At 38.2% G+C, this 144,179-nt stretch overlaps 2 protein-coding genes across 6 annotated transcripts in view; one reads left to right on the top strand and one right to left on the bottom strand.

Annotated features, from left to right (window-relative positions):
* The window catches only part of MYB (MYB proto-oncogene, transcription factor), a 27,863-nt gene extending 5,523 nt beyond the window's left edge, over nt 1-22,340 (top strand). Inside the window, exons 4-15 of the mRNA XM_039707216.1 lie at nt 460-552; nt 950-1,170; nt 2,698-2,935; nt 3,723-3,803; nt 4,204-4,308; nt 5,644-5,901; nt 8,825-8,967; nt 9,582-9,696; nt 9,782-9,907; nt 10,585-10,695; nt 11,326-11,433; nt 20,908-22,340. Of these exons, the coding sequence (XP_039563150.1) occupies nt 460-552; nt 950-1,170; nt 2,698-2,935; nt 3,723-3,803; nt 4,204-4,308; nt 5,644-5,901; nt 8,825-8,967; nt 9,582-9,696; nt 9,782-9,907; nt 10,585-10,695; nt 11,326-11,433; nt 20,908-21,024 (1,716 nt within the window). The 3' untranslated portion in view covers nt 21,025-22,340. The remainder of the gene's footprint in view (nt 1-459; nt 553-949; nt 1,171-2,697; nt 2,936-3,722; nt 3,804-4,203; nt 4,309-5,643; nt 5,902-8,824; nt 8,968-9,581; nt 9,697-9,781; nt 9,908-10,584; nt 10,696-11,325; nt 11,434-20,907) is intronic.
* Nucleotides 22,341-48,551: 26,211 nt separating this feature from the next.
* Nucleotides 48,552-134,719, bottom strand: AHI1 (Abelson helper integration site 1). Of its 5 annotated transcripts, none has more exons than XM_039707605.1 (25): nt 134,665-134,719; nt 131,115-131,187; nt 130,161-130,282; nt 123,456-124,066; nt 122,736-122,896; nt 122,112-122,325; nt 121,020-121,206; nt 119,452-119,547; nt 117,773-117,958; nt 116,665-116,805; nt 115,586-115,718; nt 114,474-114,597; nt 112,060-112,289; nt 110,937-111,040; nt 110,024-110,142; nt 105,930-106,060; nt 104,497-104,637; nt 102,379-102,581; nt 94,708-94,825; nt 73,129-73,187; nt 67,694-67,759; nt 65,280-65,442; nt 63,753-63,871; nt 53,402-53,481; nt 48,552-49,716 (listed from the first exon to the last, which is right to left on the bottom strand). In XM_039707605.1, exons 2-25 carry the CDS (start codon nt 131,122-131,124, stop codon nt 49,479-49,481), a joined length of 3,756 nt encoding a protein of 1,251 aa, XP_039563539.1. In that variant the 5' UTR covers nt 131,125-131,187; nt 134,665-134,719; the 3' UTR covers nt 48,552-49,478. The 5 variants fall into 5 exon arrangements, with proteins under 5 accessions (XP_039563539.1, XP_039563540.1, XP_039563542.1 ...); XM_039707606.1 differs by lacking the exon at nt 134,665-134,719 and adding an exon at nt 133,223-134,657 and having other exon boundaries at nt 131,115-131,186; XM_039707608.1 differs by lacking the exon at nt 134,665-134,719 and adding an exon at nt 134,409-134,657 and having other exon boundaries at nt 131,115-131,186.
* Nucleotides 134,720-144,179: the final 9,460 nt, after the last annotated feature.

Here is a 144,179-nt window from a genome sequence, read left to right as displayed (position 1 = left end):
GGGTTGGAAAAAATCAAACAGGCAAAAATGGGGGATGGTGGGGATTTGCACACTAGATGGTCAATGTGACAATGAAACAAAATGTCTCAGCACAGCAAAAAAAAAAACAAACAACTTTGGTGAATTGTAACTATGATTTTGAAGAAAATTGCTTTGAGTTTGGCTGTTGCTGAAATACTTCATGTGAAAGCATGCCAGCTATTGTGCGGATGGGGAAGATAAAATTTGTGTAATTTTGGTGATGGAGTCTTCAGTGCAGAAGTGATGGAAGCCTTATCTATTCTGTGAGCAAATTGATAGTTGACCACCTTCTTCTCAGACTTACTATATCACTCTGTGTTGTTTAGTATTCTTGGTAGTGAAATCCATCAAAACAAGTGTATGTAAATAAGAGCATTCTTACTCTACTTTCACCTTTTCTGAAGAATTATCTGCTCTGTGTATTTCACATTTCACTAGAATCGGACAGATGTTCAGTGCCAGCACCGATGGCAGAAGGTACTAAACCCAGAACTTATTAAAGGTCCGTGGACCAAAGAGGAGGATCAAAGGGTAGGTAATCAGTTTTTCTTTCTGTCTGATTAATGCCTTACGAGCAGATTTCTCAAGTGTTGGGGCAAAACTCCTGGAAACTTTGGTGGTCTCAACATTATTATGGCCACAGGCAGATTGTATTTGTGTAGTGCTTTCTGAGTTTGCTATGCAAATAAATTACTGTTGCTTTACAGCACTGTAATGTGGAATTGCAGTCTAGAAATGCCTTAACTATTACCAGATTTTTCCTTTGGGGTAAAAATATGAATGGGAAGTGGGGATCCTTAATTGCTATTAGTTTTACTTTGGCAGTTTTGAGAAATGTTGTCGAAAATATTGCTTCACCACAGAAAAAAATTTCATTGATTCTTCATGCATCATTAAATACAGGCAGTTTTTATGTCATTCTTTGAAGGTAATAGAGCTCGTGCAGAAATACGGTCCAAAGCGCTGGTCTGTCATTGCTAAGCATTTGAAAGGAAGGATTGGAAAACAGTGCAGGGAGAGGTGGCACAACCATTTGAATCCAGAAGTGAAGAAAACCTCCTGGACAGAAGAGGAAGATAGAATTATTTACCAGGCACACAAGAGGCTGGGAAACAGATGGGCAGAGATTGCAAAGTTGCTGCCTGGACGGTAATGACATATGCTTTTAGCTCTCAAAAAAGGAAAAAGCTGCAGGTCTGAGCAGTCTGTTTTGGTCGCCTCAGGCTGCACTGTATGAATCGAAAAAGTTTTGGAATCAAAACCTGGGAAGCCAGTGACAGCAATGTGCATTTTTCTCAGTGGGGAACTTCACTGTTTGGTCAGTACACACAGCATGTGCTATTTTTACAGGCTTTTAATGCTTGGCACAAGTAGAAAAGCCAGTAACTGGAGCAAGACCATAAGATTTTCCTAAATGCTTGTGCAATCTTATTTGTGCCTGTGATGACTGTCAAAATTTAAATAGATTTAACAGGGAATGATCAGGCTCTGCAAAAGGAACATAATTTACATTCAGCTAAGGGTATGCCTTCAACATGAAATCCAGTCTGTTTATTCAAAATTATTTAAGAGAAGACTTCTTCAACTTTTGTAATTGCTCTTGAATCATCCAGATGATATTGACCTGTTAAAAAACCATGTGTAAAACTTTTTCCTCAAACTCTGGTCCTGGAAATAGTTGTCTCACTGAAAGCTTTTGTACAGCTTGTATATAAACTCAAAGATTCAGTGTTTTTGCTTGATTACTTGCTTGATTAAAAGTGACTCAAAATGTGAGCAAGCAAATAATGTAAGCAAGGGAGAGGTTTCCCTTCCTACTTTTCTTCCTGCTAAGAGATAAAACATCTTCAAGTCCTAAATATAAGGCCTAAGATCATGATAGCCCTTAAAGCAATCATTCCCTGGGCTGCTTTCACCTTCTAGAAGATAACAAGAAAGAAATTACCCCTTGGAAATATTTTTTGTGGCTTCCACACATCACAGATACTACTTCGAATGATAACATGCAGTAGTGATGTTTTTCAAATAGCAGAGCTGTTTTAAAGTGTACTCTTAAAAATCTCACAAAGTTGGTAAGTTTGCTTTTCCTGACTCACTTATGTGAGGATTTGAATCTCAGTTTTTCTGCATCTAAGAAAAATCCCAACAGTTTTGTTTACTGAGTTTGTGTGTACAGCTGTGTGTTGTTGCTGTCTAGGTGACCAGCTGGAAAATTGCTTGGAAGTTAGTCTGTTCACAGCTGTTCTCCACAGTCTTTCTTTCCAGCAATGAGACACAATAAGACTCCACTGAAATATTAAGATATAGGAAGATGATGTTGGCATTCCTTTAGAATAGCCTCAAAGGGATGCTAGCCTTCATTGTCTTCTCACTCTATGGGAATGAGGTGAAGATGAAATTAGTAATTTCTTTCAATTTGAGGATGTAAGTCATGAGAGATTGCTTTAAAAACTATGTAAACAACCATAGCCCATTTTTCTTTTTTCCTGACCTTTATACTGAGCATCTTTCCTGAGAAGTTGGGAATAGCATCTGAAGTGGTGGGGGTAGGAGGAAGATCAGAGAAGAGCTCAGGGTTTAAACAGAAGTGCCAACAGCAGTTCCCTGCCCATTGACCTGTCTGAATTGGAGCTGCTCATATTTGAAACTCCTCGAACATCTGTATTTCTGTTGCAGAACTGATAATGCTATCAAGAACCACTGGAACTCCACCATGCGCCGGAAGGTTGAGCAGGAGGGCTACCTGCAGGAGTCCTCCAAAGCCTGCCACTCCTCAGCAGCTGCTGGCTTTCAGAAGAACAACCACCTGATGGCCTTTGCTCACAACCCATCGCCACCCGCGCAGCTGCCGGTGGCCAGCCAGCCCCCACTGGGCAGTGACTACCCCTACTACCACATCCCTGAGCCACAGAACGTGAGTGCCTGCAAGGGGCAGCGTGCAGGGCCTGCTTGCTTTGCCTCGTTGAATAGATGGGGGCACTTTAGCTGTTCCTGGTTTCAGCTTGAAGGATTTCCTTCGTCTTGGTGGGCTTGGATGTGTTTGATGTCCGATGAGGATTTCTTTGGCTTTTACTTATGTCAGTGGTGAATATGAGTACATTTCAAACTGGTGGCATTGAGGTGGTGGAACTGGGTAAAGCAGGTTTATCGCCTTGTGAGCAGTTAACATATTTCTTAGAGTTGTGAATATTAAATTTCTTGAATATTAGTTGAATCTGGTTAATTCTGTGTTCCACGTCAAAATCTCCCACATTCTCTTTAGTAGTATTCTGTTTGTGGGCTGCCTGTCAGAACCAAGTGAACAAGTATTGTTTTTAATCAGATTTCTTTTCTATTAATGATTAATAATGAAACAGGCTCCTGCTTCAGATAGTTGCATTGTAGAGTTTTAAATGATAATAAATTGCATCTTTTGCTTTTTCACTTCAATTTAGAAAATCCTTACAAATGTTTCTATAAATTATTCATCTTTTCTCATTCAGGAAGGGTAAACATTTCATATATGAATTTTCTTTCTTCCTCTCTAATGCTTGCTGTCATATTCCTAAAAACGTGATTACTTTTCTTATAAACATTTTTTTGGTTGTTATTTCATCTCCACAGACTACAAATATTAAGTATCTAACATCAAAGTATGTTTAACACAAATTGATGTTGCAGATAATATGATGGAAATAACCAATTTTTGCTTTTTGACCTAGGTTCCTGGTCAGATCCCGTATCCAGTAGCACTGCATGTAAATATTGTCAATGTACCTCAGCCAGCTGCTGCAGCTATCCAGGTAGATAAATTGAATCTTATTTCAAGAGTCAATTTCTTAAATATTTGATAAACTAAAATGCAGACATCGTACATTAAGGAAACATTTTAATGTATTAAGTGTGGTGAAAAGAGAAAATGGGGAAGGTTGGGGAGTTCTGACATGGCTAATAATTGCTCCTTCTGAAGTGGATTTTAAATGCAGTAGTTGACATCTGGTGTGATGGCCTTCACTTTCTCCATTGCAAATGTCTATACTGAAATTCAGCAGAGACTTTGATGGTGGAAAACACAATTGACATTTGTTTCATCTTGGAATCTAATTTGGCTGTTAAAACCACAGGTCGGCAAACCATGAGCATTTTAGTTGCTACATCCTATCAGACCTTTATCTTTTCTTTTCCCTTAACTCTTAATTTCAGAGACACTATAATGATGAAGACCCTGAGAAAGAAAAACGAATAAAGGAATTAGAGTTGCTACTAATGTCGACTGAGAATGAACTGAAAGGGCAGCAGGCATTACCAGTAAGATTGTCACTGTGTGCTTGGATGGAGGGATAGCAGCCTTACCCCAGTGCTTGTCTTTTTAACTTTTTACTCCCCCTCTGCCTTCAGTACTAATCAAGGCTCTATATTTCCGTTTTAAAAGGATGAAACATAGCACATATGTAATCTGTATCTGCTTTGTAAATTCTTTTATTAAAAAAAAAATCCAAAAATTTTAAAGGTATCTTACTTTGCGAAGTGGGAGCAGGACTGGGCTCCGTAACATAATGTAATATTGGAAACATGATGATTGTACAAAATAAAAAATCCTACAGGCGTTTAATCAATAATGGGATCTGTGTTTCTGAAAGTGTGCAATGGTTCATGTGATGAAAATGTAGTGCCTGTGCATTAGATTTTTCTTCTCTGTTGTATTCTTTCCTTCACCTGTGTTTTGTATACTTTGTAAGCTTCAGACTTGGTGCATGTTTGAGAATTTGTTTTACTCCTCTGAATAATGTTAGATTCTTCATAACTGCATGTGTGGAGCAAGTGCTGGCTATTACTGAATTCTCATACTTTGTTGTATATGCCATTGGTTGTTAATGTGTGAAAACCCTTGTGTAACTACTTAACACCGTCACCAAAGCCAAGAATCCCAAAATCATTTTTGAAGATAGGTGATAGCCAGCAGATTCTTTTTTTTTTTCTTTTTTTTTTGGGTAATATTTAAATGAATAGAAAAGAACTGCATGCATGATACGTTAGTTTGGCCACTTTTTAACTTTAGTTAATGTTTTGCAATTTCTTCTGTTGCATGATCACACTGGAAAGAAACTTCTGTTAATTTGTTCTTCTGCTTTCCTAACCACGTTGATTTGACAGCCTCTTCATTGCATTGGTGTAAGCTGTAGCATTAGACAGGGATAGCAGAAGAAAAGGAGATAAGCAGACAAAAGCAACTCTAACTCTGAAAACTTTTAGCCTTCTACAGTGCTGAGCGCTCAGTAGGGAAATCCTGCCGTTTCTTGCTTCTTACAGAAAAGGACTTGCAGACACTTTTTGAGCACTTGGAGTAACAAAGTATGAATTGATTATGTGCTAGTAATGACATATGCCTAAAATAGTGGAAGTAAATTATGAGGTAACTTTGGGATAACAAATACAATGCCAGTATTACTTAAAACAAGATCTTGCACTGATGAAAGGAAACATCTTGACAATTGTTTCATAGGCATAAGCTTTTAGATGATGATGCAACTACTTTTATCTTTCCTCCAGTGGCATCTGACACCTTGTGCAATTTCATTGCTAAGTTCCTTCTGCCTTTCCCCCCTCCCTTTTCTTCTTTTTTTTGCCTTCTTCTTCCTTTAGACACAGAACCACACATCAAACTACCCCGGCTGGCACAGCACCACAATTGCGGACAGTACCAGGACCAGTGGTGACAGTGCACCTGTTTCCTGTTTGGGGGAGCATCACCACTGTACTCCATCTCCACCGGTGGATCACGGTTGCTTACCTGAGGAAAGTGCATCCCCTGCACGGTGCATGATTGTTCACCAGAGCAACATCCTGGATAATGTTAAGAATCTCTTAGAATTTGCTGAAACACTCCAGTTAATAGACTCCGTAAGTAGACTTGATGCCTTAGGTGGATTGGTGCATGGTCAAGGAGTAAGGGGTGAGGAGCTGGGATTGTCCTAAATGCGGTTGTTGCTTTTTTCCCGAGTAACTTCGAGTTGATTCAGGATCTGAAGCTTATCTTCTGACATGACAAAATGCAGCTGCTTGTAAATGAAGCCCTCAAGCACGGATGCATATGCTTTTTTTGGGTGTCTCCCTTTCGGGCTACATCTTGGAATGGGAGTGTGAGTTTCAGCAAGGTGCACAGTAGGAGCTTGAAACAATCTCTCATTTTTAAGTCTCCTTAAAATACAATCAGAGATACCATGAAAAATTTTAAACAATGTGATGATATTTACTGATACTCGAAGTGACACATGCCATAGGTTTGGGTGTGGCCGCTCATGTATCTGCATAATTTTCTACAATTTTTAGTTGTAGCCTCAATAGCTGCTTTTCAAAGTTTAAGGGACTTGTCCTGGCATATGTGAAGGACTGTAAACACACATTTAAATGTCAAGTATCTGACATTGACATGATCCTGTTGTCATTGCAGTCTCTGGGATGCTGCATGTAAAGTAGCACACTGAGTTACGTTTGTTGGTGGCAACCTCCTTCAGAAGCAGACGTGTCTGCTTCGTTCGGTATCATTTCCCTTTCAGCACATCCAGGGCAGCATTGCATGTTAGGAGGAGGCCAGTCTTGGTCTACAGCACACATTTTTTTTTTGTAACAAAAAGCACCATCATCATACCAAGCAGAAAACACTGGGCAAGCAAATAGTAAGGACATAATTTGACTCATTCATTAGGGATTCGGTTGCCAGCAACACTATTAGGATGTCAGACAGTTTGATAAGATCAAGGTATGTGAAAACACAAATTGTGTTCACAGCGTTGCTGCTCCCATGAACAGGATCAGGCTGAACTGAACTGGGAAAAACTTAATGTTGTTGTTGTTGGTTACAAACATATCCTAGCGCTGTATTTTCATGAGGTGGCACTATACGCTGTCTTATAGCTCCGTGCCTCCCACGTTGTTTCAGGATCCTTCATCATGGGGTGATCTCAGCAGTTTTGAATTCTTTGAAGACACAGACACTCCGGCTAGCAGAGCTCCCTCAGGCAAAGTCGCGCAGCTTCAGCAAAGAGGGGCCAGTGCTTGTAGACCGCAAGGACAGCCCACCACAAATTTGAGCAAAGTCATGTCAAGTCAGGGCTCTCTTGGCTCACCAAAGACCTTATCTGCCTCACAGGGCAGTGCGGCTCCGCGGGTCCTTCCTCGCAAAAGGAGAGGGCACTGCGGCCCCGTAGCCAGTGGCCACGGTAGCACCTTGGTCCTAGCTGACGTCAGCAGCTCAACTCCTCCTAAGTGCTCCCCTGTCAAAAGCCTGCCCTTCTCTCCCTCGCAGGTAGATCAAGACTTCTGCACAGATGTTACTAATTCTCAAAAGTCACCCCAGTCTTAACAATTTAGAAACTAATCCTTTGGAACAAATGACTAATTACCGTTGTGCTTGTTGATTTCGCTCCGTGTTTGAATCTTCTCGCTGCTCCTAGTCTTCACTGCTGAGTTTAGTTAATCAGCAAGCTAACTGTTGATTCTTGACTCTTAAATTCATCTCTGGGGCATGGTTTTTTGTGTTTTGTTTTTTTTTTCCTTTTTGGATCTTTTTTGTAGGGGAGTGTGACCTCTTGCTTTACTCTTGCTGCTAACTCCAGCTACTAGAGTTTAACATTTCTGATCATCTGTGATACTTTCCATCTCTGTCCACTTACAGTATGATTCATTGACCTAGAAAACCCCAAACTGCATTTAAATAGCATTCAGGTTGTGAGACAAACTGACAACAACCAGAAAATTCAAATCACACTTGCCATCCTCTGCCCAGGCCATGGGAGTTGGAGTGGAATAGGAATGAGGAGGAAAATGGCTTGTTAAAATGGCCTGGTGTGCACTTTCAAATTCCTAATGATGGTTGCTTTGTTTCACAGCTGTGGCACTATTTAAAAGTGTTTTGGATTTTTTGTTTGTCTGTGTTGGTTTGCTTTAGTCTTTGATGTCGGAGAAAGACTATTTCATGAAGGATAGTAAAAGATTTCATGTAATGATTTCCCAATGTATTTCCCATTACCTCTTAGCTATTTTAATCATATGTCATTTTTCCAGTGAAAGCCAGATTTTCTTACGTGCCGCATTTTTATAAAGTGACAGAATCTAGAAGGGAATACATTGAATTGTTGTCAGACTAAAGGATACCACTATGCTCACAGATTTGTAGACTAGAAATAGAAACTGTATTTTAGGTTACTAGGTAGAACACATGCAAGAGCAATTTTCTCCAAACAAATAGTGCTGCCTCTTTTTCAGCCAGCTGTTTCCATTCCAAAGTATTCCACGTACCCGTCACAGGTGGCAGCTTTCATTTCATACTCTGAAAGTGAAGTACTTTCTTTTGAGAGAGATGATAGGAAATTTATTTTCCTGTCATCAACACTTGCACTGCCCTAAAAGCCCCTACATTCCCCACATAAATATTTGTGGAATTTAACCCTGTTTCCTGTGGGTTTGTTTCTGAAACATCTCTTGCTCATTTTCACCTAGTTTCTTAGGCACACTGGTCTTAATTAAAATTTATTTGGAGCAAATCCAAATCAGGCTCTGAAAGTGGTGGAAAGTTTTTCTCATTGGAACAGAGTGTCATTTCCTTTAGAATTTCCCTCTCTAGCTGCCTGAGCCAAACCATTGAGTATTTTCTCACAATGTAGTCAGGTACCCCACATACCCCTGCTTGCATCATAGGGCCAGGAGAGTGACTCGTGTCAGTCAGAAGAAAATAATTTCTTTTTATTTTGTTGAATAACGTCAGCTTAAGAGGCAGCCATGTAATCTTGATGTTCCTGTTAATTTTTTCTTCCCACACCTGCAGTTCTTAAACACCTCATCCACTCATGAAAACTTGAACCTGGACAACCCTGCACTTACCTCCACACCGGTGTGTGGCCATAAGATGGCACTTACCACCCCGTTCCATAGGGACCAGGCTTTAAAGGCTCAGAAGGAAAACCATGTGTAAGTCTCTTGTCTTGTCCAACTCACGAGGGTCCACCTCTTCACATTTGCATGCAACCAAAGTGCTGGGGGTCAGCATATGCTTTAGGCTGTAAGGGTGGGTTTAGGTTAGATACAGGGAAAGAAATATTCACTGAGAGGGTGGTGAGGCAATGGATCAGGCTGGCCAGAGAAGTAGTGAATGGCCTATCCATGGATGAAGCCCTGGGCAACTTGATCTCATGGAAGGTGTATCACCTGCCTGTGATAGTGTGTTTGGAACTAGATGATCTTTAAGGACTGTTCCAGCCTAAACCATTCTGTGTTTCTCTGCTTCCTGCAGAGTTGTTTGCTCACTCATTCAGATTTTGCTTAGTTGGGAGTAAAACTTCCAATTTATGACTATTGAGGTAGGTTATAAAACCATGCATATAGGTTCACCAGTTTTTAAAATAAAGTCATTACATCTTATCACAGTCAAATAGATGTTCTGCTGTAAAAGCAAAATGGATTATGGGATGACAGGGAAATATTTTCCAAAGTCTTACAACAATACCATCTGTATGCACACATTTCTATAAAGAGCTAGTATTTCCAAGCATCTTCCTTTAAAGTTCCTCTCCTTCTTTTTAAAGTTTCAGGACTCCAGCAATCAAGAGGTCGATATTAGAAAGCTCTCCAAGAACACCCACTCCATTCAAAAACGCACTTGCAGCTCAGGAAATCAAATACGGTCCTTTGAAGATGCTGGTAAGAAGGAAACAATGATGAAAGTTGCTTTGATATTAGTGCAGAGGGATGTTCTGGACTTGGATATAACGTTTCTTTCTTTCAGCCTCAAACTCCAACTCATCTTGTAGAAGATCTGCAGGATGTTATCAAGCAGGAGTCAGAGGAATCTGCAATAGTGGCTGGGCTACATGAAAGTGGACCCCCTTTGCTGAAGAAAATCAAACAAGAGGTAAATCTCAAACTTACCTGAGGCAATTTAATTCAGAACTCTTTGCTGAGAAACTTATAGCAATGCCTTTTCTGTTAAATAGCTGTGTCTGTTTTCCTTTCATGTGAGCCCCAAGATCTTAGTGTCGGTTCCATATAGTACACTAGGCATGTCTAATTCATCTCCCATTGATTTCCATAGAAGTCTTTCTGCTGTTTTCAGCAGGGGTTTGCTTGGACCGTTCTAATGCAGTTTTCGTTTGAAACTTAAAAAGAAAAGAAAAATTAGACATGAATTTGGATTGAATCTTTCAAATATTGGTGAAAAGTATAGAAGAACCCCATGGGGACCAAGCTCCATGGAGTGACTTAGAAACCTGAACATTTGAGGACATTGCATTATATTACTTTGTCACTAAAGTTCTAAAAATACATTTATTCTCAATCCTTTCTAGGGGATTAAACTCCTGAATACTAACAGAGCACTGAGTGCAAGTATTCAAAGTTTTGTTAGATGGGGATTTTTTTGGAGAACCTTGAACTTTTTTCTTCTGCAAAGGGCAAGGCTGCTGTAAAAGATGTTACTGTAAACATGCATTATGCACCTCAGTGAAGAATATTTGTTCAATTTATTAAGCAACTGACAGAAATCTCCTGGTCAGTTATGTGGTGGTTGAATCATGCCTTTTCTGTTTTCAGGCAGAGTCCCCAACAGATAAAGCTGGAAATTTTTTTTGTTCAAATCATTGGGAAGGAGAAAACCTGAACACTCAGCTCTTTACACCTGGGTCTACTATGGAAGATGTGCCAGTAAGTATAACTTTTCCCACCATCAAAGAAATTCTTTGTTTTCCATCCCTGTTCGATTCTTAAATGTAAGAGAAAGAGAATATTTTTTCTGATTTTCTTCACAAGTAGGCTTTATTCCTTATTTCTGTGTCATTTTCCTGTACTAAGCATAAAAGGCAAAATGCTACTCTTAATTATCACTCTGATACCTGTAGAAGGTTTCAGAAGTTGCAGTCATTTTACAGCCCACAGACTTTGAAGAGCATGTCCTTGTAGGATGCCTGCACCTGTGTGCAGAAATTACTAGATCAAGGAGTTAAAAACTGGTGAAAGAGAGAGAGACTCTCTTGGTTTTTGCAAAGGAGACTTTGCATGAGCACAGTTCCCTTTGCATTGCCGGGGCTTATGGACTGTTCAGTGTTACTGTTACTCTTGAAATTGGGATTTTCACTGGATGGAAGACCTTTGCACAGGGCAATGCTCCTGCAAAGCCAAGTCCCAGGGACACCAGGCTGATGTCTGCTCCTCATCTGTGGCTGTGCCCAGTGTAGCAACTTCTGCACTCAGCCTGAGTTTACTCACAATGCATTCCAATTCAGGTTGTTCTCATGAGTTGCTGAAAACCTTTTTCTTTTTTCTTTTTCTGTTCAGAATCTTCTTACCAGTTCCATTTTAAAGATGCCTGTGTCTGAAGATGATGATAGTTTTCAGAAAACAGTTGCAGTACCTAGAAACAGGCCACTAGCTAGTCCTTTACAGGTAATTATTCTTTGATAAAATTGTCCTCTGTATATAAAAATACATATATGCATCCATATATATTTATATACATATTGCTTTCTCACAGACCAATTTTATGGTTTGAGTATGGAAGAATGAAATGTTCAGATGAATGTGGCTGAGGATCTCACTTTGCCTGTGGAGCATGAGGGCACAGCCCTGTGTGTGGGGTGCTGTAACTCAGCTGGGTGCAGTGTGGAATTGGTAGGACTGAGAATTAACGTGGACCAGGGTGGTTTTTTTTCCATAGGCTTTTTGCAGGTGGCACTGCTGTTTTGGAGACTTGAGTGGTGTAGTGGTGGCCAGAATTTGTGACTGGCCTTGGCGTGAGAGGAGAGACTCTAGCACTGCCTGGCTGGCACTGGTGTGGCCAGTGTTGCCCATTCAGCCCAGCACCAGGATGGCCTTTCCCCCTAAACGTGTAATTGTTGTAATGTAAGTCAGATGTTAGGCAAGGGTTTATGTGTCTGTGCTTTTGCCAAGTGTTAACAAACACAGACATTTGCTGTACTTTAAAGCAGAGCTGTTGCACAGGGGCTGATCCAAAGCCCACCAAAGTCATTAGCAGCCAGCTTGGGAGCTCTTGTGTTCTTTAGGTGAAACCCACAGCAAGTCATTCAGAAAACAAAACATAATTTCTGTATTTCCAAGGTAGATGACTAAGTGATTTTGTAGGCCTACTCCACATGGGAGAAATAAAGGAAAGTGTCTCATTCCCCAGAGTGAGTCACTGTCAGGAAGGAAATTGTAACTCTGTAGTTCCTGACTTTCAGGCAGATAGTCCACATGGCTAATCCTTCTTTGCTCCCTCTTTCCAGAACTTACATTAGGGCTTATTTACAGTAGGAAGGAATGAATAAAGTCTGGTTTTGATTAGGCATTTCTAGCCAGGCATTAAAAAAGGAGATAGTAAAGTTTTACACACGTTCCTGTTTGGCACAATTTGCCATGCTGTAGGCTTGTATTTTGTGCTGCAGAATCATTTGATGAAAAGCAGCATTGGAGAGCAGGGACTAGGACTCCCCTTGGCATGGGGGTGTCTGTAGGGGCCAAAGACTCACACTCGGTATTGTTTATCTGCTCTTCCCTCGTGAACTGTTTCTTGGCTGCACTGTGGTGGAGAGCCAGGAGAAGGGTTTCCAGATCCACTGGCCCTGACCTAGGGCAGTATATAGGGGCTGAATTAAACCTACCTCATGGCAAAGGAGCCTGGGTCTCCAGCTTGGCTGGGGTTGCTGGAGCTCCCTGGTGGGTGTATAGGAGGAGGCTGCTGGTCCCCAAGAGCTCAGCCCTGCTGTGTCCCAACAGCCAAACTCTGGGCTCCTTCATAGATTTAAGACAAGATTTTCAAGCAGCTAAGCAGCACGGCCTGTGTGTTGTCCTGTTAGTGGTAGTTGCCTGCACTCTGGCTGTAATAAAAAAGAAGGATCTGAGAGGTCTGTAAAATAGGATCTTTTGATCTTTGGTGTACCGGTGTTATGTTTCCTGCTATCTAAAAATATTTTCTTTACAAGCTGCTATAAACGAAAGGGCTTGTTTAACCTTCTGTCCTCACTCATGCTGATTTTGTTCAGGAAGTTTACATGAGTCAATTTGTGGATCATTCTGGATTCAATTCTTCAGTCCTTGCTCAGGAAAACCATGTTAAAAGTCAGGTATGCTCTTTGTTTGCATAAAGAGGACCTTTCCTTAAGTAGGAACTGAGTTAAAAAGGACTTCCCAACTCCTCTCAGTGTTTAAAGTGTGTTGAACTGAAAGAAAAAGTAGTTGTAAAAAGCCCCAAAATGAATAGTTAGTAGGCAGCTTCTTGGTGTACTAGTATGAAGGTAAAATTGTTCTCTCTGCTGGTGGAACATTGAGCTTTTCAGCTGAAATGTAATCTTAAATGAAGAATGAGGCTTGGGGTTTCTGTGATGGTGGCACAGACAGCTTTTTCAGAATGAAATACTGACTTGTTATAACAATGCACTATTGTCTGCCAATAGCTGCACTCTCTGGTTTGGGCTGGGTGTCGTGGTTAAAAGGAATGGTGAAGCTGCCTGGCCTCATGTCGGAGGGGAGCAGTGTGGCCCTGTGCAGCTCAGAAAGGATGTGTGCTCTGGCTCTGTTTCATACCAGAAACTGCTGCTGCTCTATCCCTGGTGCTTCCCCTCCTCCCCCCCAGTGTAAATGGACTCGTGTGACTTGGGCATAGCATGTCTAAAGGGTGCAAAGCCACGGAAAATATTAGCCTTTGTGCTTGTTGTTGTTTTTGCTGTTTGCTCTTTGTACATGACCAGATTTTAGCATGTTGTTGTCTTATGCTTTCTACTCTTCCTGATTTAGAGTTTGGTGTCTCACCGTCCTACGTGAACACATGCATGGACACAAAAAAATAACTGGACTAAATCCCCTGATCCCATGAAAGTAGACATTAAGCATGAGGGAACTCATGTGGGTGAAATTTAATTGTGTCTGCATATGTTGACATTGCTGCAGTTAATATTTTGGGCCTGGTCCAATTGTTCTTAGGCAAATTCTCATTGACTTCAGTCCAAGAAAGAATTACAACAATCTCTGTGCCCTGGGATCTGTGCATGGAGAGGAAAGAGAGAAACAAAGACAGCACTAAACTTAGGGGTTTTTTTTCATATGCTTGGTTCCTAAAATTCTATTTTCTTTTAAATTTGAACTTGGAAAACAGGGAGGCAGTATATTTACCAGCCCACAGTTTTCCATTGCTTTCATAATTTGCACTACATTTACACAAAGATATTAGGCTAGGGATAAACTGATCAAAATCCTTGATTACTTATTGTTCTGCTGTTAAATTCCAAAGAAGGCAAGAGTAGCAAATGTCCAAACACATCTCTAATGATATTTTTTACTGCATTTTGGGTACACGACTGATCATATGCCATTTAGTAAATAGCAGCTGATGATCATATCAGATAGCACGACGTGATTCACCATCACTTAGCAGGAACAGCATGTTGCATCATTTGGCATGTGAGGTCAGGTAGCTCCATGTAACACCTCTGGAGTTTGGTGCTGTCAGTGTTGTATAGAGCAAAGGGAGAAGAAGCCTCCACAGAGCCAAGAAGAGTTTGGGCTTTATCCTCATTCAGTCCCCTCTTAGGTCTCCCCAAGCCATTGGATGTAAAGGCAGTTTTGTGTCAGATCTTTCTGGTAAGGTGTGGAGGTTCACCCAGCTCTTCTGTCCTATGTGACAAATCTCATTTGTGTGCATTATCAGGAATGCAGGAATGGCAGGAATGTCTCACCAAACCCACATGTTGCCTTGGGGTGGACTTACTCTCCATTGCATGGATCCTAAATATTTCTGCTTTGTATTCATGGGGTTAGTTAAAACCTCTATTTTTGCACCCTATGTTTTTGTCACTTAGCTGCATGTCAGGGAGATCTTGGTCTCACTAGCAATTTTCCAAAGGTTAAGATTTTGGGATAATGTACTCCAATACCAAGACAAAAAGATGATCTGTACTGAGCATGTGCTTGAATTTTGCCTTGTAAGAGGTTACATAAAACCTCCTGTTTCTGAACCTCCCTATGTAAAAGTTAATTTTTATTTCACATTATGTTCTGTAGCAGTAGCAGTACATAATTGAAACTATCCTAACATAGACATTTTAACAGATAGAAAAGTAGGCTAAATCACAGACCTTCCACCTAACCCTGCAGGCTATCAAAAGACACCATGAAATGGAGCCTTTTAAGAAAATAGCACTGCTTTGATATCTTCTTCCCCCAGTAACAAAGGAAACAACACAAGGTAGAAGCCCTGCAAGCTAAAGAGAATGTTCTTCAACATCTAGCTCCTGTCACTTTCCATTTTTTTAACCACAGACTGACACATTTCTGCTCGAATTTCCTGACTTTCAGTGGTTTATGTAGCCATTTTCTTCAAAGAGTAAGTTTAAAGGACTTTAAAACAGTTACTTGGTTACTTTTTTCAAGTGCTGGAGGTGTCATGAAGCCTAATTTTCTCAGTTTAAAAAAGTGAAATGTTGTTTTATTTGCAGCTGGTTGTAAGACACAATGGCCAGGAAGGCAGCATGGTCTTCTGCAGCAGCAGGCTTTCTCTGTTTTTCCTCCATGGATTTTTGAAGGAAGGTCCTGAAATCTCATATTTTTCTTTGTTTAATCAAGGGAGAGGGGGAAGCATGCTGTGTTTGAGATCTGCACAGCAGGGGAAGGTAGCCCCACAGGTTTCTCTCACTTGTGCTGCCCCTTCTCTCCCCAGTGAGTGATGTGCACAGGAAGGACACGTGCTTGCCACAGCTGAGGGAGCCAGAGAAGGTTCAAAGTTACAGGCCAGTCACTGCATGTTTTCCTCCCAGGTCAGCAGAATTTGGCTTGCAAACAGATTGGAAGTTACAGCTGCCCTGAGCTGGTGATGGTCTCTCAGGAAGAAAAGTGACAGCTTAACTATTAGTCACATTTGCAGCAATGTATTCTGATCTTTGTGGGGAAAAAAAAGGATGATTACTGGAGAGGGGAAGAATATCCTAGTATGAGTTGCAGATGCTTAGCCCACTTCCATACCTTGTCCATTCATCTTACTTGGGAAACTCATTCATCTTGAACAGGAGTTTTACCTGAGCAAGAACTTCAGGGTTAAGCTCTTAAAAATGCCAGCAAATAGCTCTTTCTAGCTCTGGTATAATTCTTATGAAAAAAGCTGAAAAGTTGGACCATCTTATTCTTTCACATTTTGCAAGCTGTATTTCTGAGCAGCTCAGAAAGCCCCAGAGTTCAGGAGAAGTCAGAGGAAAGCCAGCAGCAGGGGTAGAAATAGTGGTCTGTCTTGTCAAATGAGATAAAAAAGTAATTTATGGTCACTTTTAGTTTTTAATTAGTCTTTACTGTCCTGCCAGTCCTGCATCCTTGCAGAATAGAAAGCCATGTTATTTATATGCTGTCTATTGTATTCTGCTTGGAGATTGTTTTGTTCAGTGCATTGTTTTACTCTTTCAGGAGTGCTGCATTTCTGTTGCAAGCCTTCTTTTCAGTGGCACATTCTGCAGGCAATCTATGCCATGTAATCTGAGGAAAAGCTGGCAGGGAAGCACAATAAGAGACCTTCTAGTAGTCTGAGCATTTAAAATATTTTAAATACACTAGCTTTTAAAAAAAAATTGTAAATACCAGCAAAGCTTGGCTAAATTAGTGGTGGTGTTTGTAACACCACTAGGTTTGCTGGAGTTGCTGAAACTACCTGCCAGCAGAGCAGAGATGTAAAATCTGTCTTCTAACACAGTTCTTTGCCCAAGGATTTCTGCTAGACTTTCATCAGTTTGGCAGCTCAGCACTGCAGGACTGCAGCAGTGTTTGGTTTTGGCATTGGCTTCTAACACAAAAGGTGTTGTAACACAGGAGCTTTCTTCAGCTATAGAGACAGAACATGAAAAGGCAGTCTGGGCTACAAGAGCAGAAGGACTAGTTCTGTTAGAAAAGCACCTTTCCATATTGTTTTCTTCCCTTACTCTGGTCTGTTTTCTCTAGATGGTCCAAGTTTTTATTTAAAGTGCTTTAACTGGATATCCCAGTTACAGCTTTGACAGTTTGTTTACAGTTCACATTTGCCTGAGGGCAGCTGAAGGCATATTACAGGATAAATAAGGCAGTTTTGCTGCCAGGAGAAGGATGTACTGGTAGAATTATTGAGAGTAAAAAAAAAAAAAGAGAGAGAGAGAAAAAGAAAAGGGACAGGGAGAATGACATAGCTGGAATTGTACCATGGATCTGTAATTTAATCCTATGGGAACTCACAGTACTATACTTTCTTCTCCCTCTCCACGCTGTGATTTAACTTAAAGAGAGAAACTGCTGTGTTTGGAAGAGAAAAATACAGTGGAAGTACTGGCTGAAAAGGTTTAAACTCTTTTAATTGACAGCAAAATTAAGACTGGTTTCCTACCCTGTGAGGCAATGAAAAAATTGTGTATGTGGAAAGAATTTACTCTGGAAATCACTTTCACTCCCCACTGGCTAGGAATTTAGATGCCAAAATGAACACCTCACTCTTAGATTGAAATTACGCTGGATGAATCCACTGGATTAATGAAAACATGTCCATCAATTTTGGTGAGGTATGGGTCAGGGCTTCTGGCTTCTGGTTACAAAGATCTTGTTTCCATCCATTGATTTGCAGAGTTCGACCTGTAAATGTGGTCAGGAGACTGCAATGAGCATTCTGCAACTGGAGTGTTCTGGCTAGGGTCTCTGTGCTGTTCTCCTGCAAGCCTGTAGCCTTCTGCCTTGGGTCTCTTTCCTTCTGATACATGTGTTGGGCACTGCTGTCTGTGGGACACTGTCCTGTAACAGAGCCTGTAAAGTACTTGCTGCAATGCTGGTGTGGTAGGAGGCATTGTGGGATCCCTTTTTACCCTTTTTACAGAGAGATCCCATAGCTGTGTGTGACCAGGCCCAGCAAGGCCCTCTGCCTGGGCTGTAGGACCCTGCCCTCCCTGCCAAGGAGGGCAGGAAAGCTGCTCCCATCAGGATGACTTTCACACGTGCCTCTGGCACTGCACTGCAGGGCTGGCAAGGCACAGGCATTGTGCTTTGTTTTGTGTTGGCTGCCGAGAGCCAGGGCTTCAGAGAGAAAATGTTTATTAAAAATACCCACTGAAATGTTATCTGAGTTCCCCAAGGGTAGAATGGAAAGCTGTGTTAGTAAATATGCTGCATCAGAAAACATACTCCTTTGGGTCCAATGTTTCTTTCTTCACTGGAGCAGAGCTCTCACCATCATCAATGAGATGCAAAGTTATAAGTTTGTCACAATAGGGAGGGGGGGGAAAGTGTATATAGTGTCATTTACTGGAAAAAATAATACATGGATGAAAACTTTTCTGTCCCTACAGCAAAGCTGAAGTTGTTTCAAGCAGGCTCAAGTGAGGGGTGGAGCTGGTCCTCCTGTGTCAGCTGCCCAGTGCTCCCCGGGGCAGCCAAGCCCAGTGGGAGGGCAGAGGGTTACTGCCTGCCTGAGCAGCTTCTGCCACACTGACATCGGGTTAAAGATGAAAACCAGGCTTTCCATGGAATGAGTGACATGTAGCAGCCTGCTGAGATGTTGGTGATATCAGGATACAGATTTTTTTTTTCCTACTAAGCACATGGCTGTTAATACAAAGAGCTCAGTGTAGATACTAACAATTAAGCCTAATTTATGAAATAGGGACACTCCTTACCTGAAGTTACTTATAGTTTCCAGAAATTGACATACTATGACAAATGGACTTCTTACATATTTGCAATTATTTAAGGGACTGCTGATCTCTTATTTCTAGACTGGTGCATTGAAACTTTGAGGAGTCACAGGGAAATACTGGTTAGACACATATTTCTGTCCTTGGAAATTATGGATATATGGGAACTATCAGCTGCTTTTGACAAATCCAACTTCTAAGTAAAACCAACAGCTTTATACCAGGCATTGATTCGGTTCCTCATGCAAATACCTCTAAAACAGCAGGGGAAAATATGCACAGGTGCCTGAGTCCTACTGAGGATCAATAGGGAGTTGCAGGTTCCCAGCTTGTGTGGGTGCCTTTGAAAAAGTGACGCTGGAAGTTGTTTAACCAAAACATAAAAGGATCTGTGGTGTGTTGCATGCGGGTCTGTGGCACGCAGAAAGTGTGTCACACCTGCTTTCTGGCATGTGCCCTTGCCTGAGCCACAGCACAAGGCACACAGCTCTAGAAAAGAGGTGTATGGCATGTCTGTTCACTTCACAGATGCAGCTTTCCCAAAAAAACTGCAGAAATTTAATGATTTGAGGCCTGACCTGGTTCTCCATCAGAAAGGGAACTTCTATTGAAGTTCAGCAGTTTTGCTTGCAAAATGGCATCCAGGAGAAGAGGCAGCATTTGGAGCTTCCCTACAGAGAAGAGAAAGCCATGTCTAGGGAATCCCAGGAAAAGTTTGCGGAGGACTAACACGCTCACTTAGTTATTCACTGGGTTTGTCCCTTTCAGACAGTAAGCCCTCCAAGGCAGGAACCTCGGTCCCTGTGTTTGTACTGGTGCCCTGATTAGGGCATGTTGCATGAAATTATCTGTATTTCATAGTTGCCCAGCCTTTTACTATCCATATGTCTCAGATAACACTGTTTACAGTCACAAGAGCATCCTGTAAACTTTTAGGCCAGAGAATAATGTAAGGATCCTCTTGCAAAAAGTTAGCAGCTAGAAGTTGAAGTTAGCAGCTAGAAGTTGGCAGAAAGAGCTGTGGGCATGTCAGGACAGTTCTGCTCTTAGCAGATGGTTTGCAGTCCACTAATTATGATTCATCCACTGTCCAAGTGGTTGGGAAGGCTTTGGACATCTCTTTGAGCAATGTAGTTATTGTGCTGCAAATCCTTTTCAAATGGCATGGAGAACTGAGAAAGGTTTCTCCTGACTTGTCTTTACTGGTGGATCTTAAGCATACACCCTCTCAGTATTTAGCAGTGTTGGGATCCCTTGTGGAAAGATAAGTACAATTGTGTGCATTTTTGGAATGCAGACTATTTGTACAGCTAACTGTGTGATAATAGAGGTTTTATTCAGGTCTTGGAGAAAGTTTCAGTGTGGAAAGGCAGACACACTGGCTAAGTGAGAGAGTTCAATAGAAAAAAATAAAAGTGTGTATCCTGGTAAATTCCAGGAGCTTTGAAATTTCATTGCTGTTTATAGCTCAAGGCAATGAGAAATGTCTCACATGTGTAGTGAGTAAATAAATACAGCACACACAGCCCTCTGCAGATAGGTTTATCTCATTTTAGCATTATACTAAATGGTGTCTGCAACCTCCATAAATACCACAAGAAGTGAAATGGCTTACATGATAATTAAAAAGCTGTTTCTGCTGAGAGTTGGGCCTGCCTCCCTCCTCCTTTGCCAGGGGAGCTGAGCTATGGGGCGGGTGCTGATGGCTGCCCACAGGTGAAAGCAGCTTTGAGCGGGGAATCCTCGGCAGCGCTGGGCAGGCTGTCGAGGTTGTCAGGCTCCTTTAGGGAGCTCCAGGACAGAGCATTTTTAGAATGTAGGTTCTTTGTGCATGGCCATAACATTGAATATTTTAACTGTGCTGTAGCCTGTCTGTGCTCTGTTGACCTCAAAGTTGGCCTGCCAAGTACATTCTTCTTTAGACCTTCCTAAAGGATTAAAGGCAAGGCTGTGGCTATGGCCTACTAGAAAAGACCCTCTGAGAGAGAAGCAGGAAAGTTTGGGTCTCCTGTGGTGATCCTCTGCAGATCATCTGGTCTGTCTGCCCCTGTGGTCGCTAACTGAGAAGTCAGGGTAACATTTTTTTGCCTGTTGTGTTGAGATTTCAATTTCTCAGGGGGCAGGACAACATCCCACTGCCTGTTCATGGAACAGTTAATTGTGAGTGAGCCCAGCTTTGGCTGGGACTATGGATAAACCACAAAGCATTCAAACTAAATCTCTCTGTCTTCTGATTTAGCATCTGAACAACACCTGGGAGTCGGCGTCCTGCGGGAAGATCGAGGATCAGATGGCTCTGCCAGATCAGGCACGTAAATACATGGGCACCTTCCCCACGCGGACTCTGGTGATGTGAAAGGGTCGACGCACAGAAAAGCATTATGGTTTTGAGAACACTTCACCTCCACTGGGAAATTCCTGTTCCTCTGCATGAGAACTTTTCATGAATGGGAGAAGAGCCTATCTTTGTTGTGGTACAACAGTTGGGAGCAGCACAAAGTGCATTTAGTCACTCAGCATATATATTCTTGTTGGATTTCACCCAACTTAAGAGTTTGTGTTTTTTTAATGATACTTGCCTAAATTATTAGGTATTGAATTTGAATCAGTAATTAATGATCTTAAGTGCAGTCTTATAATAAAGATAATTTTTCTTGTACTTTTTGAGATCAAACAGACTTAATACACCAGTATTGTTATTTCAGTGATGTGCTAGTCAGGGGTGGGGTTTAGTTTGTTTCTTTTTTTATTTTTTATTTTGTTTTGTAATAATAAAAGAGCAGGTACTCAGATATATTTTAAATCACTGAACAGAATGAATTGGTGTAAAATATCGTAGTGAAAAGCATTACTACAAACGCTTGTCTGTGCAAAAGGGGAAAGCTGATCAAGATCGTGAATGCTCAAACATCCATGCCTCTTGAAATACTCCCTTCTGTTTTGGTTCTAGGCCATTATACGTTGTGTGTTTCTGTTGGGGGGGGGTGGGTAATTAGCTTGCTTTAAAAAATATTACTGTATGAAACATAGATTTATGAGAAAAATTATATTTTTATTCAGTAATTTAATTTTGTAAATGCCAAATGAATACTGTGTTTTGCTGCTACAGACCTTAGCATGTAGACATGCTGCTAGTGTAAAAGGAGCAGTAGAGCTTTTTATGGAAAAAAACAAATGTTGATGTTAGCTAATTGACTATGCACTAGCATTTCAGACCTTTTTGTTTTAATTTTTTTTACATCATTTATATTTTTTCCCCTTTTTTTTATAAGCAATATTTTTGAACACTGTTCTTGGGAGATTTTTATTTGTGTGGATGTGTTGTTTTGTTTCTCATTGGTTTGTAACAGCATGCATTGCACCTTCATATGTTTGGGAGAACACTGTCTTGTTCATGTTGTCTCTTTTGTTCCATGTCTAGCTAGTTGTTCCCTAACTTGGGTTTTGTGTACTGAATCAGGTTCTTAGAAATACATGGTTCTTTGTACTGCCATATCAAATCTTTATTGATATGGCAAAACACTGATTTTATTTTATTTTTTTTTAATTTTTTGTGTTTTTATAACAGCCTCTGACTTTGCTGCCTTAATAGCATTTGGTGCAGCTTTATCTGCACTTAATTTTTTATACAACAATGTACTGCCTTGTAGATAAATAAAGTGTGTTCCTTTTTTACTTAAACCTGCATGGCCTCCTAATCTTGTTTGTCTTCAGTTCTTTGGCGGTGGTGTTAACAGCAACAATCAAGCCAAGAAGGTTTTTCCCAGCACACTTAGATAAGCAAGGAATAGAATTTTGCACACCATAGCCTCAAAATCCTTGGTTCTCATTGATTGTTAAGGAAGTGGAAGGAACACAGCACAAAACAGTGAGTACTGAGCATGTTGTGGTCTCAGGGCACATCTCTATTGACACCAAAGTCCAGGTCAGCTTCAGTCAGTGGGAGACTCGCTGCACCTTTTGTGCAAAACTGCCCTTATCCCACAATGCTGGCTAATTTATTTTTTCATCTAAGGACAATCAGGTCAGAAATCAATTGAATAAGAGAAAAATATTCTGGAGTTCTTGTAACTGTAGAAGAGGCTTTTTTCAAGCTTGTCTTAAGAAAACAGAGGTGAGAGGATACTTTGAAACCCTGGTGCATTGTGCTTCACAGCAAATAATTGGACAGACCAGCAAGAGCCTCACACAGCTGACATCCTGAGGGTCGTTCAGCCCTAGGAAGGCTAGAGATAAAAGCAATTCCTGACAAAACAAACAAACAAATAAAAGGCATTCTGTCATAGGAAAAAAGACATTTTATTGAGTAGCTTGAAAATAAATTGCAGAAATGTAAGTTGATGCAAGTGCTTCAAAGACATACTGATATTCATGAGAGCAGGCTTCAGCTCCACGATGAAAGAGTCGCCATGTGTGCGCTGAGCTCCGAAGGTGCTGGCCCTCAAATCATGCAGTGCACAGAAAAGGAGGAGCAAAGAGGCCTTTTCCACCCTCTGCACAGGTCCCTGCTCATGTGCTCTTGGCTTTCAGCATGAGAAGGGACCAGTGCTTGCAGCAGCCCCCTCCCAGTTGTTCTGTGTGCTTCGCATCCATCCCTCCTGTGCGGTTTGGTCTCTCCCATCCATCCCTCCTGTGTGGTTTGGGCTCTCAACCCACGCTGGGGCCAGGGAGAGCCCCAAGGCCGTTCCTCAGCAGTTACCACAGGCAGGAGCCCGGGGCCAGGCAGGGATTACAGAGAAGGGGAAGTCTGGGGGAACCCCTGCCTGTGCCAGGGCTGCCGGGCTCATGCCTCAAACCGCTTGTGCAAGATGTGAGAGCCTGCAGGACTCGGTGCGACGTGGGAAGAGGGAAAGGCCTGCCTTGAGGCATGCCACACGGCTTGGGCAATGTGTTACAGCTTTTAAAGAGAAAAAAAAGGGAAAAAGGAAAGCCAAGCTTACAACAGGACTTCAAGGCAAAACTCCTGCCTTGTGCGGCAACAGTGGTAACTGCGCTGATCTTGCTTCAGTTTAAACAGGCTTTATCCCAGTGCTGGGAGCCATGGAAGCTCAGCCTGCAGGTGCCCAGAAAAAGCAGTGGGCTTTTTTTCACCTACACCCTCACTCACTTTGAAATCCATTCTAAACATGTATAACCATTACAATAATCGTCTTCTTGATGGGCACACTTAGAGCTCATGTGGAAGAAAATGAGAGCTAATGTGGAGGAAAATGTTTCTTTTCCCCATTTCTTGTTTCACTGAAAATATAAAACACTCAGTAGATTCAGGCCAGTTTGCATTTGTTTCTGCATGCAAGTGTTGCCCTGTATATGTGAAGGAAAAGGCTTTCCTTGGATGACAGACACTGGAAGCTGATTATTTTCCCTCCACCAACAGTGGCTGCATTTCCCTTGCAGCCCAGTGCCACCTCCTAAACACCTTTCTCACACAAACCTGTGTGACCCTGCTCTTCTCACTGCTTGAAGTACACATCTTTCAGAGGGCCAAGAGGAGTCCCACCTCTCTGACAAATTCCATCTTGAGCTGGTCAGGCAAGAGCTGTCCCGAGACAAGTCTGTGTAAATTGTCTTGGTCACGGCCACCTGTCCTAGCAGTGGCCCTCTGCGCAAGTGTGGGGCCATCCTGGACACATTCAAACCTAGAGTAACCTACCAAAATGAAAGGAATGCAGGTTCAGTCAAGTTCTCATTTAATGGAGAGTAGATATTTGGCTCAAATTCCTATTAACCTTTTTATCCTCTGTAATTATAACTTAATAATGTTGTCAGTGGGAATTCTTTTGATTTCTGAAAAGAATTTAAATTATCATTTCAGCATGTGCCACTAATTAAAAATGAAGAGGAAAAGGAGCCAGGGCAAAAACAAAAGAAAAGTACCTGAATGTGAGGTGTTTCCCAGCCAACTCCCTGTCATTCTTCAACCTTCTGTGCAGGGAATCCTGGGGCTTCAGCTCCCACAGGTCTGACCCATGTGACAACTCTAAACCTAAACTGAAAAAGGGCCAGAGTTTGAATTGGTTTGGGAAAAAAAATATTAGCGCTTGAATGAAAGAGCCAGACTTTGTAGTTAGGAGCCAAAATAAATCTGCTGAAGGTAAAGCAGAGAGCAAGCACAGCATTGAATACTCCATAGCATAGAATGATCCTTCAAAAAAGCCAGGTTTTTTTTCTCTGTATTTGTAATCCTGATCCCTACCCAAGCCAGCTAAGTCAATGGCAATCACCCCTCCTTCAAGCCCACACAGGCAGGCACATAGGCAAAGGATGTTTCTGTAACATTGTGATGGGAACACCATAACCTCCTCTTACTCGTGCCACATTTAATTGTATTTCTACCTCATTCCTGATCTGAGCCAGGGTGATGGCAAAGCACAAAACAAAAGGCTTGTTCCTAGAAATCTACTTAAAACGTGTTGGAGTTTTGTTTTTTGTTTTGTTTTGGTAATTTTTTGGTTTGAGTTTTTTGGTTTTTTGTTTTGTTTTTTTTTTTTTTTTAAGTTGATGATTTGTTTTGTGTTTAATGAGCATGTTAAAAACATTTCAGTTCAGAAAAGAATGATTTTGAGGTGCTGGTCTGCATTTTGCCTGTGTCCTTGTTTCCTAGCACGGGTGGAGTCAATGAGAGCAGACATTTCTCAGGAGCAATGGTGGAGTTCTGCCTGGGTGGCCAAGGAAAGACCCTGGTCACATCCTTCAATCTCCAGTCTAATGTCTTAATTCAAAAGGAAGTCATGCTTCCTGACCAAATGCACTTGTTCCCTTTGTTTGCCTCTTTTCTTTGAACTTGACTTTGATGTCTCAGTGGTTTTCACTGAAGACCCTGCTACCAGCATAAACTTGTTTGTGACTTTTTTGCTCTCAGTGACTGCTGGAGGTGAGATAATGAAGATATACCAGAGAGGTCCAAGTTCTGCCTTCAGCTGTGTTTGCAAGTTGGCAGTGGTTAAACAGCTCATTGTTAAGGGCTGCAAAATGTATCCACTCTGCTATTATTTTTCCATAAATTATTGGTGATCGGGATGTTGAGTTTGTTTTTGTTTTTTATAATCCCTCTTGATACATGACATTTCTAGAAGGTATTTTTCCAACCCATTTGAGTATCAGAATGATTGCTGAATTTTTAATTGCTTTGTAAAACAGCCTCCACTTCTCAGACTGCACAAATCCACATTTACAGCCTAGCTCACCTCACAGCCTAGAAAATTTCATTTCATGAAGAAAACAACTTTTACCCCTTGATTCAATCCCTACTCATCACCGCAGCTCCGAGCCGTGCTCTGTGCACACATCTGCCAGAGAAGCAAAGAAGACGAAGAAGAAAGTTTCAGGAAGCTCTCCCCAGACAGGTTTCTACACTAACCATAGAGACCACCTCTGCATCTCCCGGTTCCTGCCAGCCCAGCTGCAAGCCTGCCGTGGCCCTCCCGATACAGTCAGCCCCAGAGAGCCTTGAAAGGGTGCCTGCAGGTGTGCTTTCCTGCCCGCTGCCTCTCTCGTGTTTCACTAACTCTCTCATCAGCGTGCATCGGCGCAGGAGATATCTGAAGGTGCAAGGAGGCTATCACTTGTCAGTGGTGGGTTTTTGATATCTGTGTTCCTACCAGCTCAAGGCAGAGACCTCTGAGGTGCTGGCTCAGCCTTCCTGTACAGATAAAGGTGCTGCTAGCCTGTGCTGCTGGTTGGGAAAGGGAAATCTGCAAGAGGTTACAGCTCCTACCTGCTCAGCTAAGCCTTTCTGCACTGAGGAAATGTGGTTTGCTGTAGTCATAGGCCTGAAATACCTTTCAGTTAAATAATAAATTAAAGAGATTATACTTTGCTTTCTTTAATGCTCTGCTCATACTGGCCATTGCCTCTGCACTGCTCCCTACTTCATCTCTGTTTCACCAAGGCACATTTCCCTGGTGGGGTTCAGGCCCAAACACTGCTCCAAAAGGATTGATGGAAGTCTTTGGTCCACATAACAGCAGAGAACCCAAGTCCATACTTGGCCAGGACTAAAGACATGGATCATTTCCCTGCCCATGGCTGATGGCTCCTGCCACTCCCACTCAGCAGAGGCCCCACACACTCACAAGGGTTCTCTTGGTGTCCCCAGGTCCAGGATCATCTTCACTGAAAAGCGAGCTCTGATTGGATCTCAAGTAACATCTTCCAATCAGGGAGTTACACAAAAGCCTTTCCCTGGAGGTGATTTGCTCCCGGCTGGAAGGCCCACCAGGAATAGGTAAGTCAGGCCATGTTACACCCAGCTTTGTCACCCTCAGCAGCTTCCCACCTGCCCAGGAAGGGGATGGGTTCTTCTGCTGCCCCAAGAAGGTCCCACGGTGGCAGTAACTCTCTCACTCCTGAGCTATCACCGACACAGAAACACCCTTAACTTTCTCTAATTAAAGAGGTTGGAGTAATCCTTTTCTTGCCAACCTCTGATTTGTGGCCACATCCTTTAACAGAAAACCCATAACAAATAGAAATGCAGCTTGTGTGGTGATAAGCTACAGAACTGAAGTGACAGTGCCTCCTCTGTCACTGCTCTGAAACCCAGTGCTCTCTAGTACAACCCTTCCTTGCAGCCAGCTGGAGTAGCTGTTGTTGGAATCTCAGAGCCAGCATGGTCAGGGAGGATTGAACCCAACACACACCTGCACCACGATTTTGCCACAGAAATCACAAAGCAGCAAGCATGATGATTAAATTAAGATGTTGATTATTCCAGCAATCCTCCCTCCTTTTTGTCACTAAGTTTTGCTGTGTTGTCTGTCTGACATCCAAAAAATACTTTTTACCATCCTCTCTGGCAGTTCATCAATGGAGCAACTTGGTTGTTTATGTGACAGACTGAGCACAGTGAATGTCCAAATTTATTTGATACATTTGTTTGCCTTCCTGTTAGTGATACAAGCTCTTCTTCTTTCATCTTTGACATCCATGACTAATTTTATCCAAAGAATTTTCAATAACAGACATCCACTTTTGTCTAGAGCACAGGAACTTTTCCAGAAGGCTCAATGTCCCAAAGGGATCCCTGTACTCTCTTGAAGACCATGCTGAGTGTGCTACAGCTTCAGCCTTGCTCCACCAAAGCAGGTTTCCACACCCTAATCCAATCTTTCCAGTAAAACCAGGCTCTGTGAAAGAAGAGCCCAGCTGCTACACGTGGAGGTTTGGACTGACCAGATTTCTCTGGACTGAACACATAGGCTGGCCAAGGACACTGAAGTTCTGGAGCAATGTTGAAGTGTTGCAGTGATGAGGATGTTACCAGAAGCTGCATGTAGAATAACACAACCAAGAACACAGGGTGTGCTGCCCTTGCAGTTTCCATGCCCTTGAATCTGCTGAGGAAGTTTGTGTTCACAAGACAGCTGCTGCAAGTCAGCAAAGGACTTCCCTGGGAGGTGATGATTTTCCCTTACCTTTACTCGTTAGGTAAGTGCATGCAAATCTCTGTCTCTATTGCATCTATTATGCATGTATTATTGTGTTAGAAATAAAGGAAGGATATTTTACTGAGCAGGCCCAAATCCCAATCAGCAGTCTGAATCTATGTATCATGTGCTTCCTTTATGGAGACTTGTTCACCAGAACAAAAACTCACAAAGGACAGAACTCAGACAAACATCAGACTCCACACTCAGAAAAAGAGAAAACCATCCAAACAAGAGATTGCTGTGAGAACATCTTCTGTGATGAGAACTGAAACTGCAAGTCACTGGTTTTCATTGAAAGCAATGCAACCAAGAGTCTGAAATCAGTCATGTCCCCCAACTGATCAGTAGTCTGAAATCCGCCACCTTCCAGATCACACAGATCCTGAGATTTCTCAGCTTCCTCATTTGTGATCACGGATTTCTGTAAAAGGGTATTTCATGATTAAAATTAAATTAATAATAGTAATCATCTAGACACTATGGAAAAAATCATACACATGTTTGGGGTAATTTTCCCCCCAGTGAATAAGGTACTAATTTTTCAATTTATGCTGCAAGTGATTTAATACAAAACCTTTTATCTTAGAAGTAATGTTGTCAGAGGCTGGTTCAGATACATCATGGTTTAGAGTGGACTGGACTTAATTTCACAACTGTATTTTAACCTAATTCTTCCATGCCTGCTGCAAGAGTTTCCAGCCAAGTCAATGGGAGTAATCATGTGAATAACACACGCAGGTTTTGGCCTGAAAATCTCTACCACCCTCATTTGTGGGTCAAGGTTGGTCTGCTTGGGGAAAAGCACAATGCAGTGCCAACAGTGAATGGCCTTTACATGGTCCATTTCCAAGAGATACAATGATACCACCAAACCACCAGGACTGTATGCACATAATGAAAAGTGACAATGCGCTCATTTGTGAAGGATATAAGACAGCCATGGTAGTTAGGGCAACATTTGCATAATCACATTAACTTTAAGGACCTACTTTAAAATTGACCTAACAATGGCTGTCATTGTTTAAAGCCACAGCTGCCCATGCTGATCGGGCAACATGCTTGGTCAACTTGTGTCGCAGCCATCTTCTTCAGGAGGACTTAAAAAGTTTGACTGAAAAAATCATGAGCTACAGGACATCCTGTGAATGTCTGGCCTCCCACCGTGGTTCGAGTATCAGAGAATCCACAGCTTTCAGGGCCGCACAACTGCTGCATTCTCATTGGGTCTGGTGTAATGTATGACACAGCTTTATTTTTCAGAATTGTTCATCAAAGTTGTGTGGAAAAAGACACACCGATTACTTATTGGCTGCTAAAAATATTGCAAAACATGAATAGTCTGAGCCCTGATTATTTTAGGCTTGAGCAAGTTACTGCTTAAGATTATTAAAAAATCAGAACTTGTTCTCCAGACATGACACTTTAGTCAGATGTTTCTTCTACACACAGGGAAGATTGAACCATTTGCATCTTCATACACCTGGCACAATCATCTCCCACCACAAAATTGCTGATATTCAGCCAAAAATGTACCTGGTGAATGTTCTTCAGTAGAAAAATATTTACATACATTATCACCACATTTCAGGGTAGTTGGTCATGTACATCGTTCTGATGAAAAACCATACTCTTAGCTAAGAATTTTTTTTTCTCTGATTTTAGAAAGGCAGCCGTGTCCACTTTGAAAAACATGTTTATTTTTAACTATTTTCAGGATTCTCAGACAATGGAGGTGGTGCTGGACTAGCTGGAGGGAACTCAGTTTCAGTTGCAGTGTGTCTTCTTTGAATAACACTAACCACAGGTAGGAGAATGACTAGAGCGCACGCTCTAGAATGGAAAACAAATAAAGAGAAACGTCGAAGAAAAAAAAATGTTGTAGCAAAAGCAGTTCAGCCCTTTCTGAGAATGAGGTTGAGGAAAACTCGTTTTTCCTTGCCCTGGTAGGCCTAGTTAGCATAGCATGAGTCTGTGAACTTTAACTGACTTTTTGTTTTGCATTGCATATACTGTGATTAAAAACCCATTTAGGCTCCCCACTGTCATTTGGTCTGAAACCATAATAACCAATTTAAATATTCTTATATTGGTCTCAATTAAGAAACTCTCCTGGCTTTACACTCTGGATCAGGGACTCAAAATTTTAGGCAGGGGTGTAATTTGTGACTCTTATTCCTATGAGTACTCATACAAACTTGACCAAGTCTTGCCCTCTGAGCACTTCATTCAGCAGAGGAGCACCAGGGGCTCACCTCCCTTTGGCAGTTCCCCTCCTGGTCAGGACACGCCACCTCTCTGAGGGCAAGGGGCTGCACGTGGCTACCTAGCACCCTGCTCTGTGCTGTGGGGCAGTGTCACCGCGGCACAGCTGAGCTGCCTCGGTCCCTCCTGCTGCTCCACACCAAGCCTGCTGCACACAGGGACCAGGCTGCCCAGCACCAGCACGGAGGGGCAAGGTGGGTGTAAAGGCAAGCTGGGAGCAATGGGAATTACTGGCTAGGAGCCAGATGTAAATATGTGCATGAGTGTGTGCACACACATAAATATGACTGTGTAATTAAGATTAGTGTTGTAATGAATATACAGAAAAGTGGGGAGTGAGGGGAGGGTGAATTAATTGCATGTCAAACCTCAGTTCTGACTCTCCTAACTTTGAAGTACTGCACTCCCAAGCCTTAATGATCTTTTAATTTATACTTTAAATGATAATTTTTACCTTTTGATTATTCAGAAGATGGGCAACATTTGACACCAATAGTTTACATTTAAGAAAAGTAATTGAAAAGATGCAAATGCCTTCACTGAACAGATATGCAGAATGCCCTTCTGTGTTAAGCACAGGTAAAGTGAACAAGCATATTAATATAGGCAAAGCTTCACTAACCACACTTTTTTATATTTTACATCATGAAGATCAGCATTTATTCCTCATATTCATATCTGATCATATTAAGGGTACTGGAATAGTTCAACAGTCTTACACGAGAATTGCAGCTACAGCATAGATAGGAATGAGATCTCTGAAGCCTCTTCAGAAACACCTATGCTGTTTCAGCACTTCTATACTGTTTCAGCACTTCAGAAACTTGAGTACTTTGGGACTGAAAGACTATACATCTTCATATCACTTAGACACACATAGCTTTGCCACACGAAGGAAAGCCTCAGAGGTGAGTACTGTTGAAGAATGGTTGTGCACTACTGTCTTCTGACAGTCAAAACAAACCTTTGGCAGGGAAAGTGATATGACACCTTCATTTGATCTTATTTTAGGATTCAAAAAGCTATGGCAGTCCCTTTATGTTAAGTTGATGTCAATATTCATTATGTAATTTCCAGTTTTGAAAATCAGCATTGTGGCATTTGTAGATTCCTATGGATTTGGTTATTACTTGAACACAGTTTTGTTGCAGTATGCTAACTAGGTATTTAATTACACAAAAAGTCTTGTGTAAGTTTCTGCAGGGGTTCAAGACTGAATTATCAGGTTTCATTTCTCAGTGTGGCAAGGATGACATTAGTAGCTCTGGGATTTCTGCCTGGAAAAAAATCTCAGTATTTCATAGGAGAGACTAAAATGTGTAAAACACAATGGACTGAACAAGAGAATCCATTAATGGGCTCAGCAGGTGGAGTATCAAAACCCTCCTCATCATCAGACATGTCCAGTACCACATGCCTGCCAAGATATCTGCATTCACACTACAGAACATGTGCCTTTAGATGTCATTCCCAGCCCCTCCTCACACACAAGCCCAGTCAACATGGGCTAAACCCAAACCTTTGCCAGGGAAAAGGCTAACAGCAAACCAACATAGCATCCAACTCAGGCCTTCTCCACTAACTGGGACCATCCAAAGTTTGTGCATCCAAAAAGGAAGAAAAAAGTTCTCTTCAGGAAATCACACTTACCTTTCAGGCTCATTTACTTTTGAGGTAAAAACATGCTCATTTGTTCAAGCAATGAACATTCACTTTACTGTTACCACTATTTGCTGACAGATTAGAGTGTTTCAGGTTTCAAACTGGTAATCTGTGCTGACAGATTAGAGTGTTTCAGGTTTCAGCTCCACTGTTTTACATAGACTACAGCACTTATACTGAGCACATCTGCATTGTTAAACGATTTGAAATAACTTGAAAATTATGTCAAATATGAGCCCACAACAGCTTAAATTGCCTATTTACAAACAGCACTGCTGGTAAAAAATGCAGACTCTAAACATAACCTTAAAGTCATCCTCTGTAAGACAAAATTAACTATTACTAATGCATCTGGATGTAAAATGAGGAATATGAATAGGATTGTAACTGCTTTATGTAACTGTCCTTATGAAAGAGAAACAGTGAATCATTTATCTTAATGATGCCAATATTCTGCCACACGTAAGATAAAACTTCACAGTGTGGATAGAAAGTTCAGAAACTCATTCAAGCACCAAGCAAATTCTCATCAGCTATCAGGAAAAGTAACTCATTTACTACAGAGTCAGACAAGGTTTACGAGGAGAGCAATATTTTTATTAGACTGCCTGATAGAGCTTCTTAGATCAATGGCTGAGCTAATGCAAAGATATTCCAGCCTTTGATTTTCTCTGCAGCAGAAAGCATAACCTCACTTGCACCCTTGGGCAAGCACAGGTACAGGAGCACTCACTAATTGCATGGCACACGTGGGACAAAGAGTTGTCCCATGACTGCGTGTGGAAGCGGCAGTGCAAGACCAGCACTGGCGAGAGCTCCCACACAGAGTCAAGGGTGGCACTGACACCGCCCGTCAGAGGCCAAGCAGCACAGAGGCACAGGAGCACACTGTGCGTGTGCTGAACCAGGTAAGACCCCCATCCAGCTGCTATCCTCTTGTGCCTCACACACACCACACGTGGTGGTACCTGCTGCTCTAGGGACAGGCGAGAGCTGCCTGCAAACCAGGTTAGTATTTTCTGCACTGGTGGAGAAGAGGCCAAGATGTTCTTTTTGGGGTACTGCATGCCCTGACATGTGAGATTTAGTTAATCTTTCTAAATACCAAGTGTTATTGTGTAGCCAGCTACCCATGTTATACACATAAATAGACACTGTATAAAGACAGATTAGCATTAGAAGGTCATAGACAGCTCAAAGTAAAATTACACAAACCCGAACCAGCTACCTCCTCCAAAGTCCCCATACACCTCATTGCAATATGCATGTGGGTTAATTTCAGCTGCTGTAACTCACTGATCTCCATTTAGCAACTTCTGGTTTTTTTCCTTTTTTTTTTTTTTTTTTAATTTCAGCTGCTGTAACTCACTGACCTCCATTTAGCAACTTCTGTTTTTTTTCCTTTTTTTTTTTTTATGGCACTTTGAAGGCGTGGGCTTGTAGAAAAGTGATGTAAAACAACAACCCAGGAAAACAACCTGAATTAAGGGTCTGTTCATTTCATTGAAAAAAGAGGGGGGAAATTATATGTCTTTTCCTTCTGATAGTATTGTCAAAACCCACAAAAACAGTGCATAACTCTTTAACTTTTCCAATGGATATTTTGGGGGTTTCCCCAAAGCGCAAAGCCCTTTCGTGGAGACTGTTATCCTGCAAGTCTTATGTTCCGCTCACATTTGAATATCTCACATCTTACTGCTGCTCTTTACCTGTTGCTCGTTTCTATCACAGCACCAGTCAGAAACGTCAAGGAGAGCCTGACTGTGTGACACAGCATAGCACAACCCCAGAAAGCTCCTATTGTGTCAAGAAAAATTTGCTGCTAGGAGAATTATTTAATAGTAAAACATTGCTGTAAGAATAGATCTCACACCTTCAAAGAGCCCATGTGTTTTCTGTTGCTCTGCAGTGAAGGCACTGAAGGTGCCTTCACACATAACTCATTTTCATCATACAAGGGCATATTATGACATAAATCTACACAGTTTCTGTGAGAACTTCTTTCATAGGCACACATGAAGACATACAGACAGAGCTCCCAAGCAATCTTTTGCCTTTCTTTCGTTTATTGGAGGAGCTGCAATAGCTCCTCTATCGAGGAACTGCAGTAGTGACATTGCAGGGTGTGGACTATACAGTGGTGGCTCGTTCCCCTAGTTATGGTCAGCCCATTTGGGATTCCTTCCATGATTTCACTGTCTCTTCCAAATTAAAACAAAAAAATGAATAAATAAATAAAAAATGGATGAGAAAGAAAGGAGGGAGGCAAAAAGTGGAATAATTGAAATTCTCAGTCTGTTTCTTTCACATGGAGACCACGTGCAGCCTGCTTCCTGCTTTGCCATGTTCTGTGGCAATCACTTTGATCCCTGGGGAGGTGAGACGGAAGTTGGTCTTCACCATTTAATTTTTTTATAGATAGCAAAGTCCATCCTTCCACCTGCATCCAAAGCACTGAGGCAGCTGGCAGAACAAAGCAGGAGAGAAAAATACTTGACCAGAATCTATCTGAAATTGCCAGCATACAGGTGCAGTCTTGTTTTTCATCTCAGTTGCAGCAGTCCCCAGTGACTGTCAATGTTTTACTGAAGCTAATTAACCCTTTTTTGCCTAGAAAGGATCAGAGAAAGAAAACAACCAATCAAAAAAACCCCAAAAGCTATCTGAACTAGAACAAAATTACATGAGTAGAGAAATGCAAGAATCATATCTAGTTCAGACCAATGCTACAAATGAAAAGGCTGCTATGCAAGTAAAAACACCCCAGCAAATCTGTGGAGAAAATTTTCATCTTTGGATTGCTGAGACAGCTCCAAGGTTAGCATGTTACTTCTAACACCTGAACAAGGTGGTAAAGATAAACAGAGAAATCACTCAAGAAGCACCGTCAAGAGTAAAGGAGCAATTGTTAGGCAAGGAATAGTAAAACTGAACAATAAACTTGGATAAGCACTGTAGACGGGAAGTCAGGAAATCTAAACAACTGAAATAAGAGATAAGACTTTGAGGATAGATAAGAATTCCCAAAGCTGCAGTTTGGCTGAGCCGTCCACATTAAACATTCCTTCAGATCCTCAAGGAGAAGTGGCAAAGGAGCCTTATGGGCAAATTCAAGTGCAAAAGGCAGGACTGCTCCCTGCAATGTGGTGCCTCGTGCTGCTTCTCTGGCTGGTTGTTCAAGTCCTAAACTACAGGCTTCCTCTACTACCCTGAGGTGATGATCCCATAATCTCAATGTTAAGATTTTTCCATTTACATGTAGCCCAAGTTTTGCTTCTCATTTTCATCTCATTCCTGCTATTTATATCTCCTTCCATTAAAAAGAAAATGTCCATCCTTACCATTTGATTATTATACATATTGGCCTTCTTTTCATTCTCTAGCTAAGCAGCTGTCATTAACAAGGGTGTATTTACTTCTCTGACAGCCTCTGTGGAATCCACCTGGCAGTGAGGGGTCCCTTCAGCCCTCCAGGACCAGGCTCACTGCAGTGGCTGCAGAGAGGGAAAGGCCCTTGTTTCTTACTTCCATCACATGATACCTTCAAATGCCCCTCTCAAAATGCACTGTTTTTTTCTTTTTTCCCCTTCTCCAATCACATGCTGAGTGCATGTCTAACCTCACTAGCAGTGCAGTTTCTTGCCTTGCAGAAAGTTTATTTGGTCCAGGTTATTTTTTCCCCCACCATCAGTTTTTCCATAGCAACTTGAATTAGGACTAACTGTCCCTCTGATTTGTCACAAATTCTGACAGCTGCCTACCCACCACCGAAAGCTGAGTGATGGCAGGACAGAGACGTCAAACACTCAGGCAACATCTGGGCTTGTTTTTACCTTCAGTCTTTGGAGCCTCAGCTTTCAGAGTGGAGAGTTGGTAAGGATGCTCTGCAGCTGCTCTTCAGCTGTGACAAAACCCAGACTTAACTCTGCCAAAGCCTCTGTAGCTGTAAATAAGACAGTTTTGGTAAACAGAGAATAATGCATAGTTCTGGGAGGAAAGAGGGGAAAATGGGGGACAAATGCTCAGTTGTGCAGGTACAGCAGGAGTTCAGCGCCGGAGTCAGAGCTACTGAGCTCTTCCTGATTCATCTCAAACAGGCCAGTTTGAAACACCTCAGCAGCCCAGAGTGGAGATTTGAGCTGCAGCCACATTCCTGGCCCTCAGTGGTACCCCCGACTCTGACCCTGAGGAGCAGCGCCTGGCACAGCGCTGCCTGCAGACCCAAGAGCTCCAAGGCTGCCCGGGGCTGGAGCTGCTGAAAGCCGGGCTGTGATGCAATCCTGCCGCAATCATCGGCTGCGCTGCAGTAACACTTGCCTGGCTGTGCCACTTGTGCCTTCTATATCCCTCCTTTTGAGGAATGAATGCCATGTGCAGACTCAGTGAAAGGAAAAACATTTTCCTTGCCAGCAGACTGCATAGGCAAGTCTTGCATATTCTGTTGGCTGTAAAAATAGAAAACCCTGCTTGGTGATGGAGATGCCCAGTTTCTTCTGACCTCTCAGTTCCACACACAATGTTTTCTCAAAGTCTTACGTCTTGCAGTTCAAGCCTATTCCTTCTTTTTCAGTCAGCAAGATCTTGGAGAATACCTTGATGTTTTCCTCTTTGCAGCAGTGTTAAAAGTATCAATAGATAATTACCCTCTAATGAAATGGAATGGGATTTAGAAACACCAGCCATTAGGAGCCTTCAGCTAAAAGGGAGATGAAGTATGACAAAACCTTAAGTGTAGTATTTCAGGATTTAACTGGATTCACACTGTTAAATGGAAATTCCACAGCAAATGGAATTCTAGGCTTGCAAAACAACTTCCTCCCATTTATAAATGGTATCACTTTGCATATATTTGAATGGTCAAACACATATTTAGTCCCTGGAATTATTTGTTCTTTCATTAATGGAGACTAGATGAAAGCTGCAGATAACAGCTAATAGTGATTGAACATAAAGTAAAACCCCTTTTATTGTACAGGATCTGCAGCCCAAGCACCATGGCAATAATCTAATGATGCCAAAACTTGGATGCCCTTCAAATGCTCCAGAACAATAGGTGCTGCCAGCATGACCTACACGAGGCACCAGCGGCTGAGGAGCCAGACTCTGAAGTTGCACTTTAACTCTGCGGCCGTGGCAGCGCCCCAGGGGCACCCTGGAAGGGCTGTGCCTGCACAGAGCTGGGCAAGGGGCCAGTGCTGCTCAGACCCAGCCTCTTGGGGCTCCTTCTGCTTTAGAGCCTCTGAAGTCCAGCTGCCAGAACTCAGGAGGAGGGAAATCGGAATCCTCGTGAGGGTATTCCAGAGCAGGGAAGCCCAGCAGCTCCCAGGGACTCCAGCAAGGCTGGCCCAGCAGTGAAGCTCAAACACATCTCTGTTTGCAGAACTTCCACAATTTAAAGTTGACAGGGCTCAGTCTGGGTAAGGAGTGTGAGATGAAAGTTGCCTTCTCAGGGACAAACATGCAGCACACTGTGGACAATTAAATGCACTGATTGTGTGCACTCAGCTGTGCTTCAGCAACTCCTTTAGAAACATTGTCCAGCTTCCGTCATTTGATACCAAACCCCAAACTATTTGAATGGCTGGTGGGATTATTCAATGTATGTGCCATAAAGTCCACATGTACTCTATATAGCATGAAACTAAAACACTGATGGAGAAAATACATTTATACTAGCAAGCAAAAAGTGATTTCTCAGGCTAATACTTGGAGTAGATTTGGTGCTTTCAGAGAATTTGTGGGAGTGGGAAAGGATAGGGAAAATAACAAAACCAAAACATGGTAATGTGGTGTAGTTAATTTCTTGACTATTATTTCCCTTCTGTCCACCAAATGGTTGCATTCACAGACTACCTAATTTCCAGAACAGAAATCTTGTTAATTCTGCATTATGGAGAAAGAGACCCCACAAAGAAAAAAATGTGAGAACATTACAGACCATTCACCAACTGAGATCACAAAAGACGAGAAATGGACAGGGAAAAGGCCAAGTTCTTCAACAGTGAGACATTTCCAGCTGTACCACAGTATTTATTTCAGTTTAAATTTATGCCTCAGCCAATAAATGAAATGAAGGTGCAGAGATCAGGAGCCACCAGAAATACCTCTACCTGCTGTCATCATATAAATCTGCATATTTTTCAAAAGCCTAAGTGGTCACACCTTTTATTAGACCCGTTTCAAAGTGAAGATACTTCCACTCCTTAATGAGAGAGTGCTTACATTTGAGATAAATACTGGATTTGCAGCATGACCCTTCTATCTATGGATAGGACATTATTATCTCATGTTCTGTAAAATAAGCAGGGTCTCCTCAATACTTTTTAATATATTTCTGTTTTGTTATCAAATGAAGACAGCATTATATGTGCTGGGCTGGCATTCCTGGTTGTAGAGGACAGAAACTTGGGTCCTTTCCTTGCCAGCTTATCCAGTATTTATCTTTTCTCTCTGTTTTGATGGTAATTATCACTTTTGAATGCAAGAAACCTGAGGGGAGAAGTAACCTCTCTTTCCTTGCCATGGAACGTACTTCAAGGCTTTCAGTTTTTCTGGCCAGACTCCCATCCCAGATTTTTGGAGCTGCAGTGGAGCTTGCTCTACTATTATAGCTGCCAGCAGAGTGTATTGTAATATCCTGTAGTGTCCAACTACAGCTGAGTAATCCACCTTTACAAACAAAGGCCTTTCCCAGAGTTTTTTTGCTCTCATGCCTGATACTGCCAGCCCCAAAAATAAAATAACCAAAATTGCCCTTCCAAGCCGTAAGACTGAAAAAGCATGATTTTACAGAAGTACTTAAAAAATCCCCAAACCCTCAAAACTTAGTCCCATCATAAATACAGACTGCCTTTCAACTACTGAGTCATAGGTATGTGACAGCTAAACTTTTAAGACTCTGCTTGAGGACTGGACATTGTCAAGACAGTCTTACACAGATTAACTCTCAGGCTGTCCATGGGAGAAATATAAGTATCTTCAGCTAAAGACAAGGAAATTGAGGTGGAGATTCAATTTACCCAAGATCATGCCATAAATCACTGGAAATGCACAATTAAAACTGAATACCCATGGGCTCATGAGTTCTGGAGAAAGATTCAGGGCAAGGATTTTTGTTCCAGCTAGAGATTTATGACAGAGGAGATAATGAATAAAACATTTTCACCACAATTTTCTTCTCAAAGAATGGTTGTTAAGCACCAACACTGATCTAAGTGAGTCTTACAGATGATATTTTAGAGGAAGAAAAAGACAACTAATAATAGTACACATGACAGAGAGAAAGGAAATATATGATCATATAATTTAAATGGACCCAGAAATACTTTTTATTTTGCTCCATCACACTGCTGTAAAATAAAACTAAACTTTTCCATGAGAGAGAAAAAATAATAGATGATCTTTCTCATGAAGTCACATGGGCATAGATTGTACCAAACAGAGCTACCTCATTTCTTGCTTTCTGCAAAAATCTTAAGCATCCCTATTGTGTCTCCCAATCCTTACCTCTTCTACACTAAAAATTCCAATCCCTTGCACATTTTTTGTAGGTTTCTAAATCTCTTGTCATGCCCACTACTGTTCCCTGAATCATATTCAGTTTGTCTGCCAGATCCAGTATGCAGTGCCCAAAACTAAAGCAAAGTTCCTGCTGAAGGTTCACCAGCATAACTTGGGAAGAAGTAATAATCTGTTCTTACACACTTCACCTCTGCTAATATCACGTAGGTGACCTTTTTTTCCAAACAGACATAGTGTGTTGATGATTCACTTAGCTTTCCTTTGAACCTGTCACCTTTCACATTTTTCTGCAATGAAACTGGAAAGCTACTTTGTATTTTTGTCTTTGGTTCCTTCTTCCTCTAGCACAAATCTTACCGGCTCCAATTTTCCTCATTTGCACCATTACTTCCATTTTCTAATAATTTTTAATTCTCATCATGTCCTACAAACAGCCTGCAAACTCCTGGTGTCACGCACACAGTTTATAAATACAACTACATCATCCAGCTCATTAATGGAAATAGTGAATAGAAGTGACAGAGAACTGACCTCAGGGACCTCACTTGCAATATCTCCCTGGTATGATAACTAAACTTGGATAACTCTTTTTTGAATGCAGCTTTTCCTTTTTAATTAGTTACGCATCAACTCCTTGTGATAGTTGACCATATATTCCCCCCCCCATATATTTTTTTGGTAAATAAAAAACATCATATAAGATTATCAAGATTATCAAAAATCTTACTGAAATCAAAAGTCATGCCACTTATTACACTCTTATTCACTTCGACCACTTTTACTGCCCAATGAGTGAGTTGAATTGAATATCTATCATCAGTCTTTTTCATAGAAAGATTTTTCCCCAAAATGGTCCTTAAATAAGCACAGAATTTTTTTGTGAAAAACTGTCAACATTTTCAATATTTCCTATGACAATGTAGTCTTATTCTTTTCAAAATTTGTAAAATCAATGCTGGTAATTTTTAGTAAATACTGATAAAATATAGCTAATGAATTAGGTCTTTGAGTATTTAGACACAAGTTTCTGATTAAAGTAACTAATCTGATTTCAGTTGAAACTCACAAAACCAGCTGTAAATTAACCTCAACAAAGTGGAAACAAATAATCATTTCAACATCTTTTGACAGAGTGTTTTCTTGGTTTTCAGACAGCACTAAGAACCCATACCACAGCTTTTCATTTAACTTTCCAAAGCATTTCCAAATGTTCTTCCTAGAGCAGACACTTTAGCACCTTAGGACATAAGAAACAAAACTACTTCTACTCACACCTTTCTAGTCAAAAAAGTTGCAATGATAGCGGCAGATCAGCAGCCAACCTGCCTGCACAAAAAGCCAACCTTCAAAAGGGCCGACGTAAAACAAGGCAGCTATATCAATATTTGCACAGATTTTTCCAGGAGTGGGCAAGTTCTTTGAGCCACAGGAGGCACGAGGGCCTGAAGCAGTGAGTCACCGCGGGGATGGACGGCGGGGTGTCCGTCAGGGAGATCAGCGGCGCTGGATGCCCGGGCAGCTGGCACACTGCCACCCATCCCATTTCTCCATTTCAGCTGGAGTTTTACACAGGAGGCAGGAGGCCAGCAGGGAACTGAGGGCGGCTGGGAGGGAGAATGGGAGCAGCACCACAAATTGCATGTCCTTCCAGGAGTCCTTAATCCCATCTGACATGTGCCACTGCTTACAAATCTGCGGAGAGCCAGGCCTGTTTTCCACACTGCTGCACTGTGCAGAGGGACTGCCAGTGCCCTGATCAAGCACTTCCCTGCTGGCATTGCACAGGTTCAAATGGCAGCAAATTCTCTTTTCCTCTCTCTGGCTGAGTTCTTATTCAATTTATAGGATTCAATTTGACCCTGTGAGATGTATTCAGGACAAGAAACTCCAACTCACACCAGAACTCTGCAAGTTAGGTTAACCAGCATTCAGCTACTGTTGTAGGCACAAATACATCTTCAATTTGGAACCTGTGCTGGTCCATTGGTGGGTCCTAAGAAAGCAAGTATCTAAATTTAGCTAATTCTAGCTCTAGGAAAATATGACAACGCTCTGGAAAAACATACCAATTGTTCAAATGAACTAGGAATAGATTTCTTCAATTATAGCAATTTCCAATATGTTTTACCACACATTCAAAACAAACAAAAAAAAGGAACAAAACCACTAAAAAAAAAAAAAAATAAGAAAAAAAAGATAACCCAAAACATTCACAGATGTTACAGCACTGATCTTAGTGTGGGAAACTGGTGGAGTTCAAACGACTCAATGAAGCAACCTCAGCCTACAAAAAGACCAAACCTTGACAGTGTTTGACCAATGTCAGCCCCAATGTGCTGAACTAGTCATTCTTTCCTCTCCTTGCAAAATGTGTCCTGAGAACAAGCAACCTGAGCTAAATATTAGCTTTATCACCTTTGGTGGCAGGCTTGTATGTACATTTAGGCTGGAAGATATTTGAGTCTTACAGCTTTCTTCTCCTAGTTATCATGGCTCAGGAGAAATTTTTGTTGATAGTGATGTTGGTAATGGCTGTCAGCATTACTTGTTCTGTATCACCTTCCATTTCACTGGCAAGAAAAAAAACAATCAATTCTAAGCATTGTTAAAAATATTAACTCTCCTGATGAAGGAAACTGAATCCAGTTTGATGACTGCTAGATGACAGCACAAAGCATCAGGAAATTGTATCCTACACCATGTCTACATAGGCCTCTTCCTCCAACACAGAACCTGAACAATGAGCAGAACCTCAGAATTATCAGACAATTTTTTTCCTTGTGAATTGAGGCTACCCAGGATCTAACTGGAGCCAGCCAAGTCTCTAATTCTTGTCCCACAAACTGATATCAAAAACACTGCCTCAAGTAGGTCTCAGCAAGAACCAGGTGCCCAGGTTCCCAAACATGACTTGAAAACCCATACTACTTGACAAAGTGTACAAAGGGCAAAATGCCAGAGACTCAAAGAGCTGAGCTGCCATGGAGGGCTTTTTCTGCTTTCAGAGAAAATCTAACCCTGACTGAAAGAACAGCAAGGAAAGACAACTGTAGCAACAACTTCAACCGAGTGTGAGGCAAAAGTGCTGCCTAGAGCCTCCACCCTCCTTCCCAGCACCGGCTCGGTGACTGGCACTCATCCCTAGGGAGCAGGAAGCCCCAGCCCTGCTCAGGACCAGCCCCTGGGTGCTCCTGCTCTGAGGAGTGAGGGTGCCCTTGCTGACCCTAAGGGCAGCCCACCTCCTTCTCATCCAAGCCTTTGGATATAGGCAGCCTTTGGGGTCTAAACTGGGATTCCTGATTCCGGGATGTTTCCCATGGAGAACATGGCCTGCAAGGTCCAATGAAGCTGTATCCTTGGGAAGCAAGCCAGTGCAGGGCCAGTGTTGCTCCACACCTTCTGTGTGCCTGCACACACCCACAGTGCATCACCAAGGAAAGCCACCCTGGGATGCTCATGCTCTCTAGCTCTGTCTCAGTCAACAGAAGAGCCACTTTCTGTCACCCTCCATTGCAACCTGGACCTGCTCAGCTCTGCTCATGCTGTTGCTTAAGGAGGAGGGATGTCAGGAGAGCTTGGCCACACTGCAGAGCACATTTACTGCCCCTTCTGCCCTTTCCCTGATGTCACTTTTTTATTATGACATTATACTAAACAACAATGGGGATTAACCAAACCCGTATAAGCTTATTATAGGCTTATGCAGCCTGCTAAAGCTTGGCTTTGGATGGCATTTATTTTAATGAACCTTGGGCTGATGTCACTATTACACCCATGATTGGATATCCCCATCAAGCTCTGAAATGAATGCAGAACATAACATGAAGTTGCTTTATGCAGTGTCTGTACAAAGGTGTCAAAATCCTGATGACATACACTAAAAAAAAGCAGGCTGATGATGCAATGGCAAAATAAAAATGTTGAGGTGAAACTAAAGGAATAATTATGGTCCATAAAAACCAGCACTGCCAAGTGAGTAACACTTGGTGATGATAACAACTTGCATGTACTCTGCACAGCTCACCTACAGCAATGGACACGCAAAGGCTTAATTTGTGCACTTTAAAACATGCAGCGCAAGCAAAGGAGCAAACCAGCCTATTCTACTTAACAAAAATTTGGAAGGGGAGAAAGAGCATTTTCTTCAAATTATACAGCTGAGCAGTGCTGAATTAGCTATGTTTAGCTGTGGATTAATAGCAGGATGTTCAACGTTGAAGATAACGTCCAGGAAAAGATGAAATTTAGTATTTATTTTACCTGAGAACTGAGGCAATTAACTTAGGATAAGCAGCTGAATGCAAGGACAACCTGTTCTAGTCTCCTCTGTAAGAACTAAAAACATTAAAAAACTGATTTGTAAGAAATCTGTACTAATTTTCTTTGCAACTCACAGACAATTTCATTGGAACTCTTTTACTATTATCTGATGAAATCAAGTGTCTTAAACATGAGCAGTAAAACAAATATGGACTGACCAAGAAGAAAGTTAAACCAGCACTGAGTGTCTCAGCTCCTCTTATTAACTTCATCACCAGAAGACATGGCTAGGCCTGTGCTGACTCAGAAAATGTGTGAAAAGAGGTCCCTCAGTCGAACATGTCCACGGAACTTCATTAACTCTCCTTCTGATCCCAGAACAGTAGGATCTAAGCCAATATATTCTGCAACAATTCCCTTCTCAGCTAGTGCAGGCAGAGGTACTGAGTCTGCCATGTGCACTCCAGGATGCTGGTGAATGTGAGTCTGGTGAAAAATTTCTACATAACAGAAAAAGAATGGTAACACTGGGCTACCTTTTATTCTTTTTCCTTTAATACCTGCATTTTATGTGACTACAGAGTTTTCAAACAGCTATATCATAACAGTCTGTCGCAAGCGTATTGGGTGTTTCAGTTTGCCAGACCTGTCATAATAAATTAATTACAGGATGTTGCAGAAGTGGCTGAGTTCCAGCAGCATCTTGCACAGTTTAATATAGACCTATTTCCCCATTTCGATGTATTTGTGGTTAGATAAATCCTCAGAAAATTTACAGCTGCTACACACTAGTTTATTATACTCCCTGCTTTTGCAGGCGATATAAATGCAACAAAAATTTGAAGTCTGCTCAGAGCATAGATTTTACTGATATTACTTTACTGGTGTGGAAACATTTTTTCCGCTAAAAGTGGCATCTGCAGCTTCTGCTGATTGTTTGCATTTGAGCATTACACAGGACTTGTAAACTTGCTTCTCACAGTCAAACACAGTGAAAATTCATTTGGCTTGACAAAGTCCTCACAAGCAATCAGGTGGACGAAGTTTTGTATGAAATGCAGAGCTGACACCTTCATCTATGACTGCAAGAGAGAAAATGTTTTCCCAGCCTTTAAAGTTAGTATACACTAATTTTAAAGTTAGTATACACTAAATACACTAATTAGTATACACTAATTACACTAGTATACACTAATTTGAGCCATGATGTTGTGGCTCAAAGCCTGTTCCTTGCAGATTTTGCTGGAGTTTTGAGTATAGGGGTCCATCTACTCTGAGCAGCTTGCAGGACTGGGACTCTATACAAACATCCCAGGGCTGGTAAACAAACCCTTCTGAAAGGGAGGGCAGCAGGCAACCTGCACACAACAGATGAACAAAAGACAAAACTCTTGTCAAAACCACTACGAGCAGAACACATCTACATGCAAGAAAGGGATCCTATGACATTAAATGTTTGAAAGAGCAGCTTGATTCTTGAAGTTCCAATCTCTGCTGCAGCTGTTTTGCACCAGATGAAGAGGCTGGAGAGGACTAAATCAAGGCAGAGGTGCCTATCATAACGGACAACTAAAAAGGAGCCTCCTGAAAACCCGTACCAGAAATCAGGGAATGAAAGCCTCATCTCTCCTAACAGCTCTGCATGTCAGACTACGTGGAACTCTGCAGGGTGTAGCTCAGAGTTAGAAGACCACAGAGCTGAGTTACTGGAGAGACACAGAATGTTGTTCATGGGTCCTGAGAGTTCATCCCAAAAGTTTCTGTAAATGGCACAGAACAAATGTTTTAAAAAGTGAAGTGGTTAAATATCTGAATTTCTAAAGTCTAAAAAACATGACTGAAGCAACCAAAGCTCTGCTATAACACACCTACATGCTATCTTCTGTTCCTTCTTCTTAAGTTCCAATTTCTAATTGCCACATTTTTGCAAGTCTCCCCCAAGCAGCAGCTTTCTTCTCAAATTGCTTATTTCCCTCTCTCAGACCTCCTCTTGTTTCTCTTCCCTACATGCAGCAGTTTTGTTCCTAAAGCAGGTATGCTAAACTCCAAGCAATAAACCCCCTTGACTGAACTAACACAGTACATTTTTACAAATGCAGGTGTACTTAAAGTAAGTGAATTTGTTTGCAAATATTCTGTATGGACTCTGGACAGAACGCTAAGGGAAAAAACCTGGAGTACCAATCTTTTCATGAACCTTCCCGGCTTCCCTCCACTAGTCAGAAAATTTTTCTATCCCCTCCCAATTTCCACATCCATAAAATAGGTTGCACTGCATACATACTAATTTCATACGTGCTGGAAAAGGATCATTAAAAACCCCTGTCACTCTTTGTGTTTACCAAACAAGTGTTTTTGCTCTTGTCTGTTCCCGCCTTCAACGAAGTATTTCCTATTCACCTGAGTAATTAGAGCAGAAGGATGTAGTGAATGAAGTGCCTCATTATCAAGTTTGCATCCACGGTCCCTGCAGAATGACTACCATGCCGGCTATTTTTCATAGCTGTCTGCTTTTGCTTGTAATGGGCCATTGTTAACCCTAAATGATCCTGACATTCAATTCTCCGTCAGACAATTGCGTCCAGCCGGCAGATTTAGTTCACTAGTCAACAGAGACTTTCGGTTGTCATGTTCCTCTGTGTTCTCATTAGCCCTTGTTTGACTGTGATCCATCCCCTACTGCCTTCTGAATTAAGTGATGCTACAAATACACTTATTATGTTTTATGATGTCTGTTCCTCAAATTATTTTAAGGAAAAAAATGAAATGCAATTTGATGGCTATTGGGAAACACAGGAAAAACACGGCCACGCATTTTCTTCTGCGTTGCTGATTTACACACAGCTCTTGATATCTCTGCCCTACCATAAAAACATAATAGCAGCTCTACGGTGTAACCACACACACAAAACCTACAAACACCAGAACAATGAAAGACCCACAATGATGCTATTGGCAGGCTGCTATAAATATCTAATATTCACACTTTTTAAAGCAACATTTTATCTCGTTTCTTCCAGCAATGAACTCGTGTCACCCTCTAAGGAAGTCTCATAGAGACTTAGAACTCTTGCATTTTAATTCACACATCATAGCTCAGGGAGCAATTTTGCAGGACACTGTAATGCTTCATCTAATAAAAAAGGAACATTTTCAATAGGCAATCTGAATCCTACTGAAATTATTTTCTTCCACTGAAATTTATGTCCCCTAAGTACTTAAGCAATATTCACCAAATGTACATGATATTCACTATAAAGTGATTTTATAAAATGTGTAGATTGCATTAACACAGAAACACGAAGTATTATATAAAGTTTTTAAATTAAAAACTTCCTTTTAAACCATTAAAGCATTTAAAAGTTTTATCCTTTTTTTAAAATTTAAAATCCCAACAGCACTGTCTGAAGAATAAAAACTCTAATAATACCAAAAAGCAGTTCTTCTAAAAATGAATGCATTAACCGTATTTTTGAACAAAAGGTAAAAACTGTCTTTGCCATTGTGCCACGCTTATAATTTTTTAAAGAGATTTTAGGGTGAAGGCTCTAATTTTAATACTGGAGGATCATAAACCTTTTTAAATTTCAAATATTTTTGTTCCTTTTCTGTGAAATGAATGCAGAAAACTAGCACCACAGTGACACTGTGTATAAAGGAAAAGAAGCCTCTAAGCAACCATGTGGTAGGGAAGAAAAAAAATTACAGAAGCAAAACAAAAGCTACAGCAATTACAAGAAAACATTATGAAAAGTTTATTTTCAACTCCTGCATTTTCATGTTTGGCTCTTATCTGATTCCTTCTGCTTAATTGTTATTTGGAACTGTGCCTTGGAAGACACTACTGCTGCCTCTCCTCTCAATTTGGAAAGTGTGGCAAAGCAGCTCTATTCAGCTTCAGAGCAGTGAACATAATTGGAGCCCTAGTTCGCAAGCATGAAAGGAGGTGCTGTGCCTTTGATTAGAACTACCATCTCTCCGTGGTGTTTATCTGAAGTGTTATTTCTGTCTTCAGCGTCGACAATGGCAAATTAACATTTTACAATGCTTTCCAATGAGCTCCCAGATCTTGGCTATTGCTCAGCTCTCCCTGATGTGGAGCCTGATGTCACGCTCTGCCCTTGTTTTAAATGTGACCCAGGACATTTTAAGAAATGTAAGATGTCGAGATATTTCCCCATTATAAAATCTCTAAATGCCACATGTCACACAGGATGATGAGCTGGAACACACTGCAGGGACATAAGAGGTGGGGAGCCTGGACAGAATCAGGCAGCCCCAGGACTGAAGTAATTTTACACCACCTCTGACTGGGGAAATAGACATTACTGAGTTTCCAGTACACATACACAAGCCCCATTTAGGGCAAGGCTCCATGCAAACACTCCAGGCAGAGCAAAGTTAGGACTTCTGGCAAATAACAACTACCAGTGGGGTGAAAAGAGGATCTGCTGCTGTGCTTTACTCAAAAGAAAAAAGTTTACAGATTTTTCTGGCTTCCAAACATGTGCAAGGAAGGTATTACAATATACAGCAACTAGTCCTCTGCATCTGGGTGCATTTCACACATCAGTGCCCAGCATTGTTATTTTCACTTCTTTTTTTAATGGAATCAAGTGCCCTGTCTACTAAATAAGGGCTTTCTAATTTTATGTTATTTATTGCTTCAGAGGGGGAGGAGAAAGAATTTCCTAGCAGAGTAAAAATAAACTGGACATAATCAGCCAGAAAAAATACCAACACTAACTGATAGAAAGTGTTTTGTTTAATATAAAATATAAATTATTTAACACTGTAGATAATTAGTGAAGTCATTAGTAAATTTCACAAAATAATACTCCAGTAAAAAAATAAGAGTAATGATGCTTACAAGTGAATAAGGACTACAAGTAAAACAAACAGCATAGTTGGATATGACATATTTCATTCAGACAAAAGAAAGTATATTTGGCAAGACAGCTGCCAAAACAGCCAGGAACTCTGACAAAACTGCAATGAATCTTTACTATGTGCAGCACACCTCATTTGAAAAATACAACTGGAATTTGCAACCCTAATTTATTTTGATAAGAACAAGTAGTCCTACTGAAGACAGTGTAGTTGCATAGGTAGTTACCCCACAACTCCCTTCAGAGCTGCAAAATGCAGTCCAAACACATATTTGACGTCAGGAAAATATTTTTTGAAAGCTTCTGTTTTCAGGTACATCTTAATGTCAGCACTCCTTTGGTATTTTACCATTCTGAACACTCTTCTATTTAACTTACAGCACACTTTAAAATGCTACTTTAATAACTTACATAATGGTTGGGCATGTTTTGCTCTAGAGCACACTTTTTCACTTGATTCTTTGCTCACAATGGATTGATCTACAGCCTACACAAATGCCTAAGTACAGTTTAATCAGATATCAAATTAGGAAACATTGTATTTGACAGTTTCAGTTCTTTTCCAGTGCAGTGAGGAGCTGAACCTTCAAGTTCTGTTGATTTCAGGAAGCCAGGGCAAAAGTCATCCAAAACAGGTTTGCACTATTGATAAGTCACAACTGGTACCATTTTGCATATTTAAGTATTTAAGTATTTTAATTTGTTTGTTTGTTGTTAATCCTAGGAGATCATAATTGCAGCCTTCAACGCGTGTAATGAACGTCGCCCCAGTATTCAGAAACGAATTACGCCTCTGCGTCATGGCGCTCGAGCTCAAAGGCAATATTTGTCCTTCCACTTGCGCTTAAGTTTGAGCCTCTCACTGCCTTTTTCTTCTTCTTCTTCAATTCCACCCCACGGGATGTAGGTTCGTTTTCAACACCATTAGTTGTAACTGATGACAGAGGAGTATCGACGCTCATTAAGTTGTGCTGATTTTCTCCCTCGTTCCTTTGTACCCTTTTCTTCTTTTTCTTTGTACCTCTAGAGGAAGGTGGATATAAAAAGAGTAAAAGAAACACAAAGTTAGCCCAAATTTAGAGCTTTTTCCACCTACAGCTGATGTGTTAGAGCAATTGTCTGCCTGTCCTCTTGAGCACAATGCTGAAACAACTACAAAAACTACTGTTCCACAGCAGAACAAAGACAGAAAAACCATGAAGACAAAATATGAGACCACTCCACTTGTCTACTTTTTATCATAGCATTGCTTTGAAAATAACTGCTCATGATCTTAAAAATCAGCTCATCTTGATCAACAGACAACAGACGTAATTAAAAAATACAAATTAACAGTCTCCTCCTCTCATAAAAGCAATTGCACTTGTCTTTTTTCACTTTCCTAAGCTCAGACACCAAAATACTTACAATTAAGGAGAGACTCCTGGTTTATTTATGCAACAAGAATAAGACACACAGCCAAAGTGCCTAAGATTAGTTTTTCTATTTTAATATACTTGAACAAGGACAGAGTCAGAAATCACTTTAATGTCTATTTCTGCTTATCAGCCTTCATACAGTGCCAAAAGGATCGGTCAAGCTCCTGTATTCCAGTTGACGCCTCTAACTGGTCTTGCACATGATGGCAGGGATTATGCAGGTGTTACACCACTTCTACCATGAATTCCCACTCTTGGAAGAAGTTGTAACTTTATTTAACTATAAATACTTAACAATACTTTGACTCTAATCTTTCAAAGGAAGGTACTTGTCTTTGTTCAAAATTTGTATTGTGCCTAGCACAAAAAGGTCTTGGTTTATGACCTGAACTGTTTAATGCTGCTGAAACACATAAGCAAAGAGATGAATCAAGACTGAAGAATGTAATGTGTCTTTTCCACAAAAATGGCATTACAAGTGCTGCACTGTTGATGATACTGTCCTAATGTAATCAGGCTTTATAGATGAAAATATTTACACATCAGCCTTGCTAATGAACTGGTGAATATCTGCCTGTAGTTGGAACTTTTTTTAAAGCTAAATTGTATACCTATGAATATATGGATTGCTGCAGCTCTAGTACTGAAACATCCTAAGGAAAAGGTCTGAGAGTCTAAGAACCTCTGTGTTAGGATTCCTAGAACAATTTGAGGAGTACTGCTGCATATGGAAACTAGGGTACAAGATCATAATTATTCAGTGTTGTAAGTACCAATGCACCAAACCCTATGTTCAGCTGGGTCTTGTGTAAATTTATGCAGAGCACTACCTAGTGCAGCTCAAGGAAATCATACAATGGGAACACACCTAAGGACATACTGGCTGTGCTGACAAGTAGCAGCTAATCATTACTATGCAAAGGGTAAGGTTACTATGCTATTTCCAATATAAAGCTACTTGAATTTTGAGAAGCAGTCTCATCTTTTTATTATTTGAATATCAGATGTGATGATGTACCAAAATTTCAATTAAAATCACTTAGCATAATTTCTCTATTTCTTCTAGAGTCTGCAGAAGACACATCAACTGCTTGGCTAAGATAAAATTCCATTGCCATCTTGTATAGAATTTGTTTTCCTATTGCAAAAGCATATTTTTCACCCAGAAATTCTCAAAAAAATAGATATTTCATAAGGACTTGAGTTTCATGTTCTTTCACAGCAGGTATTGTGGCTGTAGTGAACAATACTGTTCTAATAAGCTAACCAGTAATCATTCATTTGACTTAGCAAGTTGTGCAGGTATTAAAGTTTCACCTCTCTATACTGAAAGTGTGTACTTGACAACCACTTGATTCTTAGGATTTATGCAGTAAATAAATTTCATATCATATATGTCAATGTGACATGAATATTAAGTGCATTTTCACAGAAAACAGGAAAATAACAGCATGTTTTAGGTGGAACAACTATTTAAGTACAGATTGGACTGGATCTCAAGTCATGTTGATTTTGCTGTCAGATGCTGAAATATAAATATTTTCCAGTTAGGATGGCAACACTTGCATGTATGTAAATTTTTAAGGATATTTCAAGACACATTGACTGAAGTGAGCAAGAAAACTAGAGTCCTGACAGGTCATGTTTTTGGTAACAATAAAGTGAGAGTTTTAATGAAAAATAGGCAGTCCTGTTTCTGATCTGTTTTATTATCTGATGTGTGCTGTATAAACACCTATAAATATTGACAGTTTTTCACACTAGTGGCATCATCAGCGTCAGAGGATTTTTTTCTAGCTTCAAAATAAGGCAACACCTTGTAGTCTTTTCTGAAGAAAACCTGGTCCACGTGGTCACTGTTGTGAAGTGCTTTGTCATGGAGCATTTATGATTTCAGACATGGAATCTCCATGATGCTCCTGCTCCCTACAGTTCAGGATGAAGGAGCACAATCCAGTGATTCAAGCATGCAGGTGTCTTCTCTCACTTTTTTGAAATGTAACAGAAATAATTTTTGGGCTCTATTCCTTCAGTGTGACATCTTCTCAGGATAGCCCTAGTTTCCATTAAAATGAAAATTTGTGTCTGGGATGACTCAAAATTCTGGAATTTTCTAAATCATTTGCGATTCCACATTTTCTATCCGTGGCCCCACATTTTTCTGTGGATGCCCTGGAAAGGTCACTCAATTGTTTCCTGAAGTCCTACCAACGGAGTTGTTATCCCAAATTTTTGATACTGACTTCTAACAGACTGTCAACCACCACAGTAACTGTGTTCAAAATAATTGTTTCCTGAAGTCCTACCAACAGAGTTGAGTTATCCCAAATTTTTGATACTGACTTCTAACAGACAGTCAACCACCACAGTAACTGTGCTTTCAAGGCATTTCCTTCCTTAATGTATATACTACTAGAATAGCTGTGTCCAAAATTCAACACTGAATTCTGTCAATGTGTGGTTGTACAGACCACTCCTCATCATGCTTGAGGGTTAAACTTTCCACTCACAATATATTTTCAAATCTAGATACAGCTGGAGATACAAAATTCAGATTTTGTATCTACTTATAATCTACACAATCTAAATAATCTACATTATGCTGTAAATGCAGATCCATACCTGAAAAGGCAGGTTCAAATGAGGTATGTATCTGCATTTACAGCATAATGTAGATTATTTAGATGAGGAGGGAATCAGTCTGGAAAATGATCAGTGAAATAACTTTGCTTAGGTGATAGATACCATGGCAAACAGGGGAAGTATTTTCAGATATAAATTTTTGAATCAAAAATGTTTGCAAAAGCTACAGATATTGTGGAAGCTCCTGTTCAAAATGCTGAGATCTTATCTGCTTACAGCTTTCACACAACAGAGAGATACAATTTTTAAGAAAGCAAGTGTCATCATCAAAGGTGCTGCTGGGATCTTTTTAGAATGTAAAAACCTTTTGGAATTTACATTAATTAACTTTTAGAAGGTGCAAAAATAGCTTTCAGTCTGCAGCAATAAGTCCTAATACAAAGCTAAGGGATGCCAGTGAGCAACCACATATCCCTGAGTTTTGACTGTCATGTACATTATAGTCCTTGCTCCCCTGGGGATGAGCATATGTATATGAACTGTTATTTCCTTCACATTTTGGGTGTGAAGCACTCTCCCACTGATCACCCTAAAGCTAATTTCTTGTTTTGCTTGAAAAAAAAATATCAACCCTTCCAACATTTCTCACAGTTTTCAAACAGTTGTAGGAATAATACTGCAAATTGTTTTAAGCATTTATTGCTTACTCTGTTGCAGGTGAGTCTCTATCTGTGTCATGTTTGGAGATAAATTTCATGTCCCCTGACTTACTGGTGGCTGGTGACATCTGTAAAAGAGACAATAAAAGCAGGAAGGTAAAAAGACAACAGACAACGGGGCCAACACATGTGCATAGAAAACCCACCAGCTTCCTGAATAAGGAGAGAATATACCTCGTTTGAAAAAGAATGTCTATCAGCCATAAAATGTTAACTCCTATGTGGTTACAAACAAGGAAACAGTGCCCTGCTATAAAAAAAAGGCTGCTTGCAAATAAAAGACAGTTTTCAGGTATGTGTAGAAACAAGAGGTTATGACTCTGCTTGAAGCCAGCTTAAAACACACAGTTTTAAAATAATTATTTGTGCTTCTACAAGTAAAAAAGCAGAATGCTATAACACCTTCTTATTCACAAGAAAAACCTGTCTTTTTTAATCCTGCAAGTTTCATTCAAAAGCAGTGCAAATCACTCCAGGTTACTCTGTAGTTCAGGGCTAAAAAGATTCCCCAAATCTGGAAAAGTAGATTCTCTCACTTTCAAAGTAATTAGAGGATCTCTGTACAACTTGCTCCCTCTACAAATAAACCTAATTCTAACAGGTCTCAAACTTAATGAAAGAATTCCCATAAGGAAATGTGAATGCCCTTCCTGAATCTTCAGGGATAGGTTATTTTATTAGTTTAATATTATTTTTCTGCTGACTTAGAATAAACAGGATCAAGCTCCCATTGACTTACTGAATTCATACATTTACACTGCACACAGCCATGTTCAAACATTAGTCATTAGAATTAGTCTGCTGTAAAAACACAGATTGCTGGATTAGCTTGGACAAAAGTCAGCCTATTAGAATACAATAATGTAGCATTGGCAGGGCTAGGAAGAAAAATCATCTACTTCACACACAAAATCCTTGTTAATACAGTAATAAACTTGAGACTAAGTCAATGGTAAAAGTAAACACAAAAGAAGGAAACACAATACCACTGATATGAAAAATACAAGGGAGTGTTGTAAAGGGAATGACTCCAAGTAATTAATACTTCCTTCAGCATTTATAACCTTGTGGTTCCTTGCCATACATACAATCATTAATTCATTCTGTTCGCAATGAAAACAAAATATTTTTCAGAAAATCCTGTGTGAATGATGTTGAACCATTTTACCCACGTTTTTGAGCAAATATTACAGAATCTTCTCACTATACTAATACTATAATCAAATATGAACCATTCCAAAGAACTGTAGAATTCCCTGAAGTGCTGCTACAGAAGACTGACCTCTTATAAAAAATACACTAAGATTTTTAATACTTTCAGACACCTAAACACAGAAAATTACCCTTGTTTTACAGTTAGAAGCTAGAAGTATCCACTAAATTAAGCTGCTTAACTGAAAACTCTTATGATCTGTGTTAAGAAGAATTCATCACATAGCCTTTCATATATTAAAGCACAGCTTTTCAGTATGAGTACCACGGAAAGAAGAGCACACAATTGGAGACATTTGAATAGCTCTTCGTCTCACATAGCAATTCATGAGAATTCCTAGGTCTGTGGAGACAGATTCCCAACACTCCACAGTACTGTGCATGACAGCTTTTTTACTTCATTCCTATAAACTTTCAAGCATGTAACAAAGGAGAACTAGATACTAAATCTTTGTGAATCAGATCTCGCTGCCACTACCTCCTTTTGCCTGTCCCGAACACTTTTGTGTCCCTCTCAGCCTACTCCTTGACCTTCTTTTCCTATCCTACTGATGTAAGAAGTAGCAGCACTGAAGAAACAAGGGGATCAGCAGCAGATGCAAGGAGGCAGTGCAGGAGCTGGTGAAACAAGGGGATGAAGCATCAGGAGGAAGAAGTGGAGGCTGGGAAAACATGCAGGAGATCCTTGGCAAAGGAGGTGTGGTAACACACACTGGGAACTCACTAAGGACATGTCAATGTCAGGAGAAAGCCAGGGAACGCTGAAATACGGAGGAGTTGAGGAGGCTGTTGATCTCATCTTTGTCCATTTCTAAACCTCTCAACCACATGTTATGCATGGACAGATCTCCTAGGAAGCTCCAAACAGCTCTGCACTATCCTCACTGCCTCTGTACTAAGATGCTGGTGCTGGAACAGGCATGGTGTGAGCCATGACACTCCTCCAGATTGCATTATTAACACAGCATTATTATCCATGTTCCATGACACTCCTCCAGATTGCATTATTAACACAGCATTATTAGGGCACTGTTTGCTTTCAAGAAAAACACCCTAATATTTCAGACACTTCTAAATATTGTTCTGCTCACAGGAACAAATACTGAACACAGTACAAAAAATGAGCTCATCTGCACAGGGCCAGTAATGGTGTTCAATTTTGTTGCCATGTTCTAATTCTCCCCTTTTTGAGAGATATAGCCCACCAGAAGAAGAGAACATTAATTCATGTCAACTGTAGAAGCTTGACTTGTCTGAAGTTTTTTTTTTTGCTTTATGATCATAGAAGTGAAAATTGTAGTAAAGTACATATTTTCCTTTTCCAAAGGGCTTGCTTGCTTCACAACTCTTTCATTTTATACTTAACATTCTCTCTTGCTGCCACATAAGAAGCAACCAAAGCAATATAAATAAAGGCAAAATACACAAAAGCATATCAAGTTCCTGATCCCTGCTATAGAATCCACAGCAGTAAATCAAGCACTAAACCCTTCCTCTGCAACTTGTGGGAGTAATCAGGTATTTCAGAACACACTTTCTAAAAGAACCTGAAGCACATGGAATCTAAAGGAAATACTAAGGACATAGCCCCATCCCAATTCTATATTTTTTGGTGGTGCTTTCCTCTAGGCTGTGCAGAGTTGTCCCTAAGACTGGTCTGCAGATTCTGTGGCAGGTAGATGAATAGATATTTCATAAGGACTTGAGTTTGAGAATAGAGTGGTGCAGGGAATCTATTCAGATGATTCAAGCCATGACAGTAAATGAGTTTGCTCTACAGCCTACAGAGGAACTCTCCCATAGAAGCTGTTTCTACAGAACTTCACCTAATTAAAACTCATTGGATCACAGATGGCAAGAATGAACATGTCTCTGTGCCTTTTCATGCTCGCCTTTAGGACACTACACTCAGCACTAACCCTGTATCTTGTTTTCCATTAGGCAGTCCATGGATAAAAGATTCACAGCCACGTATTTAACTACCCAAAACTATGCCAATGCCTGCTGTCAAAACTGTTCTAACAAGTCAAGTTCAGGAGAAATGTGACACCACACCTCACTCATCATTTTCTTCCCTGCTATTCTGCACCCGTCCACACATTTTCCCATTAAATGAACAACTGGCAGAGACCTTTGCTAGCAGAATTACATGTATTACTTTTGCCATGACCTTCCTATTTAAAACACAGTTAACTTACAATTGCTTTTCCCCCTCTTTAGTGTTTTTAAAGAACAAGCCTATGTATATCAGACTGATCATATTCTGGCCCTTATATCTAACAGTATTAGCTTAGATGAGAGAATCTAGAAGAACCATGGCTCTGTATACAAGACAGACACTGGCATGAATTTCCCTCTTCTGCATAAAAGGAAAAATCTGTTGGGTGAAATTGTAGTCATGGCTTAACACCAGCAAATACTGCATCTCAGAAATCAAATCCACTACATGAGTTTTTGAGGGATAACAAAAGGAGGAGGAGGAAGAGTGGAGACAAGATACTTCAGATTGAAGCAGTATGGCTTAGAACACCTGTTTTCAGTCCTAACCATTTGGCCTCTGGGAATTTATATGGGATCACAGCTTTGCATTAACATTTGCATAAAAAAAGTTCAATTCTCTTCAGAAAGAGGCTAAGAGGACCCAAGGAGAAAAATGGAGAAGGAAGAAGTCAGCTTGCTCCTGAGACAATATGTGTCACTTAACAGGACTTTTGGTTCTGCTTGACTAACTCAGTGGCTCAGCCTGATTCTTCCTGTCTTTAAACAGACTGGTTACCTACAGTAAACATCTATGCATGGTTTCCCCTTCTCTTTTTTTCCCCAACAGGTATTAATTTGCTTATAAACCAGTTACCTTCTCCTTCAACGACTCCAGTAATACTATAGACACGGGTGTAAATATTTCTTGAGACAGAACACATAGTTACCAGCTTAGAAAGCAAGTAGCAGCACACATGCTTAAGAGAGAGTAATTCAACCTGCATGTGCAGCTGACATGCTGGACGGAAGGGATGCCATCCGGAGGGACCCCGAGAAGATTGAGAGCTGGGTCTTTGCAAACCTCATGAAGTTCTACAAAGCAAAGTACAAAGCCCTATACGTGGGTTGTGGCAATCCCAGACACACCTACAGGCTGGGTAGGGAAGTGACTGAGTGCAGCCTTGTGGAGAAGGATTTGGGGGTGATGGCTGATGCAAACTCAACATGAGCCAGCCATGTGTGCTCAGAGCCCCAAAGGCCAAATAAATCCTGGGCTGTATCGAAAGGAGTGTGGCCAGCAGGTCATAGGAGGTGTTTTGGCCCCTCTACCCTGCTCCTGTGAGACCCCACCTGAAGTGCTGAAGTGCTGCGCCCAGTTCTGGACATGGAACTGTTGGAGCAAGTCCAGAGGAGGGTCAAAGTTGATTAGAGGACTGGAGCACCATCCCTATGAAAAGACAGGCTGAGGAAATTTGGGCTGTTCAGCCTGGAGAAGAGAAGGTGGTGTGGAGACCTCATAACCTTTCAGTATCTGAAGAGAGTCTACAAGCTGAAGAGGGATTTCTTCTTCTGTGTCCTGATTTCAGCCAGGGCAGGGTTATATTTTGTGCAGTAGCTGGGAAGGGTGCAGCCAGGACCCAGATGAGATAGGACCTCACATCACTGCCAGGGGTGGGGGAAAAAGGACTCTCTTGGAGAAGGGCGCTCCTTCCAGTCCCACACTTGGTGGGGAGAAGCCATCTGGCACTAATTTATTGTAGCAGGATCCACAGAGAGCGTCTTTGGATGAGAAACACTCTCTCTTTTGTACACTTTTGTTATTAACATTGCTGATGTTACTGTTCATTTTCTTATCTCATTGCTGTTTACAGTAAATTGTTCTTATCGCAACCCACGATCTTCACCTTTTGTGCCTCCAATTCTCAACTTCATCCTGGCACAGTGGAAAGAGGGGAGGAAGCAGGAGCAAGAGAATGCTGTGTGGATTGGGAGAAGCTCAGTGCACTGAACTGGGGAGTACCATTCCCACAACAGCCTGTAACTACAGGACAAGGAATAATGGGTATACATCCAGAGAGGGGAAATTTTGGTTACATATTAGGAGGAAATTCTTTACTGTGAGGGTGGAGAAACACTGAAACAGGTTGCCCTGCGAGTGTTCAAAGCCAGGTCAGATAAAGCCTTGAGCAACTTGGGAGAGTGGGAGGTGTCCCTGCCCATGACAGAGGGGGTTGGGACTAGATGATCCTCAAGGTCCTTTCCAGCCCCTTCAAATTCTATGATCCTATCTCAAACAGTATAAACTGCATTTTAAAGGAAAAAAACAGAGTACCAAGAAATAGGAAACTGAAGAACTCAAAAGCTAAAATATGTTAATATTGGGTAAAAACTAAGAAAAATGACCCATTCCTCATAGACGGTGCCATAGTAGCATTTCCTTCAGATGAACGATTTCTTAAAGAATAATCAAAGTAATTACTACTTCAAAAGTAGGATTTATAAAGAAATATCTATTTTATAATGCTATTAAACAATATATGTGGAAGACTAGACAGTGGCTTTGCAGACTGATTCTAGAAAAGCAGAGTTTCTTTCAGCCCAGATGTCAATACCTTCAGAAAGAGAGATCTGTAATCATATTAGCTAGGAATGAAGCCCAGAATTATGAACTTCACTTCAATACATTCTAATTCAATTGAAAATCACTTTTTTTTCTGCTGTTTCCCTGAACCTTGAAAATGAACAGACTTCATGATGTGTCAAAAGTCTTCAGATCTATTCACTGCAAGAATTTCATTGTATTAATTCCTTAGTATTTCCCTCATTAGCATAATCACATCTTTCTATTTCCCCCTCCTCTTCCTAAAAGATAATCAGACTCTGAAGTGTTCCTCAGTAACCTGAAGAAAGGTAACATTAATGGAGAAAACAGAAACAGTACAAACTATAAAATAAAAGTGTTTGATGAAACAAATAGAAAAATTTCTAGCTATTATTTTTGAAATATGGAACAAGCTTTCCATGCTTTTTAAATTTTTAGATTCCATAGGTAAATTTTAAGCCCACAAAGTCACCCACATGTAGACAGCCCAAGCCCAGGGGAAAAGCATCAATTGTTTGGCAGGTTAATTTCAGACACACTGGGTTCAGAATTCACAAAGTCTGACAAGAACCTCCTCTAGCGGAACAAGAGTGAGACCATGAATTATTTATGTGAACAGTGATAATCTGTAAGTTTGTTTAAATACACATGGAATGAAGTTTTGATGACCTTTGGGTAGATTATTCAAATTGTGCAATAGTAATGTGGTTCTTGCCAGTAAGCCTTTTCTTTTTTTTTTCTGTTTACATCTTGACATCATTTTCCAAAGATAAATATATCAGAAAGAATACTTTCTTATACTTTTAATGGAAATTTTAAATTTACTGTTTTGTCTATTATTACTTCCTACTATTCTCATGTAACATGGCATTGCATGTTTAATATTCAGAATCCAGTTACATGTATTTCATGTAGTGAGTGGCAGGCCATTCAATTATAAAATATGTTTACATGATCTTATAGCCAGCAGAAAATTTCTGGGGAACAAAAAAAGAAAAAAGACACTATCAACTTTGAAATGTTTCTGATTGCCCAAAATTTTGCAAAACCCACACTGTGGTTTCTAATAGAACCCTATCTGAATTCCCGTCCTTTCCACCTTCATCTTAAGGAACATGAAAACAACACATTAACTGGAGCAGCCAGATTATAAGTCCATCCCTATTTCTTGGAGTTCTCCATCAGTGCAGCGAGAACTTCACTCCATGAAATTTCAATTGGCAGTTTACATGCATGTTGTAATTAAAGATGATTATGACCTAATTTTGTGGCTCAGGAGTTAAGTAACTCCTAAGGCAGGAAAACAAGGTTTGCATAAAATTATTGTTATGAATGCAAAACTGATGGTAGAAAGTATTTTGAAAGAAAGTTCTTTGAACTAAATATTTTCTAGAAATTATTTGCAAAGCTTAATATTGGATCTTAAGTATTACACCCTCTTCTAAAGTTAATAATTCCACTTTATTCACTCATAAGGCTCTGACGATTAGCTAGATATGCATGTGTAATATCTGCAGTTGGAAAACTGTTCTTAATTAGAATATCTGGTATACTCAGTAATTAAAACCATATTCATAGTCAACATTTAAAGTGCCTTATTTAGTCTTGAACAGTACCAAAATCTACATGTAATTGCTAGGATGATTTTCACAGTCACTGTTTTGCAGTCTTAACAGCGCTAAACATTTGAGTAGTCCTCAAAAAAACCCAGAAAGAACAATAGATATAGCAGACCTAAGTATAACTAAGTATTTGGGAAAACATTCTTGTGTCCAAAAACCAGACAACTAAAATATTAATTTATATTTTCCTGCTTGTGTCAACAACTTAAGCAACAACCTAATTACTCAATAAATATTTTTGGATTAAAAAAATAAAAGCTTTTCTACCAAAGCAAAAAAACCCAAGCCCAAACCCAACAAAACCCCAACAAAACACAGGGTTTTACTAAGTTTTTCTCATCTCCCATATAAAGGAAATTGGCATTTCCCTTCATCAGGTCTTATACTGAAAAAAAGTGAAAGGAATGGGAAGAAAAGTTGCTGTGTCACTGCTGCAAGACAGGAACTGCCATAACCGATGAGCCCCCTCAGTGGTCATCTCAGCAGTTTTGGCTCAGAAGTCTCTGGTATTGCCTAAAGCCAAAGCCCTGCACAATTTTCATTCATTCTGGCAAACAGCTGAATGACAAGTTGTTTCTTCTTTGCAGAACTCTGCAGCTTTTGTAAACCTATTACACTTCAAGGCATCATAAGTCTTACAGAGATTTGATTCGTCAGTTGGTTCAGCTCACTATCTTCTTGATGGCTTATACAGTGCTGATGTGACTCAAAATTTAAAAAAAACCACCACATTGTGCTTCCAGTTATTCCAATGCTTTTGAAATTTCAGCCATTACCTCAGCCTAAAACATGTTATTAAAGCAATTAATCCCTAAACACACACATTTAAGAGCATCTTGTAGTAGCTGAGTTCACCAGGGTAACTAAGCATGGCATAAACAAAAATTTCCTTCTACCAATAGTAGATGTGTTCCATTCCAGCTTAATGCTTCCTGACCTTGTTTAACAGCAGAAGGAAAGAAAAGTAAAAGAAAGAGGAGTGCATTGACTTCACATTAGGTTCTATTTTGTGCTCATTCTTTGCTAGTTTAATCTCATAGGTATATCCCCTTATATAATTTTTTCCAGGACCTATTTCACAATTTCCGTCCATAATCTGTATGATTTTGTACTACCCTTGGCTGCTGTGCAAGATGAAAAGCAATGTATTTGCCTGGTTTTGGACTGATACTGAACTTTTGATTCATTATGTCTTTCTTGTAGACTATATAGACTACTACAAAATTCCAACTAATTATTAAATATGTAGTTAATTTAATTCAAGGCACAAGCAGAATTCAATTTAAGAGCATTTTAATTACATAATATTAAAACTCAGTGTTACTAAAACAAGTACTACCAGTAATAAAAAAACTGGTGTTAGAAAAGTATGTCAGCCATAGACACTTGAGAAATTCTGAGCAATCAAAACTAATAAAATGTTGCTTCTCACAAAGGTGAATAACAAATATGGGTTGCAAATGTTAATAAGTTATGTAGTTGGTGTACATAAAAGTAGTTGGTGTACATACAAGTATTGTGATGCAGTAAATTGACAAAATTCCTACCAGATTAAAATAGAAAAAAAATATGTGGATAACAAAGACCAAGCCTAATAGAAATAGGAATAACAGTGCTTCTCTCTCTTCTAATCCAGGTATGAGTGAAACTGGGTGATTCCAAAAACATCCTCCGGGATACCCTCCTTGCCTCTAGCCATGCAGACAATAAATTAAATAAATCATCAGTAATATAATTTTTCTTGTATTTATTCCAATCTGCCTTTACAGAAGTATCTGGAAGTAGAGCACCCCTGTATTTCCTGGACAATGATTTCCCTAGGAATTTCTCAGCTACAAAGAGGTAAAGAATACTTCAGATTAATTACTACTACTCAGTGTAGTGATAAATTCCATTTTTCAAGTATGTTAGAAACAAACACATAGCAGTCAGCTTCAACAAGACTGCCAAGTGAGTAATCTGTGCTCAATAATTTATTAAATGCTACCTCTCTCTATTCACTTACAAAAAACAGAAGCTGCACAAAAAGGTCAACAGAAATAGTCTTGAGTGTTTTAACCTTGAACACTGCAATGTCTTTTCCAGCCTAAATAATTCTATGATTGTATACACTATGGAGCAAAGATTAGATGAATCATTTGAGAAGAAGTCCCCAGAAGCTGTAACTAAGCAACACAGAATATGCTTAGAGTCTTGCAAATCAGACACAAAATATTAGATTCAATTTTAGTAAAGCACATGGAAAAGTCAAATAATTTGAAAGAAATCTGAACAACACTTTTAAAGTAGTTGTGTTAGTACCATTTCAGTACATGAAAATGAACAGTTGTGGAAAGCACACTTATTAAGGATACAAATATTTTGAAATAAAAATTTCTTGAATTCTAACAGTTGTTGAACTAATTTTTACTTATTTTATTTCCTAGAAGATATCCCATGTTTTAAGACAACTGTCAGTTTATTTCACAGAAAGGAAACATAGGCATGCAAAATTTCTAATCCCCTCAAGAAATGAGAGTTAATTGGCCTGCTTTGCATACAGTGGAATATCTAAAATTCAGGAGAAAAAACACCCAGTCCATAAAAATCAAATGTCTACTTTTTTTCCTGGACTAAAACCAGGTCCTCTTTCTTTTTCTTCTGCATATTCTGACTAACAAAAATCACAGAAAGAGGAATGCTTACACACGCATAACTTCTGTAAACTTGGAGTCAATGGGAGATTTGCCACCCATCAGAACGGTGGAAGTAAGCAGGATATTTAATTGCCACATAATGAAACAGCTGATTCAACATAAGATCAATATTAAACTTCTGCTTGCCTGGAATGAGATCTACATGTAAAATTTTTTTACATAAAGGCTCAAAAATTAATACATTCCATGTGGCATGCAAAAGGCAACCTGTAAGTATCTCTACTTACAGAATCCTTCCTTCTCAAATTATCTAGTGTCAGAAAACCTTCCTCTGCTTCTCTTGGTCCTTCTGGTAGGAGAGGAGCAGAATCTGGTATTAATCCTGAAGGTTGTTCTTCATATTCTTCTGAAAAGAGGAACCATAATTTGCCATTATTAGAGCTATGAAAGAATTTGTGAACCACCATGACGTTACAATCTAGCCAAAACCAGGATGTGAACGAAAACAGGTGAAAAACGTTTGAAGGCAAATGTTATATGAGAATTTATGAAAATTTCTCCCACAAACATTTATTTATACTAGCAAGTTTAGACTTAAATGTGATTTATATATCGGTTACTGTATGAAAGCATTCAAACATTTACCTAAGAACAAAGTCTACAGTGTTAGGAAGCAGTGGATACTTAACAAACGTATCTTACGTACTTCTTTTGATTCAATAACATGATTATCAACTGCAATAGCAATTATTTACCAGAAGTTTTTTTTCACAATTGGACAACTGCCTCAAAAACTTTGTTTAGGTTTTGTCTTTTTTTGTTTTCAGAACATTTTTTAAGGTCCTCACTGAAGACTCTTCCTTCAGACTTCTCTCTGGGTTATCTTACAAGGAGGAAATGCAGGGCAAAATGCACAGGATGACAAGGAGAGGACAGAAGGGAAGGGCATAGTAAATCTAACTTTAATTGACCTCATCAAGTGAGCACAGTGCTATGTGCAAGTGTGTTTTAGGAAAGAGGCTTAAATACTAGATTTCACTTTAAAGACATAGGGAGGAACTAAAAAATGAGGGAAACCATCTTGAGAAATGTTGGGTTAAAAGATTTCTAAATACCAGTATAACTGATACTTTGATAGTTTAGGAAGGCAAATTAATTTCTTGTAGTGTGAAACCACATGCTGTGTCCACAAGTTGAATGTTTACACCAGCACACTGAGCATCCTTACAGCAGTGGATTAAGTAGAATGCTTCCTATATTATTTGTTCAAATTCACCTATGTTTGTCTATATCAGTTTAATCAAAACAGTTTTAATGAAAAGGACCTGGTAGCAACTTCAATGCTCAGATGTGAGATTTAACCATTATTGTTCTTTTAAAACTTCACACTGAAATCCAGATATTTGGGAACTGAACATTCTACATTAGAGCAGGGGGAAAATTAAGTTTGTACAAAAGCTAGATTTAATGGAAATTGCCTAAGAAAAAACCCCAAGACATTTGCGAAATGCTCTGATGTGTCCTAAAACATTGCTAAGCTGGGGCCTGAATTAGGTGGTTCTGTGTTAGAGGAGACAAGGGCTCAATCCAGCTGACAGATAATTAAGTCAGTAATAAACTGACTTATTCCATAAGCTGAAAGTGCTATGGTTAGCTAACTTAATACAATTTTTGCACCACAATAAGCCATCATTATGCCGCATGTGTACTACATAAATTCCTATCTTCAGAACAATAAGCAGAACAACATGGTAAAATCTTGGAGCATCAGTTAAACCCACACCGGTATACCAGGAAGACAGCAGTAAACTTACTTTCACCAGCCACATAATTAGCTGGAAAATAGCCTTGCTGTCCATTTGCTAGGCTGCCAAACCACCAGTTATCATTATCTTTGTATAACACTTGGATAATGTCACTGCGATGGATGGTTAGCTCATCTGATCGATGCGCTGTGTAGTCATAAAGAGCCACTACCTAAAAGAGAGATAAGAACACCACAGCTTTATCACAACCATGCCACAGAGAAAAAAGCGCAACATTCACTTCCTCTTGCAGAAAAGCAGCTGAAACCAAAGCTGCACTTTGGTAAAAGCTGAGGCTGCCTCAAGTTTTGCTAATGGGATCAGGGGTGGTGGGAAAGCAGCAGGAGAGGCAAGATAAAGGACTGTGGGATTGCAGAAATGGTTAAGAACATTCAATTCACTAAGATTAGCTTCAAAACAGCAGCTGTTAGTTTTATAAGCAATTTGCTTGTGAAGCAAAAGGGAAAAAAAAACTTCATACAGTCACTTTCTCAGAATTGTTACACCACCTTCAGATCCCATTCTCTCTGTGCTCATGAAGCATATGTGTTTGAATAAATACTTCAACAGTATGACAGCTTTATCCAAGGAAAAATTTAATACAAAAAGACACTGAAAAGTTTTGCTTTGATCACTCCGCTTTTTTCTTTTTTCTTTTCTATTTTTCATTTGTTTTGTTTAGCAATAAGCATTTGGATATACAATTTCATAAATATCTGCAAAAAATACATTTCTATTCCATGTCACAGATTAAATCCATTTGACAGTGAAATTCAGCACAGATATGCTTTTATGAAAAAAAGTACTAACAGTCATCAGAACTATGGATACTACATAAAATAAACTACTAGAAGCCTGCTTTTTACCCTGAATATGAAAATATCAAGTACAATTTCTTATTTATCTCCTATGCCCTATGAACAAAAATCTGTCCTAGTGAACTCTGAGCAGAGAAGCATGAAAGGAAAACAAATGAACTGAAAGAATAACGGAATTGTTCACTTCCCTCATCATAAGTGAAGAGCAAAATTATGACCTATTTTACACACAGAATGCTGCTTCCCTACCTACAATCTTCACCTCATATTCCTCTACTAAATTGTAAGTAGAGGTCAGAAACAGGGATCATTAGGAGCAATAGGAGGGTAACGGGATTGAAGGAGACAGCAAAGTTATGGTGATATGGATAGGAAAACCCCTTATTTTTTATTACTCATGCATGCATTTAAATGTTAAGACTGCTGAATTCCACAGTGCTTTTTGTATTTGTATTTCTGCTTCAAGCAAGATCACCTGCGAGTTGCGTGTGTAGAAATATAGCCAATGTCACTTGTATTTCCATAATTCCATGTCACCAATTAAACAGATTAAATCAGTTATGAATGGAAAAAGATGGAAGTGATTCTACCATTGTAAATTTTATGTGGCAATTTGTGAGCTGGTCAGCACCAAAGAATTAGTATCAGCATAGTTTTCAGTAGACTGGAAATTTACCTAAATATGCACTCAGTAGTCCTTAATTTACATAAAGAAATGAAACCGTGAAATGTGTTTTATCATAACTCTCCTCCCTGCATTAGGAAAGCTAACAGTAATTACAGGTGATGTTGGCAGTACAGAAATATGAATTGTAGAACAGAACCAAACTAAACCACACTAATGAGCACCATGACCATGTCCAGTAAGAGGTGCTCTGACAGTGCCCACTTCAGTTAAGTGACAATCTCATGCAAACCATGAGGTCACTTAAGGTAAAAAAAAACAACACCCAAAAAGGAATATAGGAATGTAACACCAATTGCTTGGCAGCATGAAATACAATGAAAGGCAGAGCATGAACTACTGGGTTTTTTTTGCAGGGTCTTTTGCAAGATGCTTCTGGTGCAAATATTGTATAAAAAAACAAAACCAAAACCAAAAATTCAGTCACATGGAAATTGCCACAAACAGTTCAAACCAACCAAGCAAGTGCCACTGTCTGTCTCTCAGAAATAAGAAATTAATATACCAACGTGTCTTGTAATACAACTGGTTTAGTAAACCTGGCAATTTAAATAAAATATGGAAATTGTCGTTATATAAGAAATGCACTTCAGAACCAAAGAAGAATGTAAACCACTCACAATTACACCTAAAGCAGTGGACTTTCTTCTGGTGTAAAATTTAAAGATTTGTCAAGTTCTATTTGGGTCAACGTCCAAGCAAAAAATAAAAAAAATCTATATTCAAGAAAATTTTACAATATTGTTTTTCAAGATTGATATAAACCCAGAAGTAATATGAACATATTTGTATGAATTACAAAATCTATAGTAGAAAAAGATGTCCTTAGGATCATGCTAAAAACAAAAAAGGCATGCTTTCAAAAGCAGATACAATATAACAGGTACAGAAGATATTGCAAAAAATTACATAATACTTACTGTCTCTTGCCCCGGTGGACAACTGTTTCCTCCTCCCACTCCTAGTGCAGTCAGGCTGTCATCATTCTAGAAGAATAAGTTGTTATACATTTTAATATGAAGCATTTTGCTAAACTATGATTATATTTTCATTTCTCCTGTATGACAGTAAAAATTATCCGCAACAAAATGCTTTTTTTGAAAAAAGAAAAAGCAGAAGTGATGTTAAGCAATACTGAGTAATATTGGCTATTGGCTGGTAGATGTTTAGAAAAAGATGTTAAATTTTTCAAGTACATACACTGCACTAAAGACAGCACTGGACTGAAGACTGTGCAATCCAAGCTTGTTTGCATTGCAAACACTACAGCAGATATTTAAGAAGTTGTTGCAGTGTACTTTACCTCTGAACCAATATGCAAAAATGTCACTTCCATGTAATGGAGAATTTTAGGTTGGTCTTAATAACCAGTACTTTAATTCTAATTGTTCTATCCTCACCACTTGCTCTTCAGACTTTCAATGAATTCAAAAGAATAGCATGCATACATTGCAAAAATCAGGATAAGCCCGTACCTAAAAAAAAGTTATTTTTGTAAAATAGTCAAATGCTTAAGCTAGAAAAAGATTTAGAACAGAAAAAATATGAAAATTAGCAGAGGAACAACAGTCTAGGGGAAAAAAAGGAAGAGCTGAAAGTCCTTTGCTGGTGTTATTTAATTTTTTTTCAATGGTCTATCTTCACAAAGGGGAAAACAATTTCCCCTCTATTTTGTGTGCAAAGGATATACACTGCCATACATCAATTAAAATATTTCAGAAGTGTTAAATGTGTGCTTTGTGAAGTAAACATTTCCACCTCTAACAGATATACTGCATTCTAACCATTTAATTCTGAAAATTTTAATCCAACATACTTAATCTCTTTCATATTTTGCAGCCACTCCTTTATATATCTTTTGCATGAACTTCTTTTTCTTCTGCTTTTAAAAAATATATCTAAAATGTATTGTTCTTTTTATTTTCAGTGTTTGCATTTTTAAATTTTTTTTTATTATGATGGTCCAAGGAACACCATTACAAATTACAGAGAAAATCCTTGCAATTCCTCAGTAGAATAAATGCCATTCTTGAGAACAGGCATTCTTGCCCTCAGTGTGGTTTGCATAATTTAGCTGGGCTTATCCCATATGGGAAAGAAATCACTGACTATTCTGAACTCCATCCAGTCTCCAGACTGTTTTGGTACTGCCACAGTAGTTACAGAAACACACTGCAGTTACAGATGAACTCAGTACAAAAGCAAACAGTTGTACTCAGTTCTTATAATCTACCAGAACATCTAAGCCTACCACCTAAAGAGTTCTGAATAATTATGTACATGCACAGAAGGAAAAAAAAAAAAAAAGTAGTGTAACTGCTTGATTTCATAAACAAATTTTCAACAAAGACTGGTTGAGCTGCAGTTCAGAGTACACTTCTTGTTCAGTGATCTATTGGTAGTCAGCACTGCTGTACAGGTTTCAGCTAATTCTTATTTTTCCATTCTCAAGGTTAAGAGAACTGTGCAGGCAATGTGCTTAGCCTGTGGGATGGGAGTGCCTCCTGTTGCTCAAAAATGATTCATCAGAATTATTAGCAGTATTATTTTGGTATCTAGTTCAGGTACTCATGTTGCCCCATTATTGTGTCTCAATCTGACTCTCTCTCATTTTTAATAAAGTATTTATGTGGCTCTCAAACACTGGAGAACAGCTTGAAGAGAGCAAGCTGTGTGGAAATAACAAGCTAACATCTCTGAGTCACCCCGAGACTATGCTGAACGTTCTCAGACACTGCCCTAAACTTTCCAGGCAACAACAATCCAAAGAGGTGCCTCTTGAAGAGGTGCTGTGAGTACGTCACGGGCTGCACACACCTCCACCTCCAGCTGTCACGGGCAATTGCCATGGCTGCCTACCACACACACAGCAAGGCTGCCTCTGCTGTGCCCTGCCATCCCTCGAGTGGTGCCAAGCCTTTCCTCAAATAATGCCAAGTACCAGTTACACCACAAGAAACATCCAACAAAAACTAGTGGCCTTTCAGCTTAGAAATATCATTTTTCAAATGCGGTGTCACAAGCATTTTTTAAATCTGTGTCACACATTTTCAGGATTTTGAAAAAAGCAACATATTGAATGGTATGAATACATCATTCTTAATACAATATTAATGTCTCCTTTTCTCATGGAGGATGGAAACTAGCTAATCCTTTTCTTGCACTGGAACAGATGTGGGGCTATAGTTTTGTCCTGAGGAGTTGGTCTTTTTGGGAGGCAGACCATCTGTGAGAAACAGAAACAAAATGCTTGCTGAAAAAGTGTGCTATGTCACACTGATCATGGTTGAACAAAGCTGTTAGGAGCTTTCAGCATTAAGGAACATCCTCAGAGGAAGACAAACACATTCATCAGTTGACACAGAGTTCTAAAACACGGAGTATCACACTGGTTATCCGTGACTAAACTGCTTAGATACCCTTGACATTTCTAACTCAAAACCAAACAAAAATGTTTCAAGATGCTGATACAAAAGAGATCATTGCATGTGAGGGTAACCTGATACATTGTCACATCAAGTTTTATAGATTCCTGATAGTGGCCCTAATTAAAATGTTTATGGCTTCTCTAGTGGATCTGTTTCAGTGATTGCTCACATGGAGGTTTTGTTTTTTTGATGCAGATGTATACAGGACTTGGGCATTAGATAGTGCTCATTCCCTTACGAGAAGGAGCACTGAGAAAGAACAAGTGATACCTTATTGCTGCTTTTTCTGTAAAAATGTCAGGATTTAATTTCTACTACTGAACCAATATACTTCAATTACCATAATATCAAAATTTAAAGAAAAAAATATTCTTATAAACTGAAATACAGTTTCATATGCATCTTCCTTATACGTAAACATATTCTTCATTGTAACAGAATAAACATAGACTAAATCCCACTTCTAATTAGCCATTAACTCTTAATAACAATACATGGAAAATAAGCTTTTCTAAGATTAATTTTAGGCAGACCCTACACATACCAGGGTGAACCCAGTATGCACACTTGGCCAAAGTCATGCTGCCTCCTTTTCTGATCAGTGACAGACTCAGGGACATGAAGAAGGACAAACATCTATTTCCTGGATGTTTCTCAGTGGCACTGCTTCCCTCCACTCCACCCCCCCATACCTGCTGACACAGTGTAAGAGAAACTGGGAATATTACTCATGCAAACACTCCAGAAAAGACACAAAGAATGTGTGTTACAGCTTCTCTTGTGTGTCCAGTCAACCTGAGCCTCAGTGCGTAACAGCCAACGTTCTGAGGCTGTTACCTTTAGCAGATTTCTTTTGTTGCTGCTTTTGGTTTTTGGTGGTTTCTTGATTAGTTTGGGGTTTTTTTTAAAGGAGAAAGAATAAGAAATTAACTTCTAGAGTCTGATTGAAAACTCTTGGTTGACTTAAAAGTTAATATGCAAAACATTAAAAAATTCTACAGAATAAATCTGAGATTTTACTGTTGCTCCATTGTTTTTTTCCTTAATAACCTAAAGGTTAGGGATTTACTTGTCTCATCACCTAAGATCACTATGCAATTCTCTTTACTAAGTGACATTTTAAATTAAATACTATGTAAGATGAGACTTAGAAGAAAACAACTGGATACTGTTAGCACTTTTGTATTTTGTTCTTATTCTCTGGTCCTAGCTCAGGACAGCTAACTACAAATTTAGTCTATGGGAAACAGAAATACAAATAGTAGTATTGATAGCTAAATTTAAATTATGCTAAAAGTATCAATTGGCAAGGATGATAAACTCTTCTTCAGTCATAATTAAAATGTCTGTAGATACTGTAAAGTTACTTCCTTAGGCTTCAGATGACTACAATCCTGATTTGATTACAGCCCTTCAATATTTAATAAGCACGGGAATCTATAATTCGCCTAGAGGAAGAAAGGACCAAAACTGCACTTTATTGAAACCTGCAATGTGCAAACAGAAATCAGAAATGCAAACACAGTTGCTGCAGTAAAACCTACAAGGATTACAAAAAAAGGAGAGAAAATAAAAAACAGAAAAAGACCAATTCAAAAACATGTTAAATACTCCAACTCCTGAAATGATTCAAACCCTCTTCAACTATTTTGCCTTTTCTAAAAATGCTAGGTTTTTACATTATTTAATAACCTGCATTTATATATATTAATGTGTTTATAATAGGAAAAGTAAAAAATATACTCAAAACCTTAATTTAGCCCTCTCAAAAAAACCCCAAAAAACAAAACTATTTTAAATTATCTGCTGCCTAGCATTTCACAAAACAGTTGGTCCTGCAAATGTTTATCAAGCTTGCTGTGGTGGAGAATACTACAGTACTACTTGAACAACATATATTTTTCCTTAAAAAATTACATATTGATGGCTAAAAATTTGAAAACATGAAAACAGGAATCATTTAGCAACTAACACAACACCAATGTAAAACCACGCTTTCAACATTTCTTGGTGAATCCTGTGTATCTTACAAGCTTGCCACAACAGTCTTAACAGATTCTGTTAAAAAAGGTAGGTCCAATAATCCCGAAACAATTCAACCAAAACCCCAAATTTAAATTGTAAAACAGATATAAATGACCCAAATTAATTTATGTCCATTTATTACATTTTTCTCAAAATTAAAATTAGTGCAATTACAACAGAATATTAAACCATGCCATTCTGTCCATGGGAGCAGGAGGATTAACATCTCCAGTAGAACAGGCCCAGTTTCATGGAGACACAAATGCACTCAGTATTCAGAAGCACCACTGCTTCTTTCTTCACTAGTTTCTCCACACATTTTGTGCTTAATACAGGTTTATCAAATGTATAGCTGCAATTAATGGCATTTATAGATTCTGTTGGATTTTTATTATTGTGATCAGGAAACCAGAAATAAATGAAATAACGAATATAATTAGGAGACGCTTACAATCAATATTTAAGAGATAAGCAATTAAGTAAACAGAGGATAGCTGTGATTTAACTTGTTACAAAAAGATGAAGTATGAGTAAACAATGAGAACATGGTGCTGCAGTGAGAATTTCATTCCAAGTTATTGTCTTTTTCTCTTAGCTACTCATCAACACCTGTTTTTTTAGTAAAAAACAGAAACCACATGAGTGTGATCTTATTTATTTATTTCTAAACAACAAAAATTAAGTCATGAAAAAAAATAAAGCTTTTGATTTGCAGATATCTGATCTCACTACCAGCTGGTCACAGCATAAGCTAATTTGACCATGTAGACAATTGGTTTGAAGGCACCTCTTTTATGAATAAAGACAGGATAAAAAAACACCTCTCTACAATGAGAACTTGTGAATAGTGACATTTTATAGTTAAACATCAATTTAAAAAAAATGCAAAGAGAATTCCTTACCTTCTGTAGTCTACCCAATAGTGTTCGACTAAGAGGATTTCCTACTGGGCTGAAGCACCCTGTGAAAAGAAAAGGCTGTGAATTTTCTGCTTGTTATCCTTTTCCATCGAATAAACCATTTTATTTTAAAATCATTATGTTAGCAGGATATGTTTGACAAAATTCTAATGAAAAGCAGCAGCATCTTTCAGTCACAACTATGCATCCTTCAGTCAGGAACAGTTGGAGGGTTTATTTAACTAACAGACCTGACACAAGGTTAACTAATCCAATATTTCCATTCAAATGATTTGGAGAAGTAGCTCAAGCTATGTCCACATGCCACCTCGTGCTCAAAGCTGACACTATTATCTAGGCTGTATTGCTTTTCTCTTCATTGAAATTCCAAGTAATGCATACAAAGTTTTCCAACAGAAATGATCACAAAAACTCACAAAGGAATTACTTCCTTATTTTATCTGAAAGAATAACTATTCCTATTCAGTGGTTCCCTTTGATCATCTGAGTTCCTATCACAACACATCTTGCTGTTTATTTTATTCACTCTCTACACAGCACACTTGAACAAGTACTTGTAAATTCTTTTCTTTTCAGACTATTACGTTAACTACTAAGCTCAGGAAAATCCTTTCATCATCTATGGATTTATCTTTTTGTTATTGGTCTCCTCAGCTGTATACTTAAGAAAACATCTTAAAAAGAAAAGATACAAAAAAGTCGGAAAATCGTTGAACATGACAGTGAAAAATGCTACAGCTTCACTGGAGAACAGTTTCTCAAGTACAGAAACGCCAGGCAACACAGAGTTAAGCTCACTGGATTTTCTCTGTGAGATACAAGCTTTGAAACAAATTTTATTTTCAAAGAAAAATAAGTTCTGAAAACTCATTTTCATTTGCCACACCAAAAACCTGCTTTTGAGGAGTCTAGCATCTGAATAAAGAGGACTTTTCAGATTCAGATTCCCATGTACTGGCAGAGCTCCACAAGGAAACTTGCACAACTCCACCTACAGTATATTTTCTAAAGCCTAGTGGTTTTGTCTTTCGCGGGAGATTTACTCACAAATGTTTAATCATTAAGATATTTAGATATTTCTAACTAGAATAAAAGCTGCAAGCTCAAATAACTGCAGTTAAACCATGCTCCTGTGCATCTGTATGTGACTAATCTACTTGTGAGAAATCCTAAATACATGCAATAATGGATTATTCAGCTTCATGTATGAATTAAAAACATTTTTCTAAATTAATAATTTAGAAAAATCTTGTATAAATTCTAAAATACTTTATTTTGAAAGGCTTTCTTTGCTTTTATTAATTTTTTCCACCTCTTTTAAGAAGAAAGAGATGAGAATGTAAACCATTTGCTGAATTCAACCCATATTTAAAGACAGTAGTCCTGAAGGCAACCTTTTTTCAAATAAGCTATTTGCTAAAACATTTTTTCAGCACTAACCAAAAGTCAGTGGGGATATTACTCTTATTAATATTGTTATCTACACTCACAAAGTCAGAAAACCAGATGCTACAGAGATTATATTATGGATATACTATCACATACACATGTTGTATCAAGTCTTTGAAGAAAAAACAAACTGAAAACCAATAAAATGTCTGCATAATAAAATTATTTTTTAGACAGACAATTTGAGCATGGGAGTTTTGTGCCAACTCACCCAAGCCCATATTAAGATAAAAGGTATACAAAATATTTGATAAAAACAGTTGTTTGTCTGGAAAAATATTCAAGTTTTAATTAAAAACAACACTAATCTGCATTTTTATCTGTAACATCATTGACCTTCATATTTTTCTAAGGAAAACACGCATTACTTCCAAGTGCTCCTGGACTGTATGTTTATGTATGTCAGTACTCCTGTTCAGCCTCTGTATTCAGCTGTTTATCAGGTGAAAACTGTGTGGTTAGACTGATATTCCCAATTCAGCCCCAATAAAGGGCAGTGCAGACCTGCTATGCTGTAAGTGTAGGACAGACAGATGTGTTACTCAAAGATATAAGGAGTGCTGTATGGAATTCTAGAAGCTGGCACTGGTTCAGACTCAGTGTTTTCCATGACTAGAGACAAAACAAACAGAAAATTCTTATTACTTTGCTTGAGGTATAAACAGACCACAGGACACCTGGGCACAAATATTCTATGATCATGCCTACTACTTACCCAAAAGTAGACTTTAGGGCTATCTGTTACTTGTTTTTAATTATCAAGCGTCCATTTTTGTAGTCCTTCCCTACATTCAAAATGGCCATTAAACACTGCAAAGCAAACAAAACAAACCCAAACCAACTAAAAAACCTGTTCAAATCTTCCTCATTCACAAAACAAGCTCCATTCAGCAAGCAAGGGAATATCCATCCCTTCTTCCCCAAATGAAGCAGTAGAATTTTAAAGCAATGTTCCACAGCTATGGGCTTAATATGGTTCCATGCTTGACGAAGCATGAAAATGACATCAAGCAGGTGTGACTAACAGCCTCAGCAGTGCTTGCTTTGGTTCCCTCTCATCCAGGCTGTACACGCTTTTTAACTACTATATTGAAACTGAGGTCCACATTCCAGGAGAACATTTCCACCTGATCTAAAAATTAAGTTTACAAGACACCGTGACCTGCTGGGACTCTTGCTTAGTCTGAGCTCATAGAAAGGTCATTAAATCCTATGTAAGGTCAAGCTTGAAACAGCCCCAACACCCAGGGTAATCTAGACTGTCCTAAGGTTACCTCAGAATCACTAATGGAGAAGCATTTTTATTGATGCAGATGCTTTACTTATGCTCTCCAACAATCTTCTTTCTTACCTGCTGTCTTCACCTTCAAAATCATACACATCTTGAGAAGCTAATCTTCCCAATGAAAGTATCAATATTTGAATAACTGCATTTTCTATTACTCTGTATTGATTCTCAGTGGTTTCCTTTATATGGAATTTTACATGAGAAGACCAAACTACTTCTAGGAGAACTTACTGCTAATGTCTAACTGCGAATCAGGCATCTCAAACCAATAGATGCTAACCCTTTTCCCCAAATGATCGGAATTTTCACATTGACACAATTTAACAGCAGGACAGCTCTTCTTCAGTAACCCTATTGCTACAACTATGCTGTGAGCCTGTCAAAGAACTGGTTTGAAAAACAGTGTCTCTGTCTGCCTTGAGAGGAGTCTGAAACCCTGGTAGTTTCCTGTACAATTTGAACAGAGAACTGAAAGTGTACCCTCAGTTCCCCTCGGTCACTTCTGGCAATTTATTCTTTGCCAGTATAACTGCAGCCTAACAGGAAAGAAGACAAAATCCAGGCAGTTGTCCTGTCCAAAACGTGTTTGTAATACCAAGTCCCCAGTTTTATTGCATGCTTTGACTGAAAAGCTGCCCTCTGCTCTAGATCACCTCACATCAATTCTAAGTAGTTGGACTGAAATGCACAAAGTTGATGAGTTCACTACCAAACAGATTTGACTTACATAGTAGCAACAGTGCCCCAGAACAGAACTTGCAATAATTAAGAACACTTCCTTTAAAATAACAGCATCCTAAGTGATTTTGTTTCAAACTAATAGCATGAGAAGCACAAGAGGGAAAGAAATATTTCTAAGTAGTCACATAATTCCACAATTATCCTACTGGACTGTCTATAATCACCCAATGTGAATTGTTTTTGTGAAAAAATGCTGCTATAAAAAAAGCCAGGAGAACATTTGTTACAGAACTCCTGCTTTAATGAATTTTTCAAAAGAAAGCTTTTTCTCACTTTCTGAAAGGTTCTCAATAAATTAATTTGTAATTACTAAAGGTATTTGAGCATAATAAATCTCTAAGGCTTCCAGTCAAATAGAATCTATAGCTAATAAAATAATCTGAAAGTTCATCCTGGAAAATTCCCAGGAAATCACAGAGCAAAAAACAAATACATATCTAAGAAAACTGAAATATGTTAATATTCGGACATTTCTGTGACAAACACCTCTAAAGCATACAGGGAGAGAAAAAATATCTTACCTACTCTGTTCACACACTATTCTTTTTTTAACTGAGTTTTACTTTAGGTTTATACTAATTGCTAATATCTCAAAACCCACAAAAAGTCCTGGAAGACATGAAAATAAACAATGCCTCTAGGAAATGGTACTTCTTATTGCTGACATACTTATGAATTATATCATGGTCTCTTGCAACACACTGTAGTTAAAATACACTCAAATAACAAACACTGGAAAAAAAGTCAAGTCGGTTATAAGATGAATATGTGTAGATCAGCTCATTCCTCTTCCTACTCATCTTCTGTGGCTTTATAACTGTTTCCAGTAATGAGAATCAGATTTTCAACACCGTCACCTAGTGTAGTATGACCAAAAGTATGACCTTTGTGACCAAAGGATCTTTTAGTGTGCAGTATCATCTCTACTTTAGGTTTCAAAGAAAGTTTTGAGTTTTTTAAAGTAAAAGCTTTCAGCTATTTCTGAAATTTCATTTTTCAAACTATGTATAATGGACGGAAATGAAGATAATTTTCTAATGATCTAAATATATATTACTCTTCCCTCAAAGACTTTATCCTCAAACCAATTATGCCCTAACAGATCAAACAGAATTCATTATATAAAAAGATTGTTTATATATTGGGTAAGAACCTGTTTTCCTTTATTTAAACACATGATCACAAATACATTTAAATCCCACCACAGACATTTTCAGATGCAGTTCACACAAAATGAAAGGAGTGGATGCACCTACTTAACACAAGCATACCTTTTCATTCTACCAGCAAAGCAGATGTTTCACTAATATCCATTGCTTTAGGTGAAAACCCTAAACTTCCAACTCTGTTTTACATAACTTAATCTAGCACCTATGATTTTGAAGATATTCCAGACTGAATAGCAGAATTGATAGGACCAAAGTGTATTGAAAACTGTTTTTGTGAAGTTTAATCTGTATCAAAGTGACAGGACAAGAAGAAATGGTCTCACTCTGCATTAGGAGAGGCTCAGGTTAGACATCAGGAAGAATTTCTTAATGGAAGGGGTTGTTAAGCATTGGAATGGTCGGTCCAGGGAGGTGATGGAGTCACCACCCCTGGAAGTGTTCAAGAAATTACTGGATGTGACACTTAGTGCCATGGTCTAGTTGACAAAGTGACTTGGTAAAGCTTCAACTCAGCGATCTTGTAGGTGTATTCCAACCTAAACAATGCAGTGATTCTGTGATCTTGCAAACCACTTAAAATGCATGTGCTTAAAACAGGCAGCTCTCATGTGCTGTAAATGCAAAGGTGCTGTGATGGCAATATTACTGAATGCAAAGGTCTTCTATGAACACCCATAAGATTCCTGCAGTGTGTTCTGCACTGACAGAAGTCTACTCAGTGTCAGCCCATACTATTAATAGCACTCTCCTTGTCTCTTCCCCACCTTTTTCTCCCATGAAAGCATCCAGAAAATGTACCTCCTCAATGTCATTCTCATTTTCTAAGTGGGGTTCCAATTTATTTAACTAAATCTATTCACTTAAAACCAAAATGCAAAATCTATAGGACAAATACAATCCCTCTCTGTTTACTATCTCATTTTTTGTAAGTTATATAGAGATAAACATATGTTTATTTATTTTGCCCATTGGATATGAGAGGTGTTTACATGCTATATACACTTCAGTAAAGTGAGAGACAAAAAAGCTCTGGCAGCTCCACTGCTGCCAGACGTCACTCCTCCAGTGTGGAGATAGATCTAGATGGCAGGCATTTAAAAAAACCTCAAATCCACCCACCTTACTCTCTCCATATTCAGTTGAAACAGCTGTGCTGAAAAGCATTACTTATTTTTGTTTCTTTTCCCCATCCCTATTAATACAGTGAAAAATTGTAAACGAACCGAACAATCTTGGGAAATTATGTCAATAGATCAGGCTTTGTTTGCCATTCAAAATACCAAACTGTATAGAAAGTCTGTACAGAAGGATATGCTTTCAATGAAAAAGTAAGTAATGTTTACCTTTTCAAACAATTGTTTACTAAACACGGGTATGAAAAAGAGTTATCTAGGAAAAAACCTCTAAGGAGTTACATAATTCAGCACCATAAAGCTCCTTACATCGTGCTGCAACTTCTTTAACAGCATGTGATTTCCCAGTGGATGCCTCAGCTGCAGCTACTAGGAGAACCCTGGGTTCCCAAACCATGAGCAAGTCACAGTTTTCCTGAAGTGAGAGACACAACTGCTCTAGTGTGCTTTAACACAGTAACTTCCTTTTTCAAGGATTGATGCAGTTATCTCTAGCTAATGCATCTGCTTTGATTTCACAGCTCAAGTGACCAGGTAGTTTGTCCTTGCAGCAGAGTTAAGTAAACACTGGAGCAGTGGAAGAGAGCAAGGCTTAAATTCACACCTGTAGATCCAGAGAGAGATACCTTTGCTGTAACATCAACCAATTCCAATCCTCATATAAGAGACTTCAGAATCAGACAGCACTAACATGAAAACACTGTGCTTCTGGCAGTGCCAGATCCCACAACATAATTATATCTCCCATCAGCCAAAAGAATGCATAGAGATATTCATTCAAGGTTAGCCATCATTTTCATTTCTGGTTCAAGGTATACAAGGGCACATGCATGTGTTTGCTCTGAGAAAAATCCTCCACGAGGAGGACTATAGAGATAATCTGTCTGTCACTGGCTAGGGTTTCATTTGAAAACATTTATTCTGTACTTAGGCACAATGAAGAGGCAGAATTTGGCCCCTATTTACCAAAAGTATAATGAAGTAAAAACTATTGCATCACAAAAACAATTAAAAAATCCAACTTTTTAATTAGAGATTACAATCAAATACATTTAGCAGCCTACACACCCACCTAATTATTTCTGAGTAATCTTATCAAACCATCATCTTACATTTTTCTTGCAAATGTTAAGTTTCTACAGTACCACATATATAAACAATGCAAGTAGTAGCACGTGTCCCAAGCATTCTTTTGAAGTAAAGAACATTTACTGAATTCATGCTAATCAGGAACGTGCTAATTTACGACAACTTCTAACATTACATCACAATGGCAGTAGATATCACCGAAAATGAGCACAGGTTATAGTATTCAGTTGTTTCTTTCTACAGCTTGGAGAACAGAAGGTGATCCTACAGCAAACATCAATAAGCCTGCACAGATACTATCAGCTTTCTGAAATCAGATTGGCAGCATTATTTACAAGTTTTAGATAGCAGATAAAAAAGATGTAAGGAAAATGCAGACTATGACGCATTCTTTGTATTAATAAGAGTTATTTTTCTTCTAGTACTGCAGATATCCTGAGAAAGTCATTATTAGTTTTGTTAAACTCACATGGACTATTTAAAAGCAAACAAACTAAATCAAAATAGAAAAGAAACTTATTTTGTATTCTATTACATGTAGTTGGTGGTGCTCCCTATCAAAGAAATACTTCACAAAATATAAAAACTGCAGTCCCTTGGAGCTGTAGATGCCCAACACTGAAGTAGCAACCTTCACTTTTGGCTTTAATGATATTTTTGCCTCTACTTTAAATTACCCTCCCTGAATCAGAGGAAATGGACCTCTTAAGCAGGCTTTATTATTATCTGCTTTCTAAAAATATGTAGATCAGTTAAATTTCATTTATTAATACAGGTAATTCCTATGTAATACAGTTAAAATAGAATTTAACTCTATCTGCTACTCTCAAAGCCAAGTATCTTATGACCTCGTAACTCTACTTGTGTCTTCAAAAAAAACCATACTTAATTACAGGTAAAAGACAAAGAATGAAAATTATGCAAGGAAGCAAAACAAAGTAATTTTTTCACATGGCTCTTCCCACAACAGGAATTCAGCAATGGCTAGTTACTCAGAGTCACTTAAATCAAATTAGCTTGCCATTCTTCAAGTGGAAAGCTGTAAGAAAATATGCTTAGGATACCACAATTATCTTTCAAAATCAACCATTAACACACTTTTGCAATGCAAAGTCTTGTCAGCTAAGTAAAAACAACCAGCTACTGCATAAACTACTGAATTTCTATATTACCCAGTAAGCCCCACAATATCAAATCACACCTCGACTGGAAAAAAAAAATCTAAAAAAAAATTTAAATCTTGTCAATGTTTATGTAGCATTTTCCTAACATTTACATTCAAGGTAAAATAGCATCACCAACATCATATGTAATATGCTGGAAAAAATAAGTCAGCTTGGTATTTCAGGTCTTTATCATGACCAGAATAGCCACCACTTTCTCTATGACATTAGCACTTTCAGCCAGTACTGAGTATGAATTCTGACAAAGTATTACCAGAAAATTCCATTAAATAGCCAAACAATTCATACATTATCAAAACTGAAGAATGCAGGACCATTGGCAAACACTATATCAGGAAACCACTATGTAAAATTTTTAATTTGGCCTCAAATCACAAGAATAAGGGAAAAAGTTCATAGCAAATGTACTTCTATATTCAGAAATAGATCATGTCTTTAAAATACATCCCCAAGTTTACTTTCCATTTTGTAGTTCAGAAATTAGACTGGTCAGATATTTAATGGAAATATGTGTGTGGTAAAACCACGCTACCCCATGAGAGTTTTCCCACATGCACACTTCTTCAGTTTTCAGAAAATTTATGAATAAACTACTTTTAGAAGGTTTTTCTACATATCAGTGAATAGAACATGTATGAATAAGTAAGCCCTTTCTAATTAGTATCCAATTGTATAGGAAAACAAAATAATGGCCTGCAACCACTTTGGTAACAGAAATCTGAATATACTTCCTTGTAAAGAACATATGAAAACTTGAGACTAATATTGTTATCATCTGTTACAGAGGAAAATATACAGAAATGTTATGTCCAACATTAAAGCAATGCATTGGAGATCCAGCTGGACACGGATTTCAATTACACTGATTTCTCAGTTTCCTTTACCTACAAGGTCTGCAAAGCTTTTTAGAATGCAACAGCAACCTGTTACTACTTTTACAGCAGTGGAGTTTTAGAATGTTTGGGTCTTAGATGGGGGATATGCAAAAAGAAATAAGCATAGCAAATGTTTGCATTGAACATAATTAGGCAGCAATACTCCCTTCAATTTACAACAGCAGTACCTGATCTGAGGAGAGGTAAAAGAAGGCAAATCAAGACTGGCAGATTCATAAAGAGTGGCTGTGCCCAGCTTTAGGCTAAGATCACATTTCTAAAACTCTGGATTATCCTGGAGGGAACAGAATTCTCTAAAAGGTTCAATCAGGAACACAAAATGGTACAGCAGTAAGACTTTTCACTGTCTGTGGCAAGCTAAAAAGTAGAACAGTCCCATCCAGTGAATTAGTATCTTATTTGTATAGGAATTTTGCAACCAAGACTATTTGCACAGCAAATCTGAAGATGTAAACACAAATAATAATGAAAATCAAATTCTGAATGAAGAATTACTGTTTGACTAAATATTTTTTACAGTATCATGAAATACCATATAAGTGCTTAATATAATACCATACTAGCTTTTTCACATCATCACTTAGGTAGTGCCAAACTGTTAAAAACTACAGTACTTTAACATGTAAGCCTAATTATATGACCCATCCCCTCTGGTTTGACTATCAGTTGCTGCTAAAATCCCTACTGACTACGCTCATACAGCATCTCCAATAAGCCAAAACCCAGACAAAGGCAGCAAGTGCTAAGTTTCCATAATGACCAGTAAGAGGGAGGTGATTAAGGTCTGAATATTCAAGGACAGGAAATTCTTCTCCATAGCCTTTTCTAAAAGGAACCACTCATTACTATGCATTAAGAATGATACCTGAGTTTCTTTAAAACTGACTTCATTGCCAACTGCTACAAACATTTGCTTCTTCAAAAGGACCAAACAACTGAAAACCACAGAAAATTGTCTAGTAACACTCTTAAGTTTGGAAATCTCAAAGTATATGTTTAATAGCCTTATTCAGTAAACCTTCCTAGATGGTTTTTGCACACATTTACGTGCCAATTATTACCTCAAGAACTGGTGATACAGACAACCCTGGACACACCTTGTTCTCTTTGAGTGATTACTGGAACTTATTCTGAAAATTGTTTTGGTAAGAAAAGCTGATTTGCAGGAAGAATCTTAATTGAAACCACAGTTCCAACTGCTGAAGATCCTTCACATGTGTGAGCAGCAAACAAAGATGGAAGTTTCCTTTATGTTCTGTACCAGAAGACAAACAAATTTCCAATAAAGTACTGTTATCAAGATACACATGATGTAGTATGGTATAGACATGCATTAGGTGGGCACTACACCCCATATCTTGCAAGTAACAGTAGAACAACTGTATTTCTTCTTCTCTTGTTGCTGTTTTTTATGCAGAAGCAGCCAAATCAGAAGCAAATACAGTTTGGCAGAACATACATTATATTAAACTGCTGGACACAAAAGGTGAAAAGTTGCCACCAATTCATCAATATATGTATTCAGAACTTGTGTTTTAAATTTTTTCAAAAATGAAAAAATACAAGAACATGCTTGGAGGCCGTATACAAAAGAAATACCTGCTTGGTTTTAGCCAGGGCCCAGCTCACAACAGAAGTTCTTCAATCAGCACCATGCATAACCCTGTTACAACATTCTCCTGAACAAGCAGAAGAGGTGACACACCTCATGAATACCTTCTCTGTATAGAGACAGTCACCAAATAAAAACCCACTGTAAGGATAGGGTAATCATTTTTAACTACAGAGGTGAACTCTGCTTAAATGTGATTATCCATTAATGAAAACTCAAAGATGCAAGGAGTAGGAAAATGAAAGCTATTCAAGGTCTTCACCTGAAAATACAACACCTCACAAAGTGAATCTTACTATGCTCTGTAGGTGCATAGTGACAACCACAAGTTTGGAGAATGAATTCTCATGACATGTCGAATTGCTACTAGGCAATTTGTCACACCAAAAGATGCTCAACACATATTTTGAAAGAAGTTCCAATTTCATGTATGTTATTATTTGGCATATTAGCTGCAGCACTCTACTTCCTTTGACCAGTCAGGCTCTGAAAGGATTCCAGAAAGACCTGTATCAACATATGCCACTGCAACACCCTTCAGCTAATCTGTAAAAAACCCCAATCAATGAGGCACCAGAAGCTAGAATAGATAGACAGCTGGAGTAGAGATTGACAGGACAGGAAAAGGGGATGTGCTATCTAGAATCATATGGGGATGCAGTATGCTGGAGTCAATCTTTAGATGAGATAGTGAGTGTCAAATACTATCTGTTACATGGTCGAGTAAGAGCCTTCTGCAAAGGGACTGTCCAGCAAGCCAGAACAGAGCCCTGGGTCAAGTGAGCAGGGGAGACACTAAAAGAGTTTTTTTTTTAATTTGCCTGTTTCTCACTTGAATCTTTTTTCTTTGCCTGAGGAAGCAAAAACTGAAAAAACTGAACCTTAATTATGAGAGGAAAACATGAGAAAAGAACCTCTGCAATCCTGCACTGCAGACCATAAGGTTGCAAAAAACACCCAAATACAAGTTTTCAGAAGCAGAGTTTTAAGAGAATTCTAGTGCTTCATTTGAGGCCAACAAGGAATGAGTCACTGTTCCTTGCAACCTCCAGTGAGCAAGCAAGCTAACAATGAGCATGCAGGCTCCAGTGAAGCTCTCGTTTCATCTGCATCAAGGCAAGCACATGGAGGCCAGCTCTGTATGCAACAGCAAACTACTGTGTGACAGCAGCAATGTCTGACTTACACACCTATGGAAGCCCTCACCTCTCTGCACCTGCCTTCTACTTTCTTAATGCTTTCCCAAGCCACCATCCTCTGTCATTGGTTTCTACAGGACCAACATGATGGGTATCAAACTACAATGATCAAACTGCATCGGTACCACAACTACTGCAGAGCATACTACAGATCCAGATCACATACACCCAAAGTTAACTTAAAAGGTGTTATATTCACAGAATTAATCATGTCAGGGAAGTTCGCTCTCACTGAAATTGGTGCTTCACCAACAAGAGTAACAAAGTGCATGTGAATCCATGGAAATTTAATTGCTTCACACATAAAAACTATCAACAAAATAAGCAAAGGCTTTTTAAAGCAGTTGAAAAAGTATGCATGTGTACCAAAATGGAATGGATAATGTATGTTTAAAACATAGATTTTTTTTTTAATGTACTTAGGATTTGCTAACTTGTCAGAACCGGCGATGAAGTCAAAGTACTTTGGTCTCCTCTTGGGAGATAGAGCTGTCTCCCTCCTGTGCACCATGTCTGCCACTGGGGCTCTTCCACAGTCCTCCCAGCTCCTCTGGACAGGAACAGAAGGACTGATCCCTGCTTGTGTTGCTCCAATTTCCCCATTTTATTCACTCATGTTTACTGCTATACAGACAGCATCCTTGCTGATGTGAACTTTCTGCTGGACAAGAGAACTGACACTTGACTGCACAGCCCTTGGCAGAAGGACTGTTTCCCCCTCTGTGACCAGCTGAAATTTCATTCAAGCATGTTGTTGTCTCATGGCTCAACAGCCCAAAATTACAGACAAGCTCAAAGTGAAAACCGTGAACAGGACCTCTCTACTTAGGAATTAATTAGATTCAGTTGTTTTAGGATCCACATAACTGAGAAAGTAAGGGCACACTTAGGCCAAATCTCTTTTGGCAGAGACTTAGCACAGTACGACGTCACACCCTGATTTTGCAATCTATATCCATTGCTGCCAAACAGAGAGTAATGCTTCATTTAATCCACACCCTTGTATAATTTGGCTGAGAGTACTTCCTTTAGCCTGAAGGCTCAGCAGTAATTACCCTAACATACATCAATTTCAAGTAAATATAAATGGTGTTCTTTATATAAAGTTTCTGGAATCTTCAAAGATTGCTGTTATTGTGCTTTGTATTTAGTATAATTTTTAGAGAAATATTTTAATTAACTTACCTAGAAGAAATATGAGAAAGAACATATAAAAAAGGAACATATGTGTCTTTGATCTCAGTATAAACAATTTTAGCAAGTTTAACTAGAAAATATAAACTCTTCTGACATTTATAACATCTTATCAATCAGAAGAAACTGGATAAGCAACCTTTTACAATAGAAGAACTAGATTGTCATTAATGTTAATGGTTATGTCTCTGTGTCTTTACTATTCTATTGGAACATTTTTGTGGTTAGATGAATCTATTTATACAACTTATGTTTTCAAATTAAAAAATAATTTTTACTATTAATTTTTTAAATGTAAACACCCAGCTCTTCTACTGTAAGACAAGGTCCTGTATTTGTGCCTTGAGCCAGAACTCTGACACTGTCCAGTGATGTGGGCAGCACAGCAGGGTCACAGAGCTCTGAGGAAGTTCCTTCCCCTGCAGAATAGCCTGAGCTGCCTCTAAGCCATGATGAAGGCACAGGTGTATCCTGACACTCTTAATTTTTATTTACTGCCAAAGTCAGCTGTAAGCTGGAACATCATGAGCCTTTTAAATCCATTTGCACTGAAGAAACTGAGTCACACCTACTTCAAAATGTAAATGGTATAGCCAAATAAGTTATAAAAGAAGGAGGTATACAAAAATAACAAACATCTTGTGATAGATGTTCCTATTGCTTTATAGGAACACTAACTTTGAAAAAATTTCAGTTTTTCCATAGCGTTATAAGCAAATAATAACAAAAAAAGGTTTATTTTCTTTCTGTCTTCTCTTACACATTTCCCTTAAGTCAAAGTGAGAGATATGAACATCTTAAAATGAATGATCATTTTCCCCAGGGGAGTTCCCATTCAAATTAACAGACATATATAAAAAAGCACTTTAGACTTAATGTTCTTCTGCTTATGGTAAAAATACTTTAAGCAAATATCAGTATAATTACATCAGTTGACACTTGCTGAAAGCTGCTCTGTGGTGTTGAGCTGGTGATTTCTCTCTACTGAGTTCTCCTACCATCTTTTAAAAAATAAAGAGAAAATCTGCTAACTGGATCTAAAACTTAATTCATTATAATAAATTCTCAGTGACTATGCAGTAATCTTTAGTTAAAACAAAGGCTTATAATGACTGTAAAGGTATATTTATCTTTGGTTAACAGAAGGAAAAAAATCACACAACAGAATAATATGCTCAAAAACCAAGAGACTAAAATAAGTCATGTTTACTCACTTAGAAAGTGCTAGTGTTCTGCATTATTGCTATAATTATTGCTATTTATTATTACCAAGTTAATGTTGGGGATGTTTAAATAATTCAGTTTCCGAAAGAAAGAAAACACACCAACTTGATCCAGCCACAGAGTTCAAATCAATTACATCCCCCAAATTACAGAAAATGTGAGAATTCTTCAAAGTAACAGTAAGATATTTCTTGCAATAACAGGAAGCAACGTGCATTTCTACATTTAGGAATGTAAAAGAAAATACTAAGCAAAATTCTTAATTTTTTGGCATCAGTGTCTCACTAGAATAATTAAATGAAAAGGATCACATTTAAAAAAATCCATCCCCATAAAAAATATAAGAACAGTTCTCTTGAGAATTTTTTAAGTCTCAATTTCTGAAAAGTGTGTCAGGCAGAATTAGTTCTTCAGATATGTGACAGAGCAGGAAGACAGCAAACTGTGTAAGACCATAAAAAAAACCTGCGAAGTGAGAGTACTAGACACTTATTTCTTTCATCTTGATGCACATTCCCCTTTTTCAAACACATGACATAATCTACTAGCAGCAGATTGCAGCTTGCAGGAAGCTAACCACTCCACAAGCATTTATTCTCATGTATCACTTCCTATGTTGGCAGCACCTCTATAGCACATACTGAAAGTGCTCTGCACTTCTGTCCAGTTCCAGACTCCATGGGTAGCAGACTGCTAATCAAATCATATTTTGCCCACTGGACTGCCTGATCACACCAAGGCTATAAGGAATATCCCTTACTGAAGGGGGAACTTGCATTTCTTCCTCTGTAGAAGAAGGAAGGATAAGAATAGTAACACGAATAAACAGAAAAGATAAACAGTTCAGGCAAATAATGAAAAGACTACTAAACTATTTTGCACAGGCCTCATAACATCACTTCATTATTTTCTCAATCAATAACAAAAAAAAAAGGCCAGCAGACTCATCAACACTAAGGAAATTTAGAAACTTTGTGAAATTATTATACATTACCTATTTCCCTTTTGTAATTTTTTTCCTAAATAAAATAAAATTAGTTTTGTATCATTACCTACAGCAGATTGTACTACACTCAAACCACTTCTAACTAATAGTGTGGGTTCTGAACCTATCTTTTAGGTGTGTATTTGGTTCTCTTCACCATAACATGTTTCTGCCCCAATTTTAAGAAGATGTGGGAATAAAAAGAAAAATGTCAATGGAACTTAGACATTATGCCAAATTGCTACACCATTTCCATAGCTCTGATCTGTGCAGCCCTGCAGGCTTAATTGCTTTCACCACCACAGCAAATCTAAATGAAGCTGCTGGGTGAGCTAATGAGGCAGCATACATTACAATTCAATAGGGAAACGATATACCCAATATTCTTTCAAAACAAAATTGAGTTCTTTTCTTATGTTGATATTCTTGGCAAGAAGTCTTTTACACACACTTTAGAGATTCTCTTAAGAAGTGGATAGGAAGACATTTTACTCCTATGTTAAAATACGATTTTTTACAATACAGTATTAACACTAATATGCTAGGATTAAAAAAAAAATATATATGTATTCAGTGTGCCATTCAATTTACCTGCATGGATGGGATCCCAGTAACAGATTTCTCCAATGGGCACTCCCACTGGCACTCCCTCTAAATAAAAAATATTCCCCCACCCAAGGTCAAAATTACGTATTTTCAGCACAGTAGTGCAGGGAAGATGGCAATGCTGCCACCTGTACCACATGGCTTCTTTTAGTCATCTCATGTCTTTCAATCACCTCTTTCAAGAGATACTACATATACTGCATTTCATCTTATACTTGGACTATATAGTACACATACATGCACTCTTCAGTTAATATAAACTCTGTTGCTTTTTAGTATCTCTTTGGAATATTTTGTTGATGATTATTCTGAAATTAGAAAAAAATAAGTAATTAGAATAATGAAATTTAATTAAATTGTTCATTTGATACATGTACAATTACAGTTTGTGTAAGTCTTCTTTCCCCTAAGAGTTTCTCAGGAAGAGACAAAAAGAGTAAGGCCACACTGAACAAGCTTTCTGCAGACATTCTTCCTTGAGTGGCACAACATTGTGTGAAAGGCATATACACACCAAAAAACCCAAACAAGTCCATTCAATTCCTTCAAGGCTATTGCAGTACCAAAGGATAGATATTACAGAACTGGGGAGAAAGTATGAAATATACTGGGAGGGGGAAAAAAATAAATGATTGATTTAACGTAAATATCAGACTGCAACTTTTGACATGTATTTCTGCAGCACCTCTGCACAACGTGAATTTTGCTAGTTAGTATAGCAAAATTGTATCTCCTTTTTCTGATTCTAAAAAAAACCCCAAGAATAAAAATGGTATTTTAAGAACATTTAACTGATGCATTAATATTTCTGATATCTCTGATGTAGAAATCTATTTCACCATTTGCTTGAGACTGAAAGAAGCAGTTTTAAATAGTCTATCAAATGTAACCGAGGACTTAAATATGAAATCAGTTTTGTTAATTTTTTTAGAGAGCAATAAAGACTGCTTTGAAGCTTTCCCTTTATATAAGTGGAAAACACCTTTGACTGTCAGTTGTGTTAATGGAGAGAAAATTTCTAATTGTTCTCAACCCTGCCAAAATGTTTTTTGTTTTTGAGATTTTCTTTAAAGATACAAGAACCATCACGTTTCTAGCACATACGTAATTAATTTTTAAGAGCAAGTTTAATTAACTGGTTTTATTGAAGTCCAAATTTCACTGAACAGATCTGTGTAGTATTTATAGTCAAATTTCAATCTCCCAGATAATTAACAATTAGGGTCACTGTTAATTACAATGACTTGAAACCTAAAACTTATTTTAGAAAGCATGTCCTGAACATAATGGTAGTTACTGCACAATCACTGTTGAATAAAGCCCAAAGATGCCAGATATTTCTTTCATGGCATGCCACAGACCTCCAAAACAGTGTCTCATAGGAAGGTGATTTCACTGTCCAAAGATGCTCACAGTCTTAAGGAGGAAAGGCAAACAAAACCAGAGGGGATTTTAAAGTCTGTCAGCCAGAATGAGCAATTGAAAATTTGGAGTTTTTGCTACTTCCCTATTTGTTAAAAAAATAACAACTAGGAAATGGGTCATCCTGGAAGAAGTTATGAAAGAGGAGCATATGAGAAGAAAGAGACAGGAATGTTTAAGACAAAATTCTGGATAATGCTACAGTGCAGTGCTGCAGAACAGCATTGCAGGCCAGGTATGATAAAACCAGCACTAAGCATGAGTGTAGCCAGAGCTATACAGCACAGGCAAGGTAAAACCTCAATTCTGACTATCAAAGACAGACCTTAATCAAATTGTGTTACCCAGGAAGGAGAAAAAAAAAAAAGAAAAAAGAAAAAAAAAGGAAAGCAAAGGAAGAAGAAAAGAAGTTCAGCAACCTTAAATATTACATACCTTTAGGGACAGACTTCTTATAGTACTAAACACCCATAAGACTTTGTGAATCTAAACTACAAATGTAAAACTCAAAGGAGATTACTTTCTCCAAAGACAAACATCTAGCAAACTTTTCAAACTACTGACATTGTTATGAGCACAGCTACAGCTATACTGAGGCAGACACAAAAATTATCCTGATGTGGTAAAATGAGTCACAATCCTGATGAAATATTTCAGCAAACAGGCTACTATGACAGACAGTAAGAAAACCTAAGTTCCATGCCTTTCCCTCAAATTTGAAACAATCTTTGTGAGAGGAAGGCACACAACAGAGATTTTTCTTTAATTAATTCTGTTAAATTTGATGAAATGTCTCTAATGAAGTGCTTTATACATAACACATAAAAATAAGTGGATCCATGTATTGTACCTGCTTTGTGGTTCTTATTTGCTAATTACTATTTGACAAAATGCATTATGTTTTTCTAGTAATTCTAACTATGCTCTTGACCAAACTATCTCTTGCACAGACCTGCACAGAATCAACAGGAAAGCAGTAGGTGTTGTTAACCTTGAATTTGGCAAGACTTTCAACACTGTCCCCCACGACATTCCCACAGGCAAACAGCTCAAGTGCGCACTGTGTAAAATAGACAGTGCAGCAAACTGCAAGTTGGCTGAGCTGGAGAGTATAGAGGTTTGGAACCACCCACATGAAATCTAGCTGGAGACTTTAGACCAGTGGTACACGCCACAGGTTGATACTGGTGTCCACACTTGAACTTTTCCATTAATGACCTGGATGATAGGACTGAGTGCACCCTCAATGAATTTGCAGATGATAAAAATCTGGGAGGAGGAGCTGATACAGCAGAGGAACATGCTGCCATTCAGAGGTGCCCTGACAAGGCACACAAACAGGCCAACAAGAACCTGTTGAAATTCAGCCAGGGGAAAGGCCAAGTCCTGAACTAGGGGAGAAATAATCCCATGTACCAAAGCAGACTGAAATACACAAAATATAATTTAAAGATAATTAAAAATCCTTTCCTGTGAGAACAATCAAATATTGTAACAGATTGTCCAGAGATGTTCTGGAGTCTCCACCCTCAGAGATTCAAAACCCAAATGGATACAGTCCTGAGTTCTAGGCGAATCTGCTTTAAGGGTTGGGTTCCATGGTCAATAATATCATGATCTTGTCTTTACTCCTCTCACATAAAGAATATTCTGTCATTGAGAAAGATACTGAAGCTCTCTATCAGATGATTAAACAATTAATTACTTAATTTAGAGCAAAATGGTTGGAAACAAAGGCAGTCCTGCCTCGGCATCCATGAGCTAACTGATCTTGAGGGAAGTGGGGAAATAGCAGAATAAGACTGGGGCTTCGTTAAAGCCTATAAATCTGTGAAATTATGCACTTGAAGAAAAGCCAAAACACATGATATGTCAGGGTATACAGAACCTATTTATCAAAATGAACACACATATTTAAAATCATAGCAGTGAAACTTACTTTCATTTGAAGTATAATATTAGAAAGCCACAAACAGCTAATTCTGCAAATGTACCTGGATAGGACAAGATTTAAACATCAGGAAAGATCTGCTGTGTTACTGCTACTGCCCATACAGCACATAGATGGAAACACTGTTTTTCCACTGTTTCCTACCTCAGGCAAGACTGAGACAATTAAACCCTATTTTAAAAAGAAAGGGCTGCATATATTCAGGGTGCTACACTGCTCATACTACAACGTATCAGCTACCACCTTACCAAACTATTAGAGCATGCACATACACCTGTTACATGGTTAAATATACTGCTAACAGAGATTTACACATGTAAATGGAGATTCTGCATTTTGCTTTAAGAAGCAGTAAATGCACAGTAAAAGGTGACAGAATGAAGTATCAACATAACCTTCAGGAATATGTAACCATCTGCTGGATCTCTAGTACAGGCCATTGTTAACAATGCAACGTCCCCATTAACATAAGTACAAAATGAAAATATATTTTGTAGTTTACACATGTAAATGGGGATTCTGCATTTTGCTTTAAGAAGCACTAAATGCACAGTAAAAGGTGACAGAACTGAAGTATCAACATAACCTTCAGGAATATGTAACCATCTGCTGGATCTCTAGTACAGGCCATTGTTAACAATGCAACGTCCCCATTAACATAAGTACAAAATGAAAATATATTTTGTATATAAAGCCAACACAGAAAATAAAGGTTCTGTCCTCACAGCACAATCAATAAATCAATAGAAACATTTAAGTACAGATTTTCTATTATTCAAAAGTAAAGTTTATCTGGCAGTTAGGCACTACAAACACCAGCACTTAGTATATAACCAATGGGGAATGATGAAATAAATAAGTAAATCTTTTTCATGTTTCACTGAAAACAAGTCTACCACAATAGAACAACTTGGAGGCCCACAAAATGACAGAGAAGTAATCCACAATTTTAAAACATTTTCTTACAGAAAAATCTATTTCAATTGTGGCCCATTAGTATTTTTATGGTTCCCTTCCCTTAAAAAAATTCCTGTTCTCATGCCTTCTTCTTTACTATATTTCTTGTTTTACGACGCTTTCCTTGTATAAATACTTTCCTGTATACCTGTGGATCATTTTGGAAGTATTGGTCAGCTTTGGAAACAAAAACACAGAGTGTTCATACACAGCTGTAACATACACCTATGTTCACTCATGCTATTTGGAAGTCTCCATCAACACTTTTATCTGTGCTTCTGCATAAAGTAAAATTAAAGAAAATAAAATTCCTTGGTTTGAGCAATACTAGGAATAGCCATGTAGAACAACTTAAAATCATATGTTAATGTTCTTTAAAGGGTTAGTCCACTTACTTTAAGTATTCACAATATGTAAGCATATGCATTCTACTGCCTCTGTAAGATTTACACACTGTGGAAATAACGTGCATCCGCTGAGCAACAGATGAATACTATTATGGCTCCAAGCTCTTTTGTTTAGGTAGAAAATAAAAAGACTGAAGTTAATTGGTGTATGGCCATTTGCATTGTGAATTAGTGACTAAGAGTGATTCTGAGACCAGTGGTCTGTCTTTTAGACCATGCTAAGGACCATTTCCCCAGCTGCTCAGAAAAAGTAATCATAACTTCATTTGCGAAAAAAATTGCCTGCCTTTAGGAGATAATTCTGTATAATTATAGAGATTATTCCTATCTTTACTATCTACATTTTAAATCTCTATTACGTGTTTTTATTTCATTATATATTCCACCCTCCCTCTGGAATTCTTTTTACTCTTCTCAAGGATACAAAACAAAAACACTTTGAAATTGAGGTGCCAATTTTCTGTCTTATTTTACAGGTGCCCAGAAAAAAATGGCATGAAACTATAAATTTTATTATTAAATACTGTGATTATCAATGAAACAGATATTATTAGCAAAGTAAGCATCACAAATGTACGTAATTGCATTACTTTTTTCTCAGAATCTTTCAATACAAAGTATCTTTAGGGAAAAAAAATCTAAAAATAGATTAAAAAAAACTGCAAATAGACTATCAAGCACTATCAAGCACTAAGGTTCTGTAGCAGTGTATATGCTTTCAAATTCTATTATTTTTGAATGCCCATGTTTAAGATGCTTCAGTAAGCATAAAAATATTACCAAAATATTACATTAAGAAAAGCTGGCAATCTCATCCTCTTCTATGAACTTACAGCACTAATAAATAGGTGTACAGCTTAAAGAAAGAAAAATTTTACGAAGAAACAGCATTGGACTGTATCCCACTGGACTTCAAAAACAATATCACATATAACAAAACTGGGTTAGTCCTTGAAAGAGCTGCACAGCAAAATTTTAAAAGGCAGAAAATAAAAAAATCCTCATCGAAGTTATCACCCCTTCCCTACAAAGAGTGAAGAAACAAAGAAACTTACCACTTTCAGCAGTGAAAGAATACAGAGGATTCAGTGGAATACCCAGAGCACCCGGCAGTCTTAGCCTGGAGTGTGGTGACAGAGATGATGGTGCAGGAAGCAAGAGATTTGAGTTTGCCTGTAATAGGAAGACAAACCAGAAAGTGAAGTGTAATTTCCTGGGTCACTTACTGACATAATAGCTAGAAGAGAAATATTTGTTTACTGTAAATAACTATTAAATTCCAGGGAAAAAATTAAAACTCAAGTTGATGACGACTAACAACTTCAATATTTTTTTTTTCTTAGTATTTGGAGATACAGACTAGGAAAAATTACTGGCACAGCAATAAATGGAATTGTGTGCTTATATATGGACACTAACTGTCAAGCAGTGCAAACAATGAAACAAAACTGTCTGAACCAGCATTTTGTTGCATCTTTGTGTATAAGAATAGGAAGACATGCATATGCTCATAAACTTATAAATATATTGAAATAATTTCTCTTTTTTTTTTGAGTACTCAAACTACACTACATCCATGAAGAGATACTTAGCACTACAGGAAAATAAAAAATTTAAACCAATCCTAGCACAGAACTGATTTCTGTAAAAAAATAAACACTAAAATCCCAGGCACTTCCTACTTGTAAATTACACATAATATAGCTCCAGTTCTAATCTCCATAGCAACAAAGATAATGTAGTTAAAATCTGTTTTCCTATAGACTTTCTTGATATATATATAGTGTTATTAAAAAGCAAAAGCCCTTCCCAAATTTTATTCTTGCCATATTATCCAATACAGTCAATGAAAAAAAATTTAATGATCTTAAGTTTCTGGTTGATCCAATTGAGAATTTTATTGGTTGTTAAGTATTTTTTCACTGCCTTAATACACCAAAGCCAAAGCAGAAGAAAAACAGGACTTAAATAAAATATTTGCAACTTTCCTCAAGCAAGATATTAGTATGCTAAAATTCTTGAGAGTTATTCACATAAGATAACATAATTCTTGACCCTTTCAAAAGTCAAGCCTATTTCATCATATAGAATAAAAGCATATGGTCACTCAATCCAACTAAAATCTCCCAATCAGCAGAGCACTACCTTTGGCCCCAGTAAACTCTAGATGAGAACTTTAAACTTCAGTGATGGGCCAGTGATATTTTGCAAATTTTCAAACTACTGGCTGGTAAATTCTGTTTAAAGAAAGTTCAACCAAAGTGAATCGGTGATTGTCTCCTATCTCAAAAGTGAAATATTTTATAGAACTCTAATTTCTGCAATTCAATAAAGATTATTCAATTCAATATTTGGGTATTGGCAGGTGTACTGAAATGCAGGTAATAAAGCATAAAAATGTGTGTTGAATTACTTGACTGGGCCAGAGGGTATCTGCCACCAACTGCTCTGCACCACTACACCTGAGCTTCATCTTAATGTGTCTGGTTTTTGTGCAGGAATATGGATTTAATTCTAATGTGGAAAGTTTATAGCAAATATTATCTTTGACTAACAAGGAATCTTGCAGCAAAAGTGCACAATTGTAATGACTATACTCCAAAGCTGACAGAAAGAAAAGTAAGACAGAAAATCAGATTAATCATTGAACATAATTTTTAAAAAGCATGAAACCTACTAGATTTTACTACAGTGTACAAATTTAATGAATGCTAGTAAACAGTAGCTGGGAAATGTAATCAGAATGGAGGCCTTCTGAACAACTGCAACAATAAATCAATCTGCTTTTCTTACATTTACATATGCAAGCAAGTAAGCTTCAATAATATAAAGTTTTCTCTGATACAAAAGAATGGTGGAAAGCCATCAGCTTACATATTTACTCAAACACAGAAAAAATAATCTGTTCTGCAAATGTTTTGATCTCAGCTTCCCAGTGTTTCATTTCTTCTTTAATCTACTGTAAACTCTAGGGAGAGCCTTTTTCCCTAGATAAATGAGATCTCCCCTTTGCATGAATTTCTTGCTAAGTGCACACTACACCACAAGACAAACAGAAGCTTTCCAGTCAAATACTTTAATGGAAGTCTCTTTCAAATTTGCTATCAAAAATTAGATTTCAGATAACACCAGGAAATGAAGACAGGTTGAATATACTGGCCTTTGGAAATCAAGCTAAACAGGACAGAACAAACTATTGAAAACTAACACTTAATAGATGCTTCCCTACCTCATCCTGGAAAGAATTATGAAGGTAAGCTTGTCTTGATTCTGGTCCTGGAACAAATTATATAAGGGATTTGGAACTCTGTGTAAGTTATTCCTGTACAACACTTAATTCACTTCTCTTTATTTTCCTGCTGTATTATGCAAACACTCTCACAATACATGCCAAATAACACACTTTGAAATCAAATGCAACAAGACACACAGAAGAGAGGACTGAATGTGCAGTCTCGAGGATTTAAGAAAATCACCTGTTCTAAAATGCAGTCTAATTTCCATTAGAATACTTCCTTCCTGTTCAAGATCTTAAAAACAAGATGAAAACCTTTTTAATAAAATATATTAAAAATTAAGTTTTAAGTAGGCTTACAGGAAGTGATTCATTCCTCCCCTTGATGGTAGTGAAGATGAATTCAGGTGAGCTATAAAAGACTGCCCATCCAAAGCAGAGACAAAACCAGAGTTTTAATGACCTTTCTGCCACTAGCTCTTATGTATTATTTAAATCTCTGAGAGGCCCAAGGAGGGAAAAAAAGGCACAACGTTGTAACAGAAATGGGAAGCACTCAGCTAATGAGTGAGGAATTATGATTCCAGTACAACTGCTTCCAGGTGAAGTAAACTATTCTATGAAAAATAATTAATGCTCCTACAACAGGCAGACATAAGACTATTCACAAAACAAAATTACTTTTTTTTTTTAATGCCTGCTGTGGGAAATCGTTACTAAATACCATTACAACAATAAGCAAAGTTGGCTAAGAGAGCCAACCATGAATTTACTTATTTTTCACAAGAGACTCTGCTTTCTTCATGCACAAACCACAGCTTTATCAAGGACAGAGTTTACTACTACTGTGAATTGAGTAAAACTAAGAGTTAAAACATTCTTATCATTTCCATCACAATAAAGATACCTACATATTTTTTGCCAGTCTTAAAAAAATATGATTTGCATTTTCTTTTCTGTGTTAGGGCAGCTCTGTGCAAATTATGCAAATACACACTTTCAGTGAAACTGGTTTTCACATTAAAAGCGAATTGCATGAGACAAAAAATAGAATGGTCTAAGACTTGACAAGGAGGCAAAAGCATATCTTGAGAGATAAAGCAGCCAACATGTAATTGATTCCAAGACTAGTACTAGAGTATTTACAGATGCTGTTTGTAAGGGCTACAAAGGGGTCAGACATTGAAAAACCAAATTTCAGATCTAGAATACTACATCTTCAAAGAAAGCTCTTCTCTCCCTCCCTACACAACATATATCATGCCCTTGTTAGGGATAGTTTTAAACTGGTTTTTTACTGCTAGATGGAAGGGAAATTAAAAAAAAAAAACAAAAACATAAATAGTAATTGAATGAAAAACTCTTGAGAGCACTTCCAAGAGCCAGAGATGAATTAAATGTTTTCCTATCAGAAACCTCCATTAACAGAACCACACATTAGTATTAGTTTCTTGAGGTAGAGATAAATAATAACTGCTTCCAAGATTCACTACTCTGTAATTTCTCTATGTGGTACAGAAGCTAACTCTGCATTCTGGTTTCATACAAAAATTAATTTTTACCTTTTGTATCAAAAGGTCTTAGCTTTTGTGAATTGCTAAAGCTTTAGCACAATAGTCAACTCCTGGGTCTAATTTCTGGGTTAAGAATGGCACTGCTGCAGAAGAGAAGAAGCTTAATCTATCTATAATTTGTTAAGGTTCATGTTCAGGCAAAAAGAAGAAAAATAAACAAAAAAAATTATTGGTTCTAACAGGAACTGGAAAGGGGGCATGGGTCATAAGACAAAGAACCCAAGCTTATACAGGATCAAAGTATTTTCTACCTAGCCTAACCTAAACTTTAATATATTGACATCACATTTTCCAATCCTGTATCTAAGTCACAGAACTCTAAACTCTACACTTTAAAGTTAGTTTTAAGTCCAGTAGCCATGCTGTTAAGTTGACACATGTTAAAACCAGAGCCTCCCACCTTGGCAGATTTGCTGCTTGTGTGTTTCAGCACCTTTGTCTCATAAAACATGACTCCAGGTGTGACCGTAGGCCAGGTCTACAAGGTATGCTGCCACCATGCCTGTCCCAACATGGCATTTCCTATGTGTCTGTGACAAGGGCATGCAAACATGACCCAAAGACCAGGATTACTCTTCACTGGGGCTGCCTCACCTTGAGTGCCTTGTGCAGTTTCGGGTGCCACAACATAAGAAAGACATTAAATTATTAGAGAGTGTCCAAAGAACAGAAACAGAGATGGTGAAGGGCTGGGAGGAGAAGCTGCGTCAGGAGTGGCTGAGGGCACTTGGTCTATTCAGCCTGAGAAGGGGAGACTGAGGGGAGACCTCAGTGCAGTTACAGCTTCCTCATGAGCGGAAGAGAAGGGGCAGACACTGCACTCTGTGGTGACCAGTGACAGGGCCCAAGGGAATGGCCTGAAGTTGTGTCAGGGGAAGTTTAGGTTGAATTATCAGGAAAATTTTTTCACTCAGAGAGTGGTTGGGCACTGGAAAAGGCTCCCCAAGGAAGTGGTCACAGCACCAGCCTGACAGAGTTCAAGAAGTGTTTGAACACCTCGGGCACATGGTGTGACTCGGGGCTGGTGCTGTGCAGTGCCAGGAGCGGGACTTGATCTCTGGGGGCTCCTTCCAATTCAACATATTCCATGGGTCTGTGAAATACATATAAGGTAACACCTGTGTTCTCATCTGGATTTTTAATGCTCCAACTCGACCACAGGGCAGCAAGCCACCCTACATGTGGTTTCCTAAAGTCGACTTTCTCCATTTCGCTTGTCTGTTCCCAGAAATATTAACACATTCTCACACATGTGGCTGAGTGGCAACTTTTAAGAGTTCTACTTTGACAAACACTTTAGCAAACCATTCATCTGAGTGTGCATTCTAATAAGCCTTCCACTTACATACACGTGTCATTTTTCATATGAGAAAGGGAATTGCATACACATTAAAAACTAATTCCCAATTACAAATTAGTAGCAATTTTAATGTTGTATATTTTACTCTTGGGCTGTCCAAAATGTGATAAATCAGGCAAGCAGTACTGCAGCCACACGCAAAAAATTATCCCATGCCTGCTTGAAATGTATTTACCACTGTCCCCTGAGTCTCATGTTGGATCACTGAAAAGAGTAGCATCAAGACTCCTTTCAAAGAAATCTCCTCCCCCATATTCCAGTGGTTCATAAAGTCCTGCAAGGAAGCGCTCTCAGTGTTTATAATCACTACTGCTATGTGACAGATATCATCAAACTGGATGTGCATTCTTTCAATCACCATCCTATTCTGTTTGGAAACTCACACAGGGAGAAGACTCAGATGAACTTTTTGACATCTCCCACATCAGTAGAGGGCTTGGAGGATGCTGTCAAAAACACTGATCATTCTTCTGTTCACAGTGGACTTACTCATCCCAAACTAGTCAATGTAAATCTAGGGTTACAAAACTCCAGTAGCTGAAAGTTATTCTTTCAAACACAGTTGTAGGCTTATCTATTTGATCTAGTCACACAGTAACATGGAACTTGTAGATGCTTCTGCTAAAGCATCTACAGATTTGTCTTCCACAGTCCAGAAGCACTGGTTCATCAGGGAGTATATAGATGCAATGATAAAGGTCCTCATAAATTCTCGACCCCATCTCTTTCTTCATATGGCCAGACATCCAGAACAGTAAAAATTTATCCTGGAGTATCTTCCTGGAATACTTGTCCCAGACATAAGGCTACATGCTCCATTCTATCCATGTTGTGCCTTTCTCTGATAAACAACTTGACAACACCAGCACTCACTTTGTAGGTGAGCAAAACAGAATGAGCAGAAAGTAGAAACAAGGTTTGTTTCCTTGTGTCAGGCCACATGTAATTGGAAGGTAGAAGCAGCATACTACTGTTATCCATGAGAGCTACCATGTGGTGTTTCATGAAGGGGTTCATTGGGAGTTCACAGTTCAGAAATCTGTGGTTTGTGTGAAGGTCAGTGGCACAGCTTTCCTCCAGACAGTTTCAAAGTTCAGGCCTAATGGGGATGCCAAAGCCAAGGAACCAGACTAAATCTAATCCAAAGTAAAACCCCTAAAGCATGATGACGATGACAGTAGTTACAGCAACCCCAGCAACAACCACTTTCATCTACTCATCTGTTTCTTTTGTGATTCACTACTTATTAATGCAGACAAAACCTAAAATTACATTAAAAAAAACTACATGCACTCAAAAGTACTTCAAAATGAAAAACAGCAAATGCAAACTAAAATGTGGTTAATGTCATTGTGAAAAGTAATTATAACTTCACAGTGCTATTCAGGAACATTCTGCATCCTTGTTGCATGCAAAATTGTCTCAAGTTGGGGAATTTAACTTAATTAAATTTATTGCCAATTACAAAAGCTTTAATTACCGATTTGAGTATTGAGAAACAAGACAAATAGTTAAATACCCAACCAAAGAAAACACTTTTCATCCCTCTTTGTCTCCACTTCAGGCACCTCTTTTTTCTCCTTTCTAATCCCCAGTCTCCTTGATTTTGCCATTACATAACACTCAGTCCCTTTGGAAAGGCAATGGAAGGGTGGGGCAGAAGAGTAAGACGAGTGCATAGTACTTGCTCTTTTTGACTCTTTTTTTCTTGCTCTTTTCAACTGCTTTAGTATGGATCCTCCACCAGACAACATCCTTTGGGACTGTACCTTTCCAGCATGGATTAGTCCATTGTTTGCAACACGTTCAGAGATGTACCATCATCTGTGTTTTCTTTTGCATGTCCTCATGTATCTCCCGTCTTTCCCTTCAAGCCCACTCTGTTCTTTCCCTCTGTTATTTCTGTGTTGTTTTGTGTCTCTTGCATCATCTTCCTGCCTCCTTCTGTGTCTTCTTTTACATCTCCTCATTTTACATGACTCCTCACATCCCTCCTCCTGTATTTTTACTTGTGCCCCCTGACACGTTTTCCTTTGCATTTCTCCTCTGTGGTGTTTCCTGTCTCTAGCAGATTCTGACATTTCTTAAGTTTGTTTTCTCAGAGATGCCATATTCTGTTTGGTTCCAGTTTCAGTTGTGCAGTGGGTCCACACTGCTCTTCAATGAGCTCACTTTAAACAGCTGTGCCCAGCACAGGACATACTCTCCTCCCTGCCCTGCAGCTCCCCAAAACCCCTAGCATGTATGCCACATACAGTTTTTAAGTTTTTATCTCCACCATAATGATCTATGGATCCCTGATTTCACATAAATGGACAAAGAGCAATGGGTACTAGCACAAAAAAAAAAAATCCCGTGTCATCAGTACTTGAAAAATGGAATTAAGTTTTTTATGATTGTTCTTTTCTTAAGAGCTATTTACACCTGCATTAGTGTGAGAGATGTATTCACTTCTAAAGACCAGATGCCATGACAACACATATGTGTTTTTTTAGGTATACCAGTTCCAGAATATGGAAAGACTACACACTTCTGACATTAATTAAATTTGACTTACCATAACAGAATCAAGTTTTTGTTTCACCTTCTGCATTCTCATTGAGGCTCTTGCAGCACTGACAAACTGATCTGCTGGAGACATCACTGAGTTTTTTTGCACAGGAATTTCAGAAAAACTGCTAATGAAGTGTGGCCCTCTTGGTGCAGCTGTGGTAAGTGATGAACTGAGATCTCTTACGAGTTCAGCTTCCTGTTGAGCAACTGTAGAAATAACCAATATTAATGTCTCAGGTGAAGCCTTACATTGCCATGGGAAAAAAATTTGAAAGATCACAGCCATTTTGCCAGCCATGTCTTCAGTCAAATACCATCAAAAACTGTACCAACAGTGCTATAGAGAAAACCTGAAAGTGATATGAAATTTTCCCCTTACTACCCCATTTTCCCCCTAACTCTTCTGATCACAATATCTCACTTCAGTTATCTGTGTTTAGTAATCTCTCATACAGAACTGGTATTTTTGTATTGCTTATAAACAATATTGTTCTTCATACAGAAATATGGCATTGGGTGAGGGGAAAGAGTGGGAAGAGAAAGGAATTTTTCAAAGGCAATAAAGATGTAAAGCCTGCACTGAGTTCAAGTTGGTGACATTTCACATTTTTTCCAGCCTAGTTCAAGTGAGTTTATGATGCCTGAGTAATATTTCATAAGTTGACAGACAGGCACAGGACACACTGACTGACAAGCTGACTTCTGCAATTTTTTTTACTATGGTCTCAAGCCAGTAAATGTTGAAAGAATTCTTTATGGACGTTCTGCCCATGATATTAATGAAACTGTTGGTATATCTAAAACACATGCTGTCAGAGTCTTAAAAATTAGTATTTTAGTCAGTGACTAAAATTAGTATTACTGTACTATTAACTCTTTCAACACTGTGGCAGTATGACTATTTTCTGAAAGCAAAAAGAGTGCTTTTAACTAAAAAGGAACACAAAGATAGTTACCAACAATACAAAAAAAGACCACAACCTATGCAAAGCCTTACTGTCAGCAGTTAAGCAGTCAGAAGACACAAATAACTAAGACTGTGCTGTATGGTCTCTAAATGTGTATGCACATATATATATATATATTTCAAAATACTACATTAAGTTTTTTAAGACTCACGGTCTGTTCATCAAAAAAATCTGAAGAAACCCTTCACCCCAAAAAATTTCATTGTTTTTTAAAATACCAATATCCTACTTAATTGAGTATAGCACTGAATATTAATGACAAAGTCATTCCACTTAACGTTCCCATAAAAGTCAACCAATTCAACAAATAACCTACACTGAGATTTTATATGAGTAATCCTACTACTACATGTTACTTAAAAAGCCACTGTATAAAGACAGGATTAGCTTTACAGATCTATATCCCCTGCAAATATAATTCATACCAAAAAATTACTGCATATTAATTACTGGGGGAAAATGCATATTTTAATACATTAAATATTAAAATTTATAATTAACACATTAACTCTCTAGATGCAAATATTCTTAATTGAACACAACTATCAAAAAAGCCTGCGAAGGACAATCTGAACTATACTTTGTATACCAAAAATTCAAAGTTAGCATTTATTACTATCTTCTCTTTAATACAACATGGGGAATGAGCATATCTCTGAAATAATGACATCACAGCTATAACAGCTATTTCTCATAAGTCTATACACTCTCATTCATTTCTATACAGCTCCTCAACATTATTTTGTAACATAACTGGCACAAACTACTCATATTCTAATTAAGCTAGTAATCAGTCTTCCAAATAATTGTATTTTCTGGATCCATAATCTATCCTGATATTGCAAAAAGGGCTTTTGTATAATGCTGCCTATATATGATAAAGTGCTGCAAAAATCACACAGTATGAAACACAAAAAAAATTGAGTGACCTCTGGTGATTTTGGCTAGGCCAAAACCCTTGCTTAAAGCAGCATCACATAGAACAGGTAGTGCAGGATCATGTTCAATTCAGTTTTGGTATCTCCCAGAAAAAAAGATATGCATTATCATCAAATGACTGTTTTCTTTTCCTCTCAAAAGAAGTACAAATACTAACAAATTTCTTCTAAAAATAAAATACTTACAAGTGAGTATCAAGAAAATTTGTACTGTACCTTTATAATCATAAATGTATACAAGTATTGGATGATTTTGACCAAAGGCACAAAAAGACACCATGTGTTCATGTGGATGAAAGGCAACATCACGAAGTGGAGATGTGAAGGAGAGATCAGAATATATGGCCACCTGATCTCCTGCAGAAGTGAAGTAAGTGTATTAATGCCATGGAAAAATATTTGAAATATTCAATACAGCACAATAACAGTTGGTTAAATCTTGTATTACTGCAATGTTTGCCACTGTAAATAAACATTCTTCAGTCAATTTCCTGATTGAAAAGTTGTATTTTGGCATAAGACAAAGGAAATATTGCATGCTTTTAAGTTGTTCAGTAAGTCAGAAAAGTCAGTGCTGTTGCAATAGCTGCAGGAAATGCCAGAGGAGAATGCACCAGGTTAGATGAGTTCTCTCATTCTGATAAGCACGTTCTGGAAAGGTGGCGTTCCACAGTATTTGTTTGTGCTTGCATTGTACAAAGATAGCCATCTTACTTGTGGATTTCAGCTATATAACACTGATAACAGGAGTGAAAGTTGAGGAGAGAATTATTAAAAAATATAAATAAAATTAGGTCTTCAGCTGATGGCACTATAAATGCAAATATAGTGTGTAAACAGAAGTCAAAATCCAATAAAAACATACTAATAACAAAGTTCCTCTTTCCTTTGAGTTTTATAATTTTTAAAAAGTTTTAAGGCAAATTATGTAGATGCAGAGATGCAAGCTAACATAGTCGGAAACATGGAAAGAAATTCACAACAGAACTATTAGTTATCTGCCAATTTCAAAATATTTACCTTTTTTATTTTAAAATACTATATAAATTACAATTACAGATAGAATATAATGTCATCAAATCCAAAATGGTATTCTGATACTTTCTGCTCTTATTTTCATCTCTTTTACCTCCTGTACAAGAAACTCTACCCTACATTTTTGTCACATTTTTTCTGAAAGATTTTGGTAGCTATTTTGAAACTCCTTGGCCTGTGAACTAATTCACAGTGAAATCTTATATACCACACACAAAAAATATTCAGTCTCTGACCACCCACCACAGAGATGAAGCGGTTCTGCACAAGGGCCTGTAAACAACACAACAGAAAAACTTACCTGACTTAAAACATTTTTTGTGCATTCCATCTTAAGATCCTCACCACATGTAAAGAGCTGCAGCATACAAAAAGCTGAGCCTCAGGTGCTCCAGTCATGCTGGATATTACAAATGTTACCTCTATTAATTTCCTCTAGAGAATTAAATCTCAGAGATTAATAACAGCTATTTAGAAGGTGGAGCTAAAGCTTCAGGATTTAAGAATGTCTTACCAAGTTTTATTCCATATCAAAAGTGTTTCAATAAACCTCAAAAAATCCTTTCCCCCTCAGCTTTGACAATTTGGCTTAAGCCCATAAAATAATTAGTTACCTGTTTCTGGATTCCAAACATAAGCCTTTCCATCTTCACTTCCTGAAAACAGGAACGTACCACACGGTGTTAAGGTGCTGTGAATCTTTTCTCTGTAATTTGTGGCACCTACATATTTCTTTGCCGCCAAGCTAAAGAAAGTTTGCAAATATAGAAGATATATTCAGGATAGACAATTTAATTTTTTAAGTGTCACTTTCCCCTCTATTTCTCAGAAAAATCAGTACACCTTGCATCCCAAATAGATATGCAAGCACACACTTTTTGCAGAGTGAAGTACTTATTTCCCCTTTATTTTCCTTAACCTTCATAATGCACCTGACAGTATAGATAAAAATGTACATCCTTGTCTTTCAGAAGAAAACGGAAACCCTCAGATCTAGACAACAGATAGAGATGCAGTAATTTGCACTATCTTGATCCTGGGCTTTGCAAAAATACAGGGAAATTAGCACTATTATACCAAGCTCTGTTAGAAAAGCTTTCATTATGGTTCTTGAGCTTGAATGATTAAACCTATCCAGTAGCTCTCTTCAGCTCTTCAGACTAATGTCTCCTTGGTCAGAAAACCAGCAGTACGATCAACAAATTTCAGACATAAATGCTGATTTGCTATTAATGTGTTCAATATTATTTTTGAACTTAAGTATCCTAATCTTTTTTCAGTGAAACACTATTGGTCAGCACAGTAATAATGATCTACTACCAAAGTCTGTCAGCATCAAGTAGGAGAGAATCCACAAAAGGATGGAAAGAGGATATATCATCTTGTAAGAGGCATAGCCTGGAAAAAGATACCAAAGTTCAACATGGACACTAACCCAGCAGCAGTACTACAATGCAGAATTCATGGCAAGAAGAACACCAATAGACCACCATGCCCTCAAGGACAGAAGACAGCATTATTTCATATTTGTTACTGCAAAAACAATGGAGGTATGCTGGGAGAAGTGCAGTGCATTTAATATTACAGGAAAATTATTTTAAACAATATTCCAAATAAATATACCCTAGATGATCCCACAGCAAGTCCATATTAGCCCAAATACGAGTTTTAGCAGTATGAATAAGAAAGATAGTATCTCTGAGATGTCATTAGAAGAGCCCTGCAAGATGTAAAACAAACCTTCATATGAAACTCTAAGGAGAGGGCTGAACTAAAACCAAATCCCTGATCACATACCTAAGTGACAGGACAGCAGCATTATCCAAAAGATCAAAAAAGCAAGTTGAAAGAGGTAAGTTAAGAGTGACCAGCTGTCAATCAAAGTGAATTGTGTTCATCTGTGACCTCCACCCCCTCTTTTCTCATGCAGGGAATGAACAGTTAATGCTGACGTGTAAAATTATCACTGCTGGGTATCTGACCCTGTGGTTTATTGATAGACTTAGAAGTCAATGTAACTGTGGGCTGTGGTCAAAGTAGCAGTCCTGATGGTGTCCTCTCCACCCTTATTTTCCCAGGCTCTCCCTCATTTCTTCTCTAGTGTTTGGGCAGCTATCAGATAAATTTGATCAGAGATTTGATTAAAATGAAAATTAATCATTTGTACTTGTAGGCTAATTTTTAGTTGGATCAGCTCACTGATCTGACTTACCCCGCATCACAAGATCTCTAGAAATGATAAAAAAGAAATGCTAGGAATACACAGCTAAAGGTGTGGGAGATTGCAGGAGATGGTACCTCCTATGGATAGATTTGCTTAAAATAATTTTGAAATTGCACCCCACATTAAACCCTTTCTTACAGATTAATATGCCTGCCCATCTTTCCCTCTCAAACTAAAACTCTCTGCACATTTTAGTAAGAGAAGCAACAGCAGAACACTGCCTAAAAAACTACAGGTTCTCTCTCTTAATTCAGCAATTTCATGCTTTGATTGAGTGGATAGTTCAGCTTCTAGCATGGTCATTATAATTTATCATATACAGAAAAAGAGAAACGTCCACCATAATACAGTAAAGTCCTCAGCTAGTTCAAACATTCAATCCACTACAATAACAGAATTGCTTAGTTTCAAAATGACCTTCAAGATCATTAAGTCCAACTGTTAACACAGCACTGTCCCATCCACTACTAAACAATATACCTAAGGGCCACATCTACACAATTTTTAAATACTTCCAGGGATTTTCTGTGTGGTGAGGGATGGAAAGAAACCTGCAAAATTAAGGATGAAACATTTTAGAAAAGTTGTTCATATCTTTAATGTGACTTTCCAGAACATAAAGTTCAGGTGCATCTTATATAAGTAAGCAATTGGTGAGAGATTCTGCTCACTCCCACCCAATGAAAGTACAAGAGGGAATGCACATAAATTGAAATATAGCTAATTCTGTTTAAAAAGAAGAGAAAAGTCTTTTATTTTGAGGGTAAATGAACACTAGAACATGTTGCTCACAAAAGTTGTAAAATCTTCATCCATCGAGATATTAAAAATCCAACTGTATAAAGCTCTGAGTAGCATCTTTAGAAGACTAACATTGTATTCTTCATGCCACTTTAGGCTCCCAAGTAATCTAGGAAATTTTAGATATTCTGTTCTAAAAGACTTACTCAATATCACCCAAAGACTTACTCAATATCACCCAAAATGTAACACAGCAGTGTTTTGAAATAATTTCCTAACCCTAACATTTCTATCCTTGATTATTAAGACATCTTTTTTCTCCCCAGCTACACAACTAATACCTTTGCAGAATTTATTACCCCATGTAAATTTTAAAACATAAAGGAAATAAACATTTGTCACCAAAAATACCAACATTCTGAGATCCATAATTCTCAGGGTACTGTCTTTGGCATGGATTAATAAACGCCTTCCATTCGGATGCACTTCCAAATGATTTACTGGTGTTCCTTTAATATCATTTTCTTTTATTTCCTACAGAAGGATGGAAAATAAAGAAAATTATATAACTTTGTGGTTTAAAACTTGTATTTTGATACATTATTGCCCATTTTTCTCTTGCATCACTATTTTTCTACTCAATTCATTTTATTTGGTTAAGGAAAAAGTTTGTTCCAGTATTAAGGCATTACGTCCTAGACATCAACATTTTACAACCACGAGGCAGATTTTGTTGTGACTGAATTTCTAAAAAAATTAAGCTGATGACGGAAATGCTGACTTAACATTAGGGCTCTAAGGTATAAATAAATGTGTTTTTTAAAGCCTCTGGTCCATTTTATTTTTGTCTCTAGAGAACAAAGCATTTACCTGTTAAAACAGTGCTATCAAACTCCAAGTATCTTCATGTTTTATATATCAAGAGAAAAATACAGAATCACAGACTCCTAGAAAATCCTTAGTTGCAACGGCCCCCACTATGAACATCAAAGATGAACTCCTGGCCCTATACAGGACAGCCCCAAGGATCACACCGTGTGCCTTGAGAGTCCAAATACTTCTTGAATTTTCTCAGGCTTGGTGGTGTGATCACTTGCCTGGGGAGTCTGTTGCAGTGCCCAACCCAATTAAGTTACAAAACAATTTTAAAAAATTAAGTCAGTGAATCACTGCACACTGTATCAGTTCTTCTATACCATTTTTAAATAAAATACACCTCTGCAGTTAAACAAAAGGTAATGTATTAAAAAAAATTAATTCAAATCAGATTACTAGATTTGGAATAGGTCACATAAAAATTACAATGCTCATTAAGAAACCTGTTTACCTTATTGACCTTCCAGTGTTGAAAAAGGTGTGGAGAACTTCCTTTGACAGGTGTATCCCAAACTATTATCAGTCCTGAACTATCTCCTGAGAACATGTGGTGTCCTGAGAAATAATGTCTTATAAGCAAAATACCACAAAATAATAATACAGAAAATAAACAATATTTTGTTCTCTTATTTTTGTGAACAGACAAATACCAATTCTTCCATCTCTTTTGCTACTGTGCACATGCATTTTGCTCATATCACATAACATAAGCTGATACCACAAATCCTAACCCTAACATTTCTATCCTTGATTATTAAGACATCTTTTTTCTCCCCAGCTACACAACTAATACCTTTGCAGAATTTATTACCCCATGTAAATTTTAAAACATAAAGGAAATAAACATTTGTCACCAAAAATACCAACATTCTGAGATCCATAATTCTCAGGGTACTGTCTTTGGCATGGATTAATAAATGCCTTCCATTCGGATGCACTTCCAAATGATTTACTGGTGTTCCTTTAATATCATTTTCTTTTATTTCCTACAGAAGGATGGAAAATAAAGAAAATTATATAACTTTGTGGTTTAAAACTCGTATTTTGACACATTATTGCCCATTTTTTCTCTTGCATCACTGTTTTTCTACTCCATTAATTTTATTTGGTTAAGGAAAAAGTTCGTTCCAGTATTAAGGCATTACGCCCTACACATCAACATTTTAAAACCACAAGGCAGATTTTGTTGTGACTGAATTTCTAAAAAAATTAAGCTGATGATGGAAATGCTGACTTAACATTAGGGCTCTAAGGTATGAACAAATGTGTTTTTTAAAGCCTCTGGTCCATTTTATTTTTGTCTCTAGAGAACAAAGCATTTACCTGTTAAAACAGTGCTATCAAACTCCAAGTATCTTCATGTTTTATATATCAAGAGAAAAATACAGAATCACAGACTCCTAGAAAATCCTTAGTTGCAACGGCCCCCACTACGAACATCAAAGATGAACTCCTGGCCCTATACAGGACAGCCCCAAGGATCACACCGTGTGCCTTGAGAGTCCAAATACTTCTTGAATTTTCTCAGGCTTGGTGGTGTGATCACTTGCCTGGGGAGTCTGTTGCAGTGCCCAACCCAATTAAGTTACAAAACAATTTTAAAAAATTAAGTCAGTGAATCACTGCACACTGTATCAGTTCTTCTATACCATTTTTAAATAAAATACACCTCTGCAGTTAAACAAAAGGTAATGTATTAAAAAAAATTAATTCAAATCAGATTACTAGATTTGGAATAGGTCACATAAAAATTACAATGCTCATTAAGAAACCTGTTTACCTTATTGACCTTCCAGTGTTGAAAAAGGTGTGGAGAACTTCCTTTGACAGGTGTATCCCAAACTATTATCAGTCCTGAACTATCTCCTGAGAACATGTGGTGTCCTGAGAAATAATGTCTTATAAGCAAAATACCACAAAATAATAATACAGAAAATAAACAATATTTTGTTCTCTTATTTTTGTGAACAGACAAATACCAATTCTTCCATCTCTTTTGCTACTGTGTACATGCATTTTGCTCATATCACATAACATAAGCTGATACCACAAATCTGGATGCAGCATATACATTCAATACAGAGGTGAAGAACATATTTTTAATTTTTTTCCATTTTTATTCATATTCTAAAAGATTAATTCTAACAGTGAGTATTTACAGCTCAATGAGCTTCACATGATAGCTCAATGCTTACTTACACATTGAGCACTAAGAGAACCTTGAACTAGAACATATAGTGTTTTCCAGCACTTGTACTTTAAGCACAAATATTTATTCTTTATAAAAATACAGCTTTCCTCTTTGTAGTACCTACTCCAGTGACTAAATGAACCACCTAACTATTAATGATGTCACTAATACTAGAGAAAGTTAAGCTTTAACTTTCACCCATCTTCAACTCTTCCTCCACTAGTACATCTCAGTACAACATTCACTTTCAGCTGTTCAACCTGCCAGTTAACATGACTCACAATAGTCAAACCACCGTTCTTTTCTCTCCATGTCTCCTATTCTCTGTCAATATTGAAAATTTAATCACTTCCCACTTCTTCAGCCTAGAGCTAAAATTCTCACAATCTAATTACTACCACCTTGTTTTCTTTATCGATGGATTTGGGTTGAAAGGGACCTCAAAAATTATCTAGTTCTGATGCCCCTAAAATAGGGAGGGACACCTTCCACTGGAACAAAGCCCAGACCAGCTGGCCTTGAACACCTTCAGGGACAGTGCATCCACAATTTCACTGGGCAACCCATTGTCTCATGTCTCAGTACGCTCCCAGTAAATAATTTCTTCCTAAGAAGAATACACTGCCTCCGTGAAGTAAGGAAAACTAGTAAAACTCAAGATGGTATTCAATTGGAAAGACAACTATTTGTAAAAGCAATATTAACTACATACCTTCTGCATCAAAACAAAGTGTGTTGATGAAACTTTTATGGCCATCAAGCTCCTGTAGCAGTTGCCCATGGATTTCTTTCACATTTGCATTCCAGATTCTAATCACTGAGTCGTAACATCCTGTCACAACCAACGAGTCAGCAACTGGGTGGTACTTGGCAGTGTAGACAAATGAAGGATGAGGGAAAACTCTCACTGCAGATGCTGCCTTCATTTCTATTTTCCACATTCTAAAAGGAAACAAAGTAAGAATTTCTGCTGTATAAAGCAGTCACACACAGAGGTATAACTGATGCCCATATTTTGGGCTCCTTACTCTAGAGGCAAATGCTTGCAAGCACTTAACAATACCTGTTTATTCTGCCAATTTGTTCCACCTCTTTTTAATCCTTTATTATGGTACTTTCTAATAAGAATGAAGAAAAATTTACTACTTTACACAGTATTTGGTCTTCAAAGCAAATTAATGACTGCTTACTCACTTAATGGATATATTTCTCATTTTAAAATACTCACTCATAAAGAATTCCATTAAATGAATTGGTTTCTTTCTTTCAGTAGTTATAAATAAATTAAGCTCTTCTGGGTTATCATTCATTTAAAACAATATCAGAACAAGAAAAGCCATAAAGGAACATTTAAGGCCAATAAATATAAATAAAATCCCAGAAAATTTTAGAATAATGATTACCAGCCACACAGTCATCATGATCTCAAGGATGTTTACAACACCTAAATTAACTTCTAACTGTTCATCTATTTCCTATCCTTTGCTAACCATAGCTCTAAGATCAGATTTTTGTTAGCATTTTCTATTTCATGGTACGCATTTTATTAGTGAGCCATCCACAAAGAATAAAACAGTATTTGGATCACTAAACACAGGTGAGCAGCACATTATATACAGTATTCAGTTACAAAATTATTGAATTGTTTTAGTGGCACCCACTTCTGGTGAGGCAACCACACCGGGTGGCTATTGAAGAATTCTAAGTTTACTCAGAGGTGACTTAATCACAAAATTGTAAAATTGTTAGAGTACAACAATTAAGCTGCAATTTAATGCAGAAAGGTCAAAAGGAGTTTACCTATCTTTCAGAATGGTTTTAATCTAACAAAATAAAAATTAATTTATTGCTCACTAATAATGTGGGACTAACCCTTGGGAAGGCTTGAGGAAGACATAGAACACTATATAAAGAAGAATCCACAGAAGTTCATGAATTTACCTTTATGTTACCTTAGAACTCAGTATGAGATAATCCAAATAATAAACTGATAATGACTTTAAAGTAATGGGGTGCTGAGACTTTTTAAGGAGCTGAAGGCAACTCACAAAAAATACAGGAACTAATAACTCATAACTGTGACTGCACACAGTACACAGAAAAGGAGGATGACCACTGCAGTTTCAACTTGCTGCCACAAATTCAAGAATTGTGGAACAGCTTGGCCTTCTTACAGGCAACATAACTGACTGAAATTGATATCTATCTCAATATAAAAAAATTTTACTTAATCCACTCCCAAATTTTAAAAAAAAAAGTGCTGAACTCTCAACACACTCTTTTTTCTGCCTAAATACAAGCAGCAAAAAAATACTAGAACAGTTCCACATATACAACATATCATTTAACAATTCTTCTGTCATTTCAATTATGCAACTGCCTGTAACATTACTGAGCTGCATATCAGAAATAATAGATAGGGATCTGAAGGCCTAAAAAAACAAAAAAAAACTCTATGAAAATCAATGAAGTTGTTCACAATAAAACTGTACAGTGTCCCAGCAATATTTCCATGTGTATGTACAGCTTTGAGGGTTTTGTTTTTCAAATCTGAGCAGATCAATATTTTCACATTAACACTGTAGGGAAGTACACTTTAATTATAGCGGATTCAATTTAAGAAATAACAGTATCAAAATTCATTTACAGAAATTCAAGCTGAATTACTTTACTAAGTAAAAAAACCAAAAGAACACCACCAACATTTATACAAGCAGAGTAGTAAATTTACACACATAACTTGAATCTTAAACTTTTAATTTCCTGCCTAGTGTTCAAATTTGCAAACTTAATACTACATTCATAGTATGGCAATTTCTCCAGGAACAGACTATTACAACTGTCTCAGTGTCTTCTCAAAATAAAAGCTCTTTCAGTTTTTTACGGCACTGTAGATTTAGACTAGTACTAGAGTTTTTGGAAAAGCTTTCATTTCAAATACAAATGCATTACAAACAGTAAATAGTGTAAGTGATTAACCCAATCACAATTTTTATATTATTTAAGTCACACGGTAACCAAATCTTTAATTAAAACATTATAGCACAGTTTGTAGTAAAACACTGTATTAGACCACTTTCTTTTCAACTTCTGATGGTATCTGCCAGAACACCCCATCATACTGACCTGACAGTGCCATCAGAGGAAGCAGTAAGAAGGTATTGATTGTCTTTTGACCAACAAAGATCATACACTATGTTAAGGTGACCATAAAATTCTCTCAAGAACTGTCCAGAAGGAATTTCATACACTAGGGAAGTAGAAATAGAAGTTTTGTAAGTATTTGCAGTCAAACAGATGTACCTACTAAAGCCAAAGTTTAGTGCAATCTCAGGCTCATCTTCTGCTAGCATAAATCAATTCACTTTCTTTATCTTCTCATTTTGAGGCAACAGGATGAAACAATTGCTAGGTATGAATAGACAGCAAGCATATACTTCCACCTAGTGGTTCATGGATGTCACAAATGTCTTACCCCCTAAGAAACACCTTATTTGCCTTAAATTATTAGAACCAGATTAGGATTATGCTGTTTTTTGGGGTTTTTTTTGTAATTCTGAGAACTAATTGACCAATCTTAAAATATTTTAACACTGAGATAATTTTATGGGGCTGCGTAAAAAAGGAATCTAGATTTACAGTTCCTTGCATTTAAACACTTTGTGTACATTTAAGAAACTGCTCTTCCTAAATCTCAAAACTTTTATGCAAGGTTTAAGAACTATGCAGTTCAAGCTACCGTGATGAAGCAGTCAAAAATTTGAGTTACAAGAAATGTTTGTACTTCAACTGAACCGGATCATGGGAGACAGCAGCTTCCAGTAGTCTGGCGATGGTAACATTCCAGTATCCAACTTTACAGACAGGTTAGGAGAAAAATTTACATGAGAAGTGTGTAAAGTGGAGGCTTAAAATGTTATTTCCCTCAAAACATTATAATCAGAAACTATGCTCTTTCTGCAAACTAATTTAGTATTTCCATTAGGCCTCTGGGCAGAAATAGTGTAATTTCATACCATTAAACTGTGTATGTGTAACCACATAGGAAAAGCCAGTTCCAGCCCTATCAACACAGAAAGAGCATTTTCCTCAATGCTCTTTAACACACAGAACAATCGTCTAATCACAACTACAAACCAGAAACTTAAAAAAGCACAATTTAAAAATTAACTTCCCTTAATCTTTAATTTCCAAATACATGGATTATAAGCAAAAAGCCAAAATGTATTTAAACTTACAAGCAATGGGATAGCCACTCCTTCCTGCACATGCTGCTGCCAGCGTTCTCCCGTCATGAGAGAAGCGGATACAAAAGCAGCCCATATCTCCACCTCGCAGGGAAAACAGGTGCTTGTTGGGTATGCGGCAAGCCTGGCTTTTCAGGGAACAATTGGCAGGAATATTAACTATCCAGTGCAGGGAACACACTCAGCTCCTGACATGCAGGAGCTCTAAAAGGCTAGTAACATCTTAATGGCATTCCAAAGTAAAACTCAATGTATTATAAACAGAGACAGTTTTGCAGCACAACCGAGGCCCCATGAATGTGTATCTCTTTCTGCCCCATTATTGCAAACAACTAGCATGTTTAAAAAAACCTGAAAAAAACCCAAATTGAAATAAATTGTTTCATCTTAAGAAATGCTTAATAACGTCTACCATCAGTGATGTAAGCTGTGGAGTTAGACTGTAAGTCAAGGTTGTTTAAGGAGCCTAAGCACACCTTTTAGTCACCTAATGACTGCACTGTGAACTCATAACCTTTGGTCTTCCACCAAATAATTTTAAAATTCCTCATCTGTATTTAAATATCTGACTTTTAAAGGCAGAATCAGAGATGAAGCACCTCAAAAAACTGAACTGGTATTTTAGACCCCTTTCCTTGCTCCCAACATAATACCTCTTTTTGACCCAACGGCTTTTTCCCCAAAACTAAATTCAGATTTTAAGGTGAAGGGCAACATCCACAGTAGCTACGTGGTTCTTCAATGCAAGCTCTTTCTTTTTTCATAGTTTAAAGATGTCTTCAACAAACAAAAAGAAAAGTCAAGAAAATGTATTTCTAACCAAGCTGAAGTCTGAGAACTGGCTTCCTGTCTTACTTCTTACTCTTTCAAATTCTTAGCAAATTCTGCAGATTCTGACTATTCTGGTAAAAAAATGCATATTTGCTAAGGTTAAGCCTCCTCTACTATCTATGAGAGATCTTTGTTTTGTTTAATATCTTTGTTAATTATTTTAATTAATTGCTTGCTTCATAATACTTATAAAAATATTGAAGTTATTTTCATTTAAAATTCAAAGAAAAATGCTTCACCTGTCCAGGCAATCTTGACCATTTAAATGGCTCCTTTTTCTCCTCTAAAGAAGGTTCACATCCTTCTCTCTGGAGCTCAGACAGCGCTGTATTACTTTGTTCCTGTTGAACAGCTGCCATAGAGTGAAAAGAAGGACCAACCTTAAGGCAAACAAAAGTAAGTATCAGAGAAAGATATTTTTTAAGTGAACAGTGTAATTTCTAAAAAGGTTAAGAAAGATACTTTTAATTTAAATGTCTTGCATTTTTATATCTGAAACACAGAGACTGGAAAAGGTTAATACATGAGAACTGCATTGCAAAATGTCATTTAAAGTAACCAGGAGTCAGAAAGTAATCAAAGCTTCCAAAGTTGTGTCAATCCAATGGTATCACAATTTTTTCAAATAATTGATTATCTCCTATTTTTAGTAACTATCAAGGTCAGTGAAAATTAGAATTACTCCACTATTGTATTGTATTGTGCTACTGAGAGGGTGCACATCTCACCAGGCTTGCACAGCCCACCCTTCATAGTACAAAAGTGAGCAGAAGAAGTTATTATCACAGTTCTAAATACAAATGGGAAATTATATAATAGAACAATATTGTACTTGCACCAGAGAAAAGAAAACACCACAATTATCTTGAACACCGATCTCAGCACATACCAGTGTAAGCCTATTTTTAAAGCAACTTTCATATGTGAAAAAAATATAGCTCACTACAGCTAGAGGGTGCAGGGAAGCAAAGATAAGTAACTTGCGTCTTTTCTCAAAGAATTTTTACACCTGCATGAGGTCAGTGACTTAAAAATGGCATTTCTGCTAAGAAGAAGAAATGCTCATCTTCAAGAAAGTACTCTGAAAGTTTTCAGAATGCCAGTGGCAAACATTCAAAGTTATAGGTAGGAAAGTATGCCTATTTTTCAAAAATACCTATGAAGGGCTGAGTTTGAAACAACTATCTTGAGATGTAACATTCTTATTATATATTTTATATCCTGCATGTAAGCACAGCTTTTATACACCTGCATACAAACAGACTCACATGCTCTACCTAGGTACTAGTTCCTACAGAAAAGTCTGCATATTTGCAAATATATTTAAATATTATATACTTAACTTACATGATCTGGCAGTTTTAGGCCTTTTACAGTTACGTATAAAGTTGATGGGTAACGATTTCTAGGACATTTTGCCCACCAGTCATAAACCTCAACAACATTTGAATGTGACTTGGTCCTTGAAGGTGGGTAATATAATTGCAGACGAAGTTTTCCACCCACATTTAGAACTCCATTTGCACCTACAAGCTGGAAGGGTGATTGAAAAGAGGAAAGAGGAAGAAAGATGAACACAAAAGTAATTGATAATGTCTAATATCTAACCTAACAGCATAAACTCTTGAAATCATTTCCCACTGCAGAAATATACTAACTCTAAAAGTGACAGCGAACTAAGCATGTATTTAATCCCCCCAGGATCAAATAATGAAGATTAAATCTTAGATGGCAGCCTAGTTTCAAAAGATGCTTCACAGCAGTAGTAGCAGTAGTATCTTGAAAGTAAGAAGACCTCTGCAGTACTTATTTTCTTTTTTTTTTAAGTACTTGTTAAAATCAACCAAATCTCAAAGAACTGCCAATCCATAAACAGCTTCTTCCAAATCTGTCCTCTTTGAATGCTGCAATGAAGGGCATTGGGTAGGTTTTTGTTCAGAGCAAAAGATACAGCAGTGTAGTACCCTCTCCAACTTCAGAGGACACAGAGTCATCTCTACTGAACCAAAGAATAAGAGAAGCACCTACTGCCATTAACACTGGTCTGTCTTGAATTGAGACATTTCTACTCTGACTGATACAGATAAAAGGATAATGCAGGCAGATGCAGTAAGAATGAAGAACAGCCAACAATTTTATTCATAATTATGAGCTAAAAATTTATTCTTCCCTCTGTTCAGGAGTAGGCTGTACTGAATGCCTGGATGCACAATTCCTACCAGCTCTGCTAACAGGCCTGGGATAGCAGACCCCTGATTCCAGTAGATTTCTCCTGGGCAGAGCTCAGAGGAATCTCTGTGTTGAATTGCTATGGAGGCCCCCATCCCTTCACCTGTACTTGCAGTCCATTATCTTCTCCTGTATTTCTCACAATTCCTCTATGTTGTGGACTGCTCAATGATTGCAAATGACTATCACACACAAGGGTAGGTGTAAATAAACAATCCTCAGGGAAAGTGAAGTATGTCAGCTCTCAAAGAACGAATTGACACATTCAAGTTTCTCTTAAAAGGCTAGGAAGTTACACATGTGCTGGCTAAATTACCCATATCTCACATTTGGCACATTTGTATCTCAACAAATGAATTTCAAACTCTGCAACTGAAAATGAAAAGCATTCTATAATTAAGTTAAGGAGTCTTATCAAAGACTGGACAACTGAAAATGCCACCAGAATACAGAACAGCTGAGGTACAGAAATTAGTGGATTTGTCATTTTCTTCACATTCACATAAAGAAAACCCTAAAAGAAAACAACTTTCTGCACTTTATGAACAAACAAAAAAGATGTTACACGTTCTACACTTCCTTGAAAAAGACATATTCTTTAATGTCAAGCCTGTTACTGTGTTGATTTTATGGGGTGGAAGAAGAGGAAAAGGGGAGAACAGCCGAGCAAACAAGGATTTTTTTTCTTCTATCTCTGTTGCTGACATTATTTTAAAATGCTTTCCTCCTTAGTACAGTTAGAGATTTTCAGATAAAAATATTTATGTCTATTTTTTAAATTTAAGTATTTACAGTACCTTTAGGAATGCCCAACAAATTTTTCGGTAACGACCTTCCTGAATTCTTACATCAGAGCTGGCTCTCACTTCATGCATACCTGGAGAATCAAGGACCTAGAAGTATCAGCAGGAATATAAATGTATTTCTAATGAATGTATACTTCATGGTAAATAATAAAAAACTGCTGAAAATATGCTCAGTCAATTCATTAAATTAAACAGATTTAAATTTTAAGAAAGTACAAAACCATTGTTTCTTCCACACAAAATAGAAATAATAGGTCCTTATGCATTTTCCTGATGACTATTTATAACTTTCATTAAAAAAGAAGTCTAGTCTTAAAAAAACTTATTCTTGCTCCCCTTGGGTCTCAATAAAAGAGAAAAAAACAATTATGTGTAATTTTCTTAATTCAGAAATAATTTAGATCACAAATCTGATGGCTAAAACCAGCTGCATATTAATCTAGATGGGAAATGGCAGTCAAAAAGTTAAGTTTTTCTTTCTTAGCTTTATCAGTTTTGTCATTGAATCAGTCATAGAACAATTTGGGTTGGAAGGAGCCTTCAAAGATCACAGAGTTCTGAGCCATGGGCTTGGACACCTTTCACTAGATGAGGCTGCTCAAAGCCACATTCAAACTGGCCTTGAACACTTACAGGAATGCCTATGATTATTAATTTTTCAGTCAAGGACCTGGATTTTCCCATATTTCACTACTCCTGGAAGTTTATGTGGTATACAGAAAACCCTTAGAATAATAATTTTTTCAAACTTGTATTTCATAAACCACACTTAAGTCAAACAGCCTTTTTTCAGTGGAATCATACTTTTGGTTCCAACATTATTTCCATGAAGAATCTTCACATACAAACATAATTAGTTTTGTGTTAAGCAATTAAGGATTCTTAATTCTATAAATATGTTCATTTACAAGCATCACAAAGCATTAAGAAACATATGGCAATAAATTATATTCAATCTACTTGAAATAGGAAAAAAACCAAGGAACGAAAAGTATTTATTGTATTAGGTTTCCATTTTTATGTTAACTCTACAGAATATCTCTGTACAAATATTGAAATGCCTAAGCAAAAAATTACATTGAATACATAACCTTAAATTTTTCCTTTAAACATAACTGTATTGGAGGACAAATTAACAATTACTTTATGAAGACTGGGACAGGAGAGGTAGATGTGTAAAATGTTAATGAAATAATGCTCATTGGTACAATGTGGTGCTGCTACACACAGACAAATTCTACCTTTGAGTTTCTTGTACCTAAACCACTTTTCAGGTTTCAAGAATGTGAAAAGAGTGATATCCACCATATCTTACCAGCCTTCCCCAGAATGAGAGCTGATTTTGTAAGAAAGCTTTGAATTCCTTGTTACTATTAAAACAGGTTCCTTTCCTATAAAAAACCACTTTTGGTATCTCCACTTGTCTTTGTACCTTAAAGCTATGCTATTAACCCAATTTAACTGAAATAAAACACCCGATTCAGTCAAATAGATACTGTTGAAGAAACAAATTAAAAAACAGAATGTGCATAAATCAGATGCAAAATATTTCATCTTACCTCAAAAAACAGGATAACCTGAGGGTTTTCCTCAGTGTTTTGAATAAAATAAGTAAAACACTCATTAAATATTACTTGCTCTTCCCACTCTGGAATTGTTGATTTAAACTTTAGAAAGTCACATGGTTGTGTCATTATAGGAAGAATGTGCTCTACTTCTTGTTCATAAGATGAATCTTCCTTCTTGCTGTTTGAAGATTTCCAAAGAATTACAATTGTTAGAGCATTTAAAAAACAACCTCAAACAAAACAATATTTTCATTTACTGAAAGCTAAGAAACATACAAGACACTATTTGTCTGATTCTAGAAAAAATTTTCTAAACCCGCAAAAAATTGAAGACAATTTGCAATGCATATAGAAAAACTAGAGTTGAAAATCCTAAAAATTAAGTTACTGTTAGCAAATTAATGCATGATGATCATGGTAGAGTCTACTGCTTAAGCCCCATTAAAACGTGGTTTCAGGAAAATTATGGATAATGACAATGGAAACAAGCAACTGAAGTAATTAAGAATATAAAGAACCAGACTTCATTTAAAGATTATAAAAGTTCTTAATATAAAAGGCAGATGCTATTTATGCTACAAGAATTTTGCTTACATCTTCTTGGCTTTTACATACTTCTGACACCTGAGAAATTTTGCCTCTGAGATGAATACAGAATGAACTATGTTGGAAATATTACAGATTCACAGAAGATGCTGAGTTGGAAGGGACCCACAAGGACCATCAAGTCCACCTCCTCGCCCTGCACAGCACCATCCCCAAGAGTCACAGCATATGCCTGAGAGCATTGTCTAAACACATCTTGAACTCTGTCAGGCTTGGTGCTGTGACCACTGCCCTGGGGAGCCTCAAGAACAACACAGCAGAGCAGAGCATTTAGAAGTGTCAAAAGGAAAAGAAAAATATCATCCTCATTTATGGTATGTATAGATACATACATATTATCATAGATGTAGAAACTAATGAACAACTACACAAGCTTAAAATACTCCCTTGTTTTCATTTTCATATTTAATTTTGTAGGGAAGAGTATACCTATTTATTGTAATCAGTGATAAGAAAAAACAGTTTATTAAATGTCACCTATAATCCTTCTTCACATATAAGCCACTTCTCTGATCAACAATATGGATTTTGACCACAGGATGAGATACCAAGTGATCAATTTTAAGTTGATCCGATCGATGGATATAAACTCCCAAAACAAGATCATCTCCAAAACCAAATGTAGACTGAGTTGAAATTTCTGAATTCTTCATTTCCTCATCATTTTCTGCAGCAACTTCCGTGGTTTCTTCTAGGAATTGGAGCAAAGTAAACAAACTGTCACTAGTGGAACATAGTAACTTCTGTGTCAACTAAAAACTACTTACTGTAAATGGAATTTAAGATTGTAGATTGATTTATCAAACAAAATATCCTCACAAATGAGCCTCAGAATTGGAAGAACAGAGGTACAATTGAGTAACTTAAGAAATACAAGTAACTCAAACAGCTCGATCACTTCTGTGCTACTACTACAGACAAGTATTTCTGTAGCAGCACAAAAAAATGCACAGCTAAGTAGGTACAGTCGTAACTTAAGAAATATAAGTAACTCAAACAGCTCAATCACTTCTGTGCTACTACTACAGACAATATTTCTGTAGCAGCACAAAAAAATGCACAGCTAAGTAGGTACAGTATTATAACATTTTGCTGGCACACCTTTTCTGCTTTTCTTCTTAACCTTCTTGGCTTTAGGTTTCTGCCTTTCCACGCTTCCCTCCAGTTTCTGTCCTTCTGACATAAGTAATATTTCAGGTGTCTGACTTTCATTGGCACCTGCTTCTGGATGATGATGCTGCAGCTCAGAAAGGGACATTGCACTGCAAGGTAACGGATCACTGTCAGCAGCTGAAGTCCACTGCATATATTGATACAGTCACTCATTACTATTATTAATCCACTTGAAATTCTGCAACTCATCATCTGTGTATCTTGAAAACGTAACAGCCCCCAGCCCCATAAGTGTCTTGCCTTTTTCAGTGCTCTCCCCTCTTCCTTTCCCCCTAATTTCCAGACAAGTGCAGAACCGTTTATGTGAAAAGTTAAACAAGTACCTTTTTCCCGGATCACAGCCATCACTTATCACTAAAAAAAATCATGCATAAAACTATCTTATGTTAATTAAGAGTGAGTCGCACAGTAAACAAATATCAAATAGCAATGAAGAATATTTTTTTTAAAAGTTGAAAGGAATCCATGAGCTAAATATGAATCATGACAGCCTTTTGAGAAAGGATTTAGTACTATTTTTTCATAACAGAATCACCCAGTTAATCACTTAGAAAATATGAACAATTTATCAGAAAGCTGCTGCTTATCTTAAAATGAAACCTTTTGTGTAAGATTCACAGACATACTATGTACAGTTTGTCATGTTACCTTGTTTCAGCTTCACTTAAAACTGCTCGCTCTTTCTTCTTTTTCTTCTTTTTGCCCACTTCATTATTCAATGCAACTTCATGCCTTTGAACAGTGGAGGTAGATTCAGACATCTGTTCTTTAAGTTTCTTTCTCATTTTTGTTTTAATTGCATTTGCCTCTTCCTCAGCCACATGCAGCTGATAGGCTTGAATTAGCTGCTCTTCCTCTTCTAATTCAGTTACATTTCTTACTTCAGTCAAGGAATTTTTGATCATTCTATCACCATCTTGATCAGGTACATCTGTTTGTGATTTACTTTTTGTTTTCTTCTTTGGAAAATCATTAGTCTTTTCTTCAAAACTCCCCAATTTAGCTTCATATAAATCTTCCTCCTCATTAAATTGTTCTTGTAACAGTGATTTCTTTTTCTTTCTGTTCGACTTTGGCTGCTTGTTCTCTTCTCCACTAACAATATCATTGTTTATTTTCTTTGCAATTGACGCTTTCTCTCTTAATTTATTTTTTGTAAATCTTGGGCTCTTTTCTTCAGGATTATATGTGTTGTTTATAATTGCTTCATCATTCACACTTTCCTTAGACAGATCAATATTATTTCTAAAGGTATCAAGCTATAAATGGAAAGAACATAAAACACATTTTTACTAAAAATCACGTTCCAAGGATAAACACTGCACTTCATGTTATTCCTTCAGCAACATTACTCAAAGTAAAATTAAATCAAAGATCTAGTTAGTTATTTTGTTGTTTCAATTTGACAAGCAACAGATTGAAAGTCAACAGAAAACTCACACTGAAAAAAACCATTTGGTATTTGGGCACCTCATTCTCAATGGCACACTACGTTTTCATATGACTTTTTCACATATCCAGTAAAAAAAGGAAATCACCAAGTCTACTCCATAAACAGATGCCAGTGTTTCACACTGTGGAGGATGAGAAGACTTCATGCACCACAAAAACAAATACTTTCATGCACTGAAAATCCAAGTTAGAGACAGATTTCAGGCTCATTGTTTGCGGTCTCTTACACTGAAAGCCACTTGTCAGAACTAAATTTCAGTTAAGGCATTTGTTTAAGCACTTCTTGACAGTTTTATAAAAAAACATTATAAACTTTCCTCTCTCCTTCAAATTTCTATTTCTGGTTACTAAAGGTTACAGTGCCACTTCCTGGCCTCCTTGGATATGTTCAAGGTCAGTATGGATGCTCTGAGCATCCTGATCTAGTTCAAGATGCTCCTGATGGCAGGGTGCTTGGTTTAGATCACCTTTAAAGTTCCTTTCAATCCAAACTGTGATTCTATGATAATCCCAAAGAACACAGCAAGTAACTGAGGTCTAATTCTGCCAGATCAACACAGAGATCTCTGTTCTTTGATGTAACTTCTGTAAAGTCACTGAGGTTCATTTACGCTGTTGTCTTACAGAAAACTCTCAGAGCTTCAACATGAAACATTAGAAAGGGCTTTAAAACACAACGAAAGCAAATTTAAGTTTGGAGAAAATATATCTGCCTACAAAGTTTTATTTGCCAAGATCTTCTTCCTCAATAAACACTGACATTGTTCCTTTCTAGTCAGGATACAACTCCCAGTCATAGAACCATGTTTGTCTCAAACATTTGTAAAAAGGGACAATATGTGTAGTAAGTATGAAAAAATTGTCCTTTCATTTTCATCTTACACGTGCTTAAAGAAACCACTAACATCATATTTATTTATAGGTCAATTATTCAAGAGGATGGGGAAAACTTCATAGAAATAACTTGAAATACAGAACAGAGTAAGGAAAATAAAAGAGCAAGCTTTGTATAAACGAAGAAAAACCCCAGAACAGAATAATGTTCCAAACAGATTGTTCACTTCCTTATCTTTATTTCTGTGAATAGCTTTAACTGTAGAGTATGAGAAATGAAGATTAAAACACACAGACAATTAAAACCCAACAGTGGCCAATAACTAAGGTCTTGGTGATTTTTGTATTTGATAAAACATCAATCCACTAAGTGCAAGTAGTAGAATTATTTGAGAAATCCTAAACCTCTTCAAGAGTTTCTAAAATAACTCTGATACTCAAGAATAATCTCCTTAAAGGAATCTACCTGATGCAAAAGCTGGCTTGAAACACTTACGTGTCACCCTGATTTTTTAAGATTTTCTAAGCCTTCTGATGTTTGCATTCTTGTAGCAAACTTTCTCATACACTTTCTGTAAACAACTTATTGTTTTGCATTCTTTTATGGAAGAGGAGAAATTTGATGGACTGTTAGTTTGTCCAGTGTCATTGGAGAGGTGGCACTTTCACCCTCCAATCCACTGTCACCTTTAGAAATCTAGAAATGTTTGAGTCAGAAAATAAACTTCCCTTTTTCCTGCCTTGAGAGCAGCAGCGTGTCTACGTCGTGTTGTCTCGTGCCCTATAGTGACACTTACTAGAACTTGTTATTTATTATTGCCTAAAAACAAAAAATCATAGATTCATAGAATCAGTCAGGTTGGAAAATACTTCTAAAATCATCAAGTCCAACCAGTAACCCAGCACCACTAAACCATATCCCCAGGTGCCACATCCACACGCCTTTTGAACAGCTCCAGGGATGGTACTCCCACCACTTCCTTGGGCAGCCAATGTCTGAATACCCTTTCAACTGAAAAATTTTTCCTAATATCTAAACCTCCTCTGGTACAACTTGAGGCCATTTCCCTATAATGAAAACAAACCACAGGCTCAAACTACAGCAAATTTCAGGAACATTAATAGATACTGCAGGCAGCACAAAGCTGCTTCAGCAGTTCAAACATAAATTCCTCAGATAAAGATCTCAATTCAGGCCACCTTTCCCACTTGCTGTAATTAGATGACACAATTAAACAGAGAGGAAAGATGTAGAGAAGTTACAAAACAATGAAGTAAAACCCAAAAGGTTCATAAAAACCTTGAAATTAGGATTCTGGCAGAGGTGGGAATACTGGTATAGATTCTCTAAAACACAGGACTGAGAGGTATCAACTAAGAGCAATCATCAACACATAAACATTGAGCTGAATTAGAGAAAGGAGTTAGGCTGGAAAAGCAGCTCAGTAAGACAGACCTGTCTCTTGAGTAACTCCAGAGGGCTGCTGACCTGAACCTGGCTTTCTCAGCTTAAAATATGGAACAACTAAGAAGGCTTTGTTTCAAAAGAGCTCTCTGGCCACATTACACCAGGGCAGAGGAAGCACTCCCCCCTGAAAACAGCCTTGCTTGCACTACTGGCTTGAGAGGAGCAGGTGATGGGCACCAACCAAGGTGCACACACACGGGCTGACGCTCAAGGCTCACACCACAATTAGTCAGTCACAGGTCACATCACTGCCATTCGTGCCCCAGAGCTGTCAGCAGGGCAACGCCTAAGAATCTTACACCTTTTCACAAGGACTTCTCAAACACGCATGAGTGGAAGCTGGCATCATACAGAGTGAGTTTGTCATGGGTGTTTGGAACTTGTGTAACCTGATTTACAGGGATACCTGAATTTCTACCCATAATAACACAGGCACACCTTGAGAAATTGGGGATGGACATTGCCAGCACACTGAAGGCTGATATGTACTGGTTGTAAAAGACCATTAACTTACAGTTCAATTGTTACTGAATGTACATGTGATGATGGCTTGTTGGGTGTAAGAAAATCTTAATACACTAGGAATGCAATTTTACTGCCATTGCTTGTGTAAGGCTATAAAATATAGACATGCAAAGCTAGAAGAACTTTTATTTACAGATAAGATGATGGGCTTGGAATTTTTCCACCAAATTCTAACAAAAAACATTGAGAAAATGTGTGGATCAGTTATATAGTCAACTATTATCAGTTCTCTTATTTTAGGCACAAGAAACAAAGGGGTAAAATCCAGTGGAAATCTCAACAATTATTCAGCATCTTTCAGCCTACAAGCCAGATATATCTGCTGCATCCCTGCCTTGAACACAAAACCCAAGTTACCAATGCCTGTCCATCCCAATATTGTAATCTGATCAGATTACAGTCTAAGAAAGAAATTTTTGTCTCCATACAGTGATCTAACCTTTTCATCTGGTAGAAAGTTTTTAAACATCCTCTCTTCAACCACAGAATTCAGACTGAATGAAATAAATTCATTCATTTCCATGATGACTTTAGGCAGATTAATCTACCCGGACATTGCCTGATCTATGACTTGCCTCATTCTAACAAATTGTAACAGGAGCCACAATTGGTAAAAAATAAATAGGGTGGCTGCCCTAGAAGGGACATCAGCAAATTCACTTTCTGACTGTGTCTCAATTGCTTGTTTTTTCCACAATGCCTTTAGGTTTCACATTCACTGCCCCAGTAGCTATTTACTGAACAGCAAAGCAGAACTTTCACTGGCCACAGCTGATGTGTATTTCCATCTCCACTACAAGCTCTTCATTCCTATCAGTTGTGGCTGCAAACTCATCCTGCCCTACAGACATCAACATTTCCTCTTCCAAGCAGACTGCCTCTCTGCTGTCCAGGCAGGCTCTCCAGGCAAAAGGCACACAAAGCAGAGCAGGCAAGCAGGCAGGCACTATGCTGATCCTCACGTCTGTCATTTAAAACCAGAGCAATCCCCTGCAGCTCCAGAACTCAGGTTTCAAAGAAACAGTGGACTGTAAGGGGAAAAATCTTATTAATCTTTAAAAGGCTAGAGCAAAGACAAAGGAAGGAAACGGACTGGAACATTTCAAGTGGAAATAGGTTCTGAACCATGACCTGTTTTGATCAAAGCTGGAAGACCATTTACGGCAAGTGCATGACATGAAGCCAACCTGACAAATTTCACATTATTTCATGATATGTGAAACTCTGTACAGTGATCAAAGCTGGAAGACCATTTATGGCAAGTGCATGACATGAAGCCAACCATCACTGATAAATTTCACATTATTTCATGATATGTGAAACTCTGTACAGTGAAATCATATGAACTGAAGAAAACGGGAACAAAACCGGCCAACCTCCTCCACCTACCTACTCTTCCACTCCTACACACATTTATTTTTTACAGATACATGACTTTATTTGCTACAGCTTTTACAGAAATTTCTACTTAGAAAATACCAACCTGAGCTCCTGCAACTTTGTCACACTTTCAGGAAATACTCCAAATGGTCAGTAATATGTTTCAATACGAGCTCTCCTCAAGTCCTTAATTTTTAAGTGGTTTAATTTGTAACATTTATAGCTTCAACAAAGCCAGAAATCTGAGCTTCCACACTGATCTTAAAAATGCTTCCTAATTTGCTTGCATACCACAGAGTTTTGATTCTTGTCACTGTGATTTTAAGTGTTTCTACATAACTCCAAAACACTAGTGTTTCACATCAGAGACTTCTGGAATAGAAACCAATTCTAAAACCAAAGCAATTTTAAAATATTTACAAGTAATATGTAGTTGCATATAAACATACAATTATGTGTTCAAAATACTTATATATTACAGAATTAAAAAATCACATTTCATAAAAAAAGTAAACTTAACTGAGAAAGAACTTAGTCTTTTATCTATATACATGCCAGTAAGTAAAGAAAAACACCACTTTAACTCTCTGTACTATTTTTAGATATCAAGTTGATTCTTTGTATAGACTATTGACTAAATAGCATATACATCAAGGAATATAAATTTTTAAAAATCCATACAAAATCCAACTTCAAATCGTCAACCTAAGAGCAAATATTTAGCAATACTAAGTTCAACATATCTATTCTGAATATACTCAATATATATAACTACATGTAACATTTATGATATTACATGAAATACCAGCCATTTGTCTTAAATGAGGAGGAAAATAAAAAATCAGGACATCTGTCTTCTAAACAATTTACTTTCTTTCCAAATTCCAAAACTTCTAAGTCAATGATCAGGTATTTACAGAACAAGTTCATACTGAACTTTTATTCCCCTCTTCAGAAAAAAGACTACAATATGAACCATAACTCAGAAGGATTTCTGAGGCTCCTTTAGTGACAGATATGCCACAAACAAAAATCTAACTATAAAGTCATGATAGAATCCTTCCTAAGCTGCAAGTCACAAGCTAAGGTCAAAATCTTCAAAAAAAAGTTGACATGTGAACAAGGAACCACTCAAGACACAAAGCTCAGCACATGCAGATATTCACTGATTACTGAGATTTAAAAAAAGTAGAAAATGGAATAATTAATTATTATTTCAAATATTATTATATTTTCTCATCAGTTCTCAATTCACAGCTGTTTTAGACAGATATACCTGTATTACACAGATGTAGTACTCTCAAAATTAAATACTCTCACAGACATGATTCTACTAGCCCTCAAACATCTAATTAATTCCCAGTAAAGTCAGTACTGAATTTGAAAAATTTTATGAAGAAGGGGTATGGAAAAGCAAGTACTGGTGGACATTAAACAAGTGCATCCTGCATGTGACACTTTCTTTTCACCACTATTAAAGTCCACATCATTTTGGCATAACTCCAAGTTATAAGGATGCTTTGCTGGTACACAAAGAAGAACATAAAAGCAACACCAAATCCAAGGGGTATGTGCAGAAACCTATTTTACTCTTTATTTTTTTAAAAATGCTTACACCTCCTTTCTGCAATGTATTTTCCTGATCTTCTTTCTGTTCAGGAAGGCAACCAAAGGCTGCATGTGTTGTAACTCACCACAATACTCTCTTGAGAGTCAAACTTCTTTTTCTTTGGTTTCTTTGTGTCTACTAGGGCAGCATGGTGTCTGAAGATTTCCTCAAAGCGGACTTTGGTTTTTGCCTTCGCCTCACTTTCAACTGCAAAAAGAAATCGAGAGTATGATTTGCTATCTTATTAATCACCACTGCTAAAAAAATGAATAAAATTGCTCTAAAATTGTAAAGGATGAGAAGTATTTATCAGGGAATGTTTACCAAGAAATTCACTTTGTATTCAGTTAAGAATTTCCACTGGCAACATAACCTATATAAGGATAACTCAGCGCAGACACACACACACCATTCTCACTTTTGCTGAAGTCAGCACCATCTACCCTGTCTCCTGAAGAAAGCACATTTTAAAGAGCACGCACATCAGCACCAACTCAAGACTTCGGCTAGCCAAAGCAGAGAACAGATTACTGCCCTCCCTGTTTATAAGCAGAGGTGACACGCTGTCTTCCAGGAGAAGCAGCAGCTCTGGGTCCTTCTGCAATCCAGCTCTGCAAACCAAGGCAGCACCATCATGAGACAGACCTGTAGGAGCCAGGAGCTGGCACTCTTGCCTTTCTGTGAATCATGATACTGCCATCAGCAGCATCTCAACCCTTGAAGCAGTAGGTGTTCCAGTTCCCCTCAGGTAATGCTTAATTTGTAATTAAGAATTCAAAATGCAACCTGGAACACCACTGAAAAAGGCTGTTCAATCTTCAGCTACAGCGTATTTACCACTGTCATTACAACTTTTTGCAAGAGCCCCTAAATTTAAAATTAAAAAATAACACTACTTTGAAAATCAGCTATAATCATGAACTCAAAAAGGTGACAACGGAGCATAAAGGATTTATATAGGACAGAAATAACTTCTATCATTTGCACCTAGTACTAACTATAAAATATGTATAGGAAATCACACACAAAGTATCCTTACCTGCTCGCATTTTCAGTCCTCAGTTAGAAGTGGCTCAACACAACAGCTGCTTCTTCCTCAGAATTCACCATTCTATTTAAAGTATTTAATAACTGTCATTAGCATAAGTGGTCCACAGACTTCAAGTTAGTAACTAAATCTATGGTAATTAGTACTAGGGATGACTACATTTCATTTTGAAATAAGTATTTCCCCATTTGTCTAAATTATTAGAAATTTTCTGCTATCAAATCCCATCTCTGATACTTATTATTTGAGGGCAAATAAAAAACAACATTACAGGAATTTAATTAGCTATTTGGCTATTTCTGGTTGGCAGCCAAATCATTCAGGACTGCAGTCCCCCCGCCTTCTAAAAAATCCAACAGTTTATTTAAATAATAATGACCCATGAGACCATTTATGTTGAAGCCATTCTAATCAGATTCCTCTCCTGACAGCATCATTGAGGAAGCTGGGTAATAGTTTTCAATACAAAGGTTAGCATCTGCCAGCAAATCCAACTTTATTACAAATCTCTAAATATTTATGTTTATATAAAGCATTTGTAACTTTATAAAGCAGACAAGCAACGACATGAAACTCATTTCTCTAAGAAAAAAAAAAATTGTTAGGCCCTCCTGGTTGTGGAAAAAAGCCTGCAAATGCAATCCAAACCAAGCTTGAAGGCAAATAAAAATATCACACGGGTTTATCTTTTCATCAAGAAAATTCAGACTGCTCTACAAAAAACTTTAGTACAAAGAGCTGTTTTGTAAACAGCAGAACTAATGAAACGTAGGTTCCTATGAAGGTGTGATGCTCCCCTTAGCCTTCCATGTCCCTCACAGCCCACCAGGTAACAGCTCCCAGTTGTCCCTAGGTAACACCTCCTGTTAGACACCAGTACCTCAACACTCACTGCACACCCAGACCACACTGATCCTCACAAATTAAGACGCAGCATTAAACACTGCCAGGATGTGTGGTTGCATTATTCTCTGCTTGGTCCAAGCCACTAACACTCACCCAAACTATGCCTGAAATGACACTGATGAGGTTGCAATATTTTCACTATCTAAAACATGTTCTGACTCCTACAGCAAAAGTCTGTGTCACAACTAAACCAGTAACTGCTAAAAATAACACTTCTTACAAGAAATTAAAAGAGAAAATACCATTGAAAAATAAAACTGCTTTTGCAATTTAGACTTGGTTAAACCTAATGGTCATTTTAAAAGTACTACAGTTACTAAGTGCTGCTTCCCAAGCAGTCAATTCACAATTTGCTAGAAAGCCCATAATTTAGAACAGTAGAAAACTAAGTAAATTCAAAAAAATACAGTAGATACTATCACTTTGATCACTGACTGACGACCACAGAAACACGGAAAAGTATCTCATAATTAGCTGAATGATTTCAACAAGCCCTCAAAACTAATTAGAAACAAGAAATTAAATACTGAAGGGCTCTTAAAACTAAAGCAAAAATATGAAAGACAATACAGTACTCAAAAACGAAATTAAATAAGTGCATACCTATTCTAAGTACAGAAATAGTAAAGAAAGTTTCTGGTCAAAATCAGTCCACCAAAAAACCCAACCAACCTACAGGTTGGTTAAAATACTAGTTTTACAGATAGTTTTTGATTATAATGGAACAAACATCTTACCAAAGGCTACAGTCACCTCACGGTTACAAACCCTCTCTGTAAAGTGAAGAATTAGCAAAATTCACCAATGAGTGCATCACTGTTTATTTATTCAGTGTCTACCCTTTGTGGCAATAAAACTAAGAGATACAGTCCCCTGATGACAGTGCTATTGTTTAATAGGCATTTCCAATTTAGAGCTTCATTGTCTTTGACATGCTGCATTAAAGCAACTATCAGGCTTGTGTAAATATAGATCATTAATCAACAGGGATAAGAACAAGGCTGTTTACTTAGTGTAATCTCACCTTAGAATAGGAGAGATTTAATTGTGTATCAAAGTTCAGCAACCACCATGCCCCAGTCTGAGCAAGCTCAGTTATCATCAGTTTTGTAAAATGCATTTTTGCCTGAACAGATTGGATCTCTTCCATGTTAGTAAATATAAGACAATCCAAGACTAACAAAAACATATACCTGGAAAGTGACATAGTCCAGCCAGCAGCAATAAACAGCAAAACAAATTCATAAAGCCTAAACTTCCAATTACTATACTTTTCTGAAAATAACCTAGTTTGCTCTTCTCCAATCTTCTATTTGTAAAGTGATTCTACATTAAATTCTTGCTCTCTTCACAGTATTTCACAACATTCATGGAGTTGCTATATTCTACATCTGTAATACAGGGATTCTGTGCTAAACATGCCACAAGGGTCACCATACACCCACTTTTACTGATCTCTAATAAATTATATAAATCAAACCCATACTACAATGAGCAGAGCATACAGAATTTGCAGTATGCAATGGGAAGTGGAAAATTTCCTACCTAATTATAACCATTTAGGAAATTGAGCCGACAAAAAATAATTGCACACTAAGGATTTTCCTGAACTAAATTCCAAGTTTTTGTTTCGTCTCAGTGAGTGAGCATAAACTCCAGTGGCTGAAAACCAGAATATCGGGCCTTGTTTATTTCTCATCTTTTGGATCATAGAGGGAAATCTTGGGTTTTACTAGTAGGCATCTAATTAAGCTACATGTAGGGATCATTACTCTGAGACGTGAAAGAGCTTCAGCTCAGAATAATACAGCAAAATTACAGAGATGAATCTGTTCCTCTTCATTATTGAAAAATCTGACATCAAAAACCAATCCAGTTTTATTAATGAAAATTCAGTATTTCAGTCCAGAAAATTGACAGATGAAATAAACACCTATGCAAAACCCAGTAAGAGTGCACTAGTTTTCTACTAGCTCAGATGTGCCTGTAAAAACCTTATGCTCATATGAATAAAAGAAGATGTTTTAAAAGGTTGGTGTTGCCCTCAGTTTTCAAGTAGTAACAGAAAGTTTTTGCTTCATAGGAACTATCAGGTTGGGTGGGTTTTTTAAACCAGAAAAGTGGTACCTTTAGTCAAGAGAAAGTTGTGAACAGACTCTGATGGCAAAATTACTGACTTCAGTTCCACGTAAGGAAATACAGGAGACTTTTATTGTTTATTAAGCTTTAAGTTTCTGCTTTATCTTAGATGCTAATAATGAGAAAGTGTTCTCGGCAAGAGACCACCCTAAGTATTTTAATTTCCAATGTGACATTCTGCTGTGCCTGGAGGAATGGTGGTAGATTTAAAAGATATAAAGGGACATTCCCACCACACACCACAACGGGGCTAAGCGAGAGAATTACTCAAGGAGGATGCGATGCGCATCCAGATGGGCATCCCCGCTTTGGAGCCAAGGTGCCGGGCATGGAGAAGCGCTGTACGTCCACTGCAACTGCCCACGCATGTCACCCCGGCGAACTACACAGCTCGTGAAAAGGGGAGCAGGGAGGGCCAAACCACTCCGATCTGGGGATCAGCGCTTCCCGCGGCACTGCCCCGGCCGGCACCGGACAGCGACAGCGCGCAGCTCGCCCGGCCCCGCCGCTCCCGTGGCGGCCGCGACGTGGCCCGGCGGCTGGTGCGGCCGCCCCGCCTCCCCCCTTCCCTCCGCCAGTGGGCTCTTCCTTGGCCCCGCTCCCCCCTCCGCAGCGCCGCGCCGGTGGTTCCGCCCAAAACAATCCCGGCTCCCAAGGAAACGGCGCGAGCAGGGAAAGGGGAAAACCACAAAACAAAAGGAAAACAAACAAACAAAAAGCGGTGAAAAGCATTAGGAACGGGAGCCCTCCCACGGGTCCACTGTAAAAGAAAAGTGTCGAAAGTACACATTAGCTCTCAAAATTCAGGCTAACAAAAGTTGCTTGCAGAAGAATTGGAAGTCCCTGGGTAGTGGGTTCTGCGGGGCTCGGCAGGGCAGGTGACAGGTGCTTGGAATGTACACAAGCTTCCTGCAAATAGCCAGCTATGGAAATACTGGAGAAGCTTTTATTTGTCGCCCAGTTTGGTATTTTATTTAAGCAGTGTTTTGGAGGATTTTTTTTCCTCTCTTAGGGATAATTACCTAATAAGCTTAAGCATATTTGTCATTGAAAACTTGTAAATTCATTTCTTCTGTGTACAATTTGATTAAAATTGTAGATGTCAAAGGTCTCATACGCTAGAAGGTTTGAGAAATCAGTGCAAGGTTTTTGGTGAACGTGGTTAGGGTTTTTTTCAGAAGCTGAGTAAAATGAGCCTTCAGTTGGCAGCAATTTGCAGAAACTAGAGGTGAGCAAATGCTTGAGTTCCTGAGCTTGTGACATAGTTCCCAAGCATTGCATCCCTCCGATTCAGTCAGTGGCTTCCAGAAGAATGCACCTTCTGAAGCCTGGCGTCCCTGTTCCTCGTGTGTTGTTAGTGACAGACGCTATCATCTCTTCTTGTGCCTACCTGTCCTCTGCTGTCTCAAATGCTTGCATGCCCCCAGCTGACAGGTGGGGATATGTCTGGTTTCCTTACGCAGGTGTCCTGGGTTGCCTTGGCATAACACAAACAAAAAACAACTCCTCAGCATTCATGTGCCTCCCTGTATCCTCAGTGTATCTCTATTCTTTTATCTCTCTGTCCTTCGTAGGACAGACTCCACCCCAGACTCCATGAAATAATGGCCTTGAACAACGTGGTCTCACTTTCAGGCTGGCCTTGCATTGAACAAGAGATTGGACCAGAAATCCAGCTATTCCTTCCTAACCAACTTTCTGGCAGCTGAGAGGCTCAGCTATGGCAAACTCCAAACCAGTCATTTTTAGTCATTGACATGGAAAGAAGATTTGATATTGTCTAATTTGACCAGCAGTAATGGGTTATAAAGCCTTCTAAATAAGCCTGGCACAAGACATCAGCAGGTTTTCTGTTACTACCAAAAGCTTGCGTAAAGTTTCCAGGAACACTGGTTTCGAAATAATGTCTTAAAGATTTCTGTGACCATTACACCTTTGACAAACGTGAGGTATTTGTGCCATCTGAGATCTAGCAAGTAGTGGTCAGGGCCATTTTCCGTGTCGGGGGAGAATAAATCTGACCTCTTTAGCTGACTTGTTTAGTTGAGTTTTTGGCGGGTAGAGACAGATGACAATACTGCAGTTCTTACTCATAAGTAATAGATAAATCTATGTTAAATTTGTTTCTTTCATCCTGGACTAGTTAAAAATCACTATTCTGGAGTTAATACTGTTCCAGATAGAAAGCTGCTGTAAGCCAAGGATTGTCATGCTGATGTAAAGAAGACTTTTTCACCTCGTGTTACTTCTTACGAGGTCCTGTGTCTTACAGTTCTTCTGATGTACTTTGCACAGTGCAAAACATGACCTGCTGATATTAAGCAGTTCCTGAGGCTGCCAATCACACTTTCATTGCAGCTAAAGATGTTGCAATGTGTGTTCCTGTGTCAGTGTCACGAATATTTTTTTTTCCATTTCCTGGCAGTGAAATTTAAAAAAAAAAATATTTGGACTTTGCTCATTATTGCAAAAGCAATACAAGTCAGGAGCAGCACCTAAAGAATGCAGGGCAACCTGTACAGCAATAAAATGAGTTTTGTCTGTACTTTGATGGCCTGTGGAACAGACCAAAGAAAAGAAAGCAGACTCCAAACACAACACATCTTGTTCGTAAGCAAGTGTGCAATTTCTGTTCTGCTAGAAGCAGAAAACCAAGACATTTGAAAAATGTGGAACACGTATGCAAGGAGCTTTTCAATGGCTTCAAAAGCATATGCTCCCTGTGTTCACCTGATATTTCAGTTGCAGGGGCTTGTACAGAGAAAGCTTTCCATTATCTTACATTTGGGATGTGTGGGAAGTAGGAAGGGACACAAGCTGAGGTGGCATACTGTGGGTTACAGGTGAGCAGTTTGGAGATACCAGATGCATTCTGAAAATCTCACAGGAATTACAGGATGATGAAGAATGGATCAAGATTCTTCTCAGAGCCTAGCTTTCAACAGAAGGTAAAATCTGTCACATGCAGGGACAGCCTCGAGGTGTCGCTCAAGTGCACAAAATAGAAACAAGATCTGGAGTTTGATAACTTAGAGAGTGCTAAAAATGCAGTGATATTTTGGCAGAAGTTAATTGTTTAACTGATCAGTGGGTTATTTTCTCTTGATAGCAAAATATAATCGGGTTTCTGGTATTAGGCATTCTGAGCAAACAATCTGATTGTTTGATGTAAGTTGGAGCTTGAGTTGAGGCAACTGAACGAAAAATTTTACAAATATTATATTGATAAGAAAAAGAAGGGTCAAAAAGTTAAAGTCGATAATCAATTTCTTTAATGATTAGAGAACAATTGTGCAAGATTTTCTGCATCCTGAGATGATTGCATCTTGCATGCTAAATTTCCAGTGCTTTGAATGCAAGTCATCAGGACTAACTATGCTAGAAAGCTGATGTGCCCCAAATATATAGAAATTGGCAGTAGAAATGCCTGTATGTGTTTATTTGGAAGTCTAAATTTCTGTGTCTGCTTCTCAGAGATCTGAAAGTCTTTGAACTGGAAAGATTTCCCTGTTGGTTCAGTCCTTAACTTGTCTTCTAGTCCTGAAGTGGGTGCCTTAGTTCATGGGGGCAAGCAAGCAGTCCTTTCCCAGAAGAGAGTTTAAGAATGTTCTTTATCCTCATTGACTTTGTTGAGCCACATTTACCTTCTCAAAGTCATCTCCAGAGTAGGTACAAGACCAATTATGACCACAGATTTTATTTTTGTTGTGTATTATCAACTTCTTGTGGGTGACAGTTCTCCCAAAGCTAAAATTCTGTAATACAGAAAAGTTTTTTTCACAGTTTACTAGAGTTTTACTTGTAGGCCAAAAGCAAAAAAAATCTTGCATTAAAATTTAGCAAAACATCTAAAGAAACCTAGTTTCTTCTTTCTTTTTGAATATGTTTTCAGTTTAGGGCTTTAAAACGTTTTGAGAAAATCAAGTCTTATTAATGCAGAGACTTGAAGCAAGGTTGGAATTATAAAGTGGCACAGTCCTATGGATCTGGTATTAATAAGGAATGCAAGACTCTAAATTTTTAATAAGTAATTTTATGTATTTTTAAAAAGTTTGTTTTATTTTTAATTGGCTGAAGTTATTGGGAGAGCCACATGAACAGCCCATCGTATTTCAATATGTTTAACGTACTAGAATGTCTGTTTACTTTGCAACACGAGGAAAAGAAGGTAAATACATTTTATTTCACTGCCAGAAAACTAGGCTTCAGAAGGGACAAGTTCAAATTGTGTGTCCAGACAATGATGTCATGAATGCTCTGAAGACATGTTTTATTGTGTTTTCAGTATTAGTGTTTCCTGAGCAACATCCCCTGAGGTATAGCTAAATCTCTGCTGATGTTTTACTGTCCTCAGAACAAGAATGCTAAGGCTTTTTGAAAGATTATAATTTGGAAAACCCTTGTGTTCTCAGGAAACTTAATGTACTTTGCCACGGGATGGCAGTGTAACAGCACATGTCGTTAAGTCTAATTTTTGTGAAGTGTTCTGGAAGCTTTGGATAATGGAGCTGGAATTTGTCTGTAACTAAGAGCAGCATTGTTGCCTTTTAACTTTTCAAAATACAGTTGTTCCCCTTGTACTGTTAGTGCTTTTTAAACTATTTTTTATTAAACTATTTTTCCTTGCTGTTTATTAGCTAAACAATAATCTTTAATAAAGAGCAACAGAGCTCCTTAATATCCCTATTGTATCCTGTGGTTAACAATATTTATTTATAGACTAAGTCCCACAACAGGTTTTTTTTTGACAAAAGTATTTATTCCTTGAAATGTACTTGTTTTGTTTCAGAATGTAATTATTGATGTAGTTCACCAGATTTCTTTCTTCTAAAGGCTTGGTTTTTAATCAAGTCCATTTGGAGACTTTAGTTTGTAGTCCTTTGACATGTTTTTATAACTCTTTTTTTCAAGATGTTCAAGCCTATCTTTTTAAACATTATTATTTATCTCTCTGGGATATTTTATTCTTCAGTATTCTATTAAGGTTCTTTTCATTCCCTGCTTCCACTGACGTATTGAGTGAGAATCTCTATTGTCAGCAAACAAGTGGCCAGTTTTTAACTTGGGAAATACTTTAATAGTTCTGTTGCAAATATGGTGTTCACAAATCTTGTTCACAGTCTAGCATTAAAAATCAGCCCAGTGGTGTCCTGGTGCCCAACTCCCACCAGCACACTTGGCCTTGCTGAGCTATATGCAAGGGATGCCCTTCCCACCCCATTTGCCAGACCCACCTTTTTAATATTCCACCTGTGAAACAAAGCCAAGGGTTCTTCTTTGTATGTGCATCCATAGAATATGAAAAAAAAGAACAAAACCTGTTCCTGTCTCTGAGTTTCACTATAAAGCTTCCAGAGCTTGCTGTACTTTCTTCCCCTTGTCATGTCATTTAGTGACAAAATTGATGTTATGAAAATAAATATAATAGTCACTCTAATATTAGTGTAAATCATCAGCATTGTTAAGAAGTGCTTTTCTCTAGCATAGACAGTAATTATTGGCTTTCCTCTCACCTTTTTCACCTTTTTCCTATTTCTTACCTTGCAATTTTTCCTTTTTTTTTTCTTTTTTGTTCAGCTTGCCACATGGTGACAGCTACTTCTTATCTTCTGGTGATCACAGCCAAAAAAATGCTACAGGCTAGATTTCTTCTGAAGTCTATCAGGATGGGAAAATCAACACACCATTTTTGCATTTAAGCAGTGGGAAAGAGAGTCCTGCTATGTCATGCAGCTTGGTCACAAAATCAGCATGGAGGGGAAGCAGAGACAGAATCTTACATCTAAATAAACTGTATTTTTGGAAAAGTCAGCCTTGGTTTCACAAAATCTTGCTTGTCTGGAAAACACCTTAAGTTTGAAGGAGTTCAAATCTATATAAATCTAGGCTAACTCTCCTGCAGAGGAATGGAGAAAGAAGCACCCACAGGTTAGTCAAGCCTCCCAGAGCCATGGAATCAGGCCTGGGTGCTCCCCAGAGCAATGGAAAAGGATTGGCACTGGAAGTGTCAGGAAAGTTTGGGATACTTCAGGCATTACTGCAGTGACCAAAGGAAATTGAGTGGGGCATGTTCCAGCAGCAACAAAAATCAACAGGAACACATCTGACCCCTAGACTCCCAGTCAGTAACCAAAGCTAATTCCAGAATTTTTAGGTGTTGTTCTAGTTTTCTGTGTATCATGTAAAAACATACCACTTCCAAACAGAATATGTATTGACCTACATACAAAAAAAAATATATCCCTGCCCAATAGAAATGGACCACTAAATCTGAACAAGGATATCTGCATTTTTTAAGTCTTCCCGTTGAACACTGATACAAAGTATATTATAAATCTATATCTAGTATTTAGGTATTTTATTATTGCTATAAAGAACCCTACAGAGATCAGGCTCTGCAAAAACTCATCTTGGGATTTTTAAAAAAGCTAAAAAATATTTTGCAGACTCTCTGCTTACTCCTTAATAATCTTCATCAATGATTTATGGCTTCCATTCTGATCCATTCATCAATTTATTTTGTTTGAATAGCTCTTCTGTAACAGACTTCCTTGACAGCATCTTTTCCTTGGATTCCTTCCAAGTCCTGAATTTTTTTTCCTGTCTCCAAGCTCCTGCTCTCCCATTCAGTCTGCCCTTAGTTCTGTATCCCCACCATGGCCATAAGAGCAGGCTACCTTTTCCAAGCATGTGGGCCTTAGTGTGGAGTTTCTCACAGTACCCTTGTACTCTAACCAAGGAATTCTGGAAATGGTGGTGGCTCTCCTCCACTTTTTCCTGCTTGATCATCTGAACAGGTACAGGGAACCATGCTTCAGCCGACAGCCACTTCTGCAGCCTGCTGTTACCATTTCCTGCTGTTACCAATGGGACAAGGTCAGAGAAAAACCCAAAATGTGAACTCAAAACCAGCTCCCTTTGCTCAGGTATAGTGCTCAGTGTGTCTCTGCCTCATTCTCCCGTTGTACTACAGCCCCAAGGGCTTTTCTTGAGCTTCATGCTCAGTAAATTTGGATGCTTTCAGAACCTGTTGAGCACACCATTTCCCAGAGCACACACAAGGCTTGCTGCCATCTGGCACTTGCTTTCTGTCCCCCATGCACTGATGGCTTTGAAACTTCTGCCAGAAGTGCTGTTCTTTAAAAAAACATTGGCACCAATTCTCTGTAATAACTGGCCAGGCCCAAAAATTGTTCCTGTTTCTTTTGGTTCCTGTGAGACATTCTGCAGGTCCCATGGGCACTGTCTAATGGAAATTTCTGGTATTTGATACTGTCTTTTGCTAGCAGATGCTGAACTGTGCCTGCTGGGGATCTGCCCCCCTAGTGATGCTGTTGCCTGCAGAGGCTTTGCACAGTCTGCCTGTAGGGCACAGATCACAGCAGGACAGACACGAACACAACAGCCCCATGTCACTGAAATGCTGCTGCAGTTTCATGTAAACCAAAGGTTCTTGATTTTAAAGTTTAAAAAAGGCTACTCTTCTCGGACACTTCTGTCACTGTACCTCTCAGTGCTCTTTGATTAGACTTGAGGTGGCTGTCAAAATAACCATTTTGATGGTATTAAACATCGCATTTGGAAATCGGATTTCTTGCCCAGGAATCTGTGTGACTAATTAACAGCCCATCCTCTTGCTACAGGATGTTCTCGGGAGCTAAAGACTGTCAGGCCTTCACTTTGCAATATTCTGTGAATCTTCCTTGACTTGATTCCACAGCTATTTGCATCTTTTCTGTGTGTCATTTTGTGACTTGGGATTTTTTTTTTTTTTGGCTTTTGTGAGAATGGAGTCTGGATATCTTGCATTATTTTGTCCAGCTGAGAAAACTGTTGCAGTTTTATCTGTTCTCTAGCAGCATGGGAATTCTTGATTTATTATTAGTCATCTATCCTAATTCAGGCACCTATTCGGGTGCTACTTCTGTCACGATTTCCTGCATTTTCCAGTCTTTGATGTGCCTAAATAATAAATCTTTTTTCATGTTTACAGTTGAATACTAGGACTGTGTCATTACTACTTGGACTGTGTCAGTATATTGTCATAGAATGTAGGAACTTGGACCCTGATTCTGATGATAACACCAGGACTTTGTCATTGGATGGGACTCTGCATCCTTGGCACACAAGTACCATCCTTCTCATTTCATCTCTCTGGGTCTGCTTTGGTGATCTGTATGTCCTTATTCTGTCACATTTTCAGATGTATTTCCACTGGATTTTTTTGTTTTTCTGTATCTTAACCCTGTAGACAACACTCCAAAGCATTCTGAGTGCTAGAAAAGCATTCTTTTTTTCCAAGAGGGTATCTTACACAGGTTGTCAGAAGACTAATGGTTAGTTTGTAACTAGGGAAGGTCTTGCAGAGTTTGAAAAACAAGTTTGGAAAAAGTTATTAAGATAATTCCAGTTGCTGACAGCATCATCTGTTTAAATTTTTGCCCCACTTTCATCCACCTTCCACCCCACTGTTTGTGATGATTCATATTTCTTCACTTTCTATGCCAAAAATAGAACACAGTTTGCTACAGCCTTTGGGACACACAGCACATGTAAATGTCATATCTTTTAGTAGTTTACTTTGAATTAAAATACAATAGGAGCAAATGATAAAGCTGATCAGCAAGTTTTCCATGATTTCTAATGCAAAATTTCCTGATCTCAACGTGGGAGTTTGCATGAGAGTCAGGAAAAAAAGAACCAATCGGTTTTTCCAATGTTGTCTTCAACAAATGCAGGCTGTGGAATATAATGACAAGGTCTTTTTGCATAGGGACATAAAAATGATAAAATAATAGAGGAGTTTTATACAAAATCTATTAAACTGGAACTGCCAGTAACACTTTTATTAACTGTTTTAAACAAAGATATTATAGTAGGTTATATTCACACACATAAACACACTCACACATATGCATGCCCACACACACAAATGCAATTTGTCAAAATATTAAACTAAACCTGAAGGTAATATTCTCACTTGCTGACATACTGTTGAAAATCTCTGTCACTCGAGTGTCTTGAACTGATCCCATTCTAAACAGCCCTGAATGGAATATTAACATCATTTTCTGCCTTACCCTTTTAACACTTATTTTCAATAAGATTAAACTGGTTAGAACATCCCTCCTTTATGCAAGTTAATGACCCAGGAATAAGCAAGGAAATAAACCTGCATGTAAGTGACAAGCAGAAAATGCACTTGGAAATTTCAATATACACTTTGTGTGGAAAATGGAGGTGGCTTGTCCTTCTTTTCTGAAACTGTCAGAGAAGTAAAGAATATAAACATTCATCTTATTTCAGTGATGTTTCTGGACAGTTGATTTCATCACTAACTGGAAGCATCAGTTAGCAAAACACTGCAGCACTGATCACTGTGTAAAACTGCCTAAGTGTGTAGGAAAGGACCAGAACAGCACCTTAAAAACAGCAGGCATTTGCAGGGGTCTTTGGAAGCACTTGGACAACTATTGGGAGAAATGCAAAATTTCTCCACGCAGTCTGTCCTCTACTTTTCTAACCAGAAGTGGTATAATTGTTATGCTTCTTTTCTTCATTTGCCATTTTCTCTTCTGCTGCCGATTGCCCTTACCCTCATCCAAGGACTCCTCAGTGACTAAACATTTTGAGCAGAGTGGTGAAAGGGTTAAGTTGCACCATTAGGTGTCAGAGGAAGGACTGATAAGAGTTCAACAACCCTCCCCCTGCATGGGCTCCAGAGCACAGCTCCCAGCTGAGTCCTGTGACTTGGAACAGCAGAGGCAGGAACTGCTCGCCTGCTAAACACAAAGAACTGCAGCAGTGACCTGGCGTGCACCAGTCTTTGAGGAGCCTGAATACAAAAAGATTCTCACTTTCTTATAGACTGTTCCAAGAAGAACAGAACTAAAAAGAAAATCAGACATATGCATTGCATTTCAGGTCCTATTACGTGCTGCTTCTCTATTGGTGTTCTGCAGCCCCACATGTAGGGACTGGGTAGCACTCTTTAGGCAGGGTGGTGACAGC

This window comes from Passer montanus, unplaced genomic scaffold (assembly GCF_014805655.1).
Source record: "Passer montanus isolate IOZ18808 unplaced genomic scaffold, ASM1480565v1 scaffold2, whole genome shotgun sequence".
Classification (NCBI taxonomy): Eukaryota; Metazoa; Chordata; class Aves; order Passeriformes; family Passeridae; genus Passer; species Passer montanus.
This window is presented reverse-complemented; position numbering and strand designations above follow the sequence as displayed.

Bases quoted from the DNA above. Each gene is read 5' to 3' on its own strand.
- AHI1 (XM_039707605.1), bottom strand. The intron at 116,806-117,772 runs GTAAGTTAAGTA...GTTTGCCTTAAG, and splicing joins GCCTAAAACTGCCAGATCAT to GTTGGTCCTTCTTTTCACTC. The intron at 111,041-112,059 runs GTATGTAGTTAA...ATTATTTCTCAG, and splicing joins ACTTTGTTTTGATGCAGAAG to GACACCACATGTTCTCAGGA.